The sequence below is a fragment of the Athene noctua genome, chromosome 8, assembly GCF_965140245.1.
Source record: "Athene noctua chromosome 8, bAthNoc1.hap1.1, whole genome shotgun sequence".
Taxonomy (NCBI): Eukaryota; Metazoa; Chordata; class Aves; order Strigiformes; family Strigidae; genus Athene; species Athene noctua.
In genome coordinates, this window is record NC_134044.1 from 857585 (window position 1) to 983079 (window position 125495).

Here is a 125495-nt window from a genome sequence, read left to right on the forward strand (position 1 = left end):
ATGGGAGAAGTGTAGTACTGTATGAGCTTGAACCAAAGTAGGACAGTGGCAGTGAACTGTGGCATTCAAAGCTCTGTGAACTGCTCCCTGCCTCCAGGGATTCTAGTGCTTCAGTTGGCCTAATGCAGTGAAATCCATACCAATTCCTCTGCACATCTCCAGCCTTGGCATGCCTACATGTGCTGTCATCATAGAGTCCCAGTATAACTTGCGAGAGAAGCGAACTGGTGATGTGCAGCCCAGCTAAAGTGGGGAAGCGTGGCATACATGGCATAAAACACTGGCTTAAATAATTGTCACTATTTCTGTTCTCAGCTATACCTATCTTCTGCTAGACAGAAAGGGAGGCATAATGTAAGTTTTTTGGAATTGCTTGCTTTGTTATTATGAGATAGAAGACTCAAAGAAACAACTTTGTAGTATGCATTTGGAAAATAAGTGCTACAAATTTAGCAATAGGTATAATTTTTCAGTCTGCAGAGTTTCTCTTTGCGATGATGAAGAATTTGAACAGAAAGAGGTTTTTCCCGCTGCTGTTTTTCCTGGTTGGATAAGAAGCCTGCTTTGAAGGACTTCCTCCACCCTCATCCAGAGGGTGATTAAAGGAGGGGATGAAATCATACTGTAGTAAAAGTGTAATTCTAGTTGACCCACTCAGGCCAAGAGGAGAATATGATGTAGATTAACTGTGAAATTAGTTGAGTGAATGAGTTACACCTCATTATCAGTTTTTATCTCATGAGGTTAAAATTGTATTTTGTCCTGTCACTGCATCCTTCCAATAGCAACAGCTGACTTCATGTGTAATGACATTATTCTTCTAGCTTTGTTCTTTAAACTTCTTCCTCCTGTAAAGGATTCAGACACGCTGCCTGGACAGTCAGAAAGTTTGCCTTCGTGGCAGTTAAGGAAACTCGGAGGACAGCTGCGAAAAAAATACTGCTGATTCTGTGTGTAATGGGTTAGAAAACACACACAGGACTGATCATAGCATCCATTCCCTCTTTTGGGTTTCAAATCCATTTACCAAACACTCTGTCTCAAGCATGTTTCTTGTGTTCTGGTTACTGAGAATTTTTGTAAACAACTGAGTGTGTAGAACAGAAAGTGCTTTATCAAGCTGAATCTCTGTTTGTACCCTATTTTGTTGGGAGTAGGAATCGCATCATCTGTCCATGGGCTATGTTCAGGGGCAGGTAGGAGTGTGAAAGTGGGTGGTGACTTCTCTAACAGGGAAAAGTCACCTGTTATAGTGACTTGTATGTCTGTTATAGTTTTATATATATATCTCTATATATACAGGGGCCTACAAGAAATCCAGAGAGGGACTTTTTACAAAGGCATGTAGTGACAGGACAAGGACTTTAAATTGAAAGAGGGCAGATTTAGATTAGCTATCAGGAAGAAATTCTTCCCTGTGAGGGGGGTGAGGCCCTGGCACAGGTTGCCCAGAGCAGCTGTGGCTGCCCCCTCCCTGGCAGGGTTCAAGGCCAGGTTGGACGGGGCTTTGGGCAGCCTGGGCTAGTGGAAGGTGTCCCTGCCCGGGGCAGGGGGGTAAGAACTAGGTGATCATCAAGGTCCCCTCCAACCCAAACCATTATATAATTCTATGAAAACCTGTTATAGAAAAGTTTTAGCATCTAGACAGCAATAGGTACTGCCAGGTACCATCAGCACAGATGGTATTGTCTGCCTTGAAGAATTGGGAATGCAGGTATGAAAAGGAGAGACTTCTTCAGGCTCAGGTTCACAGCAAGTAAAACTATTCTTGGAGGGATACTTGTGCATCCTGCTAAACTCCTCATGCTATGATGGAAAATATTATTTTTGCCTGTGGTGGGTAGAAAGACTAGAAGTGCATGTGGAAACAGAAGTACTGGGTCTATGGACACTGAAACATGCAGAACCTTTGGTGCCTTTTCATTAGGGGATTGTTTCAGTGCAGTAAATTACATGTATTTTGTGTGAGCAATTAAAGTTAGCAATATACAGCAAAGCGTAAACAGGAAGGTGTTGACACTTCTAAAGACTTTACTACATGTGTAATTATTGTTTCCTCTCTTTCTTGTCATATGTTGCTTTTAAAGTGATCACATCAGATTTGTTCTCCAACTTAGCAACAGCTGCTTTTTTGCGCAAGAAAATTTTTGTGCTCTTTTTAGATGTTAAAGTAAGAGATTGAAATGAAGATTACTCTGAAGTGTTTGCACTTTAAAGGATGTGAAACTATTAGCACTTAAGCTGCAAATAAAACCAACTGCTCCATTTTCATTGCCTATGGAAGTGCAATGCAAATAGTAGGCAAAACAGGATGCTGAAACACCCATTTCAGTAATGAACGCACTTCAGTTTATTGGAATCACAATTGTTTTTACAAATGGAATTATCTAAAATGCTGTGTATAGTTTTTCAACTTGCCTAATTTTTCTGTATGCATAAGATTCTTCAACTCCATTTCACTTTTTAAGGAGAAGAAATAATGCGACATTTTTAAAACCTTGTGTCTTTTTTTCTTTTTAAGAGATGAGAATGTTGCTAGTCAGGAATTACTCATTAAATTTGTGAGTTGCTTCTTTCTGTGGGTGAGAGTGGTGAAGCTGCTTCAGGTTGAAAGGGCTGTTGTGCATGATTTATGTGTTTTGTTAATCTAAAAGTCATGCTATGCTAATATTTTGTTTTTTCAAATTGTGAAAAGGTCAAATTCTCAGGAACAAGGTGACTCTTTGCATTCCTTGTGCTATTGGCCATCGATCCTTTCCTAGAGAAATCCAAGCATTTCTCTCATTTCTGTTGCTTCTCATATTGAAGAGCAGAGTAATGAGATGTGTTCCCTCAGGGAGGCCAGGGGGCTTGTCAAAGGGGGTTTGTTTCCAGGAAGCACTGTTTTCCTGGCTTCCCCGTCATCAGTTAGCCTCGACATCTGCCTTTTGGGCAGCCTCAGAATCTGGAAGGTGCGAAGGTCCATTCCAGGCAGAGCTCTGTTCATCCTGCACTGAATTTCCTACAGCCTTTGGTTCCTGTCTGTGTTACTGAGGGGCAGGCTTGCTCCTTGGGGAGCAAAGAGGAGGAGGATGGTGATCTTCAGCCTCTTTGGCCATCAGCAGTGCCTGATGCCTCTGTGCTGCACACGAGTGCAGCAGCTGTGGCTTCTCTCCCACACTGTAGTGCCGTGGCTCTTTCTATCCCCATTTAAAATTTGTCTGTTGATGAAAAAGAATGTTAACTAAGCAAAAACCTGCAATGTTTGGAAGGATTTCTTTGCAGAAGGGGCTGTTGGGCGTTGGAATGGGCTGCCCAGGGCAGGGGGGGAGTCCCCGATCCGTGGAGGGGTTGAAGAGTCGGGCTGAGCCAGCGCTGAGGGATCTGGGGCAGTTGGGAACGGTCAGGGGGAGGGTCACGGTTGGGCTGGAGGGGTTCAAGGGCTTTTCCAACCCAGATGATTCTGGGATTCTGTAATGTTCATTATTCAAAGCAAAACATGTGAGGTTTGTTGCCTGTCTCAGTGACTGGTTCATGGAACGGTGTCCCCGGGAGCAGCATTCACCTCTGCAGTAGGGATTTGTCTGTGTCCGGCACCCCCCGGGAGAGCCCTGCCGGCTCGGGGGGTGGGGGCGGTGTTAGCGCGGCTCTATCCTTCCCTGTTTATTTTTTTGGGGTGGGAGTGAGGATCCGCCTTCCTGGTGAGCCAACGGCCCTTCGGCTCTGGCAGGGAAGGATTTGGCGTAAAGAGTCTTTTACAGCTTCCAACTCCCAGCGCCCTCCTCACGCGGGAAAAATACACTTTGTGTTTTACTATTTTTTTTTTAAAAAATAATCCTTAGAGCTTGGCAGGACGGATCGGTTCGCCGGAAAGAGAAGGCCGCGGCAGCCCGCTGTCGGGACGCGTCTCTCGGCGCTCCGCCCGCCGCCCCGGGCTGCCCCGCCCAGGGACGGGCCCCGCCCCCGCACCGCGCGGACCCGCCCCCGCCCGCGGCTGGCCAATGGCGGCGCGCGGCGGGCGGGGCGGGGCGGTGCCGGCGCGGGGCCCGTGCGCGCGGTCCGCGCGGGGCCGGGGCGGCGGCGAGCGGCGGGAGGGCGCGGCCCGTGGCGCGGAGGTGAGGGCGGCGCGGCGTTCCCCGCGGGCGGCGGGCGGGAGCCGAGCGAGACCCCCCGGGCGGGCCCTGGGACGGGGCTGCCGGCGAGCGGCGCCTCAGGCCGGCGGCGCGGCGCGGCTCGGCTCGGCGCGGCTCGGCTCGGCCCGGCCCGGCCCGCCTGCGCGTCGGGAGCTTCCGCCGCCCGCGGCCGCCGTCGTGCGCTGCGGCTCCGGGCGGAGCTTTCGTGGGGGAGCCCGGCCCGGCCTGGCCGATTCCGCCAGAGCGGCCTCGGTCCTCGCCTCTCCAGCCCTGAGGTTGGGGGGCTCTGGCTGGCGGGGCGAGCTCGGGAGCGCCTTCCCTCGGCGTGCTGCGGGGGCCCGGGCCTGGGCGGCTTTGCCCCCGCTCAGACTGGGAGTGTTGGGGTACCTGCGCCCCGGCCCCATCCGTCTCCCTGCGAGGGCCCCCCCCGGAGCAAGCCGGGGGTGCGAGGGAGTGGTGCTGCACCGCCCCGCTGATTCCCTGGGACCAGCGGAAGAAGCGCTCCTGAAGCCCCGCTCCTCCGGCGGGGGCCAGCTGAGGCCCTTGTGCAGCCTCCCTGCGCCTCCGTCTCCGTGTGATCTCCAGCACACGGCGCTGCCGGCCGCCGCGGAGAGCCCCGGGACCCCTTTGGGCCTGTGGCGAGGGATGGGGGTTGTCACAGGAGCGGGAGGGTCTGGGTTTCGGGGAGAGGCGTGTCTCTGGTGCAGCGGGGGCACTCGTAGTCTTCACCTCTCTTTGTTGCAGTTGTTGGATTCCTAGTGCATCAGTTGGTGCCAGCGTGGTGTAGCGATGTTAACGGGTTGCTATTGCCTAGTGACAAAGGTAAAATAGGAAGGTTTGCTTCTGGAGGACTGAAGGAGCCTGGTCTGAGAGCTCCCGCCGAGAGTGCTTCCTTGCTGCTGTGCCAGCTGCCACCTCACGCAGGTGCTGGGGATCCCTTCCCATGGGATCGCCTCTCACACTGGGGACCTGGGACCGGCACTACTTCGGACCAGCCCTCTGCAGAGGCGAGGCATGGTGTGTTGTAGTGATTCTCTCACTGACCAAAAGATACTGTACTCAGAGGAGTTCTTCAGAAATCCCTTGGTATCTTCCACGGGCATATCCTCGGGTATAAGCTGCCTCTCTAGACTTGCCAGTAGCTGAAATACTCGCTTTTGCTTCTGAACAATAGTTTTTTCCAGGTAGAAGATAAAATTCATTGTCACTTTGAAGCTATTTCAAAAAGGCAACAAAAGTATGTAGCTACCTAAATTTTCTCAGTTTTGTTCCATCTGCTCCTCCACTTGGGGCTGATGGCAACAGTTGTTCTGCCACTGTGCTTCAGGGAGCTGATTTAGCTTTGATGCCTGGTTTGCTCCCAGTTTGTAGGAAATTACCAAGATAAGCACTCAATGCAAAGAAGTTTGGGGGGGGGGGGGGCGTGAATGCAGGGAAGAAATGCGGGGAAGATATTTTTTTTCTTAGAACCGCTAATACTGCAGCAACATTGTGTTTTAGTTTTGCATTGGTGAGGAGCAAAGGAGACCTCAGGGCTTGCCCTGGGGTGGGAGGCTCTCAGTGCTGTTGGATGCTTTCTCTGCTCTGCCTACAGAGCTTCTCATTCTTTCTGGTTCTTGCAGCCTGTCTCAGGCTTCACTCTTTCATTTCCCTCTGCCTTTCAGTTAGTTAGCCCCTTTAACGGAAACGCTTCCTAAGTCATGGCACAACGGTTTTTGTTAAGAAATGTCACGTGTAGTCAGCTTACATAAAACACGATAGGTAACTACAAGTGGTGGTGAAACTGTAGATAGTGCTCAGCTTGGTTAATACTCCTCACACTTTTGATTTTTCAGGCACTTGGAGCAGGCCAGGCTATTTGGGGATTTTTACTAATTGTAACGGCAACAGCAGCATGTGCTGGGGGGAGCTGGATGTGGTGTGGGGAGATGCTCATAGCTGCCACACAGTGGTCAGGGCACGGTTTTTCTAGGGAAACGTGCCTTGCTTCTGCACATTGTTTTCTGCCTAGGTGTTTTGTTAGACCTTAAAATACCGAATATATGCTGGCTGGGGACTACTCTAGCGGTAAATATTTTTAGGAGTGTGTCATCAGCAAGGCACGAGGCCAAGCCCTGTTGAGTTCATTTTTCCTGTTAACACCTGTGAGGAAGGACTTTGACATCTGCTGTTTCTGTTTGACGTGTCTTTGGTCTCTCCTGGCTGGTAACCAAGGCCAGTAAAAGTACCCAGGAGCTCCTTGCGTAGTCCGGTGCTGGGTGACCTGCCTGCCTTGCCTCCAGGAGCCAGCTGGCTTCAGCTGGAGGGGAGGCTGCCGAAGCCTCTCTTCTGTGGGGCTGCTCTGAGCGTCGCCTCCTCGGCTGTCACCGCTCGTGTCTTTTTCCTTTTGAGTAACTGCAGTGTCTGTCCCTTCCAGTAGCAGTTTATTCAGAACGAGATGAACATGTTCACGGAATGCTGATTTTAAGAGTGCTTGTCCAATAAATTGCCTCATGAGGAGTATAACTGATTCTGGGCAACTTCAATTGAACTTTTGAATGGCAGTAGCAAAATCTTACCATACCGTTATTGATATGGGACACAGTATCAAGGGATTATAGATGACACTGAGCTATGGTTGCTCTTCAGATTAGCAGTTAAAGGTGTAACGTGGGCAACTGTCTCTGTGGATTTTTGCTGTTGTGGTGGTTTTAAAGTTTGTGACCTACAAGTTTTTCTCTTTGGCTCTGTGGCCACACAAACTGGGAAGTTCAGTGAAAGGATACACACAAAATGGTCTTCTGCTAATTTGTCACCTAAAACTGGTAGATTGGGCACTGGGCAGTGTACGCACGCTTTTAAGGTTGAGATGATATTTCTCATGCTTTCTCATCATGTGTGTCATCAGCTGGGTGGCTGGAGGTGTCTCTGTGGTGGTTTCCAGCTGTGCTGCTCGGGGCAGGGCTCTGCAGCACTCACAAGGGCTCTGAGAGATCGCTAAGCCAAGCAAGCCTTGTGGTCGGTGTAATTAAGTAGGAGGCATCTGTCTCCTCTCCTGTGACAAGTTTATCTATCTGTACAGGGGTCTGCAAGCACAAAAATAAAAGTCGGGAAGATGTTTGACCAATCTCAGTGTGTGCAAGGATTAAAACCTAACCCCTCCCACTAATTTTTATCGACATGTAAGGCCGGCTCCATTTAAATCCGCAGAGCAGGCTGCCTACCTACTCAAAGCGTAGAGGGACAAAGGAATGTTTTCATCATCTGCCTCTCCCCTTTTTAGACAAAACACGTTTATTACAAAACAATAATCTAACACTTCACTGAATTTTTTTGTGGTGTGGTGGCCACGCGAAGGCTGTCCCAGCGTCAGTGTCCACATACTTTCAATTGTTCGCATATAGGGTGGTATTTGGGAAATGCGAGCGAAAGCACCGCCGAGCCTCTCTGTGTCCCTGTGTGCGTTCCTGCAGGGTGCCTTGCACGTTGCTGCCAAATGCTTCATGCTGGTGGTGACCGTGGGGCAGTGGTTTTGTTGGGCACGTCGCATCCTGAGCGTGTGCCTTGCCTTTCCATAGGCCTTGCTGCAGTCCCCTGCGAGTGCTGCCGCTGCTGCCATGCTGTGGGAGAGCTGCGGAGAGGCACGCGGGTTTCTTCCCCCATGTCAAATTAAACATTTGCTCCTGAACAACTGCTACCAAACCGTGAAAGTAAGGATCGTGATGTAGGAGTCAGCCTACTTGAACTAATGTAAATATTTGTAATTCAGATTTTTGGCCTACTGACTTAACCTGGGTGCACAGCTCAGGTTTGCTGTTAAAGTGCAGAGCTGTTATCTGCGGCAGAAATCTGTGCCGTGAAGGTTCTGAGCGCCCAGCATTGGTTGGGTAGTTACGGTTTTGCATGAGTCATCATTTTGAGGGATGAAGAAAGTTAATTGTTGCTGTTATCTTTGGGTGTGGTCTGACACTGTAGCCAAGTCAATAGGACGGCTAGGTACTAGTGAAAGGCAGAGTCCTGCCGTGCCCTCCACTGCCTGCTCCAGGTGGATTTTCTTGTGCTGTCAGCAGTGCTCATGCTGTGGTGACCTGCTTTAGGGAGCTAAATTGGTAGAAAAATTAACTGGAGCTTAAAATGTCAGTGTGTAAGGAGGGTGGAGGGCGCAGATTTGACTATCCTACTTCCTAACCATGTTTTGGAATAGTTATTGTTTTGGCTACTTTTTTTTTTTTTCCCAGCAGCTGATTTCTGACCAGAGTTTTATCAACTTTGTTACTGGTTTTGATAGCAGGATGGAAAGCATTAAATAAGGACTTTGTGCATGACTGTGCTTCAGTAGGTCGTGTTTCCATACACAATATTTGTGGAAAACTATCTTTCAAGCTGTAATCCTCTATTTTATTCCAGGCTTCTTTAGATTCTGCTCGCTGTTGAAAGATGGGAGAGATAGAAGGCACATACAGAGTCCTGCAGACTCCTGGCTCTCGTCTGGGTGCCCAGAAAACCGTGGGAGTGAGTACCTTGGAGTCGGGACAGAACCTCTCTACTGCAATGGGACCATCGCCTGCCAAAACGCATGAGCGGGACCTACCGATCAAAATACGGATGTTGGACAACACAGTGGAAGTACTTGACATCGAGGTAAGAGAGGTTTAAACCTGATTTCAAGTACACTTAGCCTCCAATAATGTAAAGCTCACAGGATGTGCTGCTGTACGGACCTGGGATATTTTGAGGCATTATCTGAATAAAGATTCCTGTGGGGATTTTACCTACTTATAAGTAGTTAAATCAGTAGCACATCTTGTTTTTTAAAATCTTTTAAGTATAGCAGATGACTTTGTGTTTGTAATAGACTTTAAATACAAGCACGTACTATAACAAGAAGCTTTAACTGTTATTTGCCTTGGGGGGACACCAGCTATCTTCTGCCAAACTGTTCTTGCTCTTTGAGCCACATGCAGCTTTGGCGATTTGGTAGCTGGGAGAGTTTTTTTTAGTTGCTGCTTTTTATTAATTATTTTAATGGTTCGTATCTTCTTCAAGTAAATATGCTCCTATTTTTGAAAATTTTTGCTTGTTGCCACGCTTTGGGAGGGAGGCACCAGAGAGGTAGCAAGAATTCTGGAAATTTGTATTTAAAAGTATGCTTGCTTAGCAATTGAGGAAGTCTGCCTTAAGAAATACAAACTGTGCTCAAATTGGGGTGGTTCTGTTTTTAAACAATCAAAAATTTTTGTTCATGTTTGTTCTTGTTTCATTCTCAGCATTAACCTGAGACTTTAATTTTTGCTGCCTAAAGATCTGTTATTAGAAAACATCTCTCTTCTGGTGAAGATACTCAGCCATCAGATATTCTACATTAGCATCAAATTTACTTTATAATTAGTATCCATAGCCTTAGTTTGTTGCATAGACTTAAACAGGTTTTTCCAAATAGAGTGAAAAAGATGTCTGTGGAGCTCTGAAGAAATAGTGGCTTTTGGGGATATCAGCTACACATTGCTGACCAGCTGTTAAACTATCAAACATGAAATATGTTGGGTTTTAAATTTTTTTTTTTCTTGGTTAAGTGTGAAGCTGTGTCTGTATCCTCCCACCTGAGGACACAGAGGGTATAGCAAACCCATCCACCCCTCATTTACTGCATACAACACAAAAGCCTTTTTTTTCCTTTTTATTAATGTTAGAATATTTTTTTTTAAAAATCTGCTGACTTTGGCTCCTTTGAAGTATGATCTTTTATTTTTTTTTTTAAAGCGGGTGTAGACATTGCTGCTTTTGTGTTTTGATTAAAAAAAGAAGAAAGAAAAAAAACCCACAAGCACACCCCCCCCGCTGTAATTCTGAAAATCGGTGCAAACTGTTAAAATCAAGAAAGACTTTATAACTCCTAGTTCCTGCTTTATTACATGAAGTCAGTGACTAGAAACCTCCTGTATGTTGCCATAGATGCTTTCCTTCTCTTCCTTGTCGTATTTGTACCACCTCTGTCTGCTCTTCTCATGCAAATCTTCCACTTTCCTCAGTAACCTTACCCTTTCCATCTTATTTTATAACTCTGTACCTTTATAGCTCCTGTGCTATAACTTCTCTGTAACTTTATAGCTTCTCTGCTGTTCTCTGACCACCCTCCCTCAGTTCCCCTCAGTTCTTGTCTTGCTCAGAACAGTTCACTACTTTCGCAGTACCTTGGTTTTTGACACTGACTTGACCTGGTTCTCCTTTGCCTGCTGGAACAGTCTTGACTGTATATCCTTCCAGTTATCTTCATTGCTCTCTGGCTTTCACTGCAGGTCCAGTTTACCTCCATCCTTAACCCACTGTCTTATCCTACAGCACTTTGTTCTTAGTCTTTGCAATTTCAGCTATGGCTCAGCTCTTTATGATGTGTCAACTTGACTGTCAGCTCTAAATAAAATCAGCCTTTGCCTGGTGAAACTTGGTTTTGATATTTGTGTCAACATCAAGCTTCACATGTAAAAAACATGAATTCCTCCCTCACACTGTTTTTTTGGTCACTGAGAGTCATACTCCAGTCTCACCTGTCTGACCAATAATCTCTTCACCTCCTCATTCCTTCATTTCCTTTAGCGAGCCATCTCCTGCAGGTGTGCTGCACAATCTCTAGGGAGGTACTGTTTGAGTAAACAACTAAAACTCATCCCATTCAGGACTACCTCACTTCACACCTTCTTGTTAGCTTTAGCCTCTCTAGTCTTGCTGCATATGTACCCGTTTTCTGTGTTGCAGTAAGAGTCAGCCTGGTCAGTTGTTCCTAGCAGCTGCTACTGTCTGACCATTTTTTTCATCCTTCTACTGGCTCCCTCTCTTTGTACCTTCAAATGCAGGTTGCTTATCTCTGCTTTCAGGGTCCTACCTCTAGTCTCCTGCAAGGAGGTACTTTGCTCTGGACCACAGTGCAGTACTTTTGTTGTTGTTGCTGGTTTTACCCATCACAATGAGAGGCTTCCCATAATTAGGTACTATATTAATTTTCTTTTTTTACCTGAAAAGCTCTCTCTGGTTATGACATCCACAGAAACACCTCAATTTGGGCAGCTAGCATGCTCAGGCCATAGTTAATATCACACTGTTCTTCATTACGAGGTCAGCTGGAACTGAACAACTTAGAAGCTTTTGCCTGATGTGAGCGGTTAGAAGAAGCGGGGGTCATCCTTTGTTCATCTGTAGAGCATCAAGCACAAAAAAGTCCATAGTCAGCAAGTGTAGCATTAGAGTCCTGCTAATACACTGCCTACATCGCCTTTCATTTTTGTCTAAATGAGGTAGCAAATAATAGCAGACAGGGATGAGGTACTAAGCTGTAACCATCTGCCTCCTAATTTGTTCGGTGGACTGGCGGGTAGGAGTAACTGCTGACTGCTGTTTGTGATGGCAAACTGAAATTTTTCACTTGCGGTTTGAGGGCAAAAATTAAGAGAAGTCAGCCATATTTGCTGAATAGGTGGTGTGAGCTAGCACAGATTTTATTTTTTTAATTTTTTTTGTAAAAAAGCAGTGAGAGAAATTAATGATTAAGCAGCTGTCCTAGAGGGATTGAGGCTCTGATTACAGTACTGCTTTCCCACTCCTCTTTGCTTTTGCAATAATTTTCACTGTGTGTTGAAGCGAGAGGTGGTGTTGTCTTCGTTACCTGCTTCGTAGGGTGTTTGTTTATTGATTCAGGTCAGCAATAATTTTTCCGTGTAGTGGGACACCGAGGCCTTTCTCACAGGTGCTGTTGGCATTGCATTCTGATGGAGGTGTAGCTTATGGCAAAAGGCAGGAAAAAACATCAATTTTCCCTTCTGCCTTTAAGAACTACGGCGAATAACTTTTTATTGAGAGAAGTGGTGTGTCAGTGGAAGAGACTGACTTGGCACAGGGGTCAGTCTCTGGAGAGGGGCCTTCTCTTTGGAGCACAGTGAGGAAGCTGAGGCAGGAGCCCTGTGTACTGCCTTGCTGGTGAAGCTGTCTGAAATGAGCTGCATCAGCAGTTTTAACCGCACAGGATAAACAGAGTAGCCACAATAATGATTTAATCCATGAGGCTTTTCCTTGTTATCCTCTCCTTTCTCCAAGATATGTTTAAAACACTTGCTTCCTCCCTGGCAGGTGTTTGTAGATACTCTTGTTTAGTAGCTTTGCCCCATTGCTTGGGTTTTGTAACTCACCGAAGAGCAAGAAGAGGGGCTGACAGTAGCATAATGGATGGGATGAGAACAAAGCAGGGAAGGACAGCCTTTCGTTTGTGGTGGTGTTGTATCTAGAACAGTGTGTTAAAAGTTCAGTAGAGCTACATTCCACTGCCTTTTGTCAAAAATCCATTGTCTCTGTCCACTCCCACCATCTGTACTGCAAGGTTTTCTTTCTAACTATGAATTCTGTTAATAAGTAAGAGGGACCTATTCTTTAAAGTATACTGGGGCAGAGCTCTTCTCTGGGAAATCTGTTTTGAATGTTAGGGGATGGAGAGATGCTCAGATGTTTTCTAGAATTTAAAAACCTGAAAATTTGGTATTTATGGTTTTTCCTTTCCCGCCCAAAACAGAAAACAGAATGAAACATGTCCATCCATAGCTAGGCTCCAATATTAATTATTTTAATGAGTTGTGTGTTTTTTTTCTGGTTTTATGGCCAGCTTTAGTCAGTAAAAATCTTGCATGTGCCATATCATAGGGTACCTGTCCTCTTCCCTCCAAGCTAAGTCTTCCCAAATTGATAGTTTTCCAGACTACTAGATGAATGATTGGAAAATTCAATTTCATTTGAACTGTGGGCACATTTCAGAGTAATCACAGTATTACAGTAGAATTTCTGCCAGCTTTCCTGACTTTTCTTAAGAGATTAAGCTTGTAGGCCTTCGATCAGCATGAAAATATGGCAGACTCTTAAGTAGGAGGGCCTGGGATGGGTTTAATTCACCAAAATGACCACTTGGTGTGACTATACTTGTCTGGTGCTGGTTATGAAAGACAACAAAATGCACTGCAATGAAGGACGGCGTAGGCAACAGGAGTTTAAGGTATAAGAAGTTGTGATTTATTCTTGCTGAAAGCTTTTGTGTTGATTTGTGGTAGAGTTGGAAGAGGAGTGTATTACAGCAACAGACCTGCAGGCTGTCAAAGACAATACAGCATGTGTGCCTGGGTTAGAGGAAACAAGGGATTTTTTTGCATGGTGTAGTTGAAAGGAGAGTGGTACTGATGGTAGGTGAGAGTCTGGTACTGTCTTAAAGTCTCAGTAAGTGAAATATCAGGTTCAGTCAACAAGAAAGCTGCCCTGTCTTCCAGCTGCTTTCTCTGATGCAATACTTTACTGAGGGTCTGTAGACAGGCAGACTGTAAGGTCTGCCTCTCTGACCCAGTTTTGTCTTTGTGCTAGCCTAGAAGACATTTAATGGCATTGCTGCCCTAATGTGGTGTTTAATATTTGGTCTATATGTTGTTCCTTCTGTAGGAAATACGTGTGCATTTCTTAGGTGAATTACGCTCTATACTATGAACAAGTGCCCTGGAAAAAGTTTAGATTTTTATGCTTCAACTTTGCCAAACTCTCTTTGGGGAGAACTTGGCACCTCTTCAACTGCATGTACTTCCTCTTCTCACTCTGCTTGAACGTAAAATAAAATTCAGGAGTGAGAAATGTTTACATGTTATATTGTAGTTGAATTTTTCTCTATTTTCACCTACTGGAGAATTAATTCTGTATAACTGTAATAGCCATCATAAAATCATAGCACAGTTCTTAGTGCTCAGCAAAACCAGGTGGGTCTGGCTGCCTCGATGGGAGAACTTAAACTGGAATTTTTTCTTTCATGCTGTTCTTTGTCAGATTGCTTTGACTGCACAATTCTGTTAATTCTTTTTTAAATGTAATTAACTTGCTTCTCAATAAAACATGTTAATAGTATGAGTTAGGTTTATCTTGGTTTGAATTTCAGCTAACTTGTACTAGGATTTTGGTTTTGTCCTTCAGTCTTAGCATGTTCAGAAGTTGTTCTCTGTGGGTCAGGCTATTGCAAGTGTTCTTGTGCATTGGAATGTGAAGCTGGGTCTGAGGAAGACGCTTTTTCATTTTGTTGGGATTTTTCCTATCTTTGCTATTTCTACCAGGCCGGTTGTTTCCTTGTGCATGACTCAGTTTCTTGAAGGTGGTTGTATCTTTTCTCATTTTCTTACCAAGTGCATGAAAGATGGAGCATGTTCCTTATCCCTGTGGCACTGTGTGATGTGTCCCCCTCCTCCTGACGCTGGTGGGTGGCCTGGGAGGGAAATGCTTGACTCCACTGCTCTTCACGAGAACAGGCTAGTCAAAGAAGATTACAGTTTTCCCCTCCTGTATTTTCTTATTGGGTATTGTCCTCTCACTGCTCATGTCTGTTCTGGAGTTTACTGATGTACCCTGTGAAACTTGCTAATATATTACTACAAAATTTAAGTGGCTTGTCTATACTAAGTTGAAAACAGCTACTTGCTGATTACTCAGTTGGATAGTGATACTGTCTTTGCTGGCCACCTATACGACTCTTCCTTGGTTTATTTAAATTTACAAATTGCATTATTAAAACTGCAAAATTACTTTCTATCCATATGTTTAGAACAGAATAGCTGTGTTAGTTATTCTGCTCTCTGTGCAGTTTACCACATCCATAATTGAAAAGGTGTTATGAAAACAGCACCTCTTCAGATGTCTGTTGTTTCCCACCAGCCATCGGAGCGCATGGCCATGACTTCCTGCAGTCGGGGGCCCTGAAATCAGGTCCCGGGCTGGGACTGTGGGAGGTTTTTGGGGTGGTGGAAGAAGCAGTCTGACAGCTTGTATGTACCTCGTGACTTCCCATGGTTTGGAAAGGGTGTTCTCACCTCACGCACACTGAAAAATGCTGCTTATCAGTAACTTCTAACGGTAGCGTTAGTACCCTGAACAACAACTTTGGGGATGAAGGAGAAGTTATACAGCTTAAAATGCTGTTAGTGAGCAGTTTTAAGTAAGAAATATGTGTCTGCTAAAAATAGTGTGTCGTGGGCACTGAAAAACACTTACTCTAAAATTACTTTTCAGAGAGGCTGTCCTTACTGTGTGCCATGGTGAACGCTGAGCACGTTGCCCGCGTGACAGCACTACAGCTTCTCCAGCAGGACAGGGTGGCCTGCCACCAGCTCTCCGGCAGAGCCAGGCTCTGGCACCAGCTGCTCTCCTGCTTCTTCCTTGTTTTCCCTTCGCCTGCTTAGACCTTCCTTTCGTAAAGGCTTCTTTCCCTTCTGTGCTGTAAAAGAAAGTATTAACAGCTTAAATATGTGGGAAGTGGGAGGACAGGCTGCTTCTGAATCCTATTAAGTGCTATGCTGAAGGAATCGAGATGCTCTGTTAGTCAGCTCGGTGTTTTTTCTTCCCTGGCTAGGAAGAAATAGTCAAAATTCCAGAAAGAATCATAGCCAGATGTTTGTCATTGCTTTGGTTTGACTCTCCTAAATATGGCAAATAAGCTGCCTTAGGACTTATTTTTGTCTGACCTCAGAAGAGAAAGTTAGTAATTCACTATTTAAAATTTGAAGCTATTATAGGGTTTAAAAAGAAAGTAATTGAAGCTTTGCAATTTGTGTACTGTTTGATTCTACTATATAATTTTTAGACCTGTTATTTTGTGTTTGGGGGGATTGATTTTTTTGATGCTATGTAGGAATGTGGTATTGGGTGGGGAAAGGTAAAGCCACAGCCATTTTACTGACAGACACTTGGTGTGTGTTTGGGGTTTTTTTAAGGGAGGATGTGAACTTAAATTGTATTATAAAAACAATTTACTACTTTGCAGTTTTCTTGACTTTAGATGTCCCATTATGTGAAAAGAAAATTGGGTTACACTACAGCAAAGGAGAAACAATCTGAATATTCCTGTAAGAAAAGTATATTCTATGCACATATTGTATAACCTAGTACACAGATACCATTTAGTAAAGTGGTGATCAAGTGTTATATCACAGTCTTTGACACATGAATGTAATGGATTGAGTTCATAACTTTGTATGGCTGTGATTTTCCATAGTGAGTATGCTTCACTACATCAAGTGCATAGGTTAAATATTTCTCTTGTATGGGTTCAGACGAGTGAACTGAGGACCAGTGAGAGCCACATTTACTTAGTTTGAGTTTGTGTAAAGCTGAACTCTCTTCAAGCTCTCTTTAATTTATGGTAAATGTACTGAGAACTTTCTGCCTGTAATTGTTCTGTCTGTATGAGATCTGATAAAGTAAACCAGTGTATAACAACATCGTCTTGGCATACATGCAGTGGTACAGTTGTCGTACTTAATTCCTTTTGGATGCCTTCTGAAGTAACTGATAGACAACCTTCTAACGAGAAAGCTGTTACCTGTTAGCATCCTTACTAATTCCAGTAATGTGTCATCACTAACAAAAGGAATACTGTTAGTTTTTTAAACACTTCTGCAGAATGCAGGTGTTCTTTTTTCATAATCTAGTGACAAATAGTGAAAGTCAGCTGAAATTAGACATTTTATTCTATGAAAATAAGTGTAAGACACATTGTATTCCACACACACACAAAGTCTTTTCTGGAAGCCTCGTCTGGGTGTGGGTGACATTCAAATTTGGGTCCACAGATGGATAATTCTCTAGACTATATAGACCCTGAAGGAAATAATAATAAAAAAACCCCACCACACAAAAAAATCCCCAAACAAGAACAAAAAACCCCTGAGAAACAACCCACAGTCAGCTAAAGATAACTACAGAAAAGCAGTGTGCTAAGAGGTAGTTCAGAGAAATTTTAGGTTAGTGCTTACCGAAAAAAGGGACTTGACGTTGAGCAAGGATGGTGTCTCTTTGTACCCAGTGGTATTCAGAGAAGCACAGCCTTGTGAACATGCGTTTAAATACACAGGGTTGCAAAAGCATACCTCTGTGTCATCTGTTCCACATTTCTGGCAAGGGGAACGTTGCCTACTTGTGTAAGAGGGAGACCATGTAAACTGAGTATTAAAAACCTGTGCTGCGGTGACAATACCTAGTGTAAAAGATTTACTTCTCAAGACTGTGATGTTGGATATGGAGTAGGGGACACCTGTCTGTCTGACAGAGCAGTCATTCATTCATAAAATTAAGAATTTTAAAAGAAAACTAAAAAAAGAGTGTTGAGCTGCAAAGTAGTCTGTATCCTGAGTTCAGAGACACTCCTGGAAGTCTTTTTAACAGCTTCTGTGTGTGCTGCTGCCCTGACCCAAGCTGTGTGGTCAAAATCCACAAAAGGTACAAAACACGGAGGGAAAACAAAAATTAAGCTCTCTAAATTGGAGTATATTGCTCTTTAATAATCTCTTTTCACTTGTAGTAGAACTTGTGATGCTTTATTGGCACGGTTTTGCACACATGTATGTATTTTGGAGCTCTCCTGATTGTGAAAGCAGGTGTGAAAACATTCCTTAAGAAGTCGTTTCTTCCCAGACTCATGGCAGAAGAACAGGAGATGAAGTATTTTAACTATTAATGCCTCTTCACTGCTCAGGCAGGCCTCGAGAGGTGGTCTTTCCCCGAGTGATCAGAAGCAATGGGAGCTTAGTTGCCGGCCTGCTTTTCAGCACCGAGATCTGGGCTGATGTGCTACCCAAGCTGCTTCTTTCTCTGGCAGCCCTTGGCAGAGGGCTTGGGCACAGCACTTGGTGGAGCCTGAGCACAAAACAGGAGTGGTAAAATACCCATATTAGTTTAAAAAAAAGGAAAGAGAGCTTCGTCAAGGCTCTGTGTTAGACCTGTCTGACATGTCTTCAACTGAAATCATGAAGAACGAGCATCACTGTGCCCCTCAGCCTGCTTCTTAGACAGCTAGCCCAAAGCCAGCGATGTAGCAAGAGTCTTGCTTGGCAAGGGGGAATTTAACAAAGCTTCAGCCTTATCTAATCTGGCCTGTAGGTATTTATTAACCCATTGCCATGGTATCGAAACTGTACTCAAAGTACAGCAGGGAGTGATGTTAGGACAGCTGGTACAATTTCAGTTTTGCACAAAATGAAAGATAGTTTTGGCCTTTCCTGTAAAAATACCTAATTTGGGTAAAGAATCTTTCATGGTTGTCTTATTTCCTTAGTGTTTTAAACCTTTTCCTGTGGGCAGGTTTCCTCAAAACAGTGTACCAACTTGGAGAACTTAGCACCTCATAGGGAAAGCCCAGATCAAATCTGGTTGATGTGAGCATGGATGATGGTTTTGAGGCAAAAGCATTATTAATGGAGGAAGACTAGCAATCTAATTTCTTTTTATTATTAACAAAGGGAAGTGAAGTAACATCTGTGTTTAAAATGACTTAAAACCAGAGTTTTGTTTATATACATATACACATGAATGAAAAGCTGCTGTGCAAGTTCCTAGAGTACCTACAGTCTAAATCTGTGAAGTGGCCAGGCACATTAGAGGGGGTGGGTGTAGGGAGGTGCAGTGGTTTGCACAAGTGTGTAGAATCTTGTAGCAAAGTTTGGGGCGGGAGGGGGTGAGAACTGGGATCATCAGTCTCCTAACTTCTAGTTTCTTAGCTTTATTATAGTGTTTTACAGCTTGCATGGACAAAATAGATGCTTAGACTTTCTGTGATGAACCTTAATTTCTTGAAGTGCAAAAGAGGCTTTTTTTGAGAATGGCTAATAATGCCATACTGCCATTCTGACAACAGGTCGTTTTTATAACTAGGGGCTGTGTCTGTCCTTGGCTATTTCAGCCACCAAGTTGTTTAAAGGCTTGAAATAGTGCAGATAATTAATGTAACACACTGACAAGGCTGAACCTTTTCAAGCGTTCATGCGGTGTTTGAGGAAGGCTGTCAGTGTGGCGTCGTGCTGGTCCTCTGCAGATTATTTGAAATAGTTTGAAAATATTTGTAAAAAAGGCCCCAGCATCACCATTAGCTCAATTCTCTGGCATTTCCACTGCTGCGATCTTCGCCTCTACATGGGATCACCCACCCCAAAGCAGCTGCTTTCCATGATACTGTCACTGCTGTTGTCTGAATGTTTAATTATTAGCAAACATCCACTCTGGTGCCGAATCATTAAGTACTAGCATCCTGTGAAATTCTTTCCAGTGATGTGGGATGGAGTTTTAATTTGGGTGACTTACCTGTTCCGCAGGTAGTGTATGAAGCAGAGGTATTGGGGGATGCGTCTTTGTATTATTCTCTCCAGGTAATGAAAGCAACTGAGAATTTCTGCTCCATGCCCAATGTTTTTTATGTGGATCATCTGTTTGTATATAGTGCTTGGGGACCATTTGTTGGTTGAATGCTTAACTGTGGTGCTGTTTGGTTTCTCTCTGAGCACAATGAGTTTTATTTTGAGTGCTCCAGGTATTTAAGCAGGAGAGCACTCTGGGGAAAAAAAAAAATAATTTTTTGTCTCTACATGCTATCTAGCTAAGTATACACTTCCCAATCTTGTTCACATAATTCCCTCCTCTTGGGGATCTTTTCCCACGTCAACAAATTATTGTTTTCCTACTTTCAGGCATCCAGCAAGTCTAGCCACTCTGGAAAAGCATGTTTGCTGGGGAGAGCTGGTTCGTTTGGCGGTGAAGTGCTTTAACACTGCTTGAACCTTTAAATGATCACAGGTTGTAAAGCTAACCTTAATTAAATGAGCCAGAGGCTTACATTTCTAGAATAATTTGTCTGGCTGTGGATTCTGTTTAAAAGAAAAAAAAATCTACCCAAAAAGCACAACAAAATCAGCTACTGCAATCTTAGGACAAAAAGTCCTGCGCAGGGGAGTCCTAGAATTTTTTTTAAAACAAAAATTATGCCCAATACGCAGTGTAATAATGTAACTTAAAATAGCTCAGAAATTTGTAATTGGTTTTGCAGCGTCTGTATTTGAGTAAATTGGTTTTCGATGCCTTGTAGAAATACTGTGACACAATAATCTTAAGAAGTAGTACATTTTCAAGGTGAAAATGCACACTATCTGAATTTGTGAAGAAGTTACCAAATAATTTTCAGGTTGGTGGTGTATTCCCAGTGTTCAGTTGGTGACCATGACGAAGTGCCGCTCGGCTGTGGCTCGGGGTGGATGCGGATGTTTGTGCTGCTCCAGCAGCGGTGCTTTCCCATGTCCGGGGGCTGCCCTGCCGGCGCACTCATGGTGCTGGCTGAGGGTGTGGGAAGCAAGGTCTGGTCATGGGTTCGCCTTCCTCGAGGTGAGCCGGGAGGATCCGAGTTTCTCCCAGTTCCACGTAGGAAGGCTGCCGCTGCAAATGAGAGACCTCCAGCACTCTGGCAGCTGGACTGTGCTCCCTTGGGTAGAAAAAAAAGGTTAGAAAAAAAAAAAAAATCATACCAGTGACGAGAGTAGACAATTGGAAGAAGTTTCACAAATGTTATGTTCATGCTGGGTTGATTCCTGTAGCTCTTGACCCAATTCTGGAAGAAGTCAGATTGTTGTCTTCACTAAGTGGCGGGTTGGGGATGTGGTGGTGTGAAGCAGTGGGGAAGACTGTGTTCAGGAGTGTCAAATCCCCTGGCATCACAGGCAGTGCATTTGATATGCTATAGGTTGTCAGATGCACTGCAAACACTTTTTGGTGTTAGTAAAATAACCTGTAGTTGGACCCTATCATAAAATCACAGAATGGTTTGGGTTGGAAGGGACCTTAAAGCTCATCTAGTTCCAGCCTCCCTGCCCCGGGCAGGGACACCTTCCACTAGCCCAGGCTGCCCAAAGCCCCATCCAGCCTGGCCTTGAACCCTGCCAGGGAGGGGGCAGCCACAGCTGCTCTGGGCAACATGTGCCAGTGTCTCACCACACTCACAGTAAAGAAATTCTTCCTTATATTTAATCTAAATCTACCCTCTTTCAGTTTAAAGCCATTACCCCTTGTTCTATCACTACACACTGTTGTAAAAAGTCCCTCTCTGGATTTTAGGTACTTTAGATCTCCCTGGAGCTAGGAGGTCTCCCTGGAGCCTTCTCCAGGCTGAACAACACCAACTCTCTCAGCCTGTTGTTATAGGAGAGATGCTTCAGCCCCCAGTCATCTTCGTGGCCCTCCTTTTGGACTTGCTCCAACAAGTCCATGTCCTTCTGCTGTTGGTGTCCCCAGAGCTGGACACACACTGCAGGGGGGTCTCACAAGAGCAGAGCAGAGGGGGAGAATCCCCCCCCCCCCTCACCCAGCTGCCCACAGTGCTCTGGATGCAGCCCAGGACACGGTTGGCTTTCTGGGCTGTGAGCACACATTGCTAGGTCATGTTGATCTTCTTGTCAACCAACACCCCCAAGTCCTCTGCAGGTTTGCTTTCAATCCACTCCTTGCCCAGCCTGTACTTGTGCTTCAGATAGGCCTGACCCATGTGCAGGACCTTGCACTTGGCCCTTCGTGAGGTTTTCACGAGCCCACCTCTCCAGCCTGTTGAGGTCCCTCTGGATGGCACATCCCTTCCCTCCAGCATGTTGACTGTAGCACACAGCTTGGTGATGTTGGCAAACTGGCTGACAGTGCCTCAATTCTTAGCCACTTCACCCACCAGTTCCCTCATGATGCATGGGTGCATCTCATCAGGTCCCATGGACTTGTGCACCTTCAGGTTCCTTAGATGGTATCGAACCTGATCTTCTCCTACAGTGGGTGGTTCTTCCTTCTCCCAGTCCCTGCTTTTGCCTTCTGCGACTTTGGCAGTGTGGCTGGAGCATGTGCCCGTGAAGACGAAGGTAAAAAAGTTGAGTACCTCAGCCGCCTTCATGTCCTTGGTAACCAGGTCTCCCGTTTCCTTCTAGAGGGGGCCCGTGTTTTCCCTGGTCTTCCTTATATCTCTGACATACCTTTAGATGTTTTTCTTGTTGCCTTTAACATCCCTCGCCAGATTTAATTCTGTTAAGGCTTTAGCTTTCCTAACCTGATCCCTGACTGCTTGAACAGTTCTCGATATTCCTGCCAGGAATTGCCAATCCTGTTTTTGTTTATATGTGGCACTGATGATAGTTATTAATAGGGAGTTTCGAAGACATTTTTTATGTATTGCAGTGCATTTGGACAGAGATCTAACAGATTATGAAAGGGCTGTGGATAAACAGAGCTATAAACTCACTGAAATGTTTGTATATTTCTGGTTAAGAAAGGAAATAACAAGTCTAGCGTCACTATTATGTTTAGTTACTGATTGTCATTTTTCTAATTTGCCAAAAGATGAGAAATCACTTTGTCATTAGGAAGACCACTAAAGTGCACCAACAGAAAAAAAAAAAAAAATTTCCCTGAATGGTGAAGGGGTCTTTATTTAAATCGGTTCAGTTTACTTTTCATGCCTGCACTTCTCTTCGGCTGCTCATAGGGTGCTCTGTGTTGGCCGCTTGTCAGTGATGATGTCAAATATAAACTTCTTCCTCTCATGCAGTTACACTGTTTACTGGAGGATTAGGTCTCTCAACAGTTGCAGATTTCTGTAACACAAACTCCAAGGACAGCTGGTGTTTGCTGAAGTTGGGGACCAGTGGCTCCTCCGGCTCTGGCTGCAAAAGAGTTTCCATTCTATACTTCTGCTTTACAACTCTCCATTTTTTCCAAAGTCTTGGCTTTTGGACTGATTTTTCTTCTTCTTTTTTGTTTCACCCCCCCCCTTCCCACTCCAGCCTAACTGCTGCCAAAAGTGTATTTCAATTTTGGAAAGTCTGAGCAAGGGCAGTTTGTCCTTTTTGGAATATGAGAATACTACTCATTATGAAAATACTGGGCTTTTTTTTGGTTTTAAGTTAAAATACGTGGAAGCAGAAAGTTAAGATGTTCTGGAAGGCACATTTGGGAGTTACTGAGGAAGAACTGGTTTTGATGATACTGAACTATGGTCTACTGAAAATCATAGGCTATACATTCCTAATTTGTTTTTCTGTCTTCCTAAGCTAAAAGGTTACAGCAGAGGGAGGATCTGCCATGTAGGTAGTGATGCTTAAGAAAGTAAGAAATAACAGTTGAGATGATAAAAATACCCGTTGTTCCTACTTTTTTTTAATTTACATTTTACTCCTCTGTCCTAAAAGTTGCTAACGTTGAATAGGTTTACTTTTCCAACTGAGTAAAAAATATGGATGTTTCCTTCAGTCAAGAAACTTCAGCTTAAAATGTTTGTTCTTACTAATTTCTATTCCTGCCTGGTGCTGGCTTAGCACTGAGCGTGGTCTGAAGGCATTAGTCCTGTGTGTGGGCAGGGAATGCCGTGCAGGGCCCTCTGTAGCATCACTGCTGGTCAGGATACCCTGCCTGCACAGCTCTGAGGGATCTTCTCAAGCTTCCTCTGAATATACAAATTGATTTGAAAAAGCCTATTGTACTGAACAGTCTTCTAGTGATGACTTGTTAAAATTCTCTGTAGGACAGTTAGAGCTGGGTCACTAGGGAAAGCTTTTGTTAGCTGCCTATTTAATTTTTTTTACCCTATGGGGTTTTTAAATTTCTTTTTTATGTGGAATAATTCAGTAATTCAGTAATATCAGTAGTCGTCTTGGCAGCATATAAAGAGTAATTGAGAAGTTTGGAATGGAAAGTATGCTGTGTTGTGAATTTGTATTGAAAACGGGACCTTTCTGAAATGCATTCATGCAGCTTCTTGCCCTGATGTCAAAATTACAGTAATTACTTTTAAAATTTTACTTTGTGCTGCTTTTATGCAGATTAAACAATGACATGGAGCTACCCACTATATAACTTCCATTTTTGTCAACTTCAAAATGTTAAAGAAGCTTTTCGGAAAAGATGGTTATAAATACAACAAACAATTTGAGGAACTATATAGCTCTAACAAGTTTTCCCACAGCATTTGAGACATAATAATAAAATATTGTGCTCTGTCTCAAGCTTTTGTAACCAATTTTATTTAAGAATAAAATGAAATTAAATTGATCCTGTTGTTTTAAAATGTGTCATTGTTCCTGTTGCTTTACACTTTGAAGGAGGTACTATGAAATGATACTCAGCTTAGAATGAGGTTTTCTTAACTTGTTACTGTAGATGACACCCAAAATTACAGTTGATAGCCCGGTCAAAATAATGTTACACTTCTAACATTTGGATGGCACCTTTATAATGTAATCAGTTGCAAAGTGCCCCTAGCTCAGGCCACCTTCATTTCTTCATCTCCAGTTTCTCTTGAAGGGAGCGCAGGCTGGGCAGCGGGAGGAGAGAGGTGCCTGTGCCATACAGACTGCCTCTCTGGGGGGAGTGAGGACAGCTGGGCTGTCTTTGGGCACGGAGCTTCATGGAGCCACAGACACGACTGTTTAAATGCCTTGCACAGGAGAAACCTGTGCATTACGATATGATGGGGATAATTTTAACAGCTGCCTAGAACTAGCCATGGACAGGATGCAGTTTCCTTAATCGACACATCATGCAGTTTGGCTGTAAAACTTGTCTAACTCTTACCAGACAGTTACCACTGTCTGGTTGCTTGTCTAACTGTTACCACTGTAAGTTAGTCCAAGTTTATGAATTCTAACAAGAGGTGGTTGCAACCAGAATTACTGCTTGTTTCACAAAGGAGAAATCAGAGGCTTGGGGTCACAGGACATGTCCCGATCAATGGCTTCTAGAGGTTAATGGATCTACCCATGAAAAGGCAGCCTGCCGTGTCCCAGCCTCTGCAGATGGAAGTATACGAGGTCAGTCAGGGTATCGCTGCATCCCCACAAATACCACTGGCTAAAAAAGCATTCCTTTCTCATACCTGTGGTGCCTGTGAAGAGCAGACATATAATAATAATAAATGCATGTGTATCTGTACCTCAAAAAGAAAAAAAGTGTCCTACTATATTTAAGCATATCTTCTGTTACTATTTTAAGATTTACTCACATGTGCAAAGCAAGAAATGTATTTCATTTGAAAGTTAAAAATTTAATTTTCAGAGTGCATTTCTCCAGGAGCATGTGTGTCCTGTGGCAAGCAGTCTGTAACGTGCCAAAGAAGCATGCCTGTAGACAGAAGATCAATAGTTTTATTTACTGAAGATGTGGCTTACTATCACCTGTATCATTCCTTATTTCATTGTCAGCATTTAAAAACCAAAACCCATACCCACAGAGTCCTCTGCAAGCACAGATTTTGGCTTAAAAAAAAAAAAAAAAAAAAAAAATCAACTGTGTTCTTACAAAGGAAATGCCATTTTATACATCACAAAACTTGTCCAGAAAAAGAGGAGAGCGTTCATTTTCACCATACTGTGTCATCTCCCAATTAGGCATTTCTGTATCCACTCAAGTGATAAAGAACTGGATCATTTCTCCCGACTTGCAGTTTTATTTGAGGGTTTCAGCATCAGTGGCCTGATCCAGCGTGATACCAAGAAACTTTTTGAATGAATGGTGTTTGTGCCAGGTGATTTTTTGCCTGACCTATGCTTCCCACCCACAGCTGCCTTTATGGATAACTGTGACTTGTGAAAGCATGAATGAGAAGGATGAGACGATCTTGTATTGTTCTCTGTCCTTCTGTTTCTGTACTTTCCTCCTTGGTCGTAACATTGGATTCAGCCAGCTCCATTCACAGCATGTGATAACCAAAGGTATTTCAGATTTGCAGTACTGCAGAGCTGTCATATTTCTTGTCACTGAAATTTGTTTGGGGTTTTTTGTTTTTAAAGTGGTACAGAGGTATTTTCTAAAAACATCATCAGTTAATCTCTTTTTCTCATAAGCAGCAATTACTCTTTAATTTTTATACATCTCAGTAACATGAAACCCCAACTTTCACCATCTTTTTACTTTTTAAAACCCTATTTATTTTAACCTCAAGTGGCCCATTCTGTCTGTTAGATATTTTCATTTGCACATTTTATTAAGTTATTCTATTACTAATTTACTATAACACCTAATACTTTTAAGAGATACATCATTCTGAGTTTGAAGAGTCAAATACAGAAGTGTGTATTTGCTTTGATGGGAAAGTCATAGTCTTCTGGCACTCTGGCTTTTCCAGATAAACAAGACCTTGGTGGCATGAATGCCCAAGGTGTGTTCTGCTGGATGACCTGGCTGGCCAGAGTGATGCCAGACCCTGTTGCTGCAGTTACAGGATTATTCCTTCATGGTCCAAGCTAGAACATGGATGTTGGTTGCCATGCTACCTCCCACTGCATCCTGCTAGCTTTTGTGCCTTGCTGGAACAGGTACTGAGGGATGTGAAAGCCCTTTGGATTCTCTTCTGTGTAATCCAGATGGACTGATGTGTGGATTCATAAATGCTGTTTTTCTTGTGGTGGCTGCTACAGTCATGCATTAATAGATGCTGACAGCAAGCTTGTATGTTTTAACAAGCAGATCCAAGCGTAGTTGTGGGTGTGATGTGAAAGTTTCCCATTTTCTCCTGTGTTACTGTAGCAGCTTTCTGCTGATCTTTGTTCTGTGGCTCTACGTCTAACTTGACTGTGGGAAGGGCTAGTGAGTGGGTTTCTTGAGGGAGGGATTCCCTGCAAGTGAAGGCGTGGTGTGAGAGGAGGGTGCTTGGGTTCCCACTGGTTTCTTTGGCAGGGAGCTACAGCCTTCCTGGTTTATTTGTTAATCTATCACCTCAGGTTTTCTTGAACACTTAAAAAACATTAGGGTTATGGTTTTTCAAAGATGTTCCTTTGTAGAAGACGAGTTCTAATTCTATTAGCAGAGGCCTTGCATGTGCTCTGAGGAGCAGCCTCCGGTCGGTCGGCATGGTCCCTGGCAGCGACCAGCCCAGCCCCACGAAGTCCTGCTCGCACAGCTCTTGCTTTCCTGTGGGGATGGCTGGCACTTCCTAGGTCAGGGGTAAATTCTGGTTGTCTCAGCTGCCTTGGACTTGCTTAGAGCATCCGCATACATTACTAGTGTGCAAGTTGCGTGTGGCCGTACGGTCCCTGGTGTTGGTATGAGCAAGGGGGTACTCAGACATTTAGGCTGCGTTTTAGACTGGCTCTGAGGCAGTATTTCTGTGCAGAAGGGGCTGTTGGGCGTTGGAATGGGCTGCCCAGGGCAGGGGGGGGAGTCCCCATCCCTGGAGGGGTTGGAGAGTCGGGCTGACCCAGCACTGAGGGATCTGGGGGAGTTGGGAACGGTCAGGGTGAGGTTCATGGTTGGACTGGAGGGGTTCAAGGGCTTTTCCAACCCAGATGATTCTGTGATCTGAGCAGGGTTTTGGCAGTCCCTGCTTTAGTCCCCTGCAGCTGGGGGAAAGTCCACACAATCCAGCTACACAAACAAATGGTATTGGTTTATTGAAGGATCTGCAAATGGTTTGCAGCTGATCTAGTCTGTCCCATAGCTGACTCTGCTTTGAGCAGGAGGTTGGATGCAGATGACCTCCAACGCCCCCTTCCATCTTGAGTTCCTTTGGTTATGTAAAAGTTGTTTGTGTGGAGCGGTGCCTGTATATTGGATGTTTGTGTGTTACAGTGACAAGAATAACATGAGAAATCTTTGAGAGATTTTTCTACAGTTTCTAAAGATGCCATAATTTTTTTTCTAATTTGTTGTAAACTTAATCTCACTGTTTGTTGTGTTTTGTTTTGTTTTTTTTTTGTCTTAGTCAAAATATTATGGCCAGACATTATTGACAGAGGTTTACAAGCATCTGAATTTGATTGAATCAGACTACTTTGGGATTGAGTTCCAGAACATCCAGTCATATTGGGTATGTATAGTTCCCTGACGGATTTGGTATAAGAAAAAGGTTGGGTGAATGCAGTTGTTTGAATGTCAAAGTTTCAAAGTCTGCTGGAGTCTCCTGTAGGATTATCTCTTTGATTCTTGTAAATCTGCATTGCTCACCAGAACAACAACTAATAGAGGGAAGAAATCAGATTGTACTACTTGTTGAATCTCAAAAAATTTATAAAGCAGTTAAATAGTTGCTGATGTTCCTGCTTTCAGGGATGTAAATAAAATCTGACTTCCCTTTGAAAGGGGAAACAACTCAAAGTGTAGTCTGTGGAGCACTTATAAAATCATATTACAAGGTCTAATTTTGCTTGTGTTCATATTTATCTTCAGTTAATTCAGTCTTCAATTAATTTTCCTGAAGAGTCATTATGAACATCTCTAATAAATGTAAACCTCAGCAGATAGAGACCTGCAAGCTTTTAAAATCATTGATCTAGGTAAATACTAACACTCTGTAAGGCTCCTAGTCACCATGTCTTGCAAAGAGGACAGTGTGACTTCTAAATTAGAAAATGTTCCCCAAACTGTCTTCATTATTTTTTTTCTATTACTTTTTCTAGTTTTAGGATGCACACAACAAATATGACTGAGAACATAGAGAATGCTTGTAGCACTAATCATGCTGCTCTTGAGCCAAGGAAATACAGTACAGCTTGTTTAGTTTCCATTTCTTCTTCAAAGCACCCAGAGTCTTTCTGAATCTAGTAAAGTTCTTAAAATCCTTGGCTTTCTCTCAGAGAAGTAACTGGTAAGATCCAAACATAATTGTCATGTTGCAATTTGGGGGAGGGAGGGAGAAAAAAAAAAACCCACCCAACAAAAAGTTAAGCTTCCAGAATACTTTGCATTAGTCTTATGGATGCTGCTTTTGCTAGAACAGCAATATTCTTTCTTTAAAAATGTACCTGTCAAAACACAAAAATTTGTGTGAAATTAATATCAAGTAAGAATTGAGTAGGTAGAGAGATGGACAAAGTATGGAAGGGGGAAAAAGTTGGACCTTGCCATGTTTTCCAGACCTCCTTGTAATTCTGTAGCCTGGGTCCTGTCTCCAGTCGTGTGTTTTGGCATGATTTCTGTCTTCTTGCCAGTGGTGCTGTGCTTTTGCTGACTTGGCTCTTCTTCTGTCCAGATGAGCATTAACCGTGGATCAGTGGTCTTTCCACTGATGCATGATAAGTGTCAATTCAAATAGATAAGTACACTTTTTAAAAGCAAAGGAATTACTGCAGTGAGGAAGAAATGCATACTCATAAGTTACTGCTTTATTTGAATTTACTTTTGACATTTTCATACTGTATTCAAATATGAATGTCAGTTTGTAAATTTTTTTTAATTTCAGATTTGGCTGGAACCTATGAAACCTGTTATTAAACAAGTACGGAGTAAGTAGTTTTTAAAAAAGGAAGTTTTCCTTAATTTACATCTGCTTTATGTGGGTTGCTTTCACAATTACTACTTGATTTACTGGTTATGCTTCCCTGAAAATTGTACTTGGTGTAGGGGTGATAGTGGTTCCTGTTTGGGCATGCAAACCTGATGTTTTTAATATGTAGTATGGGGTGGGTGGAATGGAAACTTACTCAAGGTATGATTCTTTCTCTTTGATGAATATCTAGATAGATTGGGTCAGCTGGTGTTACATATAAGTGAAACCTGACATTTGCTGTTTGTGAGCTTTCGTAAGTTGTGTTGTTTTACGGTGCAAAGAGAAAGGAATATTCTGGTTTATTGCCCCCATTGGGTGGGAGAGGGTAGCATCTGCAGTCATGAGATCCTGTCTGAGTGCTGATGCACCTTTTGGAAGGTCTGCAAAAAGCTGCACTCAGAGCTTGCAGGCACGCAGGGAAATCCAGTGGGGTGGGTATTCTCATCTTATTCTCAACAACTTTCTCAATGTGCTCAGGAGCAGCTTTACTAAGAGAGAGAGGTAGGGATCTCCCAGCCAGTGGGTGGCTGCAGCTTCAGAGTCCTCTCTGCTTCGGTTGCGAAATTTGTTTCTGCTCTTTGGCCAGGAGGATATTGCAGTAGTGATGCTATCTTTGCTTTATGCTGCTCTAAAAAATAATGTGAGATGCACTATAAAGGCATAATAATTGAAGAACACAGTTCTTCTGGTGTTGAAAGATTAGATTGATTTTTTTTTTTCCCCCTTTACAATGGGGTTAAACCGTTTGTTTGTTTTCTGTTTCTGATTGTAAAGGCTTTGTGGAAAAAGATCAGGAGGGTGTGGTGGATTCCTACTCCTTTCAAAATCTTAGTTGAAAAATATTGAAAATTAGTACTGGGGAAGTAGTTTTTAGTTACTCTTCTGCCTGAAACTGACTGCCAGAAAACAAGAATCACCAATTCTAGGTAGATTTTTTTAACTTTAAGGCCATGATTTTAACTTGTACTGACGTTTAAGCAGAAGAGCCAAACCAGCTATAAAAGAAGGCTTCCTTCAGAGGTTATATAATACTTTCACACTTGATTGCCGCCACTGCCCATTGTTGGAGTGCCATCTTTTTAGATACTGCGTGCAGTTAGGCTTGTTTTGTTTTTCTGGTGCTCCTGGCTGGAAGGAATTATGTCTTAGTCAAAAGATCTGGTGGACCACAGGTCTGCAGTACTGCTTGGTTACTCCTTCTGTATCATCTTTTATACCATATAAATTGGGGAAACTTGGCCTTAGACCATGGGCTGATGGCTGTGTGTTCCCTGATGGTATATATGTTGTTCTAAAATGGTCTAAAACCATGAGGATATGCTAAAGTTTATGGCTGCTCTGGTGCTTAGGGGTCTACCATCCATGTTACGTTGTGAGTGACACTGGAAGTTTTCTTTTAAAATTTTTAAAATCTTAATCTGTAGGAGACACCAGCCATGGTGTCTGGTATGTGTTCAACTGAAATCAGTTTTAAAGTTGTGAAGCTTTGATAGCTTGGGTGAGAGCTTTTATTTTTTTCTTTTTATACTAGTTTAATCCCTTCCTGGTGTTCTGCTGTCTTTAAAACTGAAATAAGATACGACTCTAGAAAGCCTTGGAAGTGTTTACAATTCCAACATTAATTGTATGTATTGTAATTTAAGCTGTTCTTTCACTGAATTTGGTAGTTGACACATGATTTGCACAGGAGCATCTTCCTAAAAACTCCTTTGACAGTTTAATTTAACTACGTGATGGTGTGGACATTTCAGAAGTAAGGGATTAAGTAAGCTGCAATAACAGGAGGACACTTACTCCTGTCAGTACAGCTGTGTGAGGCTAGCCACCTCTGCCCTGGCTTCAGCTGTAACACTCCCCGGCCACGCTGGGGCTGCCCTTCCCTGGTGCCCCTCTCTCTCGGCTGCCTGGGTGCGGGCTGGCCTGGCAGCAGTGCCACAGAGGCACTCTGGTCCCTTCTGAGTGTGGCTGCTGGCTGTTTCCCCAGGGAAAGCAAAATTCTGTAAGAATGAGATTTGGTGAGTTTTCTCATACTGTTAAGAAATGCCTGAACTTGGCATGGATGGATGATGTTTTCCTATATTCTGCTTTAAGAAGTTTCATTGAGGTGGTTCTTTGGTTTTTTGGGGTTGTGTTGTTTGTTTGTTTGGTTTGATTTTTTAGAATTTAATGATTTTGGAGTTAACCTTGTACCTTTTAGTCCAGCGGTAGGGGAATGTTAGATGTTATCATGGGCTTTAAGGTAATACAGCTCAAACCTGTTAGTTTAATGATGATGGTGATTGCTTTGTGATGTGCTTTCTAAAACCAAAAAATCTAGATTATTAACATTCACTTCAAATTAGTCTTGGCTAATGACCTATTCTGAGATACATAGAACTTTGTGTTGTATGATAAGGATTTAATTTCTGATTAATTTCAAATGAATGCGGTCAGGTTTACTACACCACTCCAGAAGGCAAAGAGCTTAGGTCCAAATTCTTAACTTCCCAACGGGCACGGAGTGTTAGCTTGGCATTTGGGTACCTTCTCTAAAGTGTTGCCAGTTTTCTATTGTGTGGGTTCACGGTACCTGCATGGGTAATTTTTCCTGACTTTGTTATTGTTCTTGGTTTTGCTCAGATTTGGCTTCTTAAATTCTGCATCTTGGTTAAGACTGGCCTGATGTTTCTTTTCCTAATTAGAATGGGGCTTTTTTATAGAGAAAAGACAAGATTAAAAACCAAACCAAAACAAAACAGAAAGGAGTTGTGCTACAGAAGCAAATATGCAGTATTATGTTTTTAATTTTTAATATTTACTGTGACTTGATGTAAGTGATGCACTGTAATTAGGATGCGGATTTTAGTTATTTTGTTCACCAGAACTTTGGTGATTATGAGACCGGAGTTTGGGACCTGCTCTTTTGACAGCTGTGATAGTCTGAGAGTTAGTTATCTCAGCTGCTTGGCAGAAAGCGAAGTTTGTTATTTTCCTGTTAGCAAATGAGAGGGTGAGTGGAGGAGTATTTGGTGTATCAGGTATTTTAGACAGAGAAATTAGTGTACTTTGGATTGATGAGGGTAAACTTGATTTTGTCAAGCTTTAGGAGATGTAGGTGCTTAAAATAAACTAAAGCAGGCTGGCTTGTGCTTACCAACATGCTCAGACAAATTTGATTTTTTTAAAAATTTATTTTATTTGGCCAAGCTTGCTTTGAAATGGCAGTGGCACGCAGAGTCCTGGGGTGGATGGGGCTGGAAGGCACCTCTGGAGGTCATGCGTAAGCAGGGCTGGCTGCATCACAGAATCATCTAGGTTGGAAAGGACCTTGAAGATCATCTAGTCCAACCGTTAACCTAGCACTGACTGTTCCCAACTCCCCCAGATCCCTCAGCGCTGGGTCAGCCCGACTCTCCAACCCCTCCAGGGATGGGGACTCCCCCCCTGCCCTGGGCAGCCCATTCCAACGCCCAACAGCCCCTTCTGCACAGAAATCCTTCCTCAGAGCCAGCCTGACCCTGCCCTGGGCAGCTTGAGGCCATTCCCTCGGGGCCTGGCGCTGGGGCCTTGGCTCCAGAGACTCATCCCCCCTCTCTGCACCCTCCTGTCAGGGAGCTGTAGAGGGCCTGAAGATCAGTCGGGTCATGAAACATGTGAATATCCTGCCTGTAGTGCCCAGGGAAGTCCTGCTAGAGGAGGGGTTGCAGTTTTTCCCTTCCCGGGTCTTTCTCTGCCTTTTTAGTGGGGATCCACCTTTCCTTGGTTTGTCCTGCCTTCCTCCAGTTCCGCATGCTCGAGGCATGCTCTGCCTGGGAAGGTGCACCCTGGGGACAGGCCTTGGTCTGTCGCAGTGAGCGAAGGTGCTGTCAGGGGAGCTGCGGCGGGTGAGTGCTGCTTCGCTTCTCCAGGGGGTGCCTGCAAGTGCGAGGTGGATGCTCAGTAGGCTTCTGTAGGAAGGTTAGCTAGTGCTCTGACTGCCTGCAAAATACGCAGCATTTTCTGCTTTTAATACAGGAACAGCAGCAGCAGAACAGCGATGCCCAGTTGTGGCATAGTAAGCAATTCCTGCAAAACCACCAGTGAAACGGGACTGTGAGCATCATGTCAGTTGGTTCAGTAGGCTGAGTCGTGACACTGGAACTGTTAATAGGCTCTAGTCACCATTGGGTTTTCTTGTTGTAAAATGTTACACAGAGCATTATGGACTATTCCAAATAGTTACTTAGGATTCTGTTTAGATTTCAGTGTTACATTAGTTTTCACCCTGTTGTCAAGATTGGGAAGAACAATGTTAAAAATGGGAAGAAATGGACATTAATGGGCATGCTGGGAGCAGGCTGCAAATGCACCTTTATTTCTGCAGGAAGCCAGCTGGGTCTGGCCAGACTCATGGATTCAGTTCATTGACAACTCTAATGGTGGCAGTTGGTGTTGGGAGAGCCTGTGGGATGTGTCTCCATCCGCCTCCCCTTCTGGGAACCATTCATTGGGTCATCTGCGATGCTTTCATATGCAGTCAAGTAGTGCTTTGGGGTATTATATGTTTCATGATGCACAAAACTAATTTGTACAGCATTCAGACAGCTGACTTGCCTTGGAAGTAGTATGGATAGCTCCTTTAAAAGCTATCTTCTGTATCTCCCTTGGCACGGGCGATCTATACCCCACAGGCCCACTGTAGTAAGCTGAAAGCTGGCTAGACTTCTTGTGTGTTATATTTCTCCGCGTGCTGGAACACATAATACGCATTGTACTTATGAAGAACAGGAGGTTTTTTGTGAAATGGCTAACTTTTCTTACAGGACCAAAGACTACAATGCTTCGTCTAGCTGTCAAGTTTTTCCCTCCAGACCCGGGTCAGTTGCAAGAGGAATATACTAGGTAAAGTATTTTTTGAAAAATTTGTTTTACGTTACCTACTGAAATAATAGAAGGGTAAAGGTAGGAGGACATTGCATCTCCTCCCAAACAAAACTTACATCGAATATGAGCAAAAGAGCACTTTTTGTTAGTGTCACAGTTTTAGCAGACATATGTTGGCAGATGAATGTTATCAGAAAAAATATTTTTCAAAACAGAAAACAATGCAGGTTAGGGCTTGTCAATCATCAGGTTGTCAGAAGAGACAGGGCATAGAGGAAATACATTTATATACAATACCTATATAAAATAATCAGTACATACTTTAATAAGTGATTTATCATTTAAACTTCAAAGTCCACACTTTAAATATTGTACAACTAAAAAACATGCTTTCCTGTTCATATTTTTCACCAATGCTTATCATGGGTCACTTTTGCTAATTGATCTTTGGTAAATTAAGCAGACCTATCCTCTTGCTAGTACCTTGGAACATGGTTTGAAGTTTGTGCCTCTAACCCAGGATTTTAGTGTTTAAAGAGCTCATTTAGTGATTTTCCCAGTTTTACTGCTTTTAATTGAAATTCCTTTTAGAGATCTGCAGAGGTTCCTTATTATCCTTCAGACTTATTCTAGAGCAAACCAGCATGACAGCTGCTGTGATGCGATGTGATTGTCTCTTGTAATGATAAATACTATCTAAATATTTTTTCTCCCCAATTTCTTATGTTAATTGCTGTTTCTTGTAGGCGTTTCATTAGAAATACAAAATTTTGGAGCAGGAACTGTATTTTTGTCTGTTTATGGATTATTTATTGTGGAATTCTGGCCTGTGCTTAGAGTGTCTAGGTATTTCATAATGCTATTGACAATATGTACACTTTATTGTGAGTCTGCTGAAGAAACCAGGATAGCTCAGTCAGATACACAGAAAACAGCATACTTTATGGAAGTCTTCGCTCAAGAATGTGTTACATAGTATTAATTCTTCTTTTAGAAAAAATTACTGTTCTTTTTCAGGGAGTAATTCATTAGAGAATGTTGATCAGTCTGTAAGTTCAAAGGTTTATGGTAATGAAACCTTGCCAGTTTACTGGAGTCTGTATTGCACCTTCTTTCAAGTAAAAAGAAAAGCACAAAAGACTTATCAGCATTAAATTCCTAAAAATATGTTAGAATTGTTTTAGGTTTCTAAGTCAGTCCTTATCAGCACACTTTCAAGGCTGCCACATTTTTTTTCCTATCCTTGTATATTTTGCAGGCAGCTTGTTACTTACGCAAAACCGTTACACAGAAATCTGTTCTGCTTTAACAGCTGATATGGGAGTTATTTACTTAAATGAGTATAGCAGTATGAGAAAAGGAAAATTAATTTCTTACTGTCTTTGTAGTCTGCTAACATTGTAGTCCTGGAAAATACAGCTACTGAGTAAATTGAGTGCTAGCAGAAGCACTCATTATCAGTGATGTTCTCTCATCTTTGTTCTCAGAGATAAAGTTACTTGAAGTATTAAGTTTCTTTTCAGCTAAAAATTACAGCTGCGGCTACTTCACAAATGAAACTTGTTAAAAGCATGGTTTTCCTTCTGCTTCCTTGTCCCTCTGTGTGTGTTTACGCTGATAAATTGCACTGGATTACCCATGGATTGTTAGGTTTGATTTGACTGCCCTTGGTATCAAGGCTTCTGTGTTATCTTGATTTTGGAGAGAGGAAGAATTAGGATTTACTGGTTTTATAAAGTACTGCTCAGGCATTTTATTGTTCTTTCATGTCTGGTCCTTGTAACTCTCTCAGGTACCTGTTTGCATTGCAAATCAAGAGGGACTTGGCAGAGGAACGGCTGACCTGCAGCGACAATACGGCCGCTCTTCTGGTCTCTCACCTCCTGCAATGTGAGTACTCAACTGTGGTGTTATCGGGTGATGTTGCTATTGCTAACCTGAGTTAAATAGTGCACAGAAGCTTTTGATAACTAAAAGCATTTTCTGTCTCGCAGTATTTCCTTCTCTACATGCAGTAAACACATTGATTTTGAACACTGGGATTATCATCAGGGCTAGCTGTGGTGGGGAACGGCTGGTACTTATCTACGAGATAGCTTTGTCTTTGTGGACACTACAAAACCAAACCCCTTGCGTGTTGTCTTGTTTTCCCTGGCTCTGCAAACCGGGTCACTAGTGCTCCTCATCTTCCAGACAGCTGCTCCCGTCTGCCCCTGTGCTTCCTTGGCTTCATTTCTCAGTTTCCCTGTGGTTGGAGGGGGAGATAAGCGTCAAGAGACAGAGCTAAAATAAAATTAGAAATGTGCCAGAACAAGATCAACAGTAAGGTTGTCAAGCAGCTTTCCTTCTTGCTGGATGTGCAAATGGAAAGGGGAAGCAACTGGTTTGGAAGCTCTCTGTGCTGCTGCACACTCAGTCTGTATGTGCCTAAAGACCTGAAAACATGCCCTTTGAGATGAGCAAACTGAAAACCTCCAGTGGGTTCAGACACCAAATCAGCTCGAGCAGCAGCCAAATGATAGTGTTTACAAATCTGTAAGCTGAGCGGCAGAATGGGTTTGTGTGCCTCTCTGCTGGCTTGGAACAAAAGCTGTTAAATGATACCTCTTCATGTTGTACACTGCTAAATAGTTATTGCTTATATAATTGTGCATTGTAATTTGATAATACAATTATAACCTTATTAGTTATGGTGATTTAATTGGAGGAGCAAATCTATCTGGTGCGTGTGCCATCAGCAAGTGACACAATAAAAATTGCTCCTGGTTTTCCAGCAGTGCAGTCTTGAGCTGGTGAGCAGACCTCAGTGCCTGGCCTTGCTTAGCTTGCTTCTACTCTACTAGAAAATCATGAGGGAGAAAGAATATGAATATTCTTCACATAAATTATTTTACAAAAGTGCCTTTCAATATTTTTTTTTTCTTGTTATTTTGTATGCTGGCTTGATTTTTAGCAGGATATTGCTGTGTTCTTTTTAAGAGCAGCTGTCTTGGATGAGGTTATTAGTGAATTTAGTCCACTCTCTCTGACAGTAGTTGATAGCAGATGCAATGGGGAAGCCCTCAGAAATGGAGCAAGCGTATGGTGATACGTCCTTTGCATCCATCCATCCATCCATCCATCCATCCATCCATCCATCCAGTAATCTCTGCATGTGGCCTAAGTCAAAGAGTGACTGCATCTCTTTGTTTAGTTGTGCTTGATGAACTTTCCTTCCATGTATTTGTCTAATTTTTGGATTTGCTTGTATTTTTGGAATCCTTCCATGAAAATGAGCTTCACAGCCTAGTATTTGGGAGGTTTGTAGATTAACATGTATCTTTTTGTCTTTCTTTAAACTTTTACATTTTAATTTAATATTACAACTTCGTGTTTTATTATCAGAAAAAGTAAATAACTTATTTGTTCAGTTTGTAATTTTTCTATACACCTTCCATATGTTCTGCCTGTCTCATGCTGCTTTTTTCTCCAAGCTGAAGGCTTCTGGTCATTTAATGTCTTACCAGATGGAAGCTGTTCTGCACTTTTGGTTCATGTTTTTTTCTTCTCTAAATCTCTTCCTAATCCACAGCATCATTTCTGAAAGATGTGGATATGTGAAGGGGGGACCAAAGCTCAAGATGTAGGTGGTGTGGGGATTTATAGTCACATAACACTGCTTTCTTTTTTTGCTGTGTATATATTTTTGGACAATTCCTAAAATTTAATTTGCCTTCTTCCCAAGTAGGCTTGTCCATAACTATTTTACGTATATTTAGAAAAATTAAATTGAAATATGCTTTTGTATGAGGTATATGTAAGGAAGAAATGTTTAGACCACTTTACAGGTCTTCTACAAGCCTCACATCTTTGACCATAAAGAAGTCTAAATTTTCCAAATGTTGTTCAAATGCTCCTATAAGCCCTAGGAAGTCTGCTTGGGATAAATGTGAGCTTTCTGTAAAATGAAGCTGAATACAAAGAATAATGCACATGTTTGAAGGGCTTAAAGGAAAATACATTCTGGCTCTTGGGATCTCTGTAATTTCTTACCAAGTATTTTCTGACATTGTTCCTTTTCCATTGTTTTTTCTTATTCTAATGTTTTGTTTTCTGTAATAGCCGAAATAGGGGATTTTGATGAATCAGAGGATCGAGAACACCTTAAAACAAACCAATATTTGCCAAACCAGGAAAGAATTGAAGGAAAGATTCTGGAGTTCCACAGGAAGCATGTGTAAGTTGAGGATTAATGTATACTCCTGGGGAGCAGGTAGACTCACTGGGTGGAGGCCGAGCATGCTCTGCCATAGCATGATATTAAGATTGTTTAAGTTAAACACCATTTGCATCTAACAAGAAAAGTTGAATGTAGCAATAGATACATAGTTAGGACAGAGTTGTTGGGCAGTAGTCTTTCTCAAGTGATTTTTCAGTGTACCTTTAATAACGTACCAAAGAAAGGTATGAGCTTGTAGTTTTAGGCAAAATCATTCTTCAGAATTTCCAGTCTACAAAGTTTAAGTTCAGCTTGCCATCAAATGCATAGGTCTTGCTTTTGTCTAAATAACTGGAAATCAATTGCATTGTACCAGTCCTGTACGCAAGGAAATGGAGAAGGATGGAGGGAGTGGAGGAGAAATAACTTTCATCAGAATTTATACAATACTTAATGTGGAGTATTTTTGAAATAAGTAAGGTTTATTAGGGAAAAAGACACTATTTGCCAAAAATATAAAATTAATTCCAATACACTGTCAGTAACTGCAGAAACAAATGCTTTATTGTTTGAAATGCTCATTTCTCCCATCATGTGCATTCAGTGTACAGTAAGGTCATGTGTTTTATGGTCCGATCTGGCTAGTCTTAAAATGTGGAGATCTATCCTGTGTGTGCAGTATATGATAATAAGAAGATTTGGAGCAGACAGTCAGCATGGTGCTCATGAAAGGGAGGTCAACCAACAGGGAGGCTCAGTTGTGACCAGAATACTGTTCCGAAGATCAGGGTTTGCATTTTCCATGACCTGTATTTGCCATGGCTTTGTTCTTTTATGCTTTTAGGCACACAAGGTTAATAGCACTGAGAAATTTCCAGCTATTACCTGCCATAATGTCTTAACTTCACCTGTGCAGTTCCCAGAGTCAGCAGGTTAAATCAAGAGGTGGTGTTGGATAAAATGGTGATAAACGTTCCATTTAACCTGACAGGTCTTTCTTTTCTGTACTTTGAGACCTTGTGTATTAGGATTTAGCAATTTGAAGGGCTTTTATTAGTTGTGACTATCCACATGCATGGTTTATTCTGCATGGCTATGTGTTATAATCCAAATACTGTATTAGGAATTTAAATTTTCCTTTTGCTCTGCGTGGGTAGACTCAGAAATTGTTGCTGGCTGACTTTTAAGACAGAACAAGGAGATTTCTCAGGGCAGCATCTGTGTTTAAGGCTAAGACACATTCTGTATTATTAGAAAATCAGTTCCTGAGAATTTCAGTACTTAACTATTTGCTTTTTATGATCATTTATTTTCAGTTGTACTGAAATTATCGGTACTGTGGAATTTTAGCTTTCTTGATTCTTGATTAAATTAGGTGTTTGTTACTCTTTTTTTCTGCTTTTGATCCTCTGAGGTGCATGTAGAAGCAATGAAGGAACAAGCTAAATGTTGTTTGGAAGTAAATTACAATGTATGCTAGGATTCTTCAGCTTGGGAGAAGGTAGCTGGGTGAGGGAAACCATTAATTGCACAGAAATATTTCATTATTTTTCTCATATCAAAAGAGAAGAGAATTAGGCAGTAACTTCAAAGCAAATTAAACTTAAAGGAGGAACATCCTTTTCATACAGCTCGTAACAATATTGTGAAACTTACTGCTGCAAGATGCTGTGGAGTCTAAAGGTACAAATGGTTCCATGAAAGATTTTGATCCATCATACAGTATAGGCTGGTGGCTTTCAAATTTGAGATGAAATATGTGATTTTTGTAGCTCTGGGATAAGTACATCCAGACAGTGCACAGAATAGCCCTTTGTTAATCATGTGCCTGGATCCAATCGAGTTGCTTCTGTTTGTGATGAATTTTCTTGGTTTACTTTTCTTGATTTAAAGATGGTGACTGTCTTCTGAGTCAGTCAGGGACTGGTAATCTTATTAATTAGGTTTGAGCTTTTTTTCAAACAAGTTACTTCTAGTTATTCTTTACAGTAAGGAAAGTTTGTAATTTTGGCTGTCAGGAAGAAGTCAGCGGAAGATTAACAGGAAAAGATTCATTGATTCATAAGTGTCATTTTCATTAGTTCAATGAGAATTGCATCTAATACACCATATTTTTAAATGATTGCAAATCTTATTTTAAAGCGTGTTTTAGAAGTGTACATTCAAACCACAGTAAGATTAAAAGCTGAGGCATGTTATTAGAAGAGGTTACAGTTGAATGTTAGCGATACCTGGGTACCTTGGATGCGTTTTTTAAATCCCCCTGTGCCTTTGGAAAAATTTTTGTTAGAGATGTAATTTTGGAAGCACTGCAATCCTAAAAATAGCTATGACTTCCTTACACGTCTCTTCTCTCTTCCCTTGCCCAGGCAGTATTGGCCAACCTTTTCCATTTTTAGTAGGAGTTGTGAAGGTCCCATGTTTCCTCAGAGTTTAGGCACACTTTTCCTCGTTTCTGTTCCAAAGAGCAAGTGGGAGGACCTTGGGTGTTTGTCTCCTTCCTGGCGATGTGCAGTGTGGTTAAATGGACTAAGTACTTCTCTCATAATTCTTGTCTGTCATATTTTTGTGGTTTATTTTAATTTTTTATTTCTGTCAGTTAACCTTATTATTCTCTCACCTCCAGCAGATCGATATTTTCTCCTACTGATGATTGCTTTTGACAAAGACTTTTCATATAAACAGAGCGTCCAGGAGAAGAAACCCCATTTCTGGCAGGATGGCTCATCTCCAGATCGCTACTCCATCATCTTCTTTCTGCTTCAGTTTTCCTTCTTTGCAGCCCTTGCTTTGCCTTGCACACACTTACTTATACACCAGTTTACAGGGGGTTCTGTGTCATATCAAGCTGGGGGCACCAATTTGATTTCTGGGGCTGGAGTTGCAGCAGGCTGTCTTCCCTGTGAGCAGGAGGAGCAGGAGGGAGGACACGTGTGCCTTTGCAGAGGGTGCTCAGTCTCCTTTGGATGGCACTATGGAGTCTCTCTTCACATTTAAAAGTTGTGGTTTGATTTTTTTCTTTTAATTATTTCACTGTAGCTGCTAGAAGTGGTAGAAAAAGAACATACACAGATTCTGTTTTATTCAGCTTTATCCAATCCATTCTGTATCACAAGATAACATATGCTGAGAATGTTATGTTCAGAAAGATCGGAATTGAAAGTTTATTTTGTGTTAAATATCCTTTTTTTTTTTCCCCTTCGATTTTACACATACTTTATTTTACTTTCACAAATACAAAAATATGTTTTTTATATTTAACTTTGCAAACATGGTAACAGTAAACAGGATGAGTTATATTTTTGGTATAGCACATTACTTGCTTCAGCAAGACTAAGAGGAATTAACTTATTTTATTTCCATTATTTATTAAAAAACAAGTTTATATTTTGAAGATGGTGTATTGATGGTAGTGCAGTTAAATCCTGGCATTCCAGACACTCAGAACGCAGTGTTTACTGCCTTCCTGCAAGTAGTGTGAGTAGATACTTGCTGCGGGGTGCGTTAGTCCAGAATTAAACATAACGTAATTTGTTTGTGTTCAGATGGTTGTGGGTTTTTTTGTTTGTGTATATATGCCTAAGTCAAGAAAGAAATAGAAGATTTGATAGACTTGTATTTACTTTCACTATTATCCTTCACGTCCTTTCACAAATTGTTAGCCTAGTCCATGATCCAAATTCTTTAAATTGTTTGTGAATTAGAAAAACTATAAGTTGCTACATAGTCTAAACAATTTCTACACATGAAATGTTTTGATGCTTTATCTTTAAAACTCTATATTTAACAGTGGTTTTAAATGCTCTGTAAACTTAAATGCTCACCTAACATTTAACAGCATTTATTTTGAATAAATCTTGATTGCCATGAGAATATTGTAACACACTACCAATATTTGTCTAGGTGGATGTATGTAAGGAACCTTTGTACTGAAACCTATTGCATTGACAGCAGTTTTTGCTGGAAAATACTTGTAATAGATAGTCATTTGTCCATTGACCTGGGGAAGATTAAGTAGATTTATCTGCTTAATGGATGAACAAAATTAGACCAGGTTGTTTTCAGGCTGGGCTGTGCTGCTTAGTCTGAAGCAAATATCTGAGGGTAATTACTCAGAAACTGCTTCTTATTTGTAACTGTTTGTGGCGCTGACCGGCATGGCTCCCGGCTTTCCCCACTCAGGGCTCTTCCTTCTTTGGTAGGTACAGACAAGTTGTGTGCATGAGAACACTCTTAAAATTATTATGGTTTTTTTTGTTCTTTCTAAGATGTGCTGTGCTTTGGATTGTATCTGATGGAACATAGAATAACAGTCAGTGGTTCTGCATTAGTTACACTAAACTATTGATGAAGAATTTTTAGTACTATATAGCTCCAATTTTTTAGTTGCCATTTTATTCTAATTTTTGTTTCCCTTCCTTTCCAAACCCCCCTTCCCAACGTCTGGCAACCTTAGCATCCTCAGCATCCTCTTAAAAAGACAAAGCACCACTTTCATTCTTAATGTCACTCTGTTCAGAAGAAATAGCAGGAATGAGTGTGGGTGGGAATTGCACACAGTGCTCTTAGAGTGTAACTTAGGAAGCTATGGCCAAAATTAAATATTTATCATCTACCTTTTTTTGTCTGTAGTCTTTAATAAACACGAACCATGGTACTTCATCTGTTTTGACGCAGTTAAGGAATCTGTGTCAGAAGTGCTGGTAACACGTAAAGCCAGTATGGAACCACTTATTCCAGCATTACCCATTTCAGTACAGGGAAGAGAAATCTGCTTTACCAGTTTAAGCTCTTAGACATAACTAGTACATGTGGTGGTAACACTGGTAGAAATGCAACTACAAGACTCCGTGTAGTTTGGCAGGTTTTTTTTTCCATTTGAAATCAGATTTTTGTTCCTCTGTGTTTGTTTGTTCTTTACAATCCCTTTATGTATACACAGTCATATAATACTCATGTTTGGATAGGGTTGGAATATGGACTGAACTTGTGAAGTCAGGAACTTTACTGAATCCCGGCTTTCTTCAGTTGACAAAATAAACTTTGAATTTCCTGTTGTAGTGTTTTAGATTATTTTTTCCCCTCCAGAATGAATAAGGCAATAGAATACTGTTGAAATCCTGTCATCAAATGTATGTGCATTCAGACTTACTTTTTCAGTGCATTTTTGTGTATGCATGTGTTTTAGTCTAAAGAGCATTTTACTAAGAATCAAAGAAGCATTGTTTCTTCTAATGACTTCCATTTTTAAAACGTTAGCATACTAAATAGGTTTCATAATTGCACTCTGAATTGTAGAGACAGTTCCTACATACAATTAATATGTATTGTCATCCCTGTTCTGATAAATTCAAATGTAATAAACATTCATTTTAATATGCTCAGTTTATATTTAAAAGAACTCTGTATGGAGCAAAAAGTTGTTTAATCCAAAACAGGACTATCTGTAGGTAGAAAGAGGTGTTTTTAAGGAGCATGCCCAGAAAGGCAAGTCAGGGTAGCAGGAGAATTTATTTACTGCCAGTGTTGTAGTTGGCATGACATAGTACGTGAAAATAGATCATGCTACAAATAGTTTATCATCTGTTTTAATGAAAGCAAATAGAGATTTATGGAAAGAAGGCCATTTATTGGAACACAGGATTTTAAAAATTTGTCTTTGTGTGTGTGCAGGGATCTAATCTGGCTTCAGCACTAGTTGGTTGTAAATAGAATAATACTCAATTTTTATCCCATGTCTTCCTTGTACCATTACTTTTATCCTAGTGAACTTGGACACTGCAGGAACAATTCAATCAGTGCACTAGCATAGCTGGCTCATGTAACACTTGCTTGGAAGTAAAGTAATATTTATTATTTTTAATTATTTTCAGTAGGGATGTAGGGGTCTCTTTATACAGCTGTGGCTGAAGCAGCCTCACCAGTTCTAGTGCCCTGGCAGGTCCGGTGCTGCTTGTGTTTCTGTGGAGTTAGAACAGGAGAAGGGTTTCTTGCCTTAGCTGGTTCTCCTGGACAGTATTTGTGCCTAAAATTGGGCGGTAATGTCTTGCAGTATATTTTTAGTTCAGAGACTACCTTAGGCGACAGACTTGCATTTGTAATAAGGACTTTTATACTTTGCAGCGTAACTGGGACATGTTCAGTGGCAAGAACTCGTCCATTTCTATGGCAGCATTTGCTTACTCTTGGAGTATCCTAAACCCCCTATCAGGATGTAAGACAGTTTTGACTTGTAGGGAGAACATCTTGTCAGTACAAGTACCAGTGCTTCACTAGATCATTTCAAGACTTGTGAAATTTTATATATTTTGGGTGAAATGATATATTTTTGGGGCGGTCCATATTTTGGGGTCTTGGCTCTCTCATGCCTTGGTGGTGTGAGAGTTCTGCACTGCCTTCTGTGTCCTGGGCAAGAGGCATTTCAGGGACTGCACCTCTCCTGCTCCATGGGCCTCTCTTTTCTCTGCACTGGCTCTGCTGATGAGCCCAGACGCATGGTCCGTGGCCACCCTTCCTGTTCCTGAGAGCCAGCAGTATAATCCAGTAAAGTCCCCCTCATGGAGAAAACTGGGGGGAAGGGGGGGAAAAAAAAAAAAAAAAAGATGATGATGATACAGGACTATTCTGTCATACAGGATAAAAAAATTGTCAGTTTGTTTTTAGTGAATTTGCAGAGAAGTAAATGAAAGCTGAATCTGAGACTGGTGTGTGCCAGTCTGTGATAGTCCCTATTGCTTGCCTGGACTCTGTGCACACTCAGAAAGGAGGTGCTCCATGTGTGTACATCTTCCTCCTGTTCTCAAAAGTCATTTCAACAGCAGATGATGCTTCATTTTAAAAATCCATCTCTGGATTCCTTGGCAAGGAGGAAAACATACAGCCAAAGACTGGGGGAATGCATTGCACCTCATAGTACTAGCATAATAATTCTGATGTAGTCCCAAAATCCCACCTGACATGGGTCATTCTGTTGCAACATTTGCTTTGTTTCTGTCATGCTGTCTGTGCAGCTCTTTCATCTCTCACTTTTTATCTAATTAATATTAATGTGTGTACAAGCAAGCAGGAGGAGGAGATTGTGGATTGAATTCTGATTTGTTTGACTTTATGGTTTCTAAACTGAAAAAGCTCTGAAACATTTATTTTGGTGCCTCTGTCTACAGGATGCATCTTAGGTTGGTCATCTGCCATTGCATATTGCTCCTATGACAAAAATTTCAGTGTAATATTTGGAGTGGAACTGCCTAACTAGATGAGATAGAAAATTTTCACTTAGTGCCAGAGTTAAGACTTAAGTGCGTTTGCTATGTTGGCAAATCAGATTATTCCTAAAACTTTATTTTTCTTCCTCACTGTAGGGGTCAGACTCCTGCTGAATCAGACTTTCAAGTGCTTGAAATTGCTCGGAAACTGGAGATGTATGGCATCAGATTTCACCTTGCATCTGATCGTGAGGGCACCAAAATTAATCTAGCTGTTTCACACATGGGTGTGCTTGTATTCCAGGTAAAGTGGGAAGAGCGAACTGAGTATGTGCGTCTGTCTTTCCATTAGCGCGTCTGTCTTTCCATTAGCACGTCTTGAGAGTAAGTCTCTAACTTTAACTTCAGGTGTCTCTGATAATTTCAAAACTTAGCACATTTTTATGGTCAAGGGAGTGTCATTTTAGCCCCCAGCTTGCCCTTGTTGGTGCAGAGAGAGGAGCATCAAAATCCACAAAACCATCCGTGACACCAAAGTAGAAAGGTTTTTGTTGACTCTTTGAAAATTCTGTATGTTTCAGACAGAATCATTAGTTCATTTGGTACAGCCCTGGAACAGTCCTGGAATTTTGGTTCAGTTTCACTTGTTTTAATGTTACAGTGTATTTTTGCGGGGATAGCATTGCTCTTGGTGTATAGAAGTGCTGTTTCATTGAAGTAATTGGACCAATTAAAATTACTACTTTTGTTGTATTAATTAAGCAACTCGATGATCAGAGTTCTCTTTATGAATGTGATCGTATTATTTTCCTCCCCCCAAAACACACAGGCAGTCAACCTACTGAAATATTTCCATCTGGGCACTCATTTTCCATTCATTTTGTGTCTTACCCATTCTTTTGTTACTGTGGGGCAGCTTCTCTTCATAGACGCAAGAGCCACTGCAGTCCAGCAATTCCTCTTGGTCCTCCTCAGTGGCCTCTCAGCCCCTGAGGTTTACATCATTTCAGCTCATTGGAGTCTTTCTCATGAAGTACCATCTTTCATCTCCCTTTGTGCATAGAGGGTGACAGGAGAATTGCTGTGGTAGTGAGTGCTGATGGTGTCCTACCCCAAGGCTTTGGGAGCCACTGCTCTGGGGAGGGCTGATGTAGGCAGCAGGGTGAAGGCAGAGCCTGGTTTTAAACCAGTTTTAGCCAAATAAACAGGCTTGTGAGCGAGGAAGGTCGGCAGGATTCATTGTGTTTGTGGCAAGTACTCCTCAGTATATTGTACTGCCAAGTTACAAAAATAGCCTTGGAGGAGCGTGTCTAGAGGAAAATAAAGCATGTTAAATAAACTGAAACCCTCAACTTGCTCATACCATAAAGTATCCTGCATACTGGTGAGACTGAAGTGTTCCTTTCCCATCCAGTTCTCTAGGTTTTCATTCAGTTTTATAGTGTGTGCACAGACATAGACAGAAACCACACACTCGTAGCAGCTATCCCTGTACTGAAAGATAAAATTGTTTAAGGGAATATGGTCAGCAGAAATAAAAATCTAACAGAATGGGTCGGGGAGGTGGTATGTGTGCACATGCATATGTCTATATGCCTGCAACAGAATTTTGTTTACTGCTCTTACTTCTGAAACTTCTGCCAACTTCTAACTGTTGTCATTTTAATACAGGGTAATACGAAAATCAATACCTTCAACTGGTCAAAGGTCCGTAAATTAAGCTTCAAGAGGAAAAGATTCCTTATTAAACTCCACCCAGAGGTCTGTGTAAGTTTTACTGTAATAGTAGGTTGGTCAGTGTTGAAAAAAATGTGTATACTTAATTTTATTATGAAAAATTCTAGAGTCTGTAATTTTATAAAACAACCTCAGCAGGGTAAGCTTGGCTTCATCATTCAAGTAAAACCTTTCCTTTCTCACCCTATGTCTGTCACGTTAGATTTTTAGGTTCCATGTATCTGCCTCAGCTTATCCTTGGCATAGGCATACACGTGTGTAAATGTAAGTTAGAAAAAAAATAAACCCCAGGTATTTAGTGCATCCTGTCTCAGTACTTTTACTCTGAAAAAGTTACATTTAATATTTCCCTTGGATATAAATGGAGGTTAACACTGTCATGAACACTCTGATCCATTATCATCAAAATGAACTAAGGTAACTTAAGCATTGAAATAGTAAATCTCTGTTGTTTAGGTAAAGTGTGGCTGCAGCTCCTTAAAAGAACACTATAGTTAGTACACTGCTGATACAAACAGTGATTGCTTTATGTGACTGTTTCCTCTAGGAACTTGTTGAATTTGTGCTACTCACATGAAAAATCTGGTAGATAGTCCCTTGATTCAGATGAGAATAACCTGGTACACCTCAGGAAAGAATAGATGGCTGAGATTATGTTATTAGAGCTTAACTTTATGGACTCTGTGATTACTTTTGCTACAGCCATATCTTTTCTGTATGTCAGTATAGCAGAAGTGTTATTTTTCATGCTTGGCTGATTTAAAGTCAATTATTTTGATTGCAGATGTCATCAGAGTTGTTGCTTCCACACTGGGTGACAGGATTATGTTCAACAGAGAGTTGTATTAAAATGGGGGGAAAAAATCTTTGGGCATACTATAGCAACATGTATCAAGGAAAGCTAAAGCAGGACACGCTGTCTGCACGTGTAGTAATGTGCCTTACAAAGACACTCTCAGAAATTTCCTGTGGTAACTGTACTCTGACATATGCAGTATTTTCCAGTCTTGTCTAAATCTCAGTAAGTGAGACAAGCATCAGAACTTCTGAGGAAGAAGTATTTTAAAATTGGTACTATTTCACTGAAATATTTTAATTTATCTCATGATGTGTATTTCTTGAGGTGGATTATATTGAGCATGTTTCTAAAGTCAATTGCGTTTTAAACATTTTTACAGTTTCAAGGGGAAGAAGTATTTTTGAAAGCTTTTCAGTGATTTTAAACTGCATTCAAAATCACTTCCATTGCTTTAAGGCATATGAGAAGGGACTTAGCAAAAATATTGCACCTCACTGGAGTTCAGCCTTTTTATTGGCATGTATTTGTACACTCCTTTTCTCCTCCACTACCATTTTATGTGCTGCTTAGCTTTTGTGTTTTGTTCTCAGGGCCCATATCAAGATACATTGGAGTTTCTTTTGGGAAGTAGGGATGAGTGTAAAAACTTCTGGAAAATCTGTGTTGAATATCACACGTTCTTTAGGCTCTTTGATCAGCCAAAGCCAAAGGCTAAAGCAGTGTTCTTCACCAGAGGGTCATCATTCAGATACAGGTAGGGAGAAACAACAGATTTATTAAAGCTGAATTCCTTGTGTCTTAGAAAACAAGATCAAAAGGAAAAAGTATTCTAAAGTAATACCGTCTATATTTCTCATCCACTGCATTTCGTAACGTTTGTACTTTTGTGGGTTCACAGTGGACGAACACAGAAGCAACTGGTGGATTATATTAAGGACAGTGGGATGAAGAAAACCCCATATGAAAGGTAAGTACAAGTAACTTTGTAAGGTGAAAGCAGTTGAGACTTTCACAGTGCCTATATTTCCTAAATTTCAGTGTTTCTAAATGATGCTTGGAGTCATGGTCATTTGCTGACTTCCCAGTTACTAAGGTCTACCTCAAATCTAAGGTAGATGAACTAGATTTAAATAATGTAGAATATTGTGGTGATGTAAAGAAACCTAGAAAAGTTTCAGTACTGCATTTTGATGTCCATGGACAATGTGTGACTTAGTCATCTAAAAGTTCAGTATGTTTTGAAGATTTACTAAAATTAGTGAGGACGTGTTTGTGTGTCCCTGTAGCTGTCATATGTAAGTAGCCAGTGGCAGAGCACATAGCTGAACTTGGGTTGTGCAAGTCTGAAACTGTGACCTTAAATACTCATTCATTTATGAATGTATAAATAAATAAGAATGTGCATTTTCATTATAAAGTTGTCATTTACTTGGATATGAAACCACCCTGTCTACATGTGGAAAACTCTTTGTAGTCTTTCATCTGAAAGATTATAGGAACTTAATAGGAATTTTAAGAAGCTTGCATTCATCTATTATTAATAAATACTTTTAATGTCTTTGACCCCAGTTGAGCTCTCTTTCTGTAAAAAGGATTGATTTTCTAGTAAAATATTGACATAGAATGAATCTAACCACAAGTGTGATGCAGGATACCACTTTTTGGGGTGTAACATACAGAATTTTATGTGCCATAAATTATAGAGTTGACTGAATTGTAAGTTGTTTGTAAAATCGTTACAGATTAACTCATTCTGGTTTTGAAGCCATTCATTTGTAGATGTTTATACTGATGACAAAGGAAGAAGTTAAACTAATTGTGCTGTTTAGTCTAGTCTTCTGCCCCAAGTTGCTCCTTCAGTGGCATGAATGATCTGGATCTTGCTTTATTCCATTTTCCGTACGTTTCTTACGCCTGCATTGTTTAATTTACAACTCTTGTGACGTTTTGTATCTTGAACTAGTTATTGACAAAACGTGATAAAATACAGCTTGAGATGTTTCTGTTGGCTACTAGAATGGAAATAGCTGAATGGGGAAGAGAGAAGGCTGATTCATGTCTTGGATACTCACAGGATTCTCTTTGTTCCACAGGAGGCACAGCAAAGCCAGAGCATCCACTCGTGCTTCAAACACAGATGTGCCAAAACAGGTCAGTTCTGCAGCACGCTCAGTACTGCAGGCAGGGAAGCTGACAGACAGCTTTCCGAGACCACGGGGAAGGAAAGGTTGTCCCAGTCAACTGTCTGGAATTGCTTTCACTGTTCAGTCGTTGTCCCTGATGCACAGTTTTTCTATTTTTTGTGGGTAGTATCAGTTTTGATTGTTGTAGCCAAGGGAGTGTAAAGTAATATTTTCCTTTTCAGCATTCAGCTTAACTAAAAAAGAAGATGTCATACTTTCTAGTCTGTTATCTCAGAGAATTAGTTTGTTTTCAGGGCCTATCTAACTGCCTTCTTAAGTTCATTGCATAGATGCCTTCTACAATTAGTGGCAAGAAAAAGTGTTTCACTGATTGCACTTGTTTTACATGTGAGAGGTTAAGGAAGCATCAGAGGATTTCACTGTCATTGTTTTGTGTTATTTGCCCTTGTGGATGCTTTTTCAGCAGAGGCTATAAAATACACGGATTTAATTTTCCATCTAGTTATCAGAATTCAGGAAAAAAGATCTCGCCTCTTATGGGGGCTACTGGATCTATTTTTGTTTGCTGTGAAGTGAGCTCTTTTGAAGCACGTGTTCCTTCTGCATTCAGGAACTGGATGTTGCGTTTGGTTTTATATATTATAAAAATCTTTTTATCTGTTGTGTTTCTACCTTTTTTTTCTTTTTAGAGTGTCCCATTCACTGAGGGCTTGAGAACCTCAGGGTCTCCTGCCTCAGCAGCTGCCCTCTTCCACTCAGTTCACTCATCAGCCATTCCTACTCCTGTCCTGCCCATCTTTGCAGAAACCAGCCCTTCCTCTTTGGACCCCCGAGCACCATACACAAGGATTCCAGAAAAAAACACTGCAGTGCCAACAGAAGCAGCGGGGAGGAAACTGATGCAGCAGCCTGGATCTCCCGTGCTCCAAGGTGTTGGGTTTGGTAGTGTTGCAGGAAACTGTAACCCTGCTTGTCCTGTTGTTGAGAGTGGTTGTGGTTTAGATCTAGATGTAGAGAGGAGTAGTAAGGAGAGCAGGGTCGCTGTTTGTAAAAATGACAATGATGAGGATGACTTTACCACAGGTGGTTTTGTTGCTGAACAAGAGCAGCAGCACAGCAGTCGGGGTGCCCCTCTTTTCACATTGACAAATTCACAGTTACAGGTGTCAGAGGAATTTATTGATGATGACCCAGCAGAAATTTCTTTTTTTGCTGGGGGCTCTGAGGCGTTTTCATATGTGTACAGTGGTTTAGAGTTACAGGGCTCTGATTTCTCTAAGCACGTGTCAGAGTCACCTGGCTTAACTACAGAAGCCCTTCAGCAAAACACAGTCTCCTCTCAGTCGAGCCCTGACAGGTACTCAACCGAAGCGGTAGATATGAACATGGAAGATGAGTTTGAATTTGAAGAAGGGAGCGATTTCAATGGCAATGAGAGACCATCTGATACCTCGGAGCTGTTTGAGGTGAAGGCCCAAGCAAGCAGAATGCAAAGCCTCTTGAGCCCCTCAGAAACAAGTTCGCTCATCAACAACCGCTCTGAGAGCAGCTCCCTCAATAACCTGCCGCTGAACGGTACCTCCTCCCTGCACGCCTACAGCTCCGCCAACCATTCCGAGGCCAGTTCCATGGTGAACTTCCCTGCCTACTCAGTCCGCTCCGAGTCCAGCTCAGCCTTTCAGTTCACGGACATTATTGACCAGCTGGAACAGCTGAGCTATCCGCCTACCACCACGGAAGACTCCAGCAGCACAGACACGGACTCCTGGGACTCCGAAACTGCTGCGCCCCTGGATGTAAACCTTTTCTTTAGTAACCCTTTTGCTCAAGCCACTGGTGATAACTTTGCTTTTGACTTTCAGAATAACTTAAAAAATCTCACGCAAGAAGACTGGACAGAGAAGACACACGTCAATTGACCGGTGATGGATCCCTCTATCCTCTTCAGCCTTAGAAGTCAAAAGGATGTGGTGTCAGTCACTTTAAGCAGGAAAACTCTAATCCAGTGGCTGGATTTTAAATGACATAACGTAATTGATTTTTTTTTTTCAATGTACCTCTTCAGTTTCCCTCAAGGCATCCTAGCTTTGGTGCTGCATTATATGCATCACACTGCATCCAGAATGTGACAGTCATGATCGCAAAATACTGCATTTAGGAAAAAAACCACTGATTTCCGAGCAGTTAAGTGTCATCAGCTGGCTCATGCAGACATCACAAATTACAGTATATTGAAGGATTTATTTGATTATAAATGTATCTGTAAGATTCTGATATAATATGCTGTTCGTCCAGCACCCAAATGCAACAGTCACTTCTACACGTGTTTGTTAACAAGTGGCCACATTCAGTAAATTAGCTGTTTTCCTGCACTGCAGTGAGAGTCCACATTTTGGTGGTGTTTTTTTTTTTGTTTCCACAGTCAGAAAAATGGTCAATCTTCAAATCAACTATGAAGGAAAGTTTGTTTCTTTTAAAATATCAACCTATGCAACATGTCTGTGGTGTACTTCAAAGAATAAATAACCTACGTGGTAGTTTAGGAGCAGGAATGTGAACACAATCAAATGAAAATAGTAGTCGCCAAAAATCCTTGTGAAGACAATCATTGTGTTTTCTGACTTCAAAGTGCCTTCAGTCCAGCAACAAACAAGTACCCTTCTGCTTTGCAGCAGTTTGGAAATAGACTATAAAAGCACTGAATCCCCACTGATCATCTCACCTTCTTTTTCTTTATTTAATCACTCTGCATAAAAATGCTTACAAATTTATTCATAAAAGTGTTCTTTCTCTGTGGCAGACAAGTGGTGGTAAACCTGGTGACAGCTTTAACTTTTTCTTTAAAATAGGGATTGTATTCAGAAAAATACCGTAATCTGTCAGAGGAATTGAGATGTTAAGAGTGCATCCTATAGATGACAGAACTTCAGTGCTTTTTTAAGTGTGTTTAGTCAGGTGACTTTGACGTGAGACTTGATCTGTAAGTTTGAAAGTGTAATTGAAAAGAGTTACTGAACCGTTCACATCTAACTTAGCAACATTTATTGAAGTGAAACAGTAAAAGTTATGAAATGTCCTTCCTGTCTACCAATCTGATGGATTGGGAAGGGGATGAAATTCTGAGCTTCAGCTTGTAGTAGCATTTTTTTTAGAGTATTTTGCTTTTTTACAAGCAAGAATGTGGAATACGTAACACCTGACTGAAACCTTGTGATGGAAAGCATCATCTCCTTCAGCCATTTGTTTCTGGGGTTCCCTGTTGCCTGGTTTTCAGTCCTTTTGCAGAGAGTGTGCAGTACTTGTACAATCAACGCCTCCAAAAATCAGCAGCTTACAGTTACAAGCATAATTTTATGCTTCATATTATTCCTGTCAGTTTTCTTAAATGTGGTTTTGATACATCGTTAAAAGACCTTCATTCTTTACTCAAACATTTTTAAAAATACTATTATTTTTCAAAATTCTGATAACTAGAGGGAATTATAGAGTGATAATTCAAGGGAATTCCTCTGAACGTATGGTAGAACATGAGGAGGTAAAACCTCCTTTAGTCACCTATTTCTTCTAGTTCAGTTTTTACCAAGGTATGATTATTCTTCACAGCACTTGCTTTTATGTTGTGGTTACTGTGAGTGGAATCACTGTTGTTCCATGAGAAACGTGTCACCTTTGCCAGTGGCACAGAAACCAAAGCACATTTAGAACAAAGTGTTAGTTTGGACCTACAGGAATGTACAGCAGTTTGATTGCTCTTTTTTTGTTTATAAGTGCTTTGTATTTTTTGTGGGGTTTTGTTTCTTTTTTCCTTCTGTTGAGCGTGTGTTCTGGCTCTTTGTGTGACTTTATTCATACCTGTGGAGATGATGATGATGATGTGGATGTGTAATGTGATATCTCTAAATAGGCACCTGGAGGAGCTCTTCGTTGTGTCCAAAGCTGGTACCTCTAAGTATGTTTTTAGGCGGTTTGTCTGATTTTCTTCCCAAAATTAACTACATTCTTAAAAAAGAAAAACAGAAACAAGACAGAATTCTGTCTGCAAACTCTTACAGGTAGTAGAGTTGGGGAAAAATAAGTAGATAAAGATTTAGAGAAAGGCTGTTAATTTCTTTGATCTTTTAAAAAAATAATCAGGATTCAGCTATTTACATATAACTGCGTCTGCCTCATTTCATCTTCTGTGCCTCAATCACAAGCATTCGCTGTACATGTGCTTAATATGGGAATAAATCCAACTGAATTCTATAGCTTTTCAAAAGGTCTTAGGAAAAAACTGCCTGTATTTTCAGTAAACATGCTTGGCAATCCTGAGAGAAGACTTGCCAGTGTGTTTTCCTGCACCACAGTTAGTTTGAAAAGGTGTCTTCAGTGGTTTTCTTCCTGTATTTTGCAACTATGCAGATCTTTTATTGGCAATTTTAAATCTCAGGGATTAAAAAAAAAAAAAATCTTAATGTAATTCCCTTTTTTTTTTTTCTCTAAAGAAATGGAAGTGATTGGGAACTCGGTCCTTTAGCTTAGAGCAAGATGTGTGAATCCAGAGGTGAGGGTGGGGTTGGGGGGTGGGGGAAGCTTTGACCTGGGTATGGAGCTGTTCAGATGAAGGTTTTAGTTACAGGTGTCAACAGGAACACTGATCCTTCACGCCATCTGACTCCTCTCTGTACCTAGGATTGGGATGCTTGTGCAAAGGTGATGCTGGTCAGCACCTGCAAGCTGATATCCCTTGCCAGGGTAGCACACCGTGGTGTACTCGCAGGTTGTGTGAGAGTTCAGTGCTGCTGCCTGTGCCCCTGACGCCTGCTCGTTATATCTTTGCTGTTGCTAACTGGTAGCATGTAACTGTCATGGTTTCTTTCTGGGCTTTTCTGATTTTCAAAGCTGTATGACTCCTGAGGATATAGTTGCGTGCTTAGCTCTGTTGTTTTGTTCATGGTTTCCCAGATAGGCACAAAAGAGAGAATATTTAGTTCATAAATATATTTTTACTATAGCAAGAAAGCTCTGAGTAAAGTTTCTCCATCATTTCCTCCAGATGGATAAGTTCACATTCACTTTCCAGTAGAGGTGGAGAGAAAAGCAGCCTTGCCTTTGAGGGAACGGGACAGCTCAGTGTTTCACAGTGAACTTGAGCCCTTGAGTTATTTTAGTGTGGTAGAACCATGCCAGGCATCCTGTTCTTCCCCAGCTGTCTCCTGAGGTGGCAGGAGGGGAGAGAAGGAAGGGCTTTCCATCCTTTGTCTGTATTGTTTGTCTTTGGGTAGCATAAGGGAACTGGTGAACTTCAGTGCAGTGTGGTTATGTCCCAAGTACCAGTGATGCTGCTAAGCTTTCAGTGTTACTCCTTGTGGTTTGTTTTGTTTTCTCTTTACAGTGTTGATACTACTAAAATTTAGTTAGCAGTACAGATTTCTGTTTTTTTCCTGAGCACACAAGTTTTCTTTTCAAGAAGGTGAGTAGTATGCTGGCAGGTGTGAAGGTGGTGCCAGCCACCTAACTGAGAGAGCTGGGACCCTTTGCAGACCCTGAGCAGCAAAAGCTGCTATGTGAATTGCATGGTATGAAAAAAGGGGGAGATTGCATAGAGAAAATCAGAAGATCTTTGTCAAATATCCCATGCATGCTTGGCTTGAGAAGAAAGCATTTGGGAAGCTGTGGTAGGAGCAGATGAAAGCCTAGGTGCAAACCTTCACTTGTCCATGGCAAGTGAGTGGTTGTCCTCTCCTCCCGCTGACACTGTTGCTTCTGCAGGTATGTTGTTTCAAATTTGCTTTCTGCCCCCATCTGTGGGAGGCTGAGTGGGGACTTATTATAGGTACGTATATTTCTGCTCGGTGTACAAGTTTTAGTACCATACTTTTCCAGTGTGGAAAAGCACTGGGGTTTCCAGGTTTGTTCTCTCCAAGCTGTGTATCCACGAGCTGCTGCAGCAGTAGCTCAGCAAAGGGAGCATGCCAGAGCCACTGCTTCTGCTCCTCAGTGAAATAGGGCTGCTTTCCATCCTTCCACTTCTCTGGTTTTATGTTTTAGCAAATACATGCAGCCACAGAAAGTATGTCAATATGAGCAGCTTTTCAAAATGAGTTAAACTGTTGGGTTTAGCTCTCTTGTGGTACTCGACTTGCGCATTGCAGTGCGACTAAAAGACACTAAAAAAATGTGTGTCTTGAATAGGTAATTTAATCTGCACCTGTATGTGTATACTTACAACCATTCTGCGCTTAAACACATTTATTAAATGTAAAGCACTACATCAGAACATTTTTTATCTTTGTATATGCAGTTACTAGAACTCTTTAATTTGCACAAAACATGAGTCATGGAATATTCTCTGACTCTCATCATCTAGTTCAGCTTTGGAAAACCTTACTGCCCTGTATTATCTGTTGTGTGTAGACTTTGTAATTTAAAGTACTTATTATTCAAGTAATACATGCCCTATATTTCCCAGGACTTACCATATTTTTTCTTAGGATGGAATACAGCAATATATTGATCTACTCTCAATTTTCACTTTAATTTCCAGTGAATTTCAGAGTTGCTGGGTAATATCAAGTATTGATCTCCTTTTTCCTGTGTATATTTGTATTGTGGTCATAGGAGATTTTGTCAAAGGGATTTTTTTTTGGTTGGTGGCTCGGTTTTGGCATGGTGCTGGGTTTTTGGGGGAGGTTTGTGGTGGTAGTTTTTGTTTAGCTGCAAATCTTCATAAGGGTAAGATTTCATGGAGACACTAATAAAAGTCATTATGATTTTGTGCTTCTTGGTGCAATCCTGTCGGTAAGTCATTCCCATTATTGTCATTTTGCAGAACATTCTAAGCCATAATTATCAGGTATTGATTGAATGAATGATACAATTTTCAATGTAGTCTTTTAGCTGTCATAACCTATAATTTTTAGTAGTTCTTACATCGCACTTGTCACAAATGCAATGTGTATATGTATGGGTATACATATACACTCTCTGTGATGAATATGGGGAGACTTTACAGATCCAAACATATCATAAAATCCACTTAATTTATTATCTGTTCATGGGCAATCATAGGATTAGTCCACCAGGTGGGCTGTAGATTTTCTGGTTTCAAATTTGGAGTGTGGTTAATTGAACCCGGTTTGTGGGGAAGGTGTCACTGTAAATTTTCCAAAGTCACGTTATTCTGCTGTTGCTCAAAGGCACAAGGCTCGGATGGCAGCCGCGGGTGTAGCTTGAGACAGCCCTGCGCATCGGTAAGAAACACAACATGCCCGTTTATCAGGATGTACAGGGATACACGTGCCTTGGTTAGTGATTCCCCAAGAAATAGGTGCTACTCTTTTAGGAAAGGATTACATTAAGATAACAAAGAGGGCTGGAATTTCTTAATTGATCTCTTGAACTTTATCTTTTATACGGTAAATGTTTTATTGAATTACATGTTGGGATTTTTAATATCTTTGTGTCTGTTCAGATTGCTGGTTATGAACCTACGGATTTGTACTAATTCATAATTTTAATTGTTTATGCAATAAAGTAAGGAAAACTTTGATATAAATTACAACGTGGGCTTTTTAGCTTTATTTTTCATTACCCTTGTGTCTGAAATAGAATAAATATTTGTTCTCCTAGCCAAGGCATCTTAGAGTTTTATTACCAGATTTCTCCAGGCAGTTTTCCTCCTATGCCCCTTTGTTGAAAGTAAGGCACAGCTGGGGCAAATGTTGGTGTGTGGTTTTCAAATTACTGTTTTGTGCAGACCTTTTGTTTGGGGTACAAATGGGACTGAAAGTTCAGATTTCACTATAGTAATTATGTTTATTGTGGAGACGTTTTCTCTTAAATCGGGTATGTCCTTCCAATTCTCTCCTGTATATTTGTTTTTATTAGAAGCCTGTTCTTTATTGCAAACATAGGATGGATGTAATGGCATGTTTTGTAGGTTGAAAGTTCTCCTTCAGGAGTGTGACCACTGTATGGGTAAATCCTCTTTTCCTGAATCACATAAACATTTGCTTAAAATGTCAGTAGTACTTGCATAAGTAAACCAAGCAGGTTTCTGGGCTAGTTTGAATTGACGACTTTTTAAAATCATTTTCCGTGTTATGTTTGTTGAGTTATGAAAAAATGAAAAGAGCTGCTCCAAAAAACTTTACTTTTCATCAAGGAGAAATTACTGGGGAGAATTGACTCTGACTTCCTTTCAAACATCCGGAGATTTTAGAACATAGCATGTTACATCATTTTATTACAGGGGTTAAATTTGATTAACTTTGCTTTGATTGGTTTTGTTGCAAAGTTAAACCTATTTTACATAGACTTAAGGAAAATATGTACCTGACATAAATCAGTGATTTAGGTTGAAACCCTGACCATTCACTTCAGCAGTGCTGCAAACAAAGGTTTGTGCAAAGTCATAGTTTGAGCACAGAGAGATCGGCACTGTCAATACAGCATAAAGAGATTTCTGCCTAACACTGTGAGAGTATAAAAGTTTACAATCTGCACTCAGTAACAACAGATGCATATTCTTTCTTGCCTGCAAACAGTGTAGCCTTTACAAGGCTGGGGAAGGTGGCAAGAGAAGGGCAGTTGTTTCAGATCCTGGACATAACTGTAAAACTGGGACCAACGTTAGGACTCTCCGACAGTATCGCGTGTAGGTGTAACTTCACAGGTACATACAGTTTCACTGGGGCATGTGCCAAGTGCAATAAACGTGCTTTAACATTTAATACGATCTGTACCCATTGCAGTATAAGAAAGAAATCAATCTTTGGAATTAAAGTCCATGAGATATTTTTTTTTGTGCTCTTAGATATTTATTTTTTTTCAAGACTCCCTATCTCTCAACTATCCCTCATTGTTTTAAAGGAAAGATTTGCAGGGGGAAAATGTATTAGTTGTAATATTTTGAAATGAGGAAGATTTGGGATATTCCGGGACTTGAGTTGTAGTACGTTAGCTTGCAGAACATTTTCACTCTAGAAATAATAATTTGGTCTGTGCATGTGAGGGGTTCAGCAGGGCACTGGGCAGGAGGGGGCTCTGAGTGGGCTTCCATCATCTTCTGGTCAGCCACTGCGGTGCTTTAGCATGAAAAGAATCTCATCTGTTTGAAGTAGTAGTAGTAGTAGTAGTAATAATAATAAAGTCACATCTTTAAAGGGAATCAACTGGTGAAAAACAAGGGGCACTCCCTTTTGATAAGGAGTCGAATTGCTAACATCTGAACCTCACATAACTTTAGTTTTATTTTTATAGTCCATCCAATAATACTCTTTGTTATTGGTATACTATTTTTGTTGTGTGCCTTTGAATTAAGTGATCAAGTGTAAAGCTGATGGAACCAATACTTGCATTCTGGTTTTCTCAAGCTTTGCACTCAAATCTGGCTTTATGTGTAGAGATTGAATCTGAGAAGTGATGCCAGAAGCTTATTATCGTATTATCAAGCTTATCTCAGTGTAAACCAAATGAAGTCTGCTTCTACTTAAACTTTTAGTAAAAGCTAGTACATATTAATATAATTAGCAAAACCTGTATTGTAATAAAGTGGTCTAGTCCCGTAGTGGGAACTTGTACCATTTAAAATTGTATTAATCTGGGAGGAGAGCCGACAGAGCTGTGAGCTGCTCTTTCTGAAACAACAGGTAGCCAGTGATCTTGGTAATGTAAGGTGTGACAGATCCTAGATTTGATATTTCAGATCTGAAAATCAAACTCTTGTCTTTTCTGTTAGCATCACCATGGCTGCAGTGATTTTTTTTTTTTTTTTTTTTTTTTTTAGTCCATATTCTACCTGAGACCTGGTCCACCTCCCTGTTCCTGCTGGAGCTGAATGTTTCCCATAGACCAGAATTTTTTCAAAAGAAACAGAATTTTGCTTTGCACTTCTAAGTACGTAGTACTGGCAAGGGGATATCAGGAGAAAGGCAAAAGCTTTTTCTGACTGTCAGCTGACATGCTTCTGAAGCCACACAGAAAAATTAGATGTTGGGGTTTAGCATGCCAGTTTTCCAGAGCCACTTTTAAAATTAAAGCTGCAATTAAAACTCAGGTACACAATTTCAAATCTTTCCCCCCTGCTCCCTCATTTCATTCTGTGGTAGTTCAAAGGCATGAAATATTCTCTCCCTTAACTATTTTATTAGCATGCCTCAATTTAACTTGTTTTATAACCACACACACAAAAAGAGTCTTAATATATATATATGGACATCTTCTAGTAGTTCAGTAGAGCAGAGGCATCACACAACTGATTTCAGAAATTCAGAGGCTCCTGATGGTTCAAAGGATAAAATTCAGTGTTATGGTTAAGAAAGTAATCTAACAGTTGTTCTTCTCTTTTTTTTTTCTTTTTTTTTTTCAGAAAATATTTATAATTTTTCATGTACCAATTTCTTTTTACCCTCAAAGTCTGCTTAGGAAGGTGGTTTCATCTGCCTGGCATGTTGTCTGCTGCTGTTCCTAATGTGGGACCAAAACTGGTTTATGCTAATGTAGTAAATTACAAGTCAGACTTAAAATTTGACTGCTGTGTGCATTCTTCCTGGCTTTTTCTGGCATTGCTGATTGACATCAGAGTGGTAGTTTTCCAAAATTTTCCTTCACTACCCACATATCTGAAATTTGCAGGGGGTAAAAAGTGTATTCCCCGTGAGATGCCTGAGAGGTTAGAGATGATGTCTACTGTATTTCTATTAGTAAGGGAAATAAGAATGGATTTTTGGGCATCGGACACTAAATAGGTGTATAAGAAAAAGAAAACAATTCGAGTACTCTTGAAGAAAATACAAGGTAAGGTCTTGGTTGCAGCAGCTAGTTTAAAGGTTGTTCTGTAATCCCGTAATGAACTTCTCAACCAGTTTTGTGTAATAATCTAAATATATTTGAGTATGAACCTTCACATCTGTATACACTGAAGATCCTCTCACTAAAGAGTGGACAAACTTTGTATTAAATCATAGGTTTATACATTAGATAGAGGTTTTTACATTTTTATACCTAGACAAAAGAGGCAGCATAATAAAACAATTTGACAGTATTATCCAGTAGCTGTGAAAGATAAGGCTGGCATCCTCACTGAAGTCCATAGCTGTGTTCATGCAAACTACAGGGATTTTGCAATGTTTTACTGTTAGACTTGATTTTTTTTTTTCAATTATATGCGTGGTGTGTTTATGAAACTGGGTTTGTTCGCTAAAGGATACATGATTATAACTCTGTAGTGTAATTAACTAAGAAGTGTTAGTATTCTTAAAGATCTTTGAGTATGTGGATTATTACACTGAGCTGACACTTTTTTGATGTTGCATTGAGTTAAGTGCGTTTGTGTGTGATGTGAAAGCAGAAATTTGTCGTGTACAGAATGCAGTCCTGTCTGTGAGGGACTGGTTTACATCACTGAATACTAATGTCATGGCCTGGAAACCCTGACTCCAGCTTACAGTGAGACTTCCCAGCTTGCGACGTTTGTGTTATGACTTAGACATAGAGAATGAATTTCCACTTCCTGCAGAGTGCTGAAACATGGAAACGTCCCTCTTGGAGAATAGTCCTTTTTAATATCCCTGGAGGATGCTGCTGCCTGCGGGGCAGGGAAGATCTCGGTGCACCAGGGTTTGATGTCTGAGGAAATCATTCACACATTTTGATCCTCACACCAGTATTTCTACCTCATTAGGAGTTTTCTACATTGAACAGCTGTTGAAAGCGGCAGTGGAGGCTCTGGCTGTTGCATGGGTTCTTCCTTTGCCATCCTTCCCCTGGAGAATAGAGAACTGCTGTACATCTTACCTGCTTGACTGGGAGCTCCCCCCTTGCTGTTCTAGTGGAGAAATACTGTTGGATTACGAGAATGAGAAGTTCGGTACACGCTTGTAGGGTCATCTGCCAAGATACACCATCATATTTAGTTTATATCAAACATTAAACAAATGTTAGCAGAAAAGCTAACCTGGGCTGCTCCATGACATTTTGTAGTCCTTTCTAGAACGGGCAAATTTTGGAAGTCACATTAACCTCGAAATCCCTTTGCAGAATTTGCTATTTGACAGCCTATTACAAGTTGCATCTGTAACAGCTCCTTCCTGAATTCTTTGTTGCTTTCATCCTAGGGAAATAAACAGCAGGCTGCAGGGTGTCCTGTAGCTATTGGCATGCAGGGGAAGGGCACTCCTGCCCCTGAAGATGCAATTGCCTCTTGCTTCTGTAGGTTAGTCCCCTCCCAGGCTTGGGGAGAGGGGAAGCCCTGTGCTTCAGCATCTTGACTTCTGCTTGTTGATTCAGGCTTCTTGGGGAGCTGAACGTGCCTCTCATTTCCATAAATCACTCTGGCTTCAGGAAACAGGGTTCTTGCTGTCAGGTATAAATGAGCAAGTGTTCAAAATCAATGGCCAGCTTCTGTTGGAGGTGATAAAAACTAGAACAACTTGATTGAAATAGGCAGGCAATGGGGTTTGTAGCAAGTTACATCCCTTTTGCTCCCCTTGTATCTAAACATTCAGTCTGTCCAGTTCAAGTTACAAATTCTGGAACGTGTCGCTACATCATGTTGAATTCCAAGAATTTAAAGAAGCTCCTCACCCCTGTAAGCTTGTAGCTTATTTGTTTTTAAGCCGTTGTTTCAGCATCCCTGACATGTAAAAGCAAACTTCCTATAAACTCTGGCCCCTGCAGAGGTGAGACAAATGCCAGACGTTGTTGCTTTCCTGGGCTGATATTAAAAGCAGAGAGAATGAAGAAAATGCTCAGGCAGAAACAAAAATCTGTTCCAGAATGACTGTGCTTGACTAGTGTATTAATAGTTAACTCCGTAGCCTCGATGATCTGAATCTCTTCCAGGTGACCGAGTGCAGCACGGTTTAGCTTCCTGCATTTGTCAATGTGAAAATACGCGCCCGGGCTCCCTCCCAGTGTCATGCTGCCGGGCGCCTTGCCGGGAATTTGCTTCCTGAGCCAGAGAGCAGCAGCCACTCCTGCCATTAGTGATCAAAAACCTTGTAACTCCTTCTCCTCCAGCACGTGTGCCTTGTGTCTGCGATGGAGATACTGGATATCCACAGGGATTGATTGATTTATTTTTTTTTAAAGCCTGTTGGGATGATTTTTCAGTAGGCTGGGAACTGATGAGTTGGCATTTTTTTGCTTCGCTGTTGATTTTTCTGTTTGCCTTTGGTCAGGTGATTTAGCCCTTGCTCTCTGCTTGTAACGCACGACAAATCATGACCGGGGAGGGTTGCAAGTGTGGTTGAGTGAGCGAGCAGTGTGGTGAAAGCTGTAGAAACTCAAGTGCTTAAATACCTATTCAGTTGCCTGATCTGACGAAGCTTGTCTGTCTCTCATGGGGAAGATCAGAGAAAAAAAAAGGTGAGGTTAGGTAGGAATTTTGTGGGTGTAGTGTGAGTAACTGGAGTGTCTGTTGCCTTTGCTTGGTCCCAAAAAGCAGAACTGCTCGAACAGTCGTTTTCACTGTGAACCCCTGAGGGGTGTCTGTGTGCTCTTTCTGAGGAGGCTGCAGGAGAGAGGAGAGCAGCTACTGTTCATAAGCTTAAATTCACTGTAACACTGCCTTATGTGTCAAAATAAATTAAAAAAAAAAAAGACCATTAGTAATCAAGAGCGAAGCAGTACATGTCACTCCTGCTTCAGACAGGTTTTGCTGTGCAGGAGGATTGTGTCCATCCAGTTAATACTCAGTGCTGCAAAATTGTTCTCCTTTGAGATCAGTAAATTATTCTATTCATATACATAGAAGAGCCAGGAATTAAATCTCTTAAATCTCTTGCATGCTCCCTTTTGTTTAGCAACACGTTTTCCCCTGTCATTGGTACAATTTTGGAGATTTCCTGACTTCTGAATGTATTTTTAACAAGCTTTATCTTCTGGAGTGGAGAGTAGCAGAATGATTTGTCCTAGCTTTTCCCTCGGGTGAAAAGTAATTCTTATTTTAAAAAGGAAAAATTAAAAGCTGTATTCTTGCTACTGCAGTGTGATGGCTATGTTGCGAACCATGCCGCTACTCAACAAAATCAAACAGAATTTGAGCACTTTTCCCTAGACACTAAACAATTTATCCTTTCCCTTAAATACAGTTGTAAAGGTGTCTGTCCTTACTGTGCTGCCATGTGACAGCTGGGTTGCAGGGAACACTCGGTTTGCTTTGAGATACTCAAATCTTTGGATGTATGTGTCTTTTTTTTTTCTTTTTTTCTTTTGCTTTTTCTTAAATAGTATGAGATTGCAATTATGTTTACAGTAACAGTAGGTAATCGTTTTAGATGCACTATCTTTGAAACAATTTCCTCTCCTTTTCCACTCCATCTTCTCGTTCTCTTCCCACCCAGGCCGCCCGGTGGACCATCCTCAGCTCTCTTCCCTCATGCTGAAGAGTCCCCTGGGCTTGAACCCGGCATTTCAGGTGAACTTGAATGCAGCTGGCCAGGGTTCATCTCCTCTTCTGAGTCCTGTCCTCAGTGATGCTGGCGGTGCCAGGATAGAAGAGGATGACGAAATGAGACGTAAGGTAAGATAATGACGCGACTGGGAATTCACGTCATGAGTAAAGTGATGGTTTTGGGTGAGGAGCTGTGCTTGCTGGTCCCTGAGTGTTGATTGCGTTATGTTTTGTAGTAGAACAGATGTGTTTGGGGGTTAATGTTAACTCCAGTGCTGAAGCTTTGGTCGAGTCTGTGTATCTCGCTGTTATGACAGGAGTCCCTGCTGCCCTCTTGGCGTAGGGGTAGTCTTGGCATCTGCTGCTGGGACCACCTCCCACTGTTTTAGCAGGAACAGCTACCGAGGGCCCCAGCGTGGCAGGGAACTGCTCAAAATCTGCTTTTTATAGCCCAGGATGGAAACAAGAGTTTAGACTGGACGTTAGGAAAAGGTTCTTCACTGAGAGGGTGACTGGTCCCTGGAACAGGCTCCCCAGAGAAGTGGTCATGGCACCAAGCCTGTAAGAGTTCAAGGAGCATCTGGACAACACTCCTAGGTAGTTCTGCAGGGAGTTGAACTAGATGATCCTTAGGCGTCCTTTCCAACTTGAGATATTCTACAAGACATGGCTTCCTGAGATGAGCTGTTTGGGGGAAACAATATTTGATGTAAAACAGGGCAGTGCACTTGGCATTTTTGGGCTGTGTAACTATTATATTAGAACGTAGAAACCCCGTGTCTATGCACTGAGACATTGAAAGGACACTCCAGAGCAGGTGAATTGTTCAAGGTGATTCTCCCCAGGACTGAAAGGCTGGTGGGGGAGGTGGCTCTCAGTTCTGAAAATGAGTTGCATTTGGCTCATTCAGTAATAAAAAACTGCCACAATGGTGACACTGAACCTGGCCTTGTCTTTGCTGAATGCTGTCACGTTTAACCCATGTCAGCTCACTGAACTGTGCTGTCTGTGCGAAGTGCTGTGTGTCATTAACAAAAATGCATTAGAAAGTAACTTTGGTTACCAGAATAGAGAATAGCACAGAGTTTACATTTGTTAGTATATAAGGTGTGTTCTTCCTCGGTTCCTTACTTCCCACACAGTCTTACCACCATCTCACTGGTCCATCTCACTGTTCCTTGGTCCTCCAAGCATTCTTTCTGGTAACAGGACCATTAGAGTGCTCCTGAGGCGTTCTCAGGCTCTAGAGGGCTTGAGCTCACCTTCAGCTTTCTCGGCAGCAGGCATCACAGTGAATCCTCTTACGCCCAATCAGTCACAGGCTTGTTCAGCAGAGCTGGCTGTGTCACTGGAGCTGTCCTCTCCGTGGCTGACCCTTCTGGCTGGTGAGAGGTGGATAGTGCTCTGGCCTTGAGGAAGCTTGAGGCTTGCTTTCTGAAAAGAGAGGGGCAAAAATGCCCCTGACTTTTGTGGGTGCAACAAGTCTCAGAACAGGAACAACTTTGGGCCTTCAAGATGTGCTTATGTCTAGGTATCCTTAGCCTAGGCTACCTCCCTTTCTTTCCACCAGTAAGCACTGGTTGAATTAGCTGGAAACTCCCCAACATGATGTGGGGTTTTCCTCATCCCCATGGAGAGCTCAGGATTCACCCTTGCTTTCTCAGGTAATCCTAATTATAACATGTTCTTGTTCTGGAGGCCACTTCACCTTCAGTCCTTGAGACATGAGCTTCAGCTCCTCACTCTGTGCTTCAGCACCACCAAGGAAAGCTTCTCTGCCCCAGTGCATCATCTGTATCCATATCCACTGCAGAGCCTTTCTGAAAGGTGGGGTAAGTGGTGGTCATCCACGAATTCTGTCCAAGCTCTCCCAGAAACTTCTCCAGTGTCTTATATACTCAGTGCAGCACTGCTCCTCTGCTCTGTCCAGCAGAGCTCATGTACTGCTTCATACTGACATCTGATCCTGTGCTTTGGTAAGTACTGCCTCATGTGCCTCCACAGTTTTTCAAGATACAGAGATGGCCAGATGTTCAGTGTGTGATTCTTTTTTATCCGTGCTGCACCGTGTTATAAGGCTTTCACAGTGGTTGCTGTTAAAAACAATAATCTGCAGCCACAGAATCACTGAGGTTGAAAGGAACGTCTTGAAGTCTTCTAGTCCAGCCAGCTAGTCCTCTTTCTTAAGCAATGACTCCAAACATTTAGATACACTCAGGAAAAATATGAGTGTGTACATATACATAGGTTGACACGTGCGTTCTTTGACTACTTTTCAGATGCGGGTAACAAGTTACCAGACTTTGTAGGGGCATAGTATGTAGTATCGGACAAACTGCACTTCACAGAACACTGTGTTTCTCCTGGTAAAATGGAGAAGTCCACCTAACAGCAGACTTCTGTGACCATTTTTCTGCAAGCTGTTTTGCTCCCCTTGCCTTGTCTTGTCTTCTTGCAGAAGGAGAAGGAGTGCAGAGTTTGTTGACTCTTTGGTACTTGAGAAGGATCCAGGACCTTTCATTACAGCGCAAGGGAGGCTCTATCATCCAGAGTCAGTGTCCACACTGTAATCTGTAGTTTTCTGCACAGCCTCAAAGAAACCACCTTGTGTGCTCCTTGCTCCTGGTCTTCTGCTCGTCCCGTCCAATGTTCTGGTTGTCTTACCTGTGTCAGGACCCTCAGACAAGGTGACAGGCCTATGCTGTTTGCTGTCTTCACCGTGTCTTTGGGTACTTCTTGGTGCCAGCGCGTGCAAGCTTGCTCACTCTTGTTTCAGTTGATGATCCAGAGATCTCTGCACTGTATGTGCTGACTCTCAGCTGCTCAGGGAATGTTCAGAAACCTCACCACAAGCAAAGGTACCACACTGGATTTAAGTGCTTCCACAGCTCCCTTCTCCTGTGATTGCTCCTGAATGCTAATGGACCTTTCTGAGATCTGCTGTGCAGCTCTGTGGAGCCAAGTGCTGCAACATGAGAGGTGCAAGCAGCTCTTGGCAGGACAGTCCTGCAGGCACTCTTCTCCTGGAGACCCCAAACAACCAAGTCCGACGGTGCGATGCTGTTGAGAGCCACCTAGAGTGGGGTTGTGGTATGAATAAGCGCTTGTTTGTTTCCACCCACCTCCCCCCAGCTTTCAGCCTCCCTATCTGATTTAGACTTTTCAATGTACAGATTATAGCTTTGACAGACCACACTACCATTAATTTTCAATAGTGGTTTTTTTAATTACTTCCTCTCATTTATCCTTATAGCAGGCATAGTATAGCCTGCAAATAATGAGCAGTGAGTGTGTTATCTGTTCTAAATGCTGAAGCCCAAGCCTTTCTGCCTCATTCTGCAAACTCTGATATTTCAGCAGCATGCATTCTTGTTCAGGCTGAAACCAATTTGTAAAAGAATCCTGGAAAGGAGCTTTTTTATTGTAATCGGTCTTAAGCTTGGTTAACTTCTGAGTCTTACAAGGCTTTGATGTCCATTCAAAGAGAGTATTTTAAGAGAAACAAACCTAGGCAGAAACCACTGTTAAAATGCTTAAATTTCACAGCAGTTTTACAGCTTTATTGTACAAGAAAAATGTAATCTTACAATATCTCTATTAACAGAGCACTGATGCCACTGTATAATTTCACCTGGTTAATCAGGGCATTTGTATGTAAACTCTTCAGGAAACTCTTTTCTCTTGCAGTGTGTGCTTTCCACTCCACGCTGCTGTGATGCTGCTATTGCTATACTGAAACCTTGAGAAAGCTGAGTTCTCTTCTTACTTTGTTCTTCTAAAGTCACTGTGGCTTTCTTTCATCTTGCTGACAGATTTCTCCCTGCTCCTTTCCTACTGGAGGTTGATTGTAGCAACCTACTTTAAAAAGGTGTAGATGCTGGACGTTTTCGGTGTGGTTTTTTTGGTGAGTTCCCCCCAGCCAGTGTTATTTTTAACACTGCTGAAGTCTGGTCACTGAAGTGAAAATTTAAGCATTTTTGTGTGCATGGAATTACTATTTATTTGTTTGTTTCTGGACTTGATAGTTTTGTGACACTGTGATCTAGGTGCAAAGCAGACAGGAAGGTCTTTCTTAGTCTCATAGTCCTTTATCTTTGGCCTTTATAGGTTCAAAGTAGAGCTCTTCACTTGACATGAGCTGCATCTAGTGAGTGTTTAAAGGCTTCCAGGTGGGACTGTGTGTACATATTACAGTGAAATACTAGTTTTTCCAAGTGGGGGTGTTTGCCTTGATGCCTGTGGTGGTTGTAGGAACATTTTCTTTGGACTTTGGAAGCAGACTGCCTCCTCAGAGAGTTCTTGTGTTTATTTTTTCAGGCATGAATTGATTTTCTTTCCTCTTGCAGCGCTTGACCGGTAATGAAGGTGTTTGGCAGAGCCCCTGTTGCACTGTGACAGCTGTACTGCTTTTTGGTGCTTCTGGTACAGGATCTGCCTAGCAGCTGCTGCCAGGACTCAGCGCAGGGGATTCAGTTAGAACTGGTACAAGACCAAGAGAAAGAAAATTGAGGGTACTAAATTTCAGCAGGGAGCAATTTGGAAAGCAGCGGGAACTTCAGAGAGTAAATATAAGATTATGATGCAGTGGGGAGGGAGAAGGGAGGAGAAGATGCTTGGGAAATGAATAGCAGCTTTTGTGCCTGAAACTAGAATGCAGTCAGCTGGAGAATAAAGTGAAAACCTGCAAGGTGCTCAAAGGTGATGAAAAAGATAATTCATGCAGGCTATGAAAAGTATGAGGTGGTGGACACAGTGTGTTTTGGCATGCCTTCATGCTCTGTAAGCTTTCAAGGAAGAAACAATTCAGAAAAATGTTTTTGAGGCTGGGGAAAAAGCATATGAGTGAGGATCAAAGCACAAGGTGTGAACTGGAGACAGGCAGGGTCCTTTCCAGAGTTCTCAATAATATACTAGATGGTATACATGGCTTGAGGGTAACTCTTCAAGTAGCTGTCTAAGTGGGTATGAGATGGTGGCAGGTCCGGGTGAGCTGGGAGGCTGCTGGGGAGTCTCCTGAGCAGAGAGAGGAGATACTGAGGGGAGGGATGAAGCTGGCAGACGTGCATGTGATGCTGTGCAGAGCTTGCAGCAGGGTCATCTCTGCCATGGCTACAGAGATGAGGTTCGCTGAGATCTCCTGTTGTTGCAGCCGGTGTTTGATTCCATAACCCACCTTTGATTTGCCTTGGGAAGCTCTATTTTTTTCATAGAAATTAGTCCCTTAAGGGCATTGAGCACTATAGTGTCTTGTGCAGAGCCCAGGAGGTGGCATACGCAAAGCTGTGTTGCACAAAAAAATGTACCTGTCAGCCATAATTCTCATATCATGTAAGAGACTGGTGAAGTTATAGTCAAACTAGCGAGTGTTGTTCCATTGGTTTATAAACAAGGTATATCAGGACAGGGAAGTGCTGCAGGAGGAAGCTGGTATGTGAGATAAAAGAGCTGTGTCACCTCTGTCTCCAGGGAAGTCAGAAAAATGATGTTGTATCCTTTGGGAAGAGGCTGTTTCAGAAAGATGCCCACTGACGTTCAACAGGATTTTGAGGGTTTATGAGACTACAGTCAGGTAAATAGCCCAAGTAAAAATGAAAAAATACTTGAAGCCAAGATTAGGTGGGACCTCCCTCTGACACCGTGTACCTCAGACAGGTACACTAAAGTTAAGATGGTGGCTATGGAGAGAAGTATGTGGAAGTATATCCTCTGGTTCCTCTAGGGAGAGGTCTGATGCATGGGACGGCAGTAACTAGCATAAAACAACTTAAAAAGAGGCTAGACAATTTCTCAAAACTTAATTGTTTGGGGATGCACACCTCCAGGGATTCTGTGTGGAGGGACTCAATAGATACGTAACCAGGAGAACATCTCCTCCATTAGCAATACTGAGATGAAGGATTTAGAAGCGCTGAGTGGCTGTGCTGACTGTGCTGGAGGGCATCTCAAAGCATCTCTCAAAAGGGAATTTTTTTTATTAACTTGGTATGTACAAGGAAAAGGGAGAGATAATTTCCAAAGCTGTGTTACCCTCAGAAGTGGCAGGGATGGAGGCCAATTTTGATGTAACTCAAATGGGTTTGCTGTCATTTGTTCTCACCAAGGGAGGATTTGGCACTAAACTGCAGCACAGCATAGTGAGCTAAAGAGACAAAGCAGGATCTTAGCTCGAAATGTGATTAGTTCCTTAGTATTACTTACATGATTTTTTAAAATTATGTTTTCAGCCTAACTCTGATTTTGGTTTGTTGCAGCTGCAGAACATTCCTTTTCACCATTTCATTCCTTTGTGCTTCCACATCCATTCTATCTTCTCTTTTCTTTCAATAGCAGCCCTAGAGCAACCGTGCAGCCAACAACTGATACAGTTTGATTTCTGTGTTTTCTTAACTAATTAATATGATCTTCAAAGGATTTGAGTAAAAGCTGTAAGGGCAAATAGAATAGTTTTGAAAAAGGACTGTATTGCATATCTGCTGTACTTCATTTGATTAGAGAAGTGTTTAAAACCTAGGAAACTAGGAATAACTGTTTCCGTATTTTTGTAAAGTGTTCCCTTGATTTTGAAATGGAAGTTCATATAACTGACATTTTTTAATAATTTTGCAATATGAATAGTATTTTATAGTAAAGTATTTGAGTATATGGTACTGGATCCAGAGATACCCTATTAGTAATCAACGGCTTCATTTGCACACAGCAAGGGTAGCTCTATGTAAGGTTTGAGCTCATGCTTAGTAATAAACAGAGCATTTGTATTTCAGTATTTATTGATTACTGTGTATTCTTTCAGCGCTGTCCAACTGACAAGGCATACTTCATAGCAAAGGAGATTCTTGCTACAGAACGGACGTATCTGAAGGACCTGGAAGTTATTACAGTCGTAAGTGTTGTAACGCTTTTCTTTTTCTTGACAGATTTGTAACTGTTAATTGGGAAAAACTTGGGATTTCTTCCAGGTAACAGATGGAGAAAGTCCTATGATAAAGCATAATCCTTGAACCATGTAGCTATTACCTTCCTTGTTCCATAGGTCCTCATGTGGGAGAGCAGATATCTTCTCTGGACTTCTGTCGTTAGCTCCAATAGCTACATCACATACCATTTTGATTTGTAATATTCACATCCCTGCCAGAAAGCGGGGAACCAAAAGTGATAAAAAGTGCAGTATGTGACACACAGCAAGATGTCTCCAGCTCCTGAACAACTTGCACAGGGCTCCAAGTGTTATGAAAGAGCAGTTGTATCTGCGTGGAAGTGAAGGCAGTGGTGTAACGTCAGCTGTGGCAGCCACTCGGTAATTGACTGTAATTCAGAGCTGTTACCAACCATCTCATCATTGCATTAAGAAACATGCTTGTGCCCAGAACCAATAAGCCATCTCATATTTGTAACGTTTGGCAAGGAGAAAAATTACATCTTTTCATTTTTCCCAGATTATGTCTTTCCTAAACATTCTCCCTTCTTCCTGCTGTTTCCCTGTGCACACACATTTTCCTTCCCCATCGCTGCAGGAGCAGAAATTTTCATGCTAGTGATTAATTTCTTAAACAAAAATTGAACATGAATTGTGAATTTTTTCCCGGCAGTGGTTTCGCAGTGCAGTCATCAAGGAGAACGCTATGCCAGAGGGCCTGATGACGTTACTCTTCTCTAATATAGACCCACTTTATGAGTTTCATCGAGGCTTTCTGAAAGAGATCGAGCAGAGGCTGTCGCTCTGGTAAGCGCCAGTAGTGCGGCGAATGGGCAGTGAGCGGGGCCAGCTTCTCCTGTGTCCTCATGCCAAAACTGTACTTAATCTGCATTTGAACCAGCATTTCTGCATAAATAGAATCAAGGAAGAAGTCCTTTAATAAATTGTAGTTTAAAAAAAAATGCTAAATACATTTTGCAAAGCCCATTTTTTAAGCACTGCTTTGTACATAATATCCTGTAGTCGTATCAGTGGTACACCAGAGAAAGGTTTTCATAATCATGGAATCGTTTAGGTTGGAAATGACCCTTAAGATCATTGAGTCCCACTGCTAATATAACCCGGTGTTGCTCTCTCTAGCCTTAGAGGAGGTCAAAAAGATGTGTGTGTTTTTTCAGCACCTTCCAGTTAATGTATCTCCAGGTGAAAATCTAGGAAACGCTATTTTGTAATTAAGATTAGAGTTCGGTTCTTGCAGCACACTTTATTTCAAAGAGTATGTTTTTAGTGTTTTAACCTTTGTATTACTTTTTCCTGACCTGAGATGTAATATATTAGAATATAATTACCACTCAAAAGGTGGTGGTGAGTGTAAACAAAGTATGAACAAAAACAAATTAATAAATTCAGGTGGGATCATGTTACAACATTTATTCCGAAGTCTGAGAGGTTCAACTCCCAAACAGACTTTCACACAAATTAATTTCTATTCCTGTCTCAGTTTTCTAAGCATGGCTTTATGTCTGTTAGTTTATGCAGTTTCCATATTTACTGTACCAAGTTTTTAACACAGACAGTGAAGTGGGAATGTCAAGTAGTTAAAAATGGGTAGAGGAGGCATTAATGTTAGTGCTGCTTCCCTTAAATTTACTAAAGCAGTCCTCAAAATACACAGATACCCAGGAAGCCTTTCTTAGAGATTATGTCTCGAAGTACAGGGGAAGGTGGAGGGAGGAAATTGAAATTTCTTGGTCTCCTTTGTACTGCGCCTTCTTACTTCATCTTCCTACGTGTGTTTCAGGGAAGGGAAAACCAATGCTCACATGAAAGGAGATTACCAGCGCATTGGAGATGTCATGCTCAGGAATATGCGTACTCTAAAGGTAGATGAACTATTAAAATAATGAAATCTCAGGACTGTTGAGTCATTTTTTTCCTTTTGTCAAGGATGAGAGTTCAAGTATTTCCACTAAACTGGAAGTGACTTGCAAACAATTACTGTTGATAAAAAAATTAAAAAGAAATAATAAAATATTTACAACAAGACTTTATACCACTGCTGCTTATTTAACCACCTACATTTACCTTGAGAAAAGGTTGTTTCTTTATTGGTTGTTCAGCAGAAGACAAAGAAAAATTATTTAATTAGCTTCACCATTTCTCCTATGTTCGCACAGCTCAAACTCTCCCCTGTTCTCCACTGTTTCATAAGGTTGTTTAATTCCAAAATATAAATATTTTTTTAATTGCGGAGTAGTTTCTTCTCAAACTAAGTCACCTTTCTTTGGAGTAGATTGACTTCATGGGCAGTTACACTTGTGCTGTAGCAGCGGAGTAATTATTGCATGAAAGCGAGTGGTTTGAGTGGGAGCACAGAAGTGCTCTCTGCATTTGACCCTCCTAGCAGGCACAGGCGTAGTGTTGCACAGACAGCTGTTTTGACCCCGACAGGGAGCTGCCTGCCAGCTTAATAGATAAATCTAGGTGAGACAACCCTCTCAGATCACTTCTGTCTGTCCTGAAAAAGTCAGTAATCAAAAAGAATTGTCTTAGAATGGCAAAGTATTAACAGGTGATGCTACCAGCTCTTCCCATTAGAGGCACGTGGAGGCACGACTGCACTAAATAGTGAAGAGAGGACAAACAAGCAAATATTTTCATTTTTAATACTACTTTTTGCTTATATAATCATGATTGGAGACAAAAGTAGAGCAGGGAATGGATGTGTTTTCTTATTCACCATGAAGTCTATTAAAGACTGTTTTCCTTTGATCCAATTTTTTGTACAACTCAACAGGAGTTCACCAGTTATCTGCAGAAGCACGATGAGGTCCTGACAGAACTGGAGAAAGCAACTAAACGCCTAAAGAAGCTGGAAATGGTTTATAAGGACTTTGAGCTGCAGAAGGTTTGCTACCTGCCCCTCAACACGTTTCTGCTCAAACCAATCCAGAGGCTGATGCACTACAAGTTGATCCTGGGGAGGCTTTGCAAGCACTACACGGCAGAGCACCAGGACTTTGCCGATTGCTGCAGTGAGTGAGCCCTCGGCTGCACACGTGCGGGGCAGAAACCCCTTCCCATGTACATACACAAGTTTGCCCCTACCCTGGGGGAGTCGAGCATTACATCTACAAATTCATTGTAAATGCTGCTTCTCCATTCAGGACCTCTCTGACTCTCACATGCAGCTTTGAAATCCACAGGGACATTGATTTACATTGCTGAAAACACTACTGCTTAATGAATACTGTCATTTAAATATCCTGGAAAAAAAATCAGAATATACTAAGTAGAACAGCAGAAAACTGGCAGGAGGCAGCTTAATTAAGAAAAGTGTTTAGCTTACATTTTAAAATTAACTATGCTTTCCTTTAAGTTTTTCATTTACCAACTCTCCTACCATGCTCTGGTGCAGGGCTCTGAAGCTTTCTGCAATAGATAGAAAATTGCTTCAACTGCTAGTTTGGAAAACGCAAAAGATAACTTAGATGTAGACTGTTGTTCTCTTTGCATAGAGCAAGTGCTTTTTCTGGCATTCCAGAAAGTGTTTTTCTTATGGTAATCTTGATGGATCTTAATCTTTCAACCAAAGCTGGAAATGTAGTCCTTTTCTTGTCTCCTTTTTTTTTTTAGCAGGGGAAAAAGGTAGGTTTTTTAGGAACTCTTTGTCATTTATAATTAAAAATGTGACAAAAAATAAGTTCTTTGTTTTGTCAAAAGCTTGCGTAGTAAATTCCACTAATTTATAAAGTATTTTTCGGCAGAAATAGTTGGCTTTAATTTTTTAATTTACTGTGACTACGTGGTAAATACTTTTTATATGTGTGAAATCTGAGATATGCAATCATCTCCAGAAGTATAGGAAGCACTGTGAGGTTCCTTGCTACTAGTACCCATTTTTTCCCCTAGGTAGCTATAGAATATGCTTTAAGAAGTTGGCAGTTGGACTAGATGATCATTGTAGGTCCCTTCTAAATCTGGCCATAAGTGTCAGACTCCGTTTCCCAGGGATAAAATTGTTGGCCTAGATTTGTCTGCTCTGTTCTGACCCCTCGGTGCCGTTTTCCTTACAGACGCACTGAAGGAAGTCACAGAAATGACATCTCGGCTGCAGCACAGTCTCATCCGCCTGGAGAATTTCCAGAAGCTGACAGAGCTGCAGCATGACTTGATTGGTATAGATAATCTCACAGCACCTGGCAGGGTAAGTACCTTTGCTTAGTTTTTAGAACCTTTGTTGTTTTTATTGGTAAGGAGGTGTCTTTTAACTGTGTATTTGCCATCACTGCCTCTCAGTTTTATGGAATGACCGTAAAGGCTTTGTACAGTTGTCTTCATAGTGGGTCCCATGGAGGTCTTGGTGATGTCCCAGGGAATAGATCAAAAATGCTTCTGCTTAGACTCTGGCTACAGTTTGGTGTTTCCAGTACAGCAGATACTGGGCACACTGGGATACAGTGCTCTGTGTTTGAGTGGGGAGCTCTGTGTCACGTACTCAACAGGAAATGTCTATGCGGTCTCTGTGGACTGAGACTGCACGGAGAACATAGTGATGGCGAGAGCCACGTCACTGGGCAAAACTGGTATCGGTTTTTCTAGGAGTTTGTTTAGTTCCTGCTTGGTGTTTTGTTTCTTTGTTTTTGATAGATGTACAGAGCATAAGTACAGAAGCATCGTGTATGCTTTTGGGATGCTATGGCAGTCACTGCGGTGGGATGTAAATGTAATAGGTGAGCTGTGGGTGTCTAGCAGGAATTCTGCTCCTTTTCCTTCTCTTGCTTCGTTGATTTAAATGCTGGCTGCAGCAAGGAGCTGATCCGTGTTGCAAAACAGAAGGAAGGGTGTCATCTGGTGTTTAACAAATCTGCTAGCAGACGTGGCTGGGCACCAATCGACATCTGTATACTCTGGGATGAAAAAAAACCCAAACACTAAAATTCTTCATGTTTGGGAAAGATCAAGCTTTGCCAAAATTTCTGTTTTTCACTGCAGGAGTTTATCCGGGAAGGTTGCTTGTACAAGCTCACTAAGAAGGGTTTACAGCAGCGGATGTTCTTTCTGGTGGGTGTTGCTTCTGGTTTTCATAAATGTAAAGTCTTCAAGATAAAGTTGTCATGAAAGTGCATTTTCCTGTGCTTGTGATGAAAATCAGCAATCATAACTGAAAGCTCACTCTGAGGGGTTTTTAGATTTTTAGAGTATGATGATACTGTCTGTTCAGTTTGTTTTATTAATGGCACGTAGTTTTAGAATTCATTGCCTCTCTTGTAAGTAAATGAAAGAGTGGCTTTAAGGAAAGGAGGCCAAACTGACTGAGAATAATGCATCTACAGTGGCATCTACAGTTGTTTTAACAATTGATTTTTAAAAAGATGTCAAAAAATACTTGGCCCTACCTCCTGTCTTCATGATACTGATTGTATTCTTCCTGCCTTTTTCAGTTCTCAGATATGTTACTGTACACAAGCAAAGGGGTTACGGGAACAAATCAGTTCAAAATTCACGGCCACCTTCCTCTTCATGGCATGTTGGTAAGTGGTTTCAAGCTGCATCACAGCGTTAAGGAAATGGTTTTGCCGTAAGGCAGGTTGGGACGTTCCTTTGGGGCACAAAGACCAAAGCCCCAGGCTGCTCCCAGCCTGTGGGTGCTGCTGGCCGTGGACCCCACCTTTGTGTGCTCCAGCCGGAGCACACCCTTTTCGCCCCTGGGTTTCACACTGCTGTGAGAGGCTGACCTGGAAGTAGGGATTTGGCCTGTTGTTTGGCCCCCATGCACATGCCTAGGCATATAGTCAGTCTTCCTGCCTCCCCCCTCCCTATTCTAATGGGACTGTTCTGTCTGTGTTTGATTTGCAGCTGATAGTGCTCGACCCACCGGTAAGTAATAAGCTGAGTCCTGCTCAGAGCCCTCCTTTTCTTGCCCTGTTGGATATGGTGCTGTGCCACTAGAGATAAGGTGGTAGAAATGCACAATATAGATTTTCATAGCCAAAATAGACTTGAAAGTAGGTGGTATCCATAAAATAGTAGCTGTTTTGCACTTATTCCAACCGGATTATAATCATATTTGATTCAAATTCCTAGCCAGCCAAGGAGGACAGTTGTAGTGTTTATCATTCGCTGAGTAGTGATGAGGAAAACCTTTTCTTTCTCTGCAGGTGGAGGAGAGTGAGAATGAATGGGCCGTCCCACATTGCTTCACCATCTATTCGGCACAGAAAACCATAGTGGTTGCAGCAAGGTAACATTTATTTTCCTCAGCTGCCTGTGGGTTTGATAGATACATTCTCCAAAGAGTTTGGTGCAGAGCCATGGGGGGTGTTTCATGTGCCCTCTGGAAAGCATGACTTCAAAACACAGGACACTTCACAACTCCTTTATCAGCGTTGTGTTTTGGGAAGTAGTTTATCTTACCCAATGGTGTGTTATTAAACACACAACAGCAGCACCGTCATTGTCATTGTAGTATTTTCTGGTTAGCTGGGTTCCCAGTGTCACCCTTTAAACAACAGCTGTAAAGCAGGAGGCAAAACAAAATCTAAACTTGGAAATATTTTAGAGACCCAGAGAAGAATTAAAATCCAGAATGTGCAAATGGATGCAAGGAGGGGAGAGTTCTTGCATGGATCTCATGGAGGACACTGGGGAGGGAGAGGAAAAATCAAAGGCTGACTTGGAGAGGAAACCAGTCCCTTTTCAGTGTAACTTGTCCCTGTGCATTGAGTTTGGTGTCTTTTTTTACTTTATATCTGAAATAACTTAGAATGTCTACTGCACCTATTCTCTCAGGATCAGCTTTAGGAGGTTTTGTCCCTCCTCAGGTCCCCTAAAAGGCAGTTGGAGGTAGGTATGCTAAGAATGCAGGCTGGGAGCACTAAATCTCAACCTTAAATTTATAGGGGTTTTTTACTGCTTGATAACATGTTCTTGAAAAGTAACCATGACCAAACATTTATAAATCAGGTATGTAGTGGCACAGGAGCCAATACTTTTGGTGTGCAGATGTATTCAGCAAGCAAAACTATTTTTAATTCCAGCCTAACACCTCAAAATGTCAATTATTTTTAAAGATGAACCATTTCTCAGCAGCTGCGAATCAAAAAGTGCATGAAAAAGGTTCTTAAATTTGGAAAATTAAATACAATTTTTAGCTTGTCATAACTTAGCAATAGCTCAAAGGTTGTTGTTTTTCTTATGTTACCTCGCCCTAGCTGTTAAAAAAAAATAAATGCTGCTGGGCTTAGACCAAGTGTGGAATTTTCAGTCTGAATTAAAAGCTTTCAGAAAAAAAGGATGGTTACCAAAAAACAGTCCCATAGACTTTCCGAAGCAAACACGAGAGCGTGTAACTGTATATAGCATTTAAACAACAACTGTGCACACAGGGGATGTAGCCAGATACAAAAAAAAAAAAAAGGCCATGTGGCCACGTCTGAAGGAAAACCTTACGCTGTTGTATACCAACGGATATAGATAGATAGACATATATGAGCTGTAAAGCTTTTACCCTGTAATCATGGCGCGAGCTGTGTAACCCGTAATGGAAACTATGTGGGGTGAAAAAAATCATCTTCCTGCACTTTGGTGTTTTACTTGTTTGACACGTAAGGTAATCCTATATCCCCTTTAAAAGAAGTGCTGCCTTTCAGGTTCCTTTTATCCTTCAAAAAAATTGTTTCCAGCATGCTTTTTGGAGTGAAAATAAGATTTCATGTGTGAAATAACCCACCAGCTATGAAGCTCTCTGTATGAAGAACAGCAGTGGCCTAAACCACGTAATTCCTCTTCTGACCCCAGTCACTCCAGAGGGGGATATTATGTGGCTCTCTGGCTCTCTCTTAATTCTCTTTGCTCTGAAGTCCCAAGTTTTTAACGGCTGTTTTAGTCTTGTCTCAAGGCATGAAAGTAGAGGTGAATGCTGTTGAGGTCAGCTTCCTGTCTGGAAAGCTCATGCTTTGGAGGAGTTACGTTATTTTTATTATTTAATGGAAAGGGTCTGCTCCTTGTATTGGGCAGTGACTTTTGCCTTCCTGCAGCAACCTAGCACTCTGTCAGGGCTCCAGGCTGGGTGCTCTCTATTCACGCCATTTGTCTTGCAGTACCCGCCTGGAGATGGGGAAGTGGATGGAAGACCTAAACATGGCAATTGAAATGGCCAAGAAATCTACTGAGAAATCTGACATGCTTCTGGAAAACTCACTGTGCAGTCGCTCCAACAGTAAGTGGTGTTTCCTGCCTTTTTGAAAAGCATCAGTTGTCATGTTCTTTTCATTTTTCCTATTGTGAATTTGGCGGCATAAATGGAGTATTTTTATAATTCATATGGTAATGGAGAGTTATTGTACTTTTGTTTGTTCCTGGTAGGTTTAAATGCAGCAGAGATGCTCCAGTTGCAGAACTGTTAATTTTACATGGATTTTTTTCTCAGTTTAACCATGTAGTGCATTTTCTTGTCCAGAAGTATGGTGTCTTTGGAGATCCAACTTTTAGAGTCCAGCATTCTCTGGTGGTGTTATGGATGTGCTGAAACATGTAGTAACCCTTCTTGGAGCACTTCTTCCTATTCCTCACTAAGAATCGACTGCGGATGAAGTGTGGGGGTTTTGTTTGTTTGTTTTACACATTACTGAGTCAGCTACACCAAGCAGAGCTGAGTAATGAAATGATCTTTAACCAAGGAACAAGCGATAGAACAAGAGGGAATGGCCTCAAGCTGCCCAGGGCAGGGTCAGGCTGGCTCTGAGGCAGTATTTCTGTGCAGAAGGGGCTGTTGGGCGTTGGAATGGGCTGCCCAGGGCAGGGGGGGAGTCCCCATCCCTGGAGGGGTTGAAGAGTCGGGCTGAGCCAGCGCTGAGGGATCTGGGGGAGTTGGGAACGGTCAGGGGGAGGGTCATGGTTGGACTGGAGGAGCTTCAAGGGCTTCTCCAACCCAGATGATTCTGTGATCTGCTCAGAGTGGCCTTTAGGAGCTGTGTAACCAATTGAAGTTGACGTATTTTAAAACTGGACCATTGCAAGAGAAAACAGTTTTTCTCAGGAATCCCTGCTTCTCTTACTCCTTGTACCGCACAGTTGTCTTAAACCACTGCTGAATTCTCCTCCCCCAGGATCCTCTGATGAGGTCTCTCTAGAACAGGAGTCCGAAGATGACATACACTCTTCTCGTAGCTCCTTGGACAGGCAGAGCCACCACCGTGCCAACACAACCGTGCACGTGTGCTGGTACCGCAACACAAGCGTCTCCATGACCGACCACAGTGTGGCCGTCGAGGTACCGGCAGGGCGCAGCTCTCGCGTCTCACTCCGTCCGTCCGTCCTGCCCCGCTCGGCCGCCGCTCCAGCCCTGTCCGGCCGCCGCAGCCTCTCTCAGGCCGGCCGCTGGCGGGCCGCTGCCTGCCCGCTCTGTGCCTGCCTGGCTGCTCCCCTTGCAGCCGTGCTTTGCTTCGGCAAAGGCGCTGAAGGAGGGAGATTTTAAAGGAAACCCAGGGTATCCTGGGACTGAACTGTTCCTTTGGCCTTGCCTGAGGATAAGTTACCTATCCATGCTATTCTCCTTTAGAGACTGACTCTGCTGTACTGAGGTCTGGTTAGTTCCTGTGCTGCACCTAGAATTAAGAAGCGTGCGCTAAGTTCAGTGGGAATACACCTTCCCTGCCCTTCCCTCGCTGGCAGGGGTGAGCAGCAAGCGTCAGAAGTGCCATTTTACATCAGTGTCCTGCTACCCTGAACAGAGATTTGCTGTGTGCTCACTGAGCTGCTGTTACCTTGGCTCTTACCACTCGGCACGGCTTGGTGCAGCACTGGTGGCATGTTTTGGTACTGAATCCTGCAGATTTCGAGACAGATGTCTGTTCAGCACTCCTTATGCTTGCACTGGCACTACAGTTTCACTTTAGGTGGCAGACTGGCGAGGTCAGTTGGGTAGGACACCTTCCTGGAGGCTGGCATGCTTGGAAGACTTCCAGAAGTGAGAAGGACCCTAAATGAAGAGCAAAAGGTCCCTTACTAGACAAACAGCAAAGGGGCAGGCTGCTGCATCTGTGTATTTGTACCTTCCTACCTTCCCTGCCCTGCTGTTAAGGCACTTTTTGTTTAATGGAAGGAGTTAAAGGTTGGGCACTGAAGCTCCTGAGTTTTCATGATGTAGAGAGTGTATCAGTCAGCTCAGTAAAGGAAGTCCTACAGATGTTACTTTGGCTTAGGGTCCAGAAGTTGGGCACTTCAGCTGACAAAGAAAGTGGTTTCTGTTGGAGGGGACGAGCCTTCCTTTCCCTGCTGACACCCTTGTTGAAGGGCACCCTCTCACTCTTCTGTACCCGGATAATGAGACCACTTTGCTTCAGGCTCTGGGATTAAATGTGTGAGTTCTTGCAGCTCCCTCTCGCTTTGATCTGTTCCATGTTCTAACACCATCATTTTTTTTCACAATCTATTTTCCTTTAACAGACGCCTTTCTTGCATCGCTTCTCTTATGCTAATGTTCTGTTTTTCTCTTTCTCTCCCCCTTTTCTCTGCTCAGTTTTCTGCTCTCTTGCTGTTTCTCCAGAGCTTCCTCCTCGCTATTTGCTGGGCCAGGCCCAACGGCCCAACACAATCACCCATGTTTGTTGGTACCGGAACCAGAGCCTATCCCTGTCTGATTACTTGTGCATGATCCAGGTAAAAATGCCTCTGAAGTTCTGTGCTGGTGGGGAGGAGCCGTGGGATGCCATGGAAAATGTACTGCTGCTCAGTGAGCCCACATGGGCTGGCCTGAGGATGCCCCCAGCACTCTTGGAACACTGCCTTGTCTTGTTTATGCTTCCCAAAATGGTTCTCTCTGTAAATCTGCTGCATATCCCGTCTTTTTCTCTAATTACAAAATCCACCTGCTGTCATTCCATGCCGTAGGTTTCTTTATCCCGCTGCACATGCATTTGGGGACTCTGACTCCGAGGCAGCAATGTTCAGCTTCCCTGCAGCCTGCTCACCACACCAGGCTTGGCTTCACGTAGCTGCCACACGTACCTTGTCCGCCGCTCTGGCATCCTCTGTTTCCTCTTCTGCTTTATTTTCCTTCTTGTGCAGCGTGTTCCCCGTGGGTTTTCTGCATGTCAGAAAGGGCAGCTAAAGGAATGGACGCCCTCGTGGCTGCAGGCTGCCAAGGAGAGCGGTTGCTGGAGGGGCGAGTCAGTGCAGCAGCCTCCTGTGTGCTGCCTGCGCTGCGCTGAGACACGACGAACACTTAAACACGGAGGGGAGCTTGGTACTAGTGGAGAGAAATCACTAATTCATTCGTAAGAAGATAGTTGTGAATTAGTGAACTGAAGATACAGAATCACTCGGTCACCACGTGAAGTACCTGGTGTTTTACCGCAGGGGAGCAAGTGCAGGAGCAGCTATGGGGGGCAGCCTCAAGCTTTTGATCTGCAGCAGCTGTTGTCTTTCGCTGCAGGACAGCGGCCGGTGGTTTCACAGTTTTCTTTTCATTCTGTGTTAGAACCAGCTCTCTGGGTACTTGCTGAGAAAGTTCAAGAACAGCAACGGCTGGCAGAAACTGTGGGTTGTCTTCACCAACTTCTGCTTGTTCTTCTACAAAACGCATCAGGTAAGCACATGTAAGTGAGGGGACGGTGTCAGGGGGGACCTCGTGGCCCTTGGCTTCCCACTCCAGTGCAGCTCGCTGCTTTCTGAAGGAGAGCAGTAAGTGGAAGAGGAGGTGGTTTGTAACGAAGCCAGCCTGTGTAAGGCTGTGGACCTTTTTTGCAGCATTTGATCAGGATTTCCAATTCTGTTGATGGTACTGACTTTCTGGGGGAGGGGGGAAATGTCTCCTTATGCAGTGAGGAACAGAGTGGAGGGAATCAGTAGCCTTTGGTCAGTCTCTGTTGCTCTCCCTGCTGGGCTTCAGCAGAGTTGAACAGGCACCAGGGATTTTTCTGCCTGTGGTGCCTTCAGTGCCTGCTTGGTAACGAACGGTGCTGCAGCACAGCATGTGCCTCTTGGTCTGATCAACTCAGTAAACTGTGTTTAGTTTATTCAGGCTTTTTGCCTTGAGGGCACATTTCCTTTGGGAGGGACGTTTTAACTTTTGTGTCGATCTGCACTTGGAGTTCCAGGGAGGGGGAAGGGGGGAGCCCAGGAGGCAACGGGCAGGGGAGTAGAAGCAAATAACTATAAAAACGGTGAAAGGAGTTGGGGCAAGGTTTCAATATAAGCTATCTGAGGCCTTGCAGAAGGCTTGTCCTCCTGTTCTCTCCTAAAGAAAGCTACAGAGACCTTACCTGTACAGTACAAACGAGGGAGTGCGCGCTGGGCCGAGCTGTGTGGCAGGGGATGCCCCGCACTAAGGGCTGGGCTGTTGGGCTCTTCCAGGACGATTATCCCTTGGCCAGTCTCCCGCTGCTGGGCTATGCGGTCAGCTCCCCTGGAGAGGCAGATGGCATTCAGAAGGATTATGTCTTCAAGCTGCAGTTCAAGTCCCACGTGTATTTCTTCAGGGCTGAGAGCAAATACACCTTTGAGAGGTAATACTCTGTTTTCTCTGTCTCGGTATGTAACATGCGGTTAATTCACTGGTTGATCGCCCAGAGCCCCTCTCTTGCCTCCTGACTACCTCCTAGTCTGAGTGACCTTGCAGCACATTCTCAGTAATAAAATTCCCTTCCTCTTCCTACTGATGATGTCTGGAGATTCCTCCTCCTCCTCCAGAACTGTCCTCCTGGGGAGGAAGAGCTGGTGGTGGCACCTAGAGCTGTAGGCTCTGATTTGTCTCAGGAGGCTGGGGCTTCCTTGGAGCTGGGGAGCAGCATGAGTGGAAGCTCTGCCAGATGCTCAGCCCCACTAGCTCTTGGGAGCCAGATTTCTAGGTTAATGAGAGCTCTGCTAGCAATACTTCTTTTTTTTTTTTTTCTTTTCCTCTCAATCCGTGGAAACAGGAGTTACAACATGAGGCTGAGAGCAGCAAGTGCAATGCTGCTTTTCGCTTTAGTCCTTTCTCTATGATTACATTTAGCAGTGCTGTTAGGGCCTTCCACACACGGTCCAAAGTGAATCATGTTTAAACCTCATCACGTACAAAGCTTTGCTACCGTGTTAGCTTTTGAAAGCCCTTGCATTGCGTTGGGCCATGCAGGGTGGTATTGGTTGTTTTGGAGTGTGGTTTTATTGAAAAAGTGTCGCATGCTTCCCCCTTCCTTGGGAGGGTATCACACACCTGGAGCAGCATACACATCAGCTGCCCAAGCAGCAGGGACTTGTGCTCTTTAGTCCTCTGGTCTCTTGCAGTGATTTCAAGGAAAAAGTGTCTCGTTCTCAGTGAGTGTTTGTCTTGCTTTTCTCACTGTTGCTTTGCTTTCTTCCATGTGAGCAAGTCTATTACTTAATTTAGTGTAAGAAAAGCAATCCATTGACTAAGGAACATTTTTGTCAGCCTGTCCTCCTTGGTAAACACCTTCTGTACACCTACAAGAGAATACCACATGTTCTCATAAGAGCTCCCTGGAGCTCAGAGCACTGTAGAGCTGTTACTTGGATGGGCAGCCGTGTTCCATGGTGTATTTACTGCAACTCAAGTTATTCATTGGAAGAGTTAATTTCCTGAAAGAAAGGAAGGTAGAAAACAGGTGTTTTGTGAGGTTTGGTGAAAGGGGTATAGCTCATAACCGAAGGACAAGATAATGCACCTGTGACTGAGGGGTTGAGCATTTCTCATGTCCTTTCTTGCCAGGTGGATGGAGGTGATCAAGAGAGCCACCAGCTCTCCAGCCAGGTCAAACCTGCTGCTTCCCAAGGATGAGAAGGACAGTCACACAGACTGAAGCAGGGCAGAGCTGGATCTCTGTTGTAAACAGCAACAAAAGAGGCAGGTGGGAACAGGAGTCTCTGGAGTTTTATCAGCCAGGAGGCTCATTTCCACCTGGTATGGAAAGTGGGAGCAAGGGGCTTGCAGACGAGGATCACATCCATTCCCAGTGGTACGGAAGAGGGTCAAGTCTGTTCCAGTTGAACCAACTTAGAGAGAACCTAACAACCGCAGAGCTCTGGTGTGCATACATTGTGGAAGGTTTATTGTTCCGGTTGTACCTGTACAGTAACACTCTTGCCTGCCCTGAAGGCAAATGCCACCTCATTTTTTACATTTTGACTGGATGGTCAGCATATATGGAAGAAAAATAGTGGTTGTCAGTGGTGCAGTTGGCTCACAGCTGCTGGTGCCAGGGCTTGCTGGCTCCCCAAAGTTCCCTTGCCCTGCTGCTCGGCGCGGCTGGCTGTACCACCACTGTCTCGCTGCTGTTAACCTCCGCCTACCAGCACAGTCGTCTCAGACTAACAGGGAATCCACAGATACATTGGCTTCAACGTGGTTCATTTTGAACAGAAACTGCAGCTCTCACAGAACAACTCTGCTCTTTGGAAACTGCTGTGGCAGAAGCTTTCCAGGGGAAGTGGGAGGACTGAACCTCTGCAAAGCTGTTGAGGTTTTGGTATATTGTCGGTTGGTACAGGTAGGGTGCATGGTTTTTCTTCTAACTCTGCTATGGTGCGTGCTGAGAGAGTCAACTGCTATTCTCATATTACAGCTCCAGAGTTTCTTTATCCTATAGTAGGTGTTACTTAAGGCATGGGACGGCAGACACTCCCCACCCGTATGTGGGTGATGTTTTCAAGGCATTTAAGCAATATAGGAGAACCAGCTTCTCTGAAAGTCACTGTTCATTGTGCTTGTGTCACACAAAGACTTCTGAAAATCCCTATTCTTACCTTTAAATTTGGTGTGGGATCCATCTTCTGTTTCTCATGAAGGTGTGTAAGTCACTGGATTCCAGATGGAGCATTAGTGTCTGTGGACTCTATTAAATCTCTGTATTAAATCTGAAATGTTTGCAGTTTGTTCTGTTTTTGTAAAGCTGTCACCTTTGGTTGCCTCCACAGAAGGACTGAAATAAGCCAAGTGCCACAAAACGCTGTTGGACGTGGGTTTGATGGGCTCTGGGGACTCTTCTCTGATATTAGATAGAAAAGTATTTCTGTACTAGAAGAAGGAACAATGAAGTGGTGGTGTAGTGAAAGAAAAAGGAAAGTGTTGCATGTTGTGAGGGTGGAGGAACGTGGAGATCCCTGTGAAAACAGGAAGTACAGAGGCCAGCATGTGTGTTCTCCAAGGCTGGCTCAGGTTATGGTCTAAAACTTGTGGGATGAGGACTGCAGGGAGGGGCTTCCAGAGGGATTTTCCAGACCCCTCACTTGGCATTTGCATCCTAGAGCAGATGAGTGACTGCAGATCCAGCCTTCACTACCACTGTCACAATGACCATTGTCCCATGTAAGTTAAATGTACTTAATTTATTAGCGTCTTCAATTTTTTTAATTAACTGTTGTAGGTGTATACATGTGGATTGCCTAGATATGTTATAACGCAGCTGAATATGACTGTTAAAAGTAAATAGCATCTTGGTATAAAACTCTCTCAGCCTCTTATTCCTGAGCCCCCCTCCCTTTCCACGGCCGTGCTCGTGGGAAGACGCACGTCCCTGCGCAGCAGCACTGCCCCTCCTCCGACCTGGCGAAGAGGTTTCGCCTGCGGGTTAACAGGGCCTGGCAGTCAGTGGGTTTCCTGGATCATGTTGACTGTAGCAGGACTTTCTACTGCCAGGATTCGAATTTTTTTTTTTTAGAGTGTTCAAGTTCCTCAGCAGTTTTCCCAGCCTGTGTTTCTCGGCTCACCCAGCGTCAGGCTCCGCTCCGTCCACAGCAGAGCGGCAGCATCGAGCCAGAAGGACCTGAGGGAGTCACCTCCGTGGGGCCTGGAGTGCCACCAGGCCGGGGGGCGGCTCCAGGGCCGCACGGGCGGAGGGGACTGACCTGCGCCCGCAATCCAGCACGGATCGGCGCAAAGCCTTGCGCCGGGGACAAAGCACCCTCTGCGCCACCGCCTGAGCCAAGCGCGCTGCTGACCTGGCGAATCGCCAGAAGAGCCAAGGGCAGGAGAGCGGGAGAAACCTCTGTTTCTGTGAGCACAGTGCAAGAGGGGCAGTGTCTTCTGCCCGAGGGTCAAATAGCCTGGTGTTTGGTCCCGGTGGGTTTAATTTAGTTTTTTTTTAATTAGCTGACAGGTAGCTTACTCTTAACATCAGCTGGACTTTGTCTAAACTACGTCCATTAACCAGCTGTTGATCTCCCGAGCACTGTGTGTTAACGGGTGTTACGGGGGGAGGAAGGAGCTGCACAACCCTCCTCACCCCCAGCGAGCGCGGCGCAGGCTGGGCTCCTGCACGCTCCCTTGCAGGCTCCAGGGGAGTCTCCTCCCCCCGACTTGTTCCCCCATCTCACGTCCCAGGGAGCACTGCTTTACCCTGGAACACCAGGAACCCACTCCGGACATTTAGAAAAATGATCAAAGAAGGAAGGACACACCCTAAAGGTGTTTGTACATGACTGGTAGGTACTTACCCAACTAATCCATGGACTGTTTGAACACCTCTGCTCTAGTTCTCCTCCTGCCAGCTCTGTAGCAGAATAGTAGCATTGTACAATATTGTACAAGTCTTGTTACTGGAGTGATGAGTGGCTGATCCTTGAGTTGCTTACGTGCTTAACGTGCAGCTCTGTATTTCACGTCATGAAGATGCAGGTCCTGCCCACAATGGCTGAGGTGTCCCTGAAACTGGAGCCCCTGGTGCTAGAGGACTGCAGGTCCCTGCTCGGGGGGCGAATTACCGAGCTCAAACGTCTCTGCATTTAAAAGATGGAAGCACAGGCTATAAAAGCCAGAAACTGGCAAAACTGCTTCTCTCTCACCTTGACAAGCTTTCAAACTGATGGGGATTTCAGTGACATAGCAGTTCTGTGATATATTGTGCAGTATTTTTCAGTTTACTGGAACTCTGCAGGAGCATTGTTTGTCTTTAGTACAATCATGAGCAGTTTCCTTAAGTGAGCACTAGGAAAGAACAGAATGTAACTGGTCCTTACCCATCACTTTCTTGCTAGCAGGATGTACATTACGGGAAAGATGAACCCATGCTCTTGGGACCTCATGGCTTAAGATCCATGGTCTCATTTCATTTCAAAAGACATTGTTTCTGGTATACCCTCCCAGTTTTCCCTGCTCCTGGTGGGACAGGCTGCCTGTCCTTCACTCAGTGGAGCAGAGTCCTGCTTAAGAAACCAGAACAGGTCAGTTTTTGCAGTAGTTTTTACCCTGCATTTAATGCAACTTCCCGGAGCTGTTCTGGCAACTGCTCCCTTTATCTCCCCCAGTTACAAGAGTGACTCCCGTTACACCAGGTGATTCACCTCCCTCTTTCACACCGGCCATGTCACCACACCTTTATCTCTGCTGAAGCGTCAGCAACATGCCCGTACCCCAGGGGTTCCGTGTCCTGCTGCCCTCACACCGCCCGGTGCCAGGGGAGCACAGCTCGTGCACAGCTTCGCTCTGCCGTGAAGGGTGAGTCTGGCACCTGGGGAGCTGTAACTGTCAGAGCTTTCATTTTATAAGGCAGACTTCTGGTCACCCACGCAGAACACAAGCTGTGCCCCTCATGTCAGTCTGCATGAAAACAGCCCTTCCCTGCTTCAGCTGCCCCACCGCCACTGTCCTCTCAGGAGCCTGTTGAGCAGAGGTGAGGGCAAGCACGTGGCGTTTAACAAAATATCCCAGAAAAGCAGTGTCACAAGTACATTTGTCAGTCTCTCTTTGGCTCCAAGGAGGACACAGCTGAGTCAGCACTTGGTGCCAGACCCCGCCGAACCCTTCACCTGCGTGTTTCCACTCAGGCAGGGACAGTGGCACATGGCACCCCCGCAATCGCCCCCCGCAGCGTGGCTGCAGCTGGTCAGGGCCGTGGGGCTGCCTGGGCCAAGCCCCTGCTGGGACAGCTGCTGCCTGTCCCCAAGGACGGGGACTCCCCAGCCTCTGGGGCAGCCTGTGCCACCGCAGCCACCCTCACAGCTGCAGAGGGAGGAGGGTGAAGGCAGAGACAGCCTCTTGTCAGCTTGTAGGTGAACCTGAGTCCAAATACTGCAGAGCCATAAACTGACTCCAGCAAAAACTGCACCAACACTTTCTCCAGAGCACAGCTCCTTTGCAGACCGTCTGTGCTGCCTCTAACACCTGTGTACAGCTGAAGGGACTAATGCAGTGCTCCTTCCCTGCCTTCCCTCCCTGCACAAGGATGTGTAGTGTGCCTGGCTGGCCAAGAAAGCCAACGGCATCCTGGCTTGTATCAGCAATAGTGTGGCCAGCAGGAGCAGGGAGGTGACAGTCCCCCTGTGCTCTGCACTGGGGAGGCCACACCTGGAGGGTTGTGTCCAGTTTTGGGCACCTCAGCACGAGAGAGATCTTGAGGGGCTGGAGCGAGGGCAGAGGAGGGCAACGAGGCTGGGGAAGGGCCTGGAGAATAAACCCTGTGAGGAGCCACTGAAGGAGCTGGGAGTGTTCAGTGTGAGGAGGAGGAGGCTGAGGGGAGAGAGACCTCATCACTCTCTGCAGCTCCTGAAAGGACATTGCAGAGAGGTTGGGGCTGGGCTCTGCTCCCAGGGGATCAGGGACAGAACAAGAGGGAACGGCTTGAAACTGCAACAGGGGAGGGTCAGACATTAGGAAAAAATGTTTCAGAGAAAGAGTGGTCAGAGAGTGAACAGGCTGCCCAGGGAGTGGGGGGGAGTCCCCATCCCTGGGTGTGTTTAAGGGCCGTTTGGATGAGCTGTGGGGGATGTGGGGTAGGGGAGAACTTTGTAGAGTCGGGCTGAGGGTTGGACTCGGTGATCCCGAGGGGCTTTTCCAACCTGAATGATTCTGTGACTTCAGCAGCACTGTCTCACCAGTCACTGTTAGAGGTACATGGGGCAGGAAGATGCAGGGGAAGACCAAGAACACAAGAAAAGCAGCTTGAACAAATACTCTTTTCCAAATAATAAAAAGTTACACCAGGCTCCTTTGTTCTGTTACTTTATTGAAAGTGGCAGCTCCCTTTCAATGTTTTTAAAAACTAAAACCATTGTTGCTTTGAATACTGGACAAAGTTTGTGGGGATTGTTTCCTTTAAAAAGTTTACTCATTACACTGCAGTGCCTGTGAGTAATAATACAAGGTACCTTATTGACACAATTTGCTACTGTCATGAACAGCAACTTTAAAAGCAGCAGGAGCCCCTCAGCTGCCTTTCTGCTGGCCTGCAGCCCCTGCCTTCCACCTCAGGGAGTTTCCTGTCTATACGTTAACACCTTCTCCTGAGGAAAAAATGGGTTTGTTCTGTCCTCCATAAACGCAGGCTCCAAGACAGCTCTCCCCGCAGAGGAGCACCCCTCTGCAGCAGATCAAAGAGCAGCACCTCTTCTCGACCGGACAAGTTCATAGTGTTTGCTGAGCCTGTATGTATCCATCAGAGAGGAAGAGTAAAGGATAGTCATAAGCTAAAGTGAACACTGCACACCAGGATGGGGGATGTACGGTCCTTCTGAGCTACTGTTAGCCCAGCACTTACAATCTGCACGTCTGAATCAAAGTACCAAAAATCAGGCCTTGTTGATAACGACGTGGCCTATCTATCCAGAAAAATGCTCAACAGCTACAGCTTTTGTTCTTAGTGGCTTTGGGGTGAGCCACATCATTCACACACAAACACCCAGACAGAAGGGTCTGGATATCTAAGGTCTTGCTGACTTAATAATACCTTTACAATTAGAGAGCAGATCTCTAAGAAATCAGCTAACAGAAGTTACTTTCCTAAGTCTATTTTCCTAGACCTTTAAAGTATAGATTTAAGATCTGTGTATTTACCTGAATTAAAGATCTGCTTTATAAACTAATATTATACAGAAAGCAAAGCTCGTTGGGCACGGCTCCCCTGGAATACCTTAAGCAGCCAGTAGGTGCTTTAATTTCTCTGCTAGCAAACACCACCACAGCCTGTCAGTTGGAGCAGAGCCCTGGCTTCAGCGAGTTTAGATCCCAGAGGAAAAGAAAAGCCAGAAAGGGAAAGTTGAGAAGAAGGGGATGGAAGCCTCAAGTGACTTCTGCACCCCCCCAGCCACACCACCCTGCTCTCCTTGCTGCCAGCTGTCCAATTTACACCTTTCTCTACAGGACAGGTTTCTCGCCTCAAGAACTGCTACACAATGTCGATCTGCCTTTTGAACTGAAGCCCTGTCAGTGCCTTTGGCTGTTGTGTTGCCCCTGCCCCCTTTTCCTGTAATCTTCCTGCAACATTCGGGCATGCACAGTAGGTGTCTGCTCAGCTTAGAGGCCAGGACTTGCTAAACTGCCTGTCTCGTTGCTTCAGTCGCAGAAGTACCAAGGAACTGCCCCAGCTCCCAAACCCAACACCTTCCAGTCCCTGGAGACCCAAGGCACATTCTGCTGTTGCCTGAATTAGATGAACCAAGGCCTAATACAAAATGATGTCCCAGAGCCAAAAAAAGCACAGTCGGCAAACCCGTCCTCCTGTGAAACGACAGGCTGGGAAAGTGCAGCAGCGTAGCAGCTCGGCTGCGGCTGTGCTTGAAAGCTTTTCGTTACTAGTGTGTGGAGGAGTTGAAGCAATTCTCCAGAACAGCTGGAGAGCTGCTCTAACTTTCCCAGACGCTGTAATGCGCGGAGAGCTTCCAAACAGACCTGCGCTCACACGTGACTGCTTACAAACACTTCTTTAGGAAGGGCAGGAGGCTAAACCCATCAGACTCACCGTGAAACACACCTCACTGGAAGGGAATCTCCCTGTTTCTCAGCAGCAAGGCATTTACCAGTAACAAGCTGTGAATCAAACAAGCCGAAATGGATACATCCATAGGGAAACAATTAAAAACTGCATTGATTACATTGTAAAAACAATTAGACCACCCATCTCGGGTTCTGCAAAAGGTCTAAATTGTACTTGCATCGCAAACCCCACCCTGGGTTATCATGGAAACACGTGTAATATGAAGGCTCTGAAATGTCCTGGAGTCCGTAACACAATGTTACATCCAACAGCAGATGGTGGTCTGGATTAGAGATGTAGTTCTTATGAAGCTGGAAAAAATCCTTCCCCCCTCAAAACAGCAGCAGGGAACGGAGGTGTCAGCGGGCAGAGGTCAGGTGGTTCCGACTGTGTGAAAACCTGCCAAGAAAGAGCAAGGGGAGGAACTGGTCACAAGCATCCCGTGGAAGCCCTCCCCGGGAGGACGGGGCGCTGCAGCAGCCTGCGGGTGAGGGGGCAGCCTGGGTGTGTGTATCCCCACTGCCAGTTTTCTAGATAAAGAAAACTGAAAGAAAGAGCCAGCATTTTAACAAAAAGCCAACGTGGCCCTTTTTTCAGGCTTTTAAGATTCAATTTTAGGCTAATAAGAAATTTTGAGCACTAGTGTTTTACAGTAAGAAACCACCAGGGTCTCTGAGGTTTTGCAAACTGCCAAAAGAACAGTGTCTTGTCCTGTAGTGCTGTTTCTGGGCTGATAGAAGTGACTGACCCTGGAAGAGCTGCCCTGCTGCAGTCACCCAACAGACATCTGCAAGTATCTCCTGCTCAGCTAGAGGCTAAAGTTTTTGCAGGCACCATCAGGACACCTCTGTGGGTCATCCAGAAGAGACAAGAGTGTTCTCTTTTCCAGCTTTAAGTAATTATTAGATGAGAGATCCAAAGAGACCCATAGCATATTTGCTGAAAATGACTGACTCAGTAACAGAATGACTCAGTAACAGAAGCCCTCAAGGATGGCCAGTATTTTCAGTCCTTAATATCTAAGGCTGCTCTTTGCTTGACAGCATCCAACGGACACGTGAGCTACAAGGCCCAAACTACGCCACCCTAATCCCATCAGAAATAAACGCTTAGAATGCCCAAGTTCAGGAGTGTAAAGACTGTAAATTCTGGGTTGTATTTACACTAGCAATCAGAGCACAGAATGGCTCCCTTGGTCACATTATAGCAAAATACTTTATTTCCAGCCTTCTAACCGGTGAGAGTCCAAATGTTAAATTTCCAAGCTGGTGAGGAAAGGGTGAGATTTAGGATAGCCTGCTGTGAAAGGGAGAAAAGCCAAATTAAAGCAAAATAAAGCCTGGTAAACCTGTGAGCAGATCTGACATTGTTGCCTGCAATACATGGATGTGACTGAGCTTGGTGCCAGTAGCGAAGGCAAGTTTGATGCAGCACCTGCTGAGCAGCAAAGAACTTAATTCTACCAGACTATGCTCCTTCACTGGTTCAGTAAGTAATTCACTTCAGGGAAAGTACACTCTGCTGCTACCTGTAGCTGGGCAAGCAGAGTGACTGGCTGCACGTAGTGCTGTGTAAATCACACTCCTTGTGATGAAGCAGATACTCACTATTCCAGAAGTGATCCTGATGACATTTTGCATAGTTCTGACTTACCTGGGTGATGGGACCAGCCGAACGACATATATGAATATATACATGCAAGATGAAGGTGATTAGCAGCATCCTTCTGTGCTCTGCAACATTCCTCTACACTACAACAATCTGTTTAGTGCGAGAAAAGACTTAAGGCAGGAAGAACTGCTTCCACTCAACGAAAAGCGGTTAAAAGAACTGACTTTGGGACTATTAGGTCAGCTGTCATCAATATTCACTTTCTGGGTGTCTTGACTGCTCAGCACCAAGCTTTACCATGGCCATAGCCATGGTTCACTGCCAGCTCCACCCCGGCCCACAGTCTAGAGGACACTCACCGTTGTACCCGCTCCACCATGTGTGCTATCAGTTTGTCAGAGATGCCTGGGCAGGACTCCTCAGCCAAGCTAAAGGCATTCTCCAGCTCCTCCATAGCTCCCACGTTGCCTCCAGTCTGCTTGTGCTTGTCTTTAAGCTGCAACCCAGAAACAGGGTGTTAGTTCCTTATCTCACTGCAGAAAGCACTGGTCAAGCAGCGAAGTACAGACATTAAGTCCCTTTCCCTTTTAATAAGGCTCTACAAGGGTGCAGGAGGGCACCCACATTCCCAAAAAAATAAAGGGCTCTTTTTGTAGGTGAGGAAGGTGCAAGTCCAATGTCTGGAGTTCAAACTCCAGGTACTAATAGCAATTGAAGTCCTTATCAAACAGGCCCTATTGTACTCTTGAGCAAACTAAATGATATTAGAAACGGATCAACAGCCCTGAAAAGCCCTACGTTGTAACAGAACAAACAACTCCAGCTGTACCTGAACAGCAGAGTCACCTCTGCTGCTAACAACAGCTTAGAACCCAGATGCACACAAAGGCTTGTAGGCAGGAAGGGCAGAAAATATCCAGGAGTTAATCACCACCACTTTTAATAACCACAAAAAAGTCTGAGTAGCTTCCAGTGACTGAGAGGTGAGAGCAAACTACTGCCACGCTAGGGATCCTGAGCCCCTTGGCCTCCAACGCTCCTCCCCACGAGAGAGCTTCCCCCAGGGGCACAGGGGAATGAAGCCCATGCACCGAGACCTCCACATGCAGCACCTGACCTCGCCAATAAGCTTCGGTTTGGATTCGTCATGGTTACCGTGCTCCGACCAGACCTCACCAGCCACAAGGCTACTCGCACACGGTTGTTAATTTGAAATAGCTAAACCTCTCTTCCCGACAGGTCACTGATGCTGAGCCTGAAGGAGTCTGTCACTGGAGAACCCACAGTCACACCCTCTGCACCCCCTCCCAGTGCACATCATTATGAAACGACCGGAACAAAAACCAGTGCCTTTTGTTGACCAAGCAATGTCTGCTAGCTAACCACTGTCCAGTTCAATTAAGCTCCTCTTAGGCTATGCTGATTAAAGGGCTTTACATAAGCCTCACAGTTCTTTGCCTGCAATTCTAGGATCAGCCTTTCCTGTTGCTGGAGCTCACCTTTCCTCCATGGTCCAGAAAGCAGGACAGTGTGAACGTTAATCCCCAGCCACAGCCGTCCCTGCGCTCCAAGGGCCTCGCTGGAAACAATTCCCAGCCAAAAAGAGCTGCTGCCTCCTCAGCAGGGTAACTGCTCACTAACACAAAGCCTCGCACACCTCTGCTCGTTCAGAAGCGGCAGGGGACACGGAGGGCAGCTCCATTGCACACACCAAGGGCACAGATTTCTTAAGCCAACAATAGTTGGTTTAAAAATTGTGATGCTAAAGCCAAGGATTTGATTTGATGTCTACCTGATCAAAAAGCAAAGTGAGACACAGGGCCTGCAGGTAAGTGGCCAGTTTATCATCAACCTTTGATGCCAAGCCACTGGCCTTTAGTTTGCCCACCCCTGGAACAGCATCGGTATCCAGAAGAAGAGCAGGTCATCAGGACCAGAGAACAGGTCTCTGACCCAGCAGCCCAAGGGAAGACCCCAACACACAGTGTCTGTGTAAGTGATTTCTTTCGAAGCAGAACCTCCTTTCTTACACTCCTCCAGGAAACAGCAACAGAAGCCTGTAGCTAGTAACCCCCTTACGATTATCATCCTCTTCTCCTCCCTTAAAACATCACCCAGCTAGAAAGACAATGCAGCTCTCTGCTGACACAGACACTATCCCATCATTAATGGCAGCTTTTACTTCAACTCCACATCCCCACCCAGAACACAAGGCAGGAAAACAGGGTGGATTCTCCAAACACATTTTCTCTGTCTACCTTCCACAGGCCATACGGTAGGTAACTCCTTGGCCTCAGCACACTAGCAATAGCAGGTGTAAATCACGAAGATGGCCTAGTAACCAGCATATCCAACTCCTGCTGCTGTGGCCAGCAGCGTATAGCACGAGGGCAGGAACATACACAGCAACAGGCAAGCTCAAATACCTGCCTGCCCTAACAGGAGCTGCACTTCAGCCACAGAGGCCAGGGACAGAGTCCAGAGCTGTCCAGGCATTAGCAAACTTGAGGTGCAGATGAGAAACAGGTACCTTATCCTCACCAGAGGACAACACAGCAATGCTGTGCTTCTAGAAGCACAGGTGTATTGGAGAACAGACTCCAGGGACATAATTCGCTTTCCTAACACACAGTATACACCTCTGAACAGAGGCACAAATGCTTTACAGTGCCTTAATCCTACCTCACCGCACCTCCCTTCTCTAAATCCTTCCCACTTACTTATCCATGTCAGGTATCTCTTCATCTCCAACCACCACAGACAGCAAGGTTCTACTCACCTCCCCAAAAACTGGGTGAACAAGCGTGGAGAGACACTGTGACCGTGGTTGCCTCTTGATGGGCTCAGTAGGCTGGAAAGCAACACATGAGAGAAAGTTACAAGTACAGGCAAAGGCTCTCAGGGCACACAAACTACTAAACCTTTGGTAAATCCACAGCACCTTGATGGCAGTTCCCTCACCAGGTCTCACAAAAGCCACAGGCTGCAGTACTCTGACAATGTGGAAGGGGCAACTCTGGGGCACTAGCCCTTGATACCAGACTGAAGTAAATTTTAGACAGAACACAAATGACTGGTAGCTTCCCCAAGACCCTCAAAAGCTTGTGTTAGTTCAGTCCACTTCTGAAAGAACAGGGAGCAAACACACCTTCTGAGAACCATGAAGAGCCATTCCTTTGTGCAGCTTGCTCAAGGAGTTGGGGCGAATAGTTGGTGGGAATGTCCAGATTGGACCCTGGTCTCCATCCTCTGTGTCTCCATCACTGCAAATGAGAAGGGCAAAGTCAAGACAAAGCCTCAACTCCATACACCAGACATTTACACATGCATTCCCGTAGCCACAAGCTCTCCCTGACCTGGCTGTCATATCACCACAGAACTCCAGGCATTTCCCTATCCCAGAAAAAAATCCTAAAGAGAAACCACTGCAGCCTCTACAGCACCACAGAGATCCGAGTCGAGCACTAGATCATGTTTCCAAATCACCACAACCACCTTTCTGCTCTGGCCAGCTTGAAGACAGTTTCAAGTGCTGGTTAAATTTAGAAGAATTTCAAGACAATCCAAGCTCACAATTTGAGGGGCCAGGCTTACATGCTGCAAGCCAAGCTCCCAGAGTCGTTGGTCACTTGAGTTGCTGCCACAGCAGGTGAAGAGCAGCTCTGTGACAGCAGCCCGGCAACAAAGTTCCCTTTCCTCACCCAAGGCTCACAGCCTCATTATCCTCCTCAGTAACGAAGCTCTCCCTCCCACACACACACATACACAGCTGTTGCCAAGTTACTAAAGCCTGGAGCTCTTGTATTTAACTGAATGTTCTGCGCATAAAATACAGGCAACAAGAGCGCTGTTTTACCAGTTACACACAGACCTGATGTTTCTTGTTAGTACTTCTGATTCCTTACACTCAGCAAAAAGGCTCCACAGGTTAAGACCAGAATAGCGTACCAGGTCCCACTGAACAGGGGGTACAGCCTGTTTCTTCAGGCAACCGTCACCTGCTCTCACAAACAGATGCTCACAGGTCCTCCTGAGCTACCGTAAGATCTCCAACCCAGGTGGGACAAAGGACCTGAGCTGTCTGCAAGGGGCTAACAGGGGCGTGGGGGTACAGCAAGGGCACCCCCCCATGCAGGGTGCGTACGTACATATCAGAATCACCAGAACTGGAATCTTCTCCATGGCCCTCCGACTTCCAGCGCTTGAACCGATCGATCAGCTCCATTAGGAATGAGGTTTTCTTGGTGTAGCGTGTGATGAACTTGTGCTTTAGCAATTCTTTAGCTGTCGGCCTCTGGAGCAAATAAGGGAAGCATGCTACATCTAACCATCTCTGTACACTAAACACACAAGTGCACTGACTTCAACTCTTGCCAGGCTTGCCTGCCCATTCTGCAAGCTCAGGGCTTCTTTCTCTCCAGAAGCCTTGCACCAAAAGGTCTTCCTGCTAAATAAATTTTTGACCTCTGCAATACTCACAAATCTAGGATCCTTATTGAGGCAGGCTTCCACAAACTCCTTGAAGGGCTTGCTGTGGTGACCCTCGAGTGTTGGAGGGTTATTTTTGGGGATTAGAAAGAGAACCCTCATTGGATGCAAGTCAGAATTTGGAGGCTCTCCCTTTGCTAGTTCAATGGCTGTAATTCCAAGGGACCAGATGTCTGCCTGAAAGACGAGCAAGAGCAGTGACAGCACAGAACAACAAGGAGCAATTCTGCAACACAGAAGCATGCAACTTTAGCACGGCCAAAAGGCTGGTCACATCAAATCAGACAGGGCGTTTCATGTCTAACAGGCAAACTTCTCCAGCAGACCCTGAATTGTAACAGGAAAGTATCATTCTTACAATAAGCAGCACCTCCAACCCCTGTACTAACCCTAGCACCGTCTCAGACACAGTAGCACCAAGTAGCAATCCACCTGCTCCCAGCTCACCTTGAAGTCATAAGCAGACTGTTTGATGACCTCCGGTGCCATCCAGAACGGAGTCCCAACAAAGGTATTCCTCTTGATTTGTGTGTCTGTCAACTGTCCAGCCACCCCAAAGTCAGCCAGTTTCACATCTCCTTGTTCCGAAAGTAGCACATTGGCAGCTGTTCACACAAATAAACATTAAGTCCTCTGGTTTCTGAATCATCTCCAGCCCACAAAACCAAATACTGAGAACGGACCTCCTGTGATCTCCTTTGCCCCAGTGAGAACCCTCAGCTCAGATTTCCAGCCTCAGACTCATTCTCATGCTCTGACCTCTGATGAGTAACACAGAACAAGTTCATACACAGGGCTGGATCAGAAGGGGAATACTTCTAGGCTAGTAGCAAGGAGTAGATGTGAAGGGCCACACAATCAACAAGATGTGATTCCTGGTCACACAAAGAAGAGAGGAAAACACGGCCCAAGATACCTCAGAATAAGTCTTGATTTTTTTTCAGAGTAGCAGTCAGCACAGATTAAATAGCAGACACTTCTAAATAGCTCACAAGTCCTGGTCTTGTTTCTGCTCCTCAGTCAGTTTAAGACAGTGGCATTGCTCAGGTTTTGGGACAGGGGGTTTTTGTGTAGGACTTTTCATTCTGAGACCCTACCTACAAACTTTCAGCATTTCCCCATTCTGCTGGCAGCAAGCAGTCTTGCAGGGCTTGCACTACTAGAAATGTGTAGTCTCACATACACAATGGAATCTTTTCTACATACATCCCTGCATGAGGGTGCTCTGCTCTGCTTGTTCACATCCCCTCAGCAGAGGGTCAGAGCAGTTAGCACCCAACACCAGCCACGTCTGCACAGCACTGTCCTCCCACCCTCCAGCTGCCCTCTGATGCTCTGTGCTCATTGGGAGGCAGATACCAGGTCTCTCTACACTGCAGACGACTAAAAGATCAGTTATTGGGATAATCTGACACAAGCTGCCCTGATTTTCTAGGGCTGTGAACCCTGCGTGAGGATAGCTCACCTTCACGATAAATCATAACCATGATAACCAGCATACACATGCCTCGGGGTCCAGCAGTAAAGCAAATATCCAGATATAACCGAGAGGCAGCTAATATTTGAGTGTGCCTTTCATTGACTCCTTTGCTTTAGCCCCCTGCCTATCCAAACTACAAACGCCAGAGAAGAGCTACAGATCCTTGCTGTTACTCTAAACCCTAAAGTCACTGAAAACGTGAGTTGCAATAAAATTACAACAGATTTGGAAACAAGCAAGCCAACAGGAAAAGCAGCACTGAGAAACATTTTTTGAAACATCTCAGATTCTTGTTGTATAATACTTCTCAATTTTATATTAGTAACACCCCTTATCAGAAAGGGAGCTAAGCTCTTCACTCTTACCTTTGATGTCCCTGTGGATCTTCCTCTCAGAGTGTAGATAATCCAAACCCTTTAGGATTTCTCTCAGGATAGTAGCTATGTAAGTCTCCTCCAGGGGTCCTGGCTTCAGCTGATAAAGGGCAGAAAGATGACTTAAATGAGGGTGACTGATGCCTTGGATTTTCCAGCCTCTCAGCTTGTTACTTCAAAACCTTGGCCAAGCAGGCCTTGACCTTGGCCTTGACCAACCCAGGCCAAACCTTGACCTACTGCATGCCTGGTGCGCGTGCTGTAAGCAGAACACTGGACTTTGCACCTGGCAACATTAAATGGAAAATCTTTGGGGGATTTTCTGTTAGACTATTAAAGGCTTCCCAGAGAAGCAGCAGGATGCTCATCTCTCGCTTTGGCCTGGAAATACATTGGTGAACAGAACATTTTAACAGTTTCTCTTGTTCAAGTCTCTCTGCTAGCATGCAAGAACTGAATTTTAGCCACTGCAAGAGCCCAGACACAACTTCTACCCACTGGCTGTGGAGTATTACATCAAAGCTCTTCTCCTTTCTTGCCAACAGTTCTCCTCTAAACCAGTCCTGCCTTCTCAGTGCAATAATTGAGGCTCTGACACTAAGATGGCTTCTGCTGATGACAGACCCCCACTACACCCTTCCTCCAAGTCGGGGCAGGCTCAGCATTTTTCACTACATGACCTTAGTTACTGCTCTGGAAGTAGTACAGACTTCATTGTCCTGAGGAGAAAAGCAAAATTCTGTGACAGAATACAGCACAGCAGAACTCTGCCCGTCTTTGTATCTTTCACTTGTATTCCCTTAAAATCTGGGGTAACTTATTAGTCATTATCAAACACATGGGAATCCTGATCACAGACCAGGTCCCTGCTGAGCATGATGCCATGCAAGCACTGAACAATACGATGAACTCTTATTAGGTGAAGTATGGATTTTCAGTGCTCAAGAACAACTGGCTGCTGTCACATTTCAGTTCACTGGCTTTTTCCATTGTAAAGCAGCAGAGCAGGCTGGAGAGCAGTGCTTTGACAGCTGAGCTCCACACAAACTCTTGCATCCCTCTGTCCTGGGAAATGCGTAACCAGCAAGTCTGTCCTGCTCTGCCCTACCTACCCTTCAGGCACAGGCCTATCAAAAAGACAGTACGTGGCAAGTGAGTGTCTGGCTTAGGGGCATTTCACAAACCAAGGCTCCAGCCAATGTTTTTCACGGTCCAGAGCTTATCACATACTTACCAAATCCAGGGCTGAACCTCCTCCTAGGTACTCCATGATTATCCACAGTTTAGTGCCCTGTAAGCAAGAACACAGACCAAGAGCAAAGACAGTAATAAAAACAGGCAGAAAAGTGAAACACCCCAGAGGCAGCAAGACATACAAGTAGTCCTGTACACAACCCAAGAGATGCTGCACATGCAGCTCTCAGAGGCTCAGGGAGGGAGCACCCAGCTCCCTCTTTTCTGCTGACACAGCATTATAGCAGTGGACCTGCCCCCAGTACATTTCTTTCTCTCAGTCTGCAGTTTTACCTGAGCAAGCTTAACACCCCTACAAGCACCAGACTACACAGCCCACAGAGATAAGCATATTCTCAGGTTGGAGCCATTTAACATCACTCCAACAGATCTAGCACATCTACTTCTTCACAATAACAGGGGAGCTTTGCAGCCTTTGATCTCATTAACAGGACTGCCAGCTTAAAGGGTATGATCAGCAAGCCACTCTCTTACTCGTCAGAGAAGAGATTGCCAGATGCGGTTCACAGAGTCCTGGTAGAAGATAAGCAGCAGACCTATGAAACCACAGCTTGCTTGTTTTCAGTAGAAGGCTGAGAAAATGCATTATGGCCTTTGAAAATATGTCAGGAACAATCAAGATCCAAAGAGCTCAAGAACTGTTTGCTACAGATCCAGTGTTACACACGCCTCCAGCAGCCAGCATGCAGAGGCCACTTCTGGTCATCACTACTAGCAGCTTCCACTAGGGATACCTAAACCTGTTCTCAACAGAAGTGGTATCAGTACTCCTGGGAAGACTCAGGTCCTGTTCTTTTCATCATTTCTGATGAAATGATGATCAGAAGATCACAAAGTACAGTTTCAAACTCCTCTTCTTTCCAGAGTCATAAAGGCCCAAGTGGTACTATCTTAAAACTGTGGTATTTTGGAAAAGTATTTCACAAATGTCCTTTCAAGAATGGTCAAACCGTAGAGAGGTCAGCCTCTTCAACGAGTAATTTTCTCTCCAGTGAAGTGCCCGGCTCTTGGGACCACGCTGTACCAGGCACCTCATTTCCATGTACCTTGCAAGCGTCTTAAAGCCCAGCCTCCTGTAAAACCCCATAAATGCAGTGAGCAGAACTGCTGCTGATCCTGCTGCCACACTGACCCTCACAGATTGGGCACCTTTCAGTGCTGTACACCACCATCAGCTGCAGCACCCACGGAGAAGCCCATCCCATTCCCAAACTGCTGCCAAGAGAATTGCCATGGCTTTGTCCTACCTTCAAGTAGGAGCCATAGTACCGGGTGATGTAGGGGCTATCACACTGGCTGAGCACTGTAATCTCCTGCTGAATGTCCTCAATTTCATCCTCTGCCTCCTCCAGATCAATGATCTTGATAGCAACCACCTCCTTGGTGCGGTTGTCGATCCCTTTATACACTTCACCAAACGATCCTTTGCCGATCCGCTCCAGCTTGGTGAACAGTTCCTCAGGATCCACCCTGGAGTGCTAAACCAGAAAGCAGAGATGGGAAAAGTCCATGAAGTGCCACGGCAGCCTGCAGAGCACCATGCACACCCATACAGCTCATCTCCCTAGCTATGCATCTACTGTGTTGTTTAGTTCACCCAAAACTCACATACCCTAAAGGGTCTTCACATGCCAAGAAACTTAACACAGAATATATCCACGATTAGAAGAACTGAAGGAGCCTTATACATGGGCTTTCTGCCCCCGCAGACAATAGTAGGGGAGAAAGGGAAGAGAAGCCCAGAAGAATGACAGCAAGTATCTCTGTGGAAAGTGTCAGCTCCTATCAGACGGGACTGCTCAACTGCAGGCACTAACCTGGTGTCAAAGCAGCCCCATGAGCAAGCACTTGTTCACACCTCAACAAAAGACAAGGTGTACCAGAACCAGCCTTCTTTTGAAGATCCAGATGAGAAAATGGGCAGAAGCAAAAGGGCCACAGGAAGTTCACAAGGGTGTTTCCATAGTTTGCTTTTCTGCACTCAAAGACTAGAATGACTTGAAAGATTTTCACTCTTCTCTACTTGTTTGGAGGGTGAAATACTCCAGCAATATAAATACCACCTCATGTTAGCTGTCTTCTCTGCTGCAGCCTGATTTCCAGGCAGCACCCAGCCCAGCTTTCCTCAGATATTTGCAGAGCGTACCTCACAACTTTTTGAAGGCCAGAAGCAAGGAGGCCAGGCACCTGCCCAGCCCAGAGGAGACAGGAGAGCTGAATGGATACTCCATCTGCAGACCTGCTTTTCTGGAACAGCCTCTCCTCTGGCTGGCACACCCAGATGCAAAAGCAAATAGCACATCCCTCATCAGATAAGCACATCCACTGGGAAGCTACTAACATGACCATCAACCCTCGGAGAAATACTGACTCTTTAACAGCAGCTGCAAAGTTAACTATTTATTAAGATTAGTATGGACAGGAAAGGAAAGAAAACAGAATAATTTTCTGATGTCATCTCATTCTGTTCAGCTGCAGACCAGGAGGTCCTGCTCTGCTTCATGATACTAAAAGGCTCTTTGTGATTTTTTTTAAGAAACTATAGTAAGTCTAGGTTAAAAAAAAAAAAAAAAAAAGAAAAACTCTGGAAAATATGGCCTGACCTACAGGAAGCAGCCAAGCTGTACCAGTGAGTTTTTCACACCCAGAACTTCTCAGTCTCACCTCCAACACGTCACCCAGAGGGACCGCTCCCTTGCAAGGGCCTTGAGCTGGCAGAGATTTTATCTGAGAACAGGGCAGCTGCATTTTTCCATCTAACACCAGGTTCTAGCAGCAGGCCACCACTGAGCAGCCCTAGGTGCTGCTTAATGATTAAGCCAGCCAGTCATTACAGGCTGTTTGCCTTCTGTGCCCAGCGCATCGCTATATGGCCAGGCCCAGAGTGAGCTTTACAGTCAGCTCACTCAACAGCATTTCCACATGCATTCCAGTCCACAATACAGAAGGATAACCAAATATCCTTGTGCATCCATGGCAACCCCCAAACAGGCTGTACTTTGAACAAATGCACTGGAAACAGACTGGAGGGGATATGAAGAGATGAAAGGAACTGGAGATACATAACAGGAACAGGAGAGAGGGAGGCGGGGGAAAGGAAGAAGATTTGAGCTAGAGAAATGACAGGAGACAACATGAGAATGACAACTGCGGCGCAGGGAGAACAGTCTAGCTAGTCCAGGCTCACAATAGGCCACGAGCAGTTTTCACCACTTGACCAGTTTACAGGAAGGGGCAGCAAGGTGGCCCAGACATTACCTTGCACAGTCACCTACTGCACTGTAAAAATGCCACCCACCACATCAGCCACTCCCACACATCAGGAAGATGGGAGAGAAAGAGGATCATCTCCTAGAAGCACCTGTCTCAGCTGGTAAAGGAAACACCATCCACATGAATTCTGCAGGGAAACAACCCTGCAAGAAAACCTTCCTCCCCTCCCAAGTAAGTTTTCCATGAGAAAAGAAATGGCAAGGTAAAAGCTACAGCTCCCCTCCTCACCCTGGCATGGCACATCAAAGAATCAGGACTGATTATTCAAGAATAGCACATCAAACATAAGAGCACTGGCTACTGCAGGCAGCTTTTGGGACAATCACCATTTTATGTATCGGGCGGTGTAATCACAGACAGCTTCATAAACAAGTTTCCATAGTTCAATGTCAGTTTATCCCATTTTCTGCAGAACAAAGCAGTTCAGGTGAGGGTTGTGAAGGAGACAAACCCTCCTGACAAGCACATGGAAACTTTGCCCAAGGGACTTGAAAAATAATACAACTCTCATGGGCAGATGACACAGGCCCACCATATTAGGTTGGAACAAGAAACTTTGTTTGTAGGTACTGGATTTACCTTCCCAGCACCTGTCACTTCAAAACTGATCTGGAAATGCTCCAGAGCTCTCAGGTGACAGAGCAAGAGCATGACTCTGTGGAGGGCCTGAGGACGTGCAACCCCTGACAGTTGCCAAAATCACACAAGTCATACCCAGCAAGAGCCAGAACCTAGTAAGTGAGTATGGGGCTAAGTGGTAGAGAGTCATTCCACCCATGGCTACAGTCTCCTGGACACCTGCTGCAGGACCAGAGTCTGCTAACAAATTTATTTACTTTCTGTAAACAGGGAGGAAGAAACAGGTTCATCCCCAATTCAAGCAGATAAGTGCCTACCCAGTGATACCTTATGAACTATCATTGTGGACACCACAGAAGACATGGCCAGGTGGCATTTTCATAGAAGCAGTTCTGAATTCCCATGACAAACTATGATAAAATTATCTAGTCTGCAGGATATCTGCTCAGAAGCTCTTTTAAAAAGTTCCCGTTAAAGCTGCCACAGGGTAACTCACTGCTGCTGAGTGCTGCTGTTCAGATCGATGGGCACACAGGCCTCAGCACTCAACAGCAGAACAAATGCACTTATGCCAAGAAAGGAGAACTAAGCAAGTGCACCACTCTGTCAGAAGAGCAGCACACTGCCACACTCGGGGGGCTCGAGAGGGGGTGCAGGGGAGGAGAAAAACACACTCAGTATAGCCTGATTTTATCCTACCCCAATACATTTGCACCTGCAGAGCACTGCAGTGAGGGGTGTAGCAAGTACAATCTGTCCCTTTTCTAAATATGAATTGATCTCAGTGTCAGTCTTGTCAGAGAATCACCTTGGCTGCAAATCCATGTTCTGAAACTGCAGAGCTACAAACACACCTGGAAGAATTGATTAGCAGAAAGTAACAGAACGCAGATGAAATGCTTTACACCGGCATAAATGAGCACACATAACCCGAAGAAGCTTATTAGTTAGCACCTGTCAACTTTGCAACCGCAAACCAGCTTGGAATCTTTCCATTTTCTTCCACATTCACAGAACCCACCAGGCCTGTAAAATGGAGCTCCAGGCCAGAGTTCGAAGAGCAAGCTGACCAGCTGCTGCTCCTTGTTCTACTACAACGCATAAAGCCTTTAAGGGATGGTCACCTCATTGTACCTTTTTGCTTGACTGAACGTCAATTACATAGCAGTTCTGGAGCAAAAAGCCTCATGCTGTTTCTCCCATTGAGAGCAGTCAGGCACCAGAGATGGCTCAGTCAGGCATGTACAGGCTTTGCGGGGAGAGCACACAAAGCACTGTCTTGGTTGTACATGCAGGAAGGGGAGGGAATAAGTACGAGAGGGATGAGGACAAACTACTAGCAAGGTTCTCCACTTCTGCCCTCCAGGATCTGATCTTACAGCACAAGAAAGAAAGATGCTCTGTCATGACAGGTGTGGGGGTGTTTGCCATCACAACTGATGATGCCATGTTTTAAAACAGAGCGACTCACTGCAGAGATCAGGAATTAAGAATTGCAGTGTGTTATGAGACAAGCCTGGCAGTAACACCAGCTGCTTCATGGGGAAAGAATGGGTTTGGCAGTTGTGCCATCTCCTGCTGCAGTGACATGATATCCACCACCTTTGAGAGGAGACGGGTAAATACCTACCCTCATTTCAAAGCTACTACCTGGAAAGGTAACCTGCATATTGGGAATAGAAGCAAATACCCTTTGAACCAGCTCAAGGTCTTCTCTCTGGGCTGTGTCCGGCTGGATCTCACTCTCAAAAGAGTCATATTCAGCATCGTGAGCAAGCGTCACACCTGCATCTGCTCCATAAAACACTGAGAGGTGCTTAAACCCTTTTGGAAGTGAGAGTTTCTTGGTCTGGGGCAGGTCAGGATCAGAATCACTGTTCTATATCGGAGAAGTCTGTAACAGAAAAAGATTGTCAAGGCCACAATACTTTAAGAGCTGAAGCTGACTGGGACTTTGGCAGCCTCCAAAGGTTTATACGGAACTGCAGCAGCATTTAGTGTTACTTCTGACTAGAGCACTTTCCAACCAGCCAGACAAACAGACATAATTTTTCTCTGCCAAACAGAGTGGAAGGAGGAAGTTTGTTTTAATAAACCTCAGCTACTGACCTTCTTTCCTTCATTGCCCACATTTACCCACATTGCATGCTGCACGCTAACCTCTGGGCCACTAACGGAGATATCTGTAGCAGGCACTAGCTTCTCTTTGGAAAAATCAGCTTTGTATCTGGAAACATTTGAAAGCTTCCCTGTCTATATGGAATTTGTGCACAGCTCTTTTCAACAAGCTTGAGACAGTTTTGAACTTCTGGAGTATAGACAAGAGCGAAGTTTGTGTTCGACACTTTGAGACATACTAATTTGTTTGAGACTCCCAGCTTGGCTTCACAGATAATATTCTTTTGCTTCAAGGGAGTGAAGCATTACTTAGCCAGAGAACTTGAACAGCTTCTTCAAGGTCACATAAGGAACAACGAAACTAGAAACAAGAGCTCAGATCAGAGCTTTAAACACAGTAATGCAAATACATCATCTAGCAGGTAGAGCTCCCAACAAAGACTGGAGGCCCACCGTGCTATGTGTACACAGCAAAGGGCGGCCAAGAAAAGAGAGCAAGCCAGCTAGCTGAGGCAGGGAAATGGAGGCGCGGAGGTAAAGCAACCTGGGGATTTGCCTAAGGTAACTCCGCACATCAGCAACAAAACTGGGAATCAAAGACAAGTCAAGCCTCTGACATCCAAATCCAATCGATGTCTCTCAATTTTCACAGTACCTCCCACCACTCCCTGAACTCTGGTGAACAGAACTTCAGGCCAATTCCTACCGCCCTCCCAGCAAGCCTCAGTCATACAGATTAAAAGGTCCCATCAAGGATTCCTGAAGAGACCCAAGGAATGGACAACACAGACTGCTTTCCTATTCCAGGACCAGACAGAGAGTCACAGGACGACAGAATCTGAGAATTATTATGCTCTGCATAATAAATGCAGAGGTGAGACCACTGGAACTCTGATAAGCTTCATTAGTCAATGCCATGTATAAAAAAGCTTCAGAGAAACCTCCTCTGTAGCTATAGAACTCAGTTCTCAACCCTAACCAGACAGTATTCTCTCCTACTGCTTTCATTTCTCTCCCTGTACTATGACTCACTCAGGCACTATATTTGCATTTAATTCCATACACACTTTGGGGAAACAGTTTAAATGGAAGCATGCAAACTAAGATGCATTGCAAATCAATTTTAAATCAGAAAAGGCTTGGAGAAAACATAATCTCAAACCACTAAAGCTTTTAGTATTATAATTCTACACCTAGGAGCAAAACAGAAAAATATCCAAAAATTCTCACAAAACATGGTTTAACAAGACCTGCATTCCATATTGACATCTGCCAATAATCAAACACACCCCACAACCAAATTCAGAAGATTCAAGCCAATACTATTAATGTGGTTTAGCTTTTAGTCCCAAGTCATGACATCATCCTTCCACATTCCTCTTATGAAAATGTCATCACAACAACAGGATTTAACCACATCCACTGAGGCTGGTATCTCTCTCAGAAGAGTGAAGCATTCACATATCACTGCTTCTTATGCATTAAGGTCATAAGCACTGTTTTTCTCAGGCTACTCTCATGAACACTTCCATAAGGTATGTCTGGCACAGCCTCCACACACAGCTTTTCTGTTCCCATCTCTAGACTTCCCCTCCCAAAAATACTGAGACCCAGTGATTCCTGTCTCCCTAAAATGAGCAAAGTTACCCTCAGAGAAAGGCACCATACTGGGCAAAGAACTGCCTTTCTATCTGGCTGGCTATGTAACACTGTCAGTCTGACACCACCACGGAATAAGACACAAATAAGTCATCTGACAGGAGTAAGCCGAGACACATGCAAGAAAGACCAAGAGTAGCAAAAAGTGATTTTCTGGTGATTTGTTTTAAACTCATTACAAGAGTTTAAAACACATTTTTAATTGCCACTTACCTGACTGGCAAATTCTCTCAAGTGAGCCATGCCTACAGGGTGGTCGGATATCCGCTTTTGCAAAACCAGGGAGGGTTGGGACGTCACAGCACAGCGGGAAGGCAATGTTTTCTCATCCACTGGTCAACTGCGACAAGCAAGAACACAACAGCTCTAACTCGAGGTTTTCAGAGTCTGGCTCACTCCCCAAGAGTTACCTGCATCTTTTTTCTCCTTGATTTGCAGTCCTCCTTAAACCTGCCAGCCCATTCTAAGTATGCCTGCCCCTCCTCGCAAACCCCATTTCTCGGTTCTTCCCAAACATGCCTTCCAGATGTATCAAGGAATCACACTTTAATGAAATACACTGACAAAGCCTCGGGCACCATTTTCCTGACTATCACCCCAGCCCGCTCCCCAGTATTACAGCTGTCCCTACAGTACTATCCCCTCATCACCAAACCCAGCATCTTCCCTCCCCAGCAGAGCCCACAGCATTATCCCCAGACAGCCCTTTCTTCCTCCTGCTCCCCAGCAGTCCTCTCGCCGAGGGTGTCCCTCTGCCACCACTCTCCCCAGTACACCCAGTGGCAGAGGCCAACCCCCCAGAGCCCCTCTTCCTCCTCAGAGGACCCCAAACCTCCACCATCCCCGGGAACTCCCGCACCAGTGCTCCCCAGTTCTGCCTCCAGACCCTGTGCTCCTCAGCAACCCTCAGCACAGGGCTCCCCAGCAACAGCAGAGCCCCAAACCAGCACGGCCCCTCAGCCCAGCCCAGTCCCCTCAGCGCACCCCCGGCCCGGTCCTTTTTCTCAGGGTCCCCCTACCCCAGCGCTCGCCAGCACGGTACCCTCAGCCCCCCACGGCCCCCCAGCCCCGCTCAGGGACCCCGCACCCCCCCTCACACCTCAGGGCTCCCCCGCGCCCCATCACGGCCTCCTCCGAGCCCCCCACGCAGCCGCCTCCGCAGCGCCGCCTCCTCCCAAGGGGCCCCTCGGGGCCCCTCTGCCGCAGACCCCCCCGCCGCGCAGGGACCCCCCCAGCGCCGGGTGCCGCCGCACCCACCCGGGCAGCCCGCCGCACCTACGGCCAACGGCGTCCGCGGGAAGGGCGGCGCGGTGCCATGCCGGGCCCTGGCGCACGGAGCCGCCGCCAGCCCGGGCTGCCCCGGGACACCGAGCTCGGCGGCGGCAGGGCGGGGGCGCTGAGAGCGGAGAGGGGCGGGGAGGGCCGGGCCGGGCGCAACGACACGGCGCGACGGGGGCCGCGGGGCGGGGGAGCGGCGGGGCGGGGCGGCCTCGCGGCGCTGCCTGCCGGGAAGGGCAGTTCCGGCGCGGGGCCGGCGGGCGGCGGGCGCGCCTCCCGGGACTACCGGCCCCGGCGGGCCGCGGGCGGGGCGGGCGGGGCGGCGGCGCGGGGGCTGCCGGGACGAGGAGTCCGCCGGCGCCGGGGGCGGCGACTACCCGTCCCAGCGGCCCCCGCGGCACGGGCGGGGCTGCCCCGGGCCGGGCCTGCCCCGCGGGCGGAGCCCCTGGCCCCCCGGCGGGGGCGGGAGGAGACCGCCGCCACACACCCGCCGCCACACACCCGCCGCCACACACCGCCGCCACACACCCCCGCCACACACCGCCGCCACACACCCCCCGCCACACACCCCCGCCACACACCCCCCGCCACACACCGCCGCCACACACCCCCGCCACACACCCCCCGCCACACACCCCCCGCCACACAATCCCCGCCCTTTGTCTTCACGGCCTCTCCCCTCAGGCTGGCACCGGTCCTGACGGGGCCGCGGGGTGCTACCGGGCCGCCTCCTCCTCCTGCCGCGGTGGCAGCTCCTCTTCTCCCCGCTGTGAGGGAGAGGGGTCAGAGCCCCCCCGGGGGCTGCGGGGAGCCTGGCCCTCACCGAGCGGGCGGGGGGCCCGGCAGAGCAGGCCCGGCGCTGCGCCGTCCCGCTGGGAGCTGGAGGGGTGAGGTGCGCGGCGACCAGGGCTCTCCCCAGGCCTTGCCTTGTGGGTTTGTTTTTTTTCTCCATGCGCTTTAATGTCAGCGTCTGATTCATGTTTTCGAAGGAAAAAAAATAATTTTCACAGCCTCTGTTGTCAGTCAGCTTTAAAACCGGGCTTGAATTTCCTTCCCCACAGTTAACAGCACAGACACAACTTTTTACCAGGCTCTGGCATGGCTGCCTGCACACAAGGCCTTTGTCATAAGCTGTTCTTTCTGATGATGAATTTGGGCTGCTTTTGTGAAGAGCTGTAGCAAAAGGAACAACCTTGAGACGTGTCACTGCGTGGACAGGTGGGTCTCGGGTGAGGTGAGCTCTTGCATCCCCGTTTCCCTGCCCCCTGGCCACACTATAGTGCTTTGAGGTACTTAAGTGAAAACATCAATTAGATACAGGACTGGTATCGAATACTCCTGTAATGAGATAATATCTTTGTATTTAAATGAATTGTATCCAGGGTGGAAGGTTTTCAACAAAGGTCTTGCCTGTCAGATCCGTGGATTGCTTGAGTTTTGAGTTTATACCTGCAGGACCAGTCTTCTGGTCCCACAAAATACGACCATCTTGTCTCATAAGCATCCCTGTTCCACCACAACTTGACTTGGGAGATACAGGAACAGAGGAATCAAAGGTTCCTTGTGAAGTGGGAGAAGAGAGTGCTGCTCTACTTCTGCTGCAGCAAGGACCGAAGGTTGAACTGTTCTCAGTGCACACACACAAATCCCTTCATAGCGGGGTCAGTTGTGAGGCCTTGCGTACGTTATTTGGGAATCATTTCACCCCGCCAGCTCGGCTCCTATCATGGACACTCATTAATTTAGACATGTAGTTCCATTCTTGGCATCAGGCTAGAGGCCAAAAGTCTCACCAAAAAATGTTTATGTTAATTAATGTGCCAAGTCTGAACATATGCCAAAAATCTGTCTCGCTAACCTCAACCATAGACCTTAGGGTGGTACAGTATCTGGATAATAGACATGGAGCTGCTAAAGACTGCAGGGAGAAGCAGCAATTAAATTGTTTTGTCAGCTTAATTTAGGGTAAGTCTTTTAATAAGGGTGATCAACATGTGGAATTAGCATGGCATGACCATCTAAATTGCAGAAGGCACAGGAGACGGGGGATTCAAATGTAGGCTGGTGTTCCACCTCCTTTGGGACCTGTGGGCAGCCTGCCTCATAGCAACAGGGTCCACGGATGGGCAGGAGAGGTTGCATGGGAACTGTGGTCTGGTCACCACGGAGAAGAAACCATGTATGTGTCAGTAGCTGGTCACTTTGGTTTGGACAAGTTGTATGTATAGGGCTGGAGATGATTGCTTTGGTGTAAGGCAGTTATTTCTGTGAGTTTCTTGTGTGGGGAGAGGATTACTAATGTGCTTAAAAAACTGCAGAAACAAATTGCTGACCCTGGGGAAGCAGGTTTCCCTAACTTCTCCATGGCTGTCAATGGCAAGCTGGCATCCATCAGCACCTCCATTGATTCCCAGAATATATCAGCTAGAGACAAAAGAAAATAGAAGTGTCTTCTTACTGTCCTTGCTCTCCTGTTTTTCAGTCAGTGCTGTATTACTAGCAGTCTAACTTTTTTTTTTTCCCCTAACATTAGTAATTGTACCTACAGAGCAATCGTACTACAAGTTGTACATATATATATATAATTGTTACTTCAGCACCCAGAAGCTACTTGTGCATTGTGTTAAGAGCTGGACTTCCACAGAAAGAAACCCAGTCCCTGCCTGCAAGAGATCTATGTTTAAAAAAAGCCAGCTAAGCAAGTGCAAAAAAGGAAATATTTCATCTAGAGGAAAGCAGCAGAGAGTTAATTACATGCTGGAGTGCCCAAGCCCACAGAAGGTCTGTCACTTGCTATTTAGGGTGAAAGCTTTCACCTGGCCCTGGGAAGCAGAGCTATGGGAAAGGGAGCCTTGGACAGGACTGTCTTGTCTCCCAGCTCTGGCCGTCAGTGTAAGCAGGCAGTTCCTCCTGGCTCTGCTGGGGTAGTAAGGAGGATTAGCTTGATCCTGAAGTGGGTATGGCCGATGGAGCAGGCAGCTCTAGGAGCAGACCCAGCCTTGCTGCCATCCCTTTCTTCTGTGCCAGCTCTGACACTGCTGGTTAGCCTTTTTCTTCATAGTAGTGTTAGTAAGTTCTTACCTGTACTTACATTTTGCTTTACAAAATTGTAGGAACTTCATACTTTGGGGGTTCTTACTTCTTTTCCTAAGCTTATTAAAATTGGTCAAAAACTATGAGTTGGAAAGAGCCAAGTAGATACGCATGTAAGCACTTGTATTTGCTATCTGTGCATGCTGCATGGCTGCCCAAGCCTGGATGCTGTGGGGAAATAAGGCTAAAAACCAAATGTATCTGTGTATGCCATTGGGGTTTCTTCTCACAATTGAGGAAAAAAATAACTTTTTTATTCTTTTCAAGAGGATAAGCTGGTTTAGTTAGGTTTTTTCTTCTCCTTTTCCTAGTTCTTTCTGTGAAAGCAGAGGGATAAACATCCAGAATAAAGAAAAATTAGGTTAAAAGCTGCTGACAAAAAATATGGTATATAAACAAGCCTTCTGCTCAATAATCCTCACCCTGCCCCCAAACACCACCTCATTTCTGAAAGCTGCTTAAAAATAAGCTGTACTGCAGTCACCATTCCCAAGTCAAGTTTGCCTGACTGTGAAGCCTGCTCTGTTCCTGTCCACAGAACTGGAGCTTTTGTTGGAGATGAGTGGGTCAAAACTGCTTAACGTTGTCTCTATAAAAAAAGTAATTATTTCAGAAAACTGTTGTATTCTGCTGACAGCGTGGCATAAACATTGCATGAGATACCCATGTAATTCTCACATAAAAATGAAATCTTGATGCAGTTATTTACAACTTTTGCCCTGTAAGCTGATAGACCCAGCTATGTTTCTGTGAAGTCCAGAGCAGTATTACAAGAAAGTTCAACTGATGTGTTCTTAAATGTTCCATTAAAGTATCAGAGCTTTTATTTTTTTGCTAAGAAGCATTGAGTGAATCCTGACGGGTCCTGTAGCCTGCTCTCCTGTTTGCTGCCCTTCACCAGATGCTTTTGAGAACAAGAAACTGTTCAGTGAGACATCGTAAAGTTGCTTCCCCATTTGAAGGTAAAAGCGCTGCAGTTCTATTACTGTATCCCCACCTGTTCCATACATACTTGGGTCAGACAGAAAGGGGTGGGGGCATTAAAAAATGTGATAAGGCATCTTGGTACCAGGTCCCATCCTGGAGCTCAGTCTACTGATAGAAGCAAAGAACACTGGTGAGTAGACAGTGTCTAGTGCCTCTGCAGGCTTGCCTGGAGCTGTACTATTTGTGGCCAAAAGAAATGATGAAGAAAGGACTTCAAGAGCTATTGCTCTGTATTTAATCTGCTCTGTGAAACTCTTCCAAGAAAGTGGCTGTTCATGGTTGGTTCAAGCACTGATAGATTTTTCTGTATGAATTACTCAAAACACCTAGCTTGAGGTTGTTCTGTGCCTCTTGAGAAACTTGTTGTGAGCCTGCTGTTGGAGAGGCGGTGCAGGCACCCCTCAGAGCACAGAGCAGAGCCGTGGGGTATGGCCTGCTGCCAGATCTCCTCTGGGGCTTGTGGCAGTTACTCGGTGTTTGAGATGGACACACGAGCCTGGTGCTGTTGTCCGAGTCCTGGGGCTGGCTCAGCCTACAGCAGCTCGGGGCTTTCCACGCTGTTCTCCCCCTCCCACGCGTGCAGTGGGTCTGGAGAGCCCTTCCAGCGCTGTCTGCGAGCATTTTTGGCTCTGGGGGCTGGAAGTGAATTTCGAAGCAGACCTGGTTCGCTCTTCGTTGCTGCCAGCAGGTGGCAACAGCGCATTGCAGCCCGTGCAGGAGGCAACACAGCAGCTCCCACTCCGGCCAATTCCCCGGGGCTCTGTCGCTGCTCTTTTCTTTCCTGGGTGGGTCACGCCGTCAGCTTTCCGTGGCCCTTTGTGCCGAAGCATGAAGCGGTTCTCAAAGCCAGGAACTTGTTACTCTTCACTCGGCTTTAAAGCATACATCTCTTGCTTGCAAAGAAGGCAGGGGCTGGTGGCCGGTGGCTACATCTCTACCCTGGGACTCTGAGATTTTCTGCTGCATGGCCAAGGTCAAGTCTGGTCCAGTTTCTCATGTCTACCCTGGATACAGTAACAGCAATCCAGGCATGGTGAGGGTAAAACAGCAGAAATGTGTCATAGAGGGTGACAAATGACCCTGCATGGAGATGGGAACAGCTTCTGAGTGACTGGGTTGCATGATGGATGGATGACATTAGGTCTGTCACCTCAGCTTTTTCTGCACTGCTCCGTAGAATTAGGACGTTATTCACAGCAGCAGCTTAGGCACCTTGAGCCTGGAGAGCCCTGAAAAGTGGTAGTGCTTTCCTAGTGTAAACAGAGCTGTGGAGCCTTAGAGGGTGCACTAGGTGTTAAGTCCTCTCCCTGAAGGTAGAGTTACTTAGCAGGATAGATGGGTTAAAACTTTACTGTAAAAAGTGCAACAGAATAACTCTGTCAGTGCTGTAGTGATGGTTCAGAGAGGAGCTATTTCTACTCCATTAGTCTGCTGAGAGCCTGGAGTGGTTTTCTGTACTGTACTCCTGGAGATCAGTGATGCAGAAGAGCCCTATTGCTGCATTATGCAGTTAAACAGCAACACTGTGAGAATAGAAGGAAAGTTACCTTCCTGACAAGAAGATCCTTTTGAATTTGTCACCTTCCCAAGGTGTATGCTTTTGTCCAGCACAAAGCAGAGCCTTCAAGCCCTAGGAAATAATGCACTTGTACAGAGAGATGCAAGAGTTGGACTTCACCAGCAGTTTCCATCTTTGATGCGGTTTACAGTTTACATCTGGACTTGGCCACTGAGCTTCTGTAAACCAGATGCTACTCAGGCTCATGCCAGAACAGTCTCTGCTTTGAACTTGCAAGCTACATTGACAGTTTTAAACTGGAACGGTTCTCCCCGCTCACCTTTCTTTTTGGTGAAGGTTTTGAATTGCAACAGTATCTTATCTGAACTTTGCAGAGCAGAGTAGTAGCAGGGTGCTCTAAATCCAAGTTGCTTCTCCCTTTGGTGTGAGGCACAAAACTGATTAGTTTGACTCTATCTGGGTGCATCACAGCTACTGATAAACATGAAGTGATTGCTTTGTTTTGGCACTAATGTACTGTTCCAGGCCCTAAACCTTGCTCCTCGTAGAATTACAAGGGGAATTCAAAGAAGAATCCATACCCTTGCAAGATAGATCAGACTGAGCTGGTACTGTAGAAATCCACTTGCTTTGATGATAGCTCTTAGTGAGATCCCTGCTTGTATGGAGACTGCAACAGACTGTTAAAGCTAAAGTAGTCTTCTTTCTGCTTTCAGACTGTATCGCTACAAATCTCGCAATATTGACTGCATGGGGCTTTCTTTCTGCTGATATTGTGGCTCTTGAAGCTGTCTTGAGTGTTCAGCAAAGAATCAGCCTTTATCTCCCAATTCTGCTGGCAAAGTGGAATAAGAGAGAGTGATGCTTGCAGCTGTAAATCTCAGAGTGCAGCTGACTCTCCTGTTGGCTCAGCATCCCTTTGCTTCCCACAGTGACTAATCCCTAAATTAAACCAGGGTTCTTCCAAACCGAGAGCATGGAGTACTTGTTCTTCCAAGCCATGTTCCTGTCTAGTGATAGAAAACAGTTTAAGATGACAAAGCTGAATCCTAGGCTCTTGCAGACCTCTGTGCTCTGCTGAGGCAGGAATGGATGTGGCTAATGTAGTTCCTGGAGAGATTTTCACTTTCCTGCTAGTCTCTTCTGATTACCCTGGAAGTTGTATGCAGGTGAGTGCGTGGACCCCTGTTTAACTGAACAATAATGGATAGGTGCTGGCATGCACTGGGGGATAGACCTGGCACTCACTGAGCACTTCAGGGGTGACTCCTGTCTAGAACCAGGGAGTAGCTATGGAAATCAGCATAAATGCTCCTTGAAACAGAGAACAAAATGCTCCTCTGGGACCAATAGCATGACACTGTGCTTCAGTTACCTACCTGCTTTTAAACCGGAACCAGTAAATGTGTTTGAATCCACTAAGAATTATCCACCCAGGAAAATGAGGAGAAAGAGTTGGCACTATCCAGAACTGCTGGAGAAGCTTGTTTTAATTGCCTGCCTAATTTGCCAAACACCTGCTTTCTCACCCATGTCCAGACTAGGAACAGGAGTACTGAGCTATAATTCTGATAAAACCACAGTGTAGTCATACTTCAAAGATCTCTGTAATTCAAAATGATCACCTAACTCATTCTTCTGAGATGCTTCTGATCCCTTCTGCTTCAAGCTTTCCTCTGTGAAACTTCTACTGCGTCTCTCTGAAGCTTTTGCCGTCTGAGCTGACCTGCTTTGTGAGGACAGATCCAACATGTGGGAGCCATTTGGAGACTCCTTGAAAAGGAAACTCACGGTTTCTTTTGTGTGTTGAGAATCACAGTGGAATAAACCCATTGTAGTGCTGATCCCTGGGTCTGAGTTCAGTGTACCCCAGGTGGCTTGACAGTTATTATTCCCAGAATAAAAATGGAAATTTTTTCTTATTGGTACATTTTTTTCATGCCATTAAACTATAAAAAAGTATAACACTAAATAAAACCAATTACTGATGCATGTACTTCAGAGAAAAGAACTCCCATGCTGTGCGTCTGAGATGCCTGGTGGAAGGGAAAACTAGCAATCCATGTGCTGTTAAGGAAAGACTCCTCTTGTCCAGAAACACTTTTAAACAGGAAGATGCAGAGTTACCTGATTGAGTGCATAGTTGCTTGAAATAGAGTTCTGGAAAGCTTTTTCTGTCCTTTTATAAATTAGAAAGGCTCAAAGCTACCTTCTCTTTTATGCTTCTTTCTGATGAGGAGCTTAGTGCTAGCACTAAACTTCTGTTTATAAATGAATGCTTCCTTGGCCTCTGCTGTCTGGATCGAAGCTACCGTTAACAGCTCTATCTGCAAGGTTCAGTGATAATTTATGTAAACCACTTCACCAGTTTGACACTGCAGTACCCTGATATCATGGCTGCTTCTAGAACTGAAGTTCTCCTTAAATCACAAAGATTCTGTTTTTCCCAACAATATGTTGTATGTACGTTAGAGCCAGCAAGAAAATTTTGTGCAGCTTTGGCTTCTATCTGGGGCAACTGGTCTGTGGTTACCAGGAAATGAGAAATCAGACCTTAAGTGAAAATATGCTTTGAGAGTATGCAGGAGAAATAGGGCATAGGTCTGCGTGAAGCTGAATTTGCTCTAACTCAAGATGTGCATCATCTACTGCTTTTAAATCAACAAGCTATGTCTGTTAAAAGACTCATGCCATACATCTTCCGTACTTTGCAATTCCTACTAGAGGGTCACCTCTGTCCCTTAAACAACAAACATTTGGCAGGAACCATACCGGACAGCACAGGGGCTGCCTGTCTTCCTCACGAAGGGCTGTGAGAGGAAACGTGGGTAACTGCTCCCAGTGTCTTGGTGGTAGTGGAAAGCTCACTGCCTGGGAGGGTTTCCTCACATTGCTTGCTCCTCTCAATGCAGCTGTTCTCAAACAAGTGATCTAATTGTGTGCGTGTTATTTCTCACTGTCTTTGCCACACAGAATGATGCTGAACGATACTGACTCCCTCTCTTACACCCACTAACCCTTCACTTGCAATTACTGAAGTAACTATGCACTTCAGCTGAAACTAGTTACTTGAATGAGATACCTCTTCCCCAGAACTGTGGTTTTATGTATTTCTATTTCATTCTATGAAAACACTTCTCCTAATTCTAATTTCACTGATTAACCTCTTCCTTGCTGCTGAGTGACTTCAGATTTAAGCTGGCTCGAATATTGCTGGTGTTTCTTCCCTGTATGACCTGTGGGATGCTGCACTCATTGTCAGTTCATATGTACCTTCAGCAGGTGAAATTTCTGGAATGTTAAAGGGAACTATTAGTGCAAGTTTTCACTTAGAGTTTACTCATGTAGGTAAGTAAATATTTCATAGAATCATTTAGGTTGTAAAAGACCGTTAAGATCGTCAAGTCCAATTTAAGCCCTTTCTTTGCTGTAAAACAAATATATTAGAGCTGCGGGCATCTGTTGAAATTCTGAAGTGATGTAAAGCACAGCAGAGTGATATGTGAGTGTTTTGCAAAATATAAGCAACCAACATTACTTATGTTTGAGGTTGCTCTTCAGGCTTTTTGTAAAAAGTAATTAGTCTTGCCCAATATGTAGTAGGGTTGGGGTTTTTTTCCTTACCTCTCTGGCTCCTCATAATCAAATTACAAACTGATCTAGCTCAGTAAGAAAGGCTTATCTGAGATTGCAACTTCTCTGAAGTTTTTACTTCATCCCCAGAAAAGGTTATTGGCCTCAAGCTGCTTGTTCATTTCAACACTTGATTCAGTTCAGTAGCTGAATAAGAAGTGTTCTGTGTTGTGTGGGGTTTTTTGTCTCAGGTGCTTCTCTGCATTCTAAACCCCTTTTCAACTTCACATTTGCTAGTTTAATTTAGCACATAAAGACATCATTTTATTTCTATTTTTTTAATTGCATCTGTGCAAATGATAAAGGGGGCATACACTAGCAACATGAAGTTAAAATAGCCTACTAAGTAGAAAACCCTGGACACATTCAGATTTCTGATTTGTATCAGTTGTAGAATTGCTTGAATGAACATCACTTTCCTCCTTTATAGTTGAGAAAAAAAAGATAGCATTGAGCTGTGTTCAGATGCAAATAAACTCTGTTCAGATGTAAATAAACAGGTCTTAATTCCTGCAAATCTGAGACTCACCCTCTCTTAGAAACAAATACAAACCCAGATTAAAATCAGTGACCTCAAGCAAGATTTCCTTCTTGCTGATTCTTACATATGATTAAAATTGACTTGAATCACTTTGACTGAAGTGGGTCCCCCCTGACCATCTCTGGCAATGTCTTTTACCATCTGGCTCAATGTTTGCTGTTGTCATGCCAATGCACAGGCTGATGCCCTGGAGGAGGTGTGCAGGCTGGGCAAGAAGCAGAGCAGGAAGAGCTTCCTGGACCTTGCTGAACTGATGGTCCAAGGACCTGTAGCAGATCTTTCCGGAGAGCCCAGAAAAATAACCAGGATGTGCTGTGGACCCTAGGAAGCAACCACTAATAATAATGGTGGGGTTTTCCTTTTTCCCTGAGCAGGGGTGGGCATATGTCTCACCTCATCCCCAACATTCAGAGCAGCTACTTCACCCAACTGCCTTTTAGAGTCACATGGACACTGGCCCAAAGGTTTCCAGTCAAAGAAAGGGAGGTGATGGAATTCAAAATCAACAAATGCAAGTTAACCCTGTGCTGGACATACTTGATCAAGCTCACATTTCAGCCAGAAGGGAGGAACTGCTTTTGTCCTGGCTATTGTATGTGCCTGATTCAGAGATATCAGTGTCAGGTAACAAAAGGTTGCCATCTCTTTTCTTTTTTTTTTTTTTTTCCCTCTTTTAGTTTAAGTATTTTCCATCAGAAGCCATGAAAGCTGTCATCTTAAAAGTGCTGGGAAACCCAGACATGCTGAGCAATCGTTGCTCTTGCGGAAGTCTCTCTTGATTACCTTTTGACAGCATTTTTTTTGTCTTCTACGGTAGACTAGGAAGCTCCAGATCACCACAGTTTTATTTTTATATGCAGAAACAATACTAGTGCTATGTTTTAAAGGCATTTGTCTTGATGGCAAAGCTGAAACTTTCCTTCTGCTTGTAGCTACCTTGGTTGTGCTAATACAACGCTGTCTGCAGATGTGCTTTGGATGGAAGGTTTATCATATCCAGATGAAAAATGACCAGCCAGCTCCCTGAACCAGTCTACAGTGCCAGCAAACACAAACTCAAAGCAGTGCAATTAGGAAGGATAATTTGGGAATGGGTATGAGCAGCTGGATGCAGAGGTTGCTTAGATGACCCTGCTGCTGAAAAGAACAGCCCTGTACTGCCCCACCGAGTAAAAGGGGTAAATGAAAGCAGTCTTCAAGAAAATTTTTGTCAACATGGAGTTCCACAAACTCTTGGGGTGTATCTAGTGTGTAGAAACACTTTGCTGGCAGTCAGGGTGGAACTACATCCTAATGGCTGAAATGATGTATGACATAATCAACTGCATACGAAGGAATCATGTGCTCCAGATTTCACCTGCGCAGACTAGAGACACCAGCCTACTCTCCTTGTCTGACAACTTCAAAAGATGGGTTTTTTTTTTTAAAGCATAGTTGCTGCCCTGCCCAGCACTAGAGGCAGAGGCTGAAAAGCTTTTCTAAAAGTCAGTAAGGGTTTTATTAGAAGTAGGACTACATTCTGGACATGCAAAATTTGAGCCTAAATCCCTTGGAGCCTGTTTAGGGGATGAAAATGTGAGCAGGGTAGAGTCCTGCCTTGTAGTTATCAGATCCAGCAATCTACTAGCCTGTGTAGGACATGTCTGTGATCAGCACATGTCTTGAAGCAGCAGAGAAATGCGTCAAAGCTCATACATGCTGCTGAACCAGTGCAGAAGTGCCTGCACACATTTCATCCTCTTGAGATTTCAGGATCACCTCACGCAGAGGCACCTGGCTGTCTTCACCTGTTGTGTATCCTGGGTGTAAGCATGAACTGATTCCCAAACCTTGTAGGTGATCAATTGCTAGAATGAGACAAAGGCTCATTCTCTACCTTAATGGGTTAGAGCTTAAAAAGGAAGAGTCCTCTTTGCTTTTTTGGGAATAGTGACCTCATTAGGTGTTTTCTGCCTTTTCTGTTTTGGTGGTACAATATGTAAATATTTTATTTGTGCTTCAAAACAAAGCTGTATTTGTTGAAGAACTTAAAGCTGCTTATTTATTCTCTGTGTCTGCCATCTTCTTGGCTTGTGAGATGATCTGTTCACTAAAATATGTCATTTTGAAGCAAATTAGAGGATAGAAAACAACCAGAAGAGTTATATCCAATTAGGTTCTCAAGCTGATGACGCAGCCTCATCCAAGTCCTAGGTTTAGCTAGAAGCTGCTGTTTTTACAGTGGGCAGCTGCTGGCTTGATACCTGAGTAGCAATGGTTGGTTAAACTCTTCTCAGGCAACGTTTCCAGAGTAAGATTCAGGAATACAGATAGAGATGTTCTGTGATTCAACTCATAGCACTACTTGCTAACATTAAATTCATGCTACCATTTCCTCTTTGGTGTGTTTGTACATCAGTTCTGGAGCACACTATGTCTTTGTTCTGCCTTTGTCAAAACACAGATATAACAAGGAACTATATATATAAAAAGGAACATATAACTACAGTGGTAGTGAACATGGCAGTAGGTTAAGAGAAGAAAGCATCGGATATCAGTGCTGATCTATGTCAGAAGCCTAAGTTATGGATTCATTGCAAAATTTTATGTGTCTAAGTCAACCGTCTAAAGGCTGCAGAAGATAAGTTCACTGTGACACAGCCTCTTTGGTCTGGCATGTGACATTTGGCAGTGCAAAATCCTGCTGCAGGAAAGGTGCTCCAGGGTGATTCCATCATGCAAGTAATACAAATAACTGCTTGGCTTTCAAGAGGCTTTGAATCAAGTCCTTCAGAAACAAGAGAAAGGTTTAAAAAGCCTCAGTGTTTTGCTTGGGTCTTGTTAAGCTGCTACTTCCATGTATTGTTTTCCTGCTGCAGCTGGCAAAATATTTCTGTACAAAAAGAAGTGTTTTTTCTAGCCTCCCTGTTCCTCCTGTATGGCTTTGCAACCTAAAGCCTGACATCGTAGGTGTTTTCACACTGGTAATTGGTAACTTCACGAATGCAGAATTGAAGTATTGCTGCAAAAATCAGACGGGAAGAGGCAGTGGGGAGAAGACAGTATGTTAAACCTGGGCAAGATAATGCAGAAGGTGGTTCAGGTATGGTTTGGTAGAAGGCTTTGGTCTGGTTCCAGTGCCACTGTTTTGCCAGAGCATCTTCTCTCTGAAGGGAAACCTCTTCCAGCAGGCAGGGGCTAGCGGGCTTGGTTCCCAAGCTGCCTGGCTATTAACTGTTTGTCAGTGGCATCTCTCTGCTTTTCTAAGTCCTTACTCTGCAGGTGTTTTAGAACATGGGGCCTATGTGTTACAGTGTGTAGTTTGTGCTGGAATTGTAGTAGGCTGTGTGAAGTGGCTGGGACTGGCACTGTGAGGTGAAGCAGTACAATACCTCTGACAGAAAGCAGGCTGTGTGAACGCAAGGCTGGAAGTGACCTCCTAGGGCACTCAGGGTTATTCTCATGCTATTGCAGGAAACCGTATCATGCAGACCCTTTCATAAGCTTAGTGTGTTCACAATTAGCTAGCTATTTTGCTTCCACTGCAACTGCTAAAAGGCCCTTCCAGAGACCGACTTCTCTAATGGTTAAACTGTTTAATATTGAGCATAAGCTGTCCACATTTAGACTATTGCTGTGTTCTCGCTGATGTGGTTTCTCCAGGGTTTGTTTCCACTTGACATACTTACAAAATGTAGTCATATCTCTGTGGTCCACTGGTTTTACTAAATGAGTGCTTTCTGGTCACCCCATCTGAGGTAGGCAGGAACTCTGGTGTGGATCCTGTTGTTCCAGCCAGAACACTGTCATACCACTAATAGCTACACTGGGAAGAGTGGGTTTGGGTGATAAAAGCTGTTTCTGCACTCAACCCTGATACTCCTTTGCCACAAGGGTTTCTCCAGTATACATCTAGCCTCTAAGTGTTGTAGCCTAAACACACTATGAGAAAAGGGGCTCAGATTACACTGGCAGCTCCTTGGACTGTAACACCCTGTTGTTTTGCAGTCAGCTGAGCACTCTATGTTGTGGTTTCATCTCTTTTTACTTACAGAGGTACCTTTCAGTGTGAAGCTGTGTTTTTACTGTGTAAATAATATAGGAATATAGGTAGAATACCATGCACTGTTGGCTTTTTTAGTACAAAGTTTGGTTTATTATACACAGCCTTCATGTTTCTAGCTTTTGTGTCTTTGCTGCACGGTGGAAGTTGAGGGGGTGCTGCATGCTGTGACAGTCGGGCAGGGAACATGTGGGATGGGTTTGGCACCTGCGGAGAGGTGGGAGGCACTGTGGCACTTGAATATTTGCCAGAATTCTGGGAAACATTATCATTAGTTAAGCAATACTGATATTTAAGCATTCATCTTTGTTTCAGAGCCCTACTGAATAAGGGCAGTTTAAATAGGACTACGGTTTCAAGCTGTCAGCTGCTTCAGGAAGCTAAGACATAATTTTTAATGATTTTTCAGCCATCAGAGCTGCAAAGGCAGAAATACGATTTTCCAAGAGATGCAGTCTGCAGAGAAGGGGTGGATTAGGGGTGGGCAGTAGCACAAGATCTCTGGAGTCTTGATTTCAGCTTCTATGGGACAGGCCTCTGTCTGTAGTGACTACATTTAAATTTGAGGAAGTGGATAAAAACAAATTTCTGAGAGAATCTTTGCGCAAATACTGCTGGTGCTGGAGATGCACAGTCACTATTGCCATCTTAACATGATTGTATCAAGCTAAGCTGGGGTCCCCAGCTGACTACCTCTCTCTAATGCTGCTCCTTTCCCAGAAGAAGCCGGGTCAGAAAGAGGATCTGTCAATGGTGGGGGAAGAGGCTTTGTGGCAGCCCCCTTCCCCACGCAGCGAAGCAGTCTCCAGCAATCCAGTTAATGGCAGACCAAAACATATGCTCTGTGTTAAGCCTGTGTGTGAGTTGTGTGTTGGATGCTGGCCAGACTATTTGATGCATCGTATAATAAGGCTTTTTCATTCAGTTAATTTGTTCCTTTCTATCCCTCAATTCTGAGACCAGAAGGGATGCAGGTTGTGCTTGGGGGTATTTTGTGATTAACACCTTGGAGAGGTGTACTTGCCTCTGTCTTGTCACAAAGGTGACAAGCAAGAGATGACAACAGGTTTTCCTGCTTCTGACCTCCTTTTGGAAAGGCTGTATTTTGAACATGCCACGTACCCAGTTGTTAATCTACAAATTGTTATTGGAGAGAATTTGTGTTTGGGCTGGCAGAATTTCTTGTCTGCAGGAAACTTCTATTTCTAAAACTTCTTTTGTTTCAAATCATAACACAAAAAGCCAACAATTGTATCTAGTCTATTGAGTTGAAATGCTATCGCATACACAGAAAAAATGTTGAGCATTGTTGCATCAATATGATAATGTTGCAACAAGAAGTTGATGTTGAAATTGATTTCTGAGTATGTTGGAACTAATTGAAATGCTTTACTTAAACTTTATATGTTAGATTTCTTAACACACTGAGATGAAATGGACATGTTGCTGCAAAACAATTCTGGATAAACTATTT

General features: G+C 43.9%; 2 protein-coding genes across 7 annotated transcripts; one reads left to right on the forward strand and one right to left on the reverse strand.

Moving 5' to 3' along the window:
- The first annotated feature begins 4050 nt into the window (after window positions 1-4050).
- Window positions 4051-85911, forward strand: FARP2 (FERM, ARH/RhoGEF and pleckstrin domain protein 2). Of its 5 annotated transcripts, none has more exons than XR_012634099.1 (28): window positions 4051-4094; window positions 8499-8732; window positions 27631-27735; window positions 29107-29149; window positions 33975-34053; window positions 35828-35925; window positions 38137-38251; window positions 45592-45739; window positions 47107-47196; window positions 48562-48725; window positions 48870-48938; window positions 50065-50122; window positions 50805-51045; window positions 64443-64621; window positions 71283-71372; window positions 72079-72212; window positions 73207-73288; window positions 74203-74440; window positions 75482-75612; window positions 76401-76469; window positions 76850-76939; window positions 77265-77285; window positions 77567-77649; window positions 79508-79626; window positions 80516-80679; window positions 81955-82067; window positions 82888-82995; window positions 83763-83779. XR_012634099.1 is itself a non-coding variant. In XM_074912743.1 (28 exons), the coding sequence occupies exons 2-28, from the start codon at window positions 8529-8531 to the stop codon at window positions 85205-85207; spliced, it is 3165 nt and encodes a 1054-aa protein (XP_074768844.1). In that variant the 5' UTR covers window positions 4051-4094; window positions 8499-8528; the 3' UTR covers window positions 85208-85911. The 5 variants fall into 5 exon arrangements, 4 of the variants coding, with proteins under 4 accessions (XP_074768844.1, XP_074768846.1, XP_074768847.1 ...); XM_074912743.1 differs by lacking the exon at window positions 81955-82067 and adding an exon at window positions 85117-85911 and having other exon boundaries at window positions 83763-83914; XM_074912745.1 differs by lacking the exon at window positions 80516-80679 and adding an exon at window positions 85117-85911 and having other exon boundaries at window positions 81928-82067; window positions 83763-83914.
- A 4423-nt stretch (window positions 85912-90334) lies between these two features.
- STK25 (serine/threonine kinase 25) lies at window positions 90335-110371 on the reverse strand. Of its 2 annotated transcripts, none has more exons than XM_074912067.1 (12): window positions 110204-110371; window positions 109142-109268; window positions 102547-102777; window positions 101280-101336; window positions 100037-100145; window positions 98639-98796; window positions 98183-98368; window positions 97852-97997; window positions 96852-96966; window positions 96483-96554; window positions 94063-94199; window positions 90335-92491 (listed from the first exon to the last, which is right to left on the reverse strand). In XM_074912067.1, exons 2-12 carry the CDS (start codon window positions 109169-109171, stop codon window positions 92452-92454), a joined length of 1281 nt encoding a protein of 426 aa, XP_074768168.1. In that variant the 5' UTR covers window positions 109172-109268; window positions 110204-110371; the 3' UTR covers window positions 90335-92451. The 2 variants fall into 2 exon arrangements, with proteins under 2 accessions (XP_074768168.1, XP_074768169.1); XM_074912068.1 differs by having other exon boundaries at window positions 110186-110371.
- Between the last annotated feature and the right edge of the window lie 15124 nt (window positions 110372-125495).

Excerpts from the sequence above, each read along its gene's own strand:
- FARP2 (XM_074912743.1), top strand. The coding sequence starts at position 8,529 with ATGGGAGAGATAGAAGGCACATACAGAGTCCTGCAGACTCCTGGCTCT. Across the intron at positions 27,736-29,106 it reads AGAACATCCAGTCATATTGG|ATTTGGCTGGAACCTATGAA; the intron begins GTATGTATAGTT and ends TTTTAATTTCAG. Across the intron at positions 75,613-76,400 it reads ATCTCACAGCACCTGGCAGG|GAGTTTATCCGGGAAGGTTG; the intron begins GTAAGTACCTTT and ends TTTTCACTGCAG.
- STK25 (XM_074912067.1), bottom strand. The coding sequence starts at position 109,171 with ATGGCTCACTTGAGAGAATTTGCCAGTCAG. Across the intron at positions 98,369-98,638 it reads AGTCTGCTTATGACTTCAAG|GCAGACATCTGGTCCCTTGG; the intron begins GTGAGCTGGGAG and ends CTCGTCTTTCAG. Across the intron at positions 96,967-97,851 it reads AGTTCTGGTGATTCTGATAT|TGATGGAGACACAGAGGATG; the intron begins GTACGTACGCAC and ends TCTCATTTGCAG.